Source organism: Talpa europaea (assembly GCF_964194135.1).
Source record: "Talpa europaea genome assembly, chromosome: X".
Taxonomy (NCBI): Eukaryota; Metazoa; Chordata; class Mammalia; order Eulipotyphla; family Talpidae; genus Talpa; species Talpa europaea.
In genome coordinates, this window is record NC_140081.1 from 95,992,444 (window position 1) to 96,130,557 (window position 138,114).

A 138,114-nucleotide genomic window follows, 5' to 3' on the forward strand; every position below is an offset into this window, starting at 1 on the left:
TGACTCAAGGGTTCCGCCTTTCTGCCACCTTCCCCTCCTCTGTCCTTATTTATTTTGCATGATTACCTGATGCTCTTTAAGTTGTTGCCATTTGGACAGGTATAGGGTATATCCGCCGACATCAGCTCAGAGGGTGTATTGGGGGTGAAGGCTTTCCCGGGGCCTCAAAGTGGGGAGTTAATCAGAAGAAGAAAACTGACTGGGTTTCTACAAGAAATGATAATACCAAGGGTTGAGGTTTGTAGGGTTAAAAGCTCAGTGTCTTCCCCACCTAGCAGACAAGGATGGGAGGTTTTAAACAGATGGGGCGGGGAGAGGGTTACCATGGGAACCGGCACCTCAGACCTCGGCTCTGACAGGAACCAAGGATTGTTACTGAAACAGGGCCAGAAAGGCCACCTGCAGCCGTGGGGGGATGCGGGGCTCTGGGCCTGCCCGTTCAGCAGATGCGCGGCCGAAATCGGATACATCACCTACAAACTCAGAGTGCAAGAGTCAAGCTTTGCTTTCACTGGCCAAACACCTCGTCCCTGCCTCACCACAGTAATTCAACAAACCCGCCTTCTCTACTTTCCATACTGTGTCTGGCCCCAGTGTCCCTTCACGGCGCTGGATGTTCCCAACACGATACCCAGAGGCCACTTTTGCACCGATAAGAATGTGTTTGGGGACGATCAGTGATTGTTGTCCAGCTGGGCAACAAGCAAGAAGAAGCTGTTTTGGCAAAAAGTGGCTGAGACCTTCTCTGTCTGCCACCAGGATGCAGAGGCTGTAGCCGGCGTGGGCTCTATGCCAGCAACTATTCCGAGTAGTTTGCAAGGAAGCGCTGTTCTTACCTTCACTTTATGGGTGGCAAAGGGAACGTGGGGGCTTGGGCAGCCTGCAGTGCCACCTAGCACCTGAGCGCTTCTGAGCCCCGGCTTCACGTGCATGTCATAGACATGAATAAAACCAGTTCCTGCCTTGTGGGAGTCAGCGTCCGTGGCGGTATTAGCGGGCAGACTAGGGGCACCCCGATAGCCCCAAACCTGTCTGCTCTAAATGGCTTCTGCCATCCACTGCATCACGGGATAAATGTGTAAGGCCTCAATATGAAAGAACTTTAATACCATCGGTGTGCAATAATTATGTGCAATAGAAAGAAGAGAAAGAAGATGGTATCCAAATCAAGCAGCCAAAGCTGCCGACTTTGGGTGAACGCCCAGCCCAACAGGTTTGGCCCAAAGCCAGACTGCTGAGGCCTGAAAGCCTGCCGCATGTCTGAAGCACCTTCCAGTGAGGCCGGAAAGAAAGGAGCAAAATCAAACCCTAGTTCAGATAAAGGCTACCATGGTAAACCTCCCCACGTCTCTGGGTCTTCGAAATGTCTCCTTCCATGTCCCTCAAGTCCCTGGTGCAAGTCCAAGTCCGAGAGGCAAATGCAGCTTCTTCTTCACATGTCTTTGCTCTACGGGCCTACTTCAGGTCTTCTTCCTGTCTTCCTTGGCTCCCTTTCCAAGTCCTTTTTAGTTTTCCCTGGTCGCTGAGCTCTGCCCATCAGTATCTGGGACTGGGAACATGGCCGCTCCCCTTTTTAGAATACCCTGTTACAGGTGGACAACAGCAACGGCACCCCAGGCGCTTCACTCCGGTCATTGGTTGTGTTCCTGAATGAGATTGCACAGTGGACAGAGCTCTAGTGTGAGGCATGGAGTGGTAAAATGGTTATGAAAGGGCATAGCACAGCCACTGAGAGACAGAAGCAATGCTGTGACACCCCGGCAGTTTACCTAATGCAGAAGGTGAAGCAAATGCTGGGCTGAAAAAAGGAAGCAGGCCTGGGAAGGGAAGGGTGGCAGGGCTGCAGTGTTGCACGAGGGAGCCCATGGAAAGATTCTAAGCTAAGGTTCCATTTCAGCAAAGGAACTTGGGCTGTAAGCAGTGGACAAAGGGGGCCATGCTGGGGGGCTCAGTATAGAAGGGTGGGGATCTTGGTGTTAGAGCAATTTTTGCAGCCCCAAGTAGAGAACAGATGTTTGTTAGGGGGACAAAGATGGGAACAGCGTGACCTGTGAAGGGGGGTAAGTGCAACTTGGGCTAGGGTGGTGGCAGTGGAGGGATAGGAAAGGCAGGGTTGACTCCTTTTGGGGGGCTGCTTAGGAATTTGATTTACAGCATTTGGGAGGAGTTGGGGGTGATGGCAAGATTTTTGGTAGTGAAGGTGCTTTTAAATGGGATGTTGAGCGCCCAGTGACTGTTGGAGGCTTACGCGAACAGTGACGATGGGCCCGCCTTGGTTATCTTAGAAAACTAACCATTAAGCAGGTGTTCAGAAAGGAAGGGCCGCGTGGAGGTGGGCGCAGGCACGCTAGTGCGCCTGCGCGCCAGGGCGTTTTTTCGCACAGGCGTACCTGGGCGCCAGGGCGGCTTTATGCGGACGCGCACTTTCGAGCCGGGCGGAGGGGGTTAGGGGACGCTGTCTGCGCGTGCGCACTTCCGAGCACTGGCTATCTTCCGCGCACGCGCACCTCGCCCCCGCCGCTCGGCGCGTCTGCGGGGCGGGGCCTGGTGGCGGGGCCTGGAGGCGGGTGACGCCTTTGTGAGCTTTGTGACGCGGCCGCGCGCGGGGGTGGGGAGGGAGTGGCGCGCGCCCGGCCCGCCCTCTTCCGCTGCCGCCGCCGGAATGGAAACATCTGCCCCACGTGCCGGAAGCCAGGGCGCGGCAACGACGCTGCGCCACTCGGCGTCCAGCTGCGCGGAGCCGCTGCGGGTGTCATCGCGAGACGAGCTCGCCGAGATGGCCGCGGCTAGTCAAGGTAAGAGCCGCCCGGCGCGCGCCGCCGCCGCCGCCGCCGTCTCGCCGCGGAGTCCGCTGCCTGAGCGCCGGCTGGGCCTCTGCGCGTCTCGGGCCTGGAGGGGCGTCCCCGGGAGCGGGCCGCGCGGGCCCCCGAGTGCTCGGGCCTCTTGGGGGCCGGCCAAGGTCAGCCGCTGCCTGGGCGCCCGCCGCGGCCGGGAACGAGCCAGGGGCGAGCGGCCAGAACGTTCCCTCGCCCTCCGGCCCGCGGGGGCGTCGTCACCGCCACGTCTCCCGGTCGGTTACCTTGGGACCGCTTCTCGGCCGGGCCTCGGGGCGCCAGGACCGCCTGGTCCCTCCCCGCGCCCCCCCTGTCCCCCGCTGCCCTGGGTGAGGTCACGCCCTGCACGTCATTCGCTGACAGCTGCACCCTGGAAATTGTGTGCGCCGCCCCCCGCCCCCTGACTAGACGTGCTGCTTACACGCCGCAGCACGAAGCGGGCGGAACGATTGCCCTCGGGCCCGCTGCCCCGGACCCGGCCACGCAGGGGCAGGAGCCAGGACGTGCTGTGCGGCTTGTGGACGCAGCTGCCGTGCTGTCGTCGTAGGTCGCCCGCACGCTTGGTCCTCCCGGTTACCTGCTGATGCCTGGAGACTCTTACCCAACTTCGCGGTGGCACTGGGGATCTCTCATTACACCCCCCTATTGACTGGCGTTCCCTAATACGCTAAGGGGCTTGGGAAAACTATATCCAAACAAAAGTCAAGACTCATTCTTGCTTCCTCCAGGGGAGAGCCCCCCCTTGGGCTCTGCACTGTTCTCCCACAGCAATAACACTTTGCCATAACTGTGTGCACCCAGGGTACCGGCCCTCCGTCTGCCTGGTTTGGATCCACATTTGCAGTCTTCCAATTCTCGAGTTATATTTTCTGTATAGTGTCACGCAAAGATTGACATTCTCTTTGTTTTCTGCTTTGGGTTTCCTCTTCTGCCTGTTTCTGGTGATTACCAACACCTGCTAGCTCTCATGGACTCTGGGGAGGACTTTCCACTTGAATTACCTTCTACCAAGTTATTGCAAATCAAGTGGCCGTATGTTTGCATCTGCTCTGGACTCTTCCTGCCTCACAGCTCTTCTACTCTATATCACGCACACCCTTGTGAGCCTTGACATCAACTACCCATGTTGCTCTGTGGCTTTACAAGATGTCGTGAAATCCTCCAACTTTTCTTCTTTCCCCCCAGCATTGTTTGGGCACTTTCGTGGCACCTCTCTTTCCTAGATGATCTCAGCATGACTTAGACACTCATGCTGCTTGCTGAGTTGCTCTGTCTTCCTCCTCTTGGATCTGGGTAGCAGTTGGTGACTGCCAGCAGGGTGCTGTGGCAGCAACTCTGTGTTGCTTCAGAAGCCAGGTCTTAGATGGCCCTGCAGCTGCCCTCCACCCCTCGTGCCCTCAAACACAGCCACCACACAGTGCCCCCCACACAGAGGACGCCTGCGTGTGGGAATGTTGTCATGACTCCCAACTCCACTTGTAAGTCTTCCCTTGAGGTGAGCGGTGAGGCGGTACATCCTGTTGCAGTCCTAGTCCGCCTCATCTGACCATGTTAGACCGCCATCTGGCTCCTTGAAATTGTGGGGTGATTTGTCAGACAGCCATAATAACTGGGACACTACATATAAGTCCTTTGCAACTCTGAATTTGGGAACCAGTGTGGCATTTCTGGATAAAAATGTCCCCTTTCACTGGGCTTCCTTGGGCCTGTGTTGATATGCAGAGAACAAACTGCAAGGGCGCATCTTTCCCGACATCCCCGTCTCCACGTTCTGCTCCTCAGTTTCCTTTGTGTGCGGTGCAGAGACGCAACTTCGTCACACTTAGCCGGTGCCATGCTGCCATGAACGTGGCATCGTTTTCCCGTCTTCGTGTCTAATGCTTAGAAATTCAGCCAGTGCTGTACTGTTGCCCTGTATCCTGTGGCCTCGCTAATTCAGTTATTCCAGTAGTTTTTGGTAGATTACTTGGCATTGCTGTACACACCATCAGGCCAATCTGCTGCTAAGTAGTTTTATCATCTCCTTCCCGGTCTGCACTATGTCTCTGTTGCTCTGCCTGGCACCTGCAGTGTCCAGCAGGAGGCCGTGTTGACGTGTCTGCACCCGCTGAGCCCCAGCAGCAGCTGTTCCCTGGCCTCAGTGTGATGTCAGCGGTGTATTTTCATACATGCCCTTTACCAGATTGAAAAAGAGCCCTCTTCCTGTTTTCTAACGAACCCTCTGATCTCTTCCTTGACCTTCTGATGACTTAGAAGTGTATTTAATTTCTCCAGTAATTTCCATTTCACGTTGCAGTGTCTCGCCACAGTGAGTATTCGTGCGCGTGTATCCCCAGCTCGCGCGCTCCCGGTAAAGGGCGTTACCCAAAGTGTTTGCATGCTTTCATCAGCAACGTGTCTTCTCAGCCTGAAGACGCCTCTTTGAAAGGCCCTTCCGGCTCGTGCTCGTGCTCGTGCTCTTCCGCGACTCTTCGCGCAGCCTGAGAGTTTCCTTAACTTTGGTGTTTGTTCGCGGTAACATCTCCATCACTCTGGTTCTGCTCCTGTTTTCCTTACTTCTTGCTTTTTCCATTATAAGGCTTTTCCTCCTGGTGTGGGGAATTTAGACTGCCCCCTCGGCGCTGTGAGGAAGGACTGTGAAGGCCGTGTGCCAGAGGGACGGTCATTTAGGGCGAGACCGACAGGAAACGGCTGTGAGGGGCAGCTGCTGACACTTCGTATTTCTCTCAGTGCGGTTTGTTTCCAGAGAGGCGTCTTCCCACAGAGAAACTCTTTTTCCTTTGGGGCAAATCGTTCGACCGCTGAACCTCCGTTTCTTATGAGATGGGCTGTAATCGGCAGTGGCTTTACTGGGACGGACATTTGTATTGCTGGCTTAGCGCTCCTCTCGCTGTCGCTCCACGGGTGCCGGCACTTGCGGGCTGCTGGGCCGACGGGCCAGAGAGGAGAGGCCAGTGGGGCTGGCTCTTCCATTCAGGGCGCCTTAAGAAGTATCTGCGAGCAGCTTTGCTCGGTCCTTGGCTGTTTTCACATCGGAGAGGGAAAGTGGAGTTCTCAGTCTAAGTTGTTAGGGCTGTTTCTCTCTAGCAGGTATTGATTTGAGCCTAATTTTCAGAAATTGCTAGTCAGAATTTCAGAGGTTATTTATGACTTAAAGTAGAGTGATTCGGAGGGTCTGAACACGACTATCTCTTAAAATCTCAGTCGGCCAAGGCCTACCGTGACGACTATTGCTGGAAGTAACACTTCTTGTTCGGTGTCTTCGTTCTTGTAGGAAATTTCGAGGCCCTGGACCTGGCCGAGCTCGCAAAGAAGCAGCCGTGGTGGCGCAAACTGTTTGGGCAGGAGTCGGGGCCCTCCGCCGAGAAGTACAGCGTGGCCACCCAGCTGCTAATCGGCGGCGTCACTGGTTGGTGAGTCACGTGGGGGGCGTCTGCGTGGTTCGTGCGTGATTTAGCGTGAGTGTTGCAGGAGCCACCTCCTTTAAGCAGCCAGCACGCCTGGCCTTCCGGGCGCTTGCCCCAGTGCCCACCCCGACACCCCGGGCGCGGCTTTGAGGGCCCATGCGGGCCTTGCTACCTGGCACTGGCCTCTTGAGATCGCCCTCATCTTACGCAAATTCGGCTCAGAAAGGCCCGCTGCCCGCCCGGGCGCGTGCGAGTGCTGGGAGGAGGCTGGCTGCTCCTTGGTTCCCTTGAAGTGGGGCACAGCTGAGGGCTTGCTGGTATGAAATTGGAAAAGTTGTAGTAGTGAACTTAGTTTGGGATATCTTGTCCATCCTGCTCACGAACACTGCTTGTTACATCCGAAAATTTCGCTTGTGTGGTGACACCCGAATACACGGGTGCCTGTAATGAGTGGCGTTCGGGCGAGCGCAGATACCATGGGACAGACGGGGTGCGAGGGTTTGCCCAGCTCCCCAGAAGCTCGGCGCGCCCAGTCCTCAGGGCCCAGGTGTCCTTGGCTGGGTCCCGGCTTTTCCTTCAGTGCAGTCACTGGGCCATCAGTGTGCCCCGAGCTGTTTCTGTGTTTGCTGTGTGGGACACCAATTGTGCCAACTCATCCTATTACAAAATCTCCCCGCCCTCCCCACGGGTGCCCGTGACTATTGTGGTCTTTGTGTTCCAAAGCAGCTTCTTGACTGTTATTTTTTGTTTAATAAAAACTTGACATGGCATAAACTGTGTATATTTAAAGGATACATTTGACAACTTTTACCATGTCCCACCCCCATAAACCACCACAACCGAGACAATAAATATATCCATCCCTCGAAAGGTTTCTTGCGTCCTCCTGAATGGAATTATACAGTTGTGTGTTTTCTTGTCTGGCTCCTCTCACTTAACACACCGATCGCACGGTTCATCTGTGCCGAGTCTGAATCTGTTCTTTTTAATTGCCGGCTCTTCCGTTTGTGGGGAGCCAGTGTATTCATTCCCCTTTACTGGCTATTGCCTCGTTTCTGCTGTGGGGCCGAAGTTGCTGTGAACACGCGTGCACAAGCCTGGTGTGGAAACTTGCCTTCATTTCTTTGCGGTAAATCCCTGGAACTAGTGGGGTGGATCACATAGTAGGTGAGTGTCCTCACTTTTCCCCAAGTGCCTGTCCTGTTTCGCGCCTCACTGGCAGTGAGGGTCTGGGGTCTCCAGAGCCTTGCCGCACCTGGTCTGACGTCTTTGCCATCCTCGTGGGTGTGAGCGTTGTCTCATTGCGCTTGCTACGCTTCCCCGATGACTGCTGAGCTCGAGCCCCTTTCCCTGGGCTTACTCCTGCCGTCCGATCTCTGCATGAGGCGTCTTTGATGTGTTCACTGGGCTGAGGGCTCTCTATTCTGGCACAGGTCTTAGAAGGGGACCTGCCAATGTATTCTCTACTGTCACTTTTTATTGTCTTCTGAAGAGCGGGCGTTTTTAGCCTTGAGCTGTAGTGTATCCGCTCCTTCCTTCATAGGTCTGCCTTTTGGAATCCTGTCTGAGAGTATTTGTATACCTCGGGGTCACCGAGATTTCCTTCTAGATGATGTATAGGGTCGGGTTTTTTGGCCCACAATCCATTTTGCTTTCCTTCATGTACGTGCTGCATTCTGTTTTCTCACGTGGGTGGCTGTCTTGGAGACTGTCCTCTGCGCTGAGTGGCCTTGCCCCTGCGAGGAAGTCGCTTTTCTAGGTGTGTACTTCTGCAGTCTTCCACGGATCTGTTTGCCTCGGTGCCGTCGTCACACTGCTGTGATCGCTGTGCCTCTGTCAGCATGCGGCCAGGTAGCGGCAGCCTTCCGCCTTGGTTCTTTCTCAAAGTTTTGACAATTCTGGCTTCTTAGCGTTTTTGTATGAGTTTTAGACTCCGCTTGCTGCCAGTTTCTACACACATGCCTGGTGAGAGCCTTTTCCTTCTCCAAGAAATGCTTGGTGGGCCCAGTGCTGCTTGTATCGGCGCGGTCCCTCCACGCTCCATGTGTTTATGCTATTTGAAATGGCGTTACTTTTTAAATTTTAATTTCCTATTCATCACTTGCCTATAGAAAAGCGATTGATTTATTTTAAAGATTTATTTATGCATACAAGAGCTAGGGTACTGCCAGAGGTGCAGAGGGTGAGAGGATTCACCAGAGACAGAGCGGGGAGCAGAACAGGCAGACGGACTGAAATCCACTGCTGAGGGGGGCAGCGGGGAGACAGGAGAGGTCTGCTGTGCCATGTGGGTAGCTCCCTGGGCGGGGATCGAACTTGTGCTGCAGTGGCTGCAGACAGCTTCATGGGCTGTGTCTTAACCCTTTGTACCACCAGGGAGGCCCCAGCAATTGATTTTTGTGTGTCCCTGTTGACCTCCTCTGATGCAGTCCTGACAAAGTTGCCCCTATTAGTCCGTGGCGTTTGAGGGCGCCCAAGACCTCCTTCAGGTTTGATCCTTCTCTGGGAGGGTACACAGAGCTCACAGGAGGTGGTGCAGCAAAAGGATAGAGACTCAGATGAGCCCAAGGAGGAGGCCTGCACCCCCGAGTCCAGGGCCGTGGCTTTGCTGCAGGCAGGAGCCCACGAGGCTCCCTTGCATGGGGGCCCTTGGACTCTTGGCGTGACACTTTGTCAGACGTGGTTCACGTTGACCGACTTAGTATTAATCTGAGTTTGGAGTAAATATACAGGTACAGCTGCACAAATAATGATATATACGTGTGTGGGGACATGTAATTTTCGTCAAGGTGAAATTCACGTGACATAAAACGAGACTTAAGCGGGCAGCTCAGAAGCCTTCATCGCATTCACAGATTTCTGTTTCTTGTGCTTTTCATGCGTGAGTCGAGATCCAGATTTCTATCTGGTATCTTTTTCCTCTGCCTGGAAGACTTCCCTCTAACTCCCCTCACGCTACTGGCCTGCTCGGAGGTGGGTGGGGGTGAGCAGAATTGTGAGGTGACCTGACCTTTTTAGAGCAGGGGCGGCAGAGTTTTCCACGAGGAGCCAGATAGCAGCTATTTCAGGCTTGGTAGCTACTCAGCTCTGCATCTGTAGCTGTTGCCAACAGGCCACAGGGGCCAGATGGAGGCCAGGAGGAGGCACAGGACTCTGGGGTCAGGGCCTGAAGCCAGGGGAGGAGGAGCCGCTGGCACCTGGAGGGTAGGAAGAAGTGTCTCCAGAGAGGCGTCAAAGCCGTTGATAGGTCAAGATAGATGGAGGCGGAGCAGTGGACATTAGCATTTGGCAAGGTCAGGGTCACTGGTCACCTTGTTAAGAATAGTTTCCATGTTGGTTATCGTCCCCATAAAATTCCCACCCCCCCCTTGTTTTGATCCTACTCCCTTCTCCCCCCCATCCCCCCGCCCCCGTAGTATGTCTCTGGTTTATAGTTGCCTGTTGATTTTGATTTTTACTTTATTATAATTAGTCTTTTTCCTCATCCCTTATTTAGGTTTTCTAAATTCCTGCTATGAGTGAGACCATCCGGTACTTTGTTTTTTGTTTTTCTTTCTGGCTTCCTTCTTTCTTTCTTTTTTTAAAAAAAGATTTATTTATCTATACAAGAACTGGGGTACAGTCAGAGGCACGGGAGGGTGAGAGGATTCACCAGAGACAGAGTGGGGAACAGAACAGGCAGACTGACGAAATGCACTGCTGAGGGGAGCAGCAGGGAGACAGGAGAGGTCTGCTGCGCCCTGTGGGTTTCTTCCTGTCTGGCCGGGAATTGAACCCGTGCTGCAGAGGCTGCAGACAGCTTCACAGCGTGGCCCTCAGCCCGCTGCGCCACCAGGGAGGCCCTCTTTCTGGCTTATTCCACTGAGCATGATCCCTTCCAGCGCCATCCATGTTGCTGCAAATGGCATGTGTTTATCTTTTTTGATTGCTGAGTAATATTCCATGGTGTATATGGACCCCATCTTCTTGATCCAGTCACCTATTTTTGGGCATTTGGGTTGTTTCCATAGCTGAGCTATTGTCAACAGTGCTGCAGTAAACATAGGGGTGCAGGTGCCCTTTGGAATTAATGTTTTTGTGTCCTTTGGGTAAATACCTAGGCGTGCCAAGGCTGAGGCTTGCCTAGAGTGGGTTGGGAGCACAGGCAGAGGGGACAGAGGTGTGAGTAGCCACCCTGCGAGTCGTGCTGTAAAGGGGAGCAGAGAGAAGAGGTTTTGCCACAGAGGTGGGTCTTGACGGCAGCGGACAGTGCAGAATCTCCACCCCCGCACACTCGGTGGGGGGAGAACACGTCCGCCCAGGGTCCCGTGTGAGTGTCACTCTCCCCCTCCTCACCCTGCCTTTTTGTCTGTTCCTCCCTCGGGTTTTCCTAGCATAAAAAGTGCCACCACCCTGTCCCCCACACTCAGGCCCGTGTTCCCTGATTGGCTTCCCAGACAGCTCTGCCCTCCCCTGCCAATGCCCCTTACCTTGCTGCGCCACCTCTAGGGTACAGCCTAGGTCTCCCTCCTCCCTCCAGCCTCCATGGTGGAGCCAGGCCGAGCAGCAACACCCAAGGGGGATTTCGAGAGTGCCGCTTAGCTGAGTCAGGGCTGGCTGCGCCCTGGAGAGGCCTGCCTGGGAGCCCGCCAGCCACCAACCTGCCTGCTCTTGCTTGCTCCCTTAGGTGCACGGGTTTCATATTCCAGAAGGTCGGAAAGTTGGCCGCAACTGCAGTGGGAGGCGGATTTTTTCTCCTTCAGGTCTGTATGGGAAGTGTTGGGAGACGTGTGTGGTCGGGGGAAGGGAGGCGGGCGCGGCGTGCGGAGCTGTGCATTGGGCTGACCCGGGGTGCAGGTCCCCCTGCTCTGCGTGCCCGTCTGGACTGCGTGCCCTGGTGGGGTTGTGGGTCTGCCCCCGTGGTCTGCTCCAGCCTGCATCTCCACAGTCGCCGAGACCAGCTCTGCTGGCTGCTTGGCCGTCCTCCCTGCGGACAGACGCGTCTGCACTGTGGGAAGGGCCTCCCGGGTGCGCCTGGCTGCCGCCAACCTTCCTCTCCCCCCTGGAGGCCGCTTACTCCTTGTGCCATTTGGGCCAGTGGCAACTCCATGGCCAGCACCCTGCCCTTACAGTGCCCGCTGCAGTTGGGGGAGCCTTGCTCTCCTGCCGAGTGTGCGCGCGTGATGGTCTCCACTTAGTCAGAGGGCTCGGCTTCCTGCCCAGAGTCCAGGCTGACGGCCGGGGGCCAGGGTGGCGCGTGGTCTGTGCTCCCCTCCAGCTGCTGCGTGCCCCTGGCCTGTGCAGCGGAGGAGGCGGTGCCTTCGCGCTTGGGTTCTGCTCGGAGCGCTTGGTTCCGCTGCCTCCCTGTTATGGGAATGTGCCTCGCTTTGTGTCCGTGTGTGTGTGCGTGGCTAACGGGTCGTTTCCGGGTGCCAGCTCCCAGCTAACCGTTGCCCTGCGTGAACGTGTGCGCGCTCCGTGCCCACACGCCCCTGCCCCTGCCACCGCCGGGTGCTTTTCATCTTTCCCTTGTCTCGACGCTCGTTCCTCGCCCCCTTCCTTGTGCCGTTGGACCTGCGGCTCTCGCCCCTTTCCTCGTTCAGCGTCTTCCCCCCCCTTTTTCTTGGGGCCCGCCCCGCCGCAGGCTTCCTTGTCCGTCGCCCCGGGGGCCAGCGCCATCGCCTTGTGCTCGCGGTTCCTCGGCGCCATTTCTCCGCCCTGGCGGGACAGGTCACGCGTAGAGTGGCTCTTGGACTTCGCCGTGACCGCCCAGGGTCCTGTGGCTCCCCAAGTACCCACAACTGCAAGAGCCTTTACCTGTTTTTGAAGCGGCTTCCCCCCCAGAAGGCTGCGGTTCGCGCACTTCCATGCGTGTCTCGTGGACCGCAGTCCTTGCCCGGCTGTTTGGGTGAGGGAGCAGGTGGGGGTGACGCGAACTGCGACAGAGAATCTAGGACGGGCAGGGCGAGCTTCGCTTTTAGCTGTTTGAGCTGCGTGTGGTAGAGACGGCTTGCCAGACCTCGCCGCGCTCCGGGCCGGTGGACTGGCGGCGCGCTCCTCGGCTGTGGCTGGCGCCGGTTCCCAGAGGCGTCCGGGTCAGCCTTCTCCTGCTCGCGCGTTCTCTCCGGCTTTGTCTTTCCCTGGGGAAGGCGGTCCAGCGTGAGAGTCTGTTGGACGTGCCCCTCCAGGGCCTGTCGGGGAAGAGCTGCGGCTTCAGGAAGCTCAGGCCTTCTTGTCACCTCATGTTCGACTGCCAGTGCGGATGTCCCTTGGGGCTGGCTTTGAAACCGGGACTTGGTGGAGATGGTGCGCCAATTTCCAGCACCAGGCCTGGGGCCTTCCCTGGAGGGCGGTTCTGAGTGGTCGTTGCTGTCGTTGTCCTATGAAGAACTGGAAGGGAAAGTCAGGGCATTTGGTGCCGCACCTCAGTCCCTCACGCAGCAGGAAGGCAGGCAGGCCTGCATTCCTTACCCAACTTCTTGTTGAACTCTAGCTCGCAAACCATACTGGCTACATCAAAGTTGACTGGCAGCGAGTGGAGAAGGACATGAAGAAAGCCAAGGAACAGCTGCAGATCCGCAAGAGCAACCAGCTCCCCACAGAGGTCAAGAGCAAAGCGGAGGAGGTGAGACCAGCTGCTCCCGCACAGGCAGCCGCTGCGTGTTGCAGCTGCTAGCGCCACTTGGCCTCACGGCACTGGTTGGATCCTGTAATCCCCCTGGGCGACCTTCCTCGGGGCTGCGCGTGCAGGGGTGCACGGCTGTGGGTGCACCAGTGTAGTTGCATTCTCGTCGGAGCTGGGGCAGCACAGGGCTGGGGCGAGGGTGGCACTGCTCCGCCCGCGCAGTCATTTTCAGTCCTACCTGCGTCACATGCACTGTTTTCTCTCACTGAGTCCCACTGCCCCAGGCTCTGTGAGTCTGGAGGGCCTAAGCCTGCACCCCATGTTGTTCAAGGGTCCATTGCACAGGTGACTGGGCAGGTGAGGGGTTGGGCCTGAAGACTGCATAGCTAGCAGAGAGATCCCGACGTTAACGTCCTTAGCACAATAACCCATCGCGCTGTCTTCTGTTTCTAGGTGGTGACATTTGTGAAGAAGAATGTTCTGGTGACTGGTGGATTTTTCGGAGGCTTTCTGCTTGGCATGGCATCCTAAAGAGGGCGACGTTGCTTCCGTGACTGCTGTGTTCCTCCAGCCAGCAGCCTCTTCACTCCATTGTAGGACATGAAGCCCGTCCTCCTCCTCCTCCTCCTCCTCCTCCTCTCCCCTGCCATGGTGTAGCCGAGTGGCTTCTGCAGGCATCCGTAGGCGCAGGTTACCCGAGAGCTTGACGGCGACAGAAGAGACAGTAGTCTTAAGCTCTGCTCCCAGCCACTCCCCGGCACGCTCCCCAGCTGACTAACCTGTATGTCAGCAAGAAGGTTCCCTCCCGCCCGCCCCCCCCCCCCATGTAACGCACTGCCCAGAACATGCTGGAAGATGGTCGGCAGGGGGAGGGGTGAATGGATCCTCAAAGTTGTCCCGAACTGGTGATTTGGGAAAGAAGTGAGAGCACCTGGCAGCCTTGTGTGTGCGTGTGGGGGAGCGGAATACACTTGTCTTGAAGCAGAAACGCTGTTGCTGTGGTGTCCGCTTTGTCTTAGCCGGTTCCAGGCCGCGGGAAGAGGAGCACGGGGCCGCAGCAACTAGCTCTGAGTGGAGGCACGAGGGCCTCATGCCCGCCGTGCTGAAGGGTTGTCCTCAGCCGGGGAGGCATGCAGCCTGGCCGCACGAGATGCGACCTGGGGTTCATTGATCATAGAGCTTTGAAATGTGAAGCGTCCTCACCTCTTGTCCAAACACCGGGGCAGCCGCGGCCCCCGAGTGCCGATGCTACTTCTCTGTTCAGTCAGTAGCAGCCGAACACTTGAGGCCACGCTGCAGGCACGGGGGTGGCACCAGTGGCCCTCGGGAAACAACTCTGCCCCTCAGCAAATGTCACTCGCTGCCTCCTGAGGGCCCCAGCTCTTGGAATTCCTCTTTAAAAGTTTATAGACAACACTCACGCTCTTGGCACGTTTTGCTGCAGTGGCCTGTCGCCATCTAGAATACCTGGTTGCAGTCCATCCGCAGAGCTGAGCTCTTAAATGGGACTCAGTGTCTTGAATATGTGAGAATGGTCTCATAGAGGGTGTCTGGAGAAGGGACCGTGACAGCTATTCAAGACTCGACTTCTGAGCACACGTCTGCCGTGCACAGTGCCCTGCGAAGTGTGTATTTTTAAGACCTGCCTTTAAAATGTGTTTTTTAACTTCTCTGGGGATGCCATATTGAGTTTAGAATTGTAGAGTCTATGGAATTCATCCATTTGTGTTTTTCTCCTGCAATCACGATATGACATTCTGCTGCCTATTTTTATTCAGACTGAAATTGTGTCACCATTGCACCTTGTTTATCAACTTCGAAACATATACCCGTTGTGCTGTTTCGTCGCGTTCCATACGTCTCAAAGGTCAGCGCTCTTCCTGGAAAGACAGTTACACAGCAAACCACATCATACACCTGCTGAGTGTGCAGAGCCCCTCTGCTTTGTTTGAACATGTGTCCACGTAGGCCCCCATCACCGGGTGCATTTGCCCCTCCCGTGCGTCTCTGCTTGGGCCAACCCTCTGTTCCAGTCTCTCCCCCTTGGCCTTGGGACGCCTCAGCTGGGTGGTCGTGTGGGTCTGGGCAGTTACTGTCTCAGAGGCTGACGGAGGACCACATGGGATCAGTGTTCTAGAAGGAATCACTGACACAGCTGTCCTCCTCCTTCATTATGGATGCACTGTGAGCGTGCGCACTCGGAGAACTGGGCGGAAATCTTTGGATGTAATTTCCATAAATCATGTGGTGGCGCTTATGGCCGTGATGTATGACGCTTAAACAGCCCTGAACGTTAGAGCAGTGTTTCTGTAAAGAAAACCGACAGTGTTTTTTTTCTTTTGACAAAAAGTGCACTTTTGTCGAACTGTAAAGTCAGCTTGTCGATGCGGCAAATCTTCCCTTTCTGGACTTGAACTGGTAAAAAGTGCCATCAAGGTGACTGACAGCTCGCGTGGGGGACCTCTGCGCTGGACGCCGGTGTCCACGAAGTCGCAGGGCTAATGAGCGCGCCTTGCTGCCTCTGCTGCAGACACCGCAGCTTCAGGCACCTCCAGAGGCTGCTTGAGAGGGTGAGCAGGGGCGGGGGGAGCAGGGCCGGGTACAGGGTCTGGCAGCCGTGCTGAAGCCCTGGGGTGAAGGTGGTGCGGCCCGGGCCATTTAGAGGGTGAGATAGGGGCCCCAGGGCCGAGGGGCAGTCCCACCGCAGCCCCAAGCCCAGAAGACGCTTGTGTGTGTGAAGCGGCTCTGGCAGCCACTTCGTTTTCCGTCAAAGCAGCCAAGGAGAAAGATGTGAGCAGCGACTCCTAAGGGCTCGGCGAACCTCTGCGGTCGGACTGAGCAGACCGGAAGGAGCAGGGCGATCGCTTTCAAGCCTCGAGCTGCTGGGAGCCCGGGAGGCCGCGGTCCCGAGCGCCGGCCCCAGCCCTGCTGTCAGTTGATAAGTGTAGTTTAGATTTGTATGTGATGTGGACACTGTAAATGCTTTATTAAACTGCCTTCCTGTTCACACAAGACTTGGCTTAAATGATTTCCTGCAGTTTTAGCACGTTTGTGGAGGGTCGCTGTCGGCGCGTCCTCGTCCAGTGGCCCCCAGGATCAGACCGGCACTGGCATGTGAAATGTCCTGAGTGGAGTACCCACACTCCTGAACACAGTAACCGCCCCCCCCCCCACCAGCAGTTCCTAGACACCCAGGACCGTGCTTTGGAAAACGGTCTCAAGTGTGAGTGTGTGCGTATAGCAGCACAGGCGGCCTCTAGCGGGACGGACAAAGGGTCCCCATGTTAAGCACCAAATATTGGTGTTGCCCCCAAATTCCCATTTTCACGTCCTAACCCACAAGGTGACAGTGTCAGAGTTGATTGGCTCGTGTGTGTGGACTGGTGCCCTTTCCACAGAGACCCTGAGGCTCCCTCCCAGCATGTGCTGACCTGAAGCTGACCCTCGAAGCAGGAAGGGCTCTGTGCCCAGACATGAATCTACCTTGGCCTTGGCCTTGCAGCCTCCAGAACAGGGCAATACAAATGTCGTATGTTGTCACAGCAGCCCAAGGGCCTAGGTAACCTGTTGGAACATACGCTCTTGCTTCAGAAGTCATCTTTTGTGGGGGTGGAGGCATGCTCAGTGGTGGTTCTAGAACCTGAGGAAAGCACGCTGCAGCCTTGTGTCAACATGTGGTGAGTTTCACTTTAAGGATGTTTCGAGCTAGCAGGCCCAGCAGGGAGTTCTTAGTCAGCCTACCATTTCCTGATCACGTCATCTGCCCGATAGGCCCTCCCAGCCCCCCAAAGAAAGTGACCTCAATAGTGAAGTGATCAGTCACCTCAACTGGAAGGATCGACCTCCCCGAAGACGTTCGGGACAACGCTCCCCAGACCGGCACGCAGCTTGTTTTGAATTGAGACTCCTGACAAAGCAGTGGCCGTCCCCACCTACTCGAAGAACAGCTGGGTTCTGAGCCCATGTAGGGTTTCACCAGAAACAAGCACCCGAGAACCCTGTCTGCGCGGCAGACACATGATTACACACTGCCTGGTTTTCATCAGGCCGGCCCGCCCTCTGCTCCCACTGGGGCCTCCAAGCCCCTGCCCCTGTGCTGCCCTGCCATCCACGTGGGTCCTGCACACACTTGTGAAGTGCGTCCCTGACGTGATGTGGCGGCATCCCGTGCCCAGAGGGTGGGGCGATGCCCTCTGCACGCCTGCGCCACCTTTCTGTTCAGAGCAACCTTCTGCTTTGCATGTTCCTACTCGCTTGACGGACCCTGCCCGGTCCATAAATTGCTTATTACAAAAACCAATTTGATCTTTGTGTGCGCACAGCTGAAATTGCTTCTAAGAGTCGATCAGCCACCGGGACGCCAGTTCTGTGGCTGCCTGCCTTGGATGCAGCGCCTTTGGGTGAGGCCAAACTGGAAAGACCTGTCCTGAGTGTTGCCAGTGCCCCGTTCTGCAGCTGGCTCCGCGGGAGCTTCGCGTTCCCTTAGCGCTGCTGCGAGCAGTGTCCATCGAGGCCACGCGAGTGTCCGAAGCGCGTGCCCGCGGGCTTGTCCCCGAGTGTTCTCCCGAACACGGTGCGGCGCTTCCTTGATGCCGAGAGGCGGAGGGGCCATGGGGAGATCTGCGTGCAGGGGTGTCTGTCCCTGTGGGACTGGGGGCCCTCCCCAGGGCATATGTCCTGGCTCCCCAAACTGGAAACTGTCCAGACCCCATCCTTTCCCGTTTTTAGGGGGCTTCCTCTCCCAGGCACAGCTGATGAAATCAGTGGCAGCTGAGCTCCTGCCCTAGGCCCTGCTGGGGGGCCGGCCCGGCCTAGGGCTCCCCCTTTCCCGGCCCCGGGTGTGCTGAAAGCCCTTGTTAGCGTCACGCCACACTGGCTTGCTCCCGGGGTGGAGACAAGTATGAGCCGAAGTCTTTTGCTTAACAGGTTTATTTTAGCAGCTCAGTTTTATTACATTCCACACATTTGTTCTGCTCATGTTTCCATCTGCCCTGCGTGGATAGCAGAGCCATTAACTCTTAGAGCTGACCCGTGTGTCTGGTGTTGGCCGCTGCCTGGCGGAGTCGGAGAGAAGCAGAAGCAGCCTGGAGGCCTCGGGGCGGTGGCGACTTCTTGAAGAACTTGGCTTCGCAGTGGCTTCGGTGCCAGCTTTTCTTCCTCTTCTCTTTCAAACCCTGAGCAGACCAGCGATCTGCCCCTGGGAAGGCGGGCACAGCACTGGCGCAGCTCCTGGAGGACAGCCTGGCACCTGGCCTCCGCGTAGCTGTTGGCTGAAAGACAAGGCCAAGCTCAGTCATGGGCTCTGGGAGCCAGCGGCCCTGCACACCTCGCCTAGGGGCGTGGGAGAAGGGTGCACCCACATGCGCCGCCTTGTCCTGACTGGAGCACTCGGGAGGCTTGTCAGGAAGGAGCATGATTTACAAAGTGGCCAAAGGTGTTTACACTTACTCTCCTTTCGCCGGGGTGCTGGCTCGGAACCCTCTTTTTTTCTTTCCTTTTTGGTTACTGGGCCTTTGCTAATTTGGCGAGTCAGGAATGCTCGCACAGTGCCCCCCTCCCTCCCCAGTGAGACCTTCAGGGCTTGCTTACTGCAACCCTTTGCACAGCTGTGGGCTAAGAAGGCCTTTTGCACTTTGAGAGGATTGTGGACACGTACGGAGAAGGCCCACTGGACCCCAGGAGCGAGTCCTGCCTGGCCCTTTGCATCGACCCCAGGACCCGACCCCAGGAGTGCCAGCGCTGCGCGGGGGGTTGGCTCGGGACAGGAGAGAACTGGCCCCGCAGCGCAGCACTGCAGACCTCCATGCCCGTGCCCCGCACACGAAATGGGCTCAGAGGCGAAGAAAGAATCAAATCGCTTAGTCTGTGTACAGCCCTGAGGGCCGTGCCGGTTCTCCCGCCACTGGCCTCCTCCCTGTCTCCCCTTCAAACCATGGGGGATTTACTGGGGAAGAGAAATCATAAAAAACTTTCTTCCCTTTTCTTAAAGTTGTAGGAAGGCAAGGAGAGGGCAGATGAAACGGCCACTGCGCAGCAACAGGTGAGAACAGGTCAACAAACAAGGGTTTTTGGTGCGCGGAAGAATGAGAAGAAGGGGCCGGTTTTAAAATTCACATAGCTCGGCCGCAAGTGCGTCCTGTGTGTCCTGCCAATAACCATTCGCTGGTCAGTAAAACTCATTGGCTGCTTTTTTTTTTTTTTTTTAACTTTCGACCCCTAATCTCCCCACCCCGCCCCTTCAAATGCGGTTGCTTTAAAAAAAGCAAGTTGTCAGCCGCAGTGAAGTACGACCTATTTGTAACTGGTCTTTTTTAAAAACAGGACTCTGCTCAGCTTCAGATCACACCTCTGGCTGCATCCCTGCATCACACATCTGGCTTCAGATCACACCTCCCAGCCCAGGGCCCTGCGACTGTGCAGGCGAGGGCTGAAGCCCTCCAGGCGAGCCTGGCCTAGCCAGGCCTTGAGCCAGATGGAGATCACCTCACTTTTTATTTTCGGCATCTTTGATGACACAGTTACAGAGACATTACATTCTGAGAGGAGTCAATATTCTTTGCTGAGAAAATGAATGTTTGGTCTCTTTTAGTGAGTTCATAGTGTAGAAATGGAGCCTAATACAACCTTGTAAACATTTCTGTATTGCACAGGCTTGCTTCTGGCACGGATCCTTCTGTGGCATTTCCAGAGAGCTAAAATGGAAAAAAAAAAGAGATGTTTATTTTGTGTTTATCAAGATTTTAAAGCCCTTCTAGATGGAATTTTCTTTGGAGACAAGCAGTTACAATTGCTGGAAAACGATTACACTAAAAATACTCTTCCCACTCAGGATGAACCAACTGTATTTTTACAACATCCATCTCATTCAGTTTGGGAGATAAAAATAACTTGACATGGACCAAAAAACCCTTCGATTCGATCGTCTTGAATATTGCAAGCCAGCCCTGGAGCCCAAGCCGCAGCCCTGCGGCAGCCCCCCACCCCTCAGCCTTCACAGAACCCCGCAGGGTAAGTGGTTCAGCTCCTTGAGCCTTTTTCCTTATGACTCCTGTGTAAAGGGGGCTCACACCTGACAGCCCTGGGGAGGGCGAATGGGTAAAGGGCAGAAAGTGCCCGAGGCAGGAACGACTCGCCACACCGCAGCTGGTGTACCCAAGGTGTTTTCAAAAGGAAAAGCTCTCTTTTAATGTATTCAAACCATCACGAGTACTGGACTGAGAACATTCCTCATCAGCGAGCGAACGCTTTCCTAGGAATCAGCAGTGTGTGGCGCTAGTCAGGCCCTGAGGAAGGTGCTGGCGAACTGCGGAGCTCTCACAGAAACCAACTTATTTAAAACCTCTGTAGCCAGAGAAGGGATTTCAGTGCCCGTGATTTTGAGCAGCGACTTCTGAACATTCGAAGACACACTTTCAGAAAGGAAAAGGGCCCAGGAGCCTTCGCAGCTAGTTTCATCAGTGCAAACAGCTTCCTACCCCCCACCCCGGCCCCCTGAGTGAGGTCAGTGCTGGGATGGGAACGGTGGAGCCAAACCTAGATATTTACAGGCTGGGAGAAGGAAAGGCAGGTGAGTTGCAGGGCAAGGAAGCGACAGGTAGCGCTGCCGCCTAGGAGCCGCGCTCTTCTCGAGGGCAGTACCCAGTCCGTGGCGAGCGGGGCAGCTGTTCTGTAGCAGGTGCTGACTCTCTGGGACTCATCGGGCCCCAGGTCCAGCTGATGGCGTCCATGGAAGGTTCGGTGGCGAGCTCCAAAGGAGTCAATTTCAAGTTACATGTCCTGACTACGTGCTTTTGTGGACTGGCTCTCTGCCTGCGCCCCCTCTCTGCAGTTCCACCTGCGGGCTTCTTCACGACCCTTCCTAAACTTGCGTCCGTGAGCAGCTGTTCAACCCATTCCCGCCCCGGGGCCCACCGGTGGGTGGACCGCAGTGGGGGGCGAGGCGATGGACAAATACTGAAAGGGGCGGAGGCGCGCATCGTCCTGGGGCCGCGCACCTGCAGAAGAGAGAGACGGTCACCGCCGGCACAACGGGGCAACGTGGACAGGGTGGGGTGAGGGGAGCTGAGTACGTACCAGGTTAATCGTGGGGCAAAAGCTTAAGCAACAGCTCCTGTACCCCCCTGACCTGTCAGGAAAAGCACAGTTTAGAGGGCACGCTGCCGAGAGTCCCCCGCAGTAGAAAGCGCCCCAGCCGCCCGCGTACCATTGTGTGGTGCTGGATCTGCCACAGGCGAGAGCTGTTGTCCATGTAGCGCCCCTCAGGGTAGAGCTGCCACATGAGAGGCAGCTGGGACGTGAGGAGGTGACTTGGCCTGGCCGCGTCACCTAAGGGCACCTGCACCTGCTTCACTCGTGCCCTGAGGCAATTCGTGTCCTGGTGGGAAGAAGTGATGGAAAACAAGAGCACAGACTTCAGAATTCGGGGCTGGCCGGAAGGAAGTGGTTTGAAAGCAAAATGAGTAAGTAGGTAGACAGCAGTTACCTCCTCCAGGACAGCCACCCACGTGCGCTGGTATTCGTCGCGGTAGATGCCCTCTTGGTGAACCCAGAGGCGATCGGGTGGAGCCCCCACATCCTCTCCTGCCATTCTGGGCTTTGGGTTCCAATTCTAGCCCTGCTTTTCTGCACCTAAGCCTGCAGCGCCCGCGCACAGGACACAGGTGTGACTTGGGTTTGAAAGGACTCGCCAGTGGGCACGGTGACCCGGCCTGGCGAGCACCCAGCACCACCAGAGCTGCCGGGAGCTCCTGCCTAAGAGCCCGGGCATCCGTGGCTGCCCGCCAGCGTCGCCAGCCCAGAGCAGCTCGGCCCACGGTCCTGTGAGCCCACTTCTGTGGCGGGACACATGCTGTGTCCCCCAGGTCGAAGCCAGCCCCGGCAGTCCCCACGCTCAGAGACTGGGGAGGCAGGGGTTTCTAAGTTGATCAAAAGTTTGCTTTAGGGTAAACGGCCCAGGTGCCAGTGTGCTTAGGCCCGGCACAGTGGCTGCGCATCTCCACGGGGGAGCTCGTGGAGGGAGGCTGAGAGCTGCCGGGAGGTGTCGAGCCTTGCGAGGCCTCTGGGACCGTGCTGGTTGAGAGATGAGTGAGAACAAATGAGAGCTATTCATCCACGTCCTGGCTTTATTTCGAGCCACACTTGGCAGGAAGGGTCTTCGGCCGCAGTGCCGCGGCACCGCTCCCCGCATTGCTGCGGCTGGCAGAGCACAGGGAGGCATGGGGGGGGGAGGCCCTTCCCCTGCCACACAGACCTGCTCCCACGCGCCGTTAGGGCACCTGCAGCCCAGCACAGGCGGCTGCCCCACCCCAAAGCCAGAGCAGAGACCAGGCCGAACAACGCGAGCTGGGGGCAGCTGCGAGGAGAAACGCGCCAAGCCAGGCCTCGCGCGCAGGCCGACTGCCTGCGTTGGGTTTGTTTGTGCTCCGGGCCGTGTTGCTCACCTTCCCTGGAGGGAAAGTGAACCTGCTCAGAGCCGGGACACAGTCTCACCTCAGGGAGCCACCACGGCCTTTCTGCCACCGTAGTGAGGGGGTCTGTGAGCCCTCGCCTGTGCGTGCTCCCATGTCACAGGCCGGAAAGCGAAGGCCCTTCTCCGGAACCACCACTGCCTCTCCCGATCCCAAGCCCCAGCTCAGGTTTCTTCCTGGTCTTCAGTGACTACCTCCCAGCGGTCACGGTGCAGTGAACACCACCGAATGGACACACACGTCCCCCAAACAGCGGGCTCCTCCTAGGTCCCGCCTGTGTGCCCCATGGAACAGGGTGCAGGTATCTGCCTCCCCCATGCACAGCTCTTGCCAGTTATGGCAATCGCAGCCTTTGTGTCAAAACAACTCATAGCCTGGCCTCTGACGACCTTCCCGCTCTGCTCTCTGTGCAGTCAGCGGCAGGCCTGGTCATCAGCGCTGTGGTGAGCAGCGACAGAAGAGGGGGCTTCCTGGGGGGGGGGGCACGTGCTTGGCGTGTCACACAGACTGCTTTGTCAAAGCCAGTTCTCTCGCCTGGAATTACTCTGCGTCTCCTGCCAGGGCCTGAGGGGGGAGCGGCGTGAGCGGGGAGCCAGGGCGTCTGCTAGCATTGAAGTCTGGCTACGGGAACAGATGAGAAACCTGCGTCCAGCATCTATTTTAAAAAGTGCCCAAGGGTTAACGGCTCAGGATCAGCTCAGAGACCCCGGGGCCTGCAGCAGCATGGGACGCGTGCGATTCAGGGCAAAGCGAACTTTTACTGGCTGCACTGACGTCAAAGGGAGATCATTCCAGTGGACGCAAGGGCACAAACGCCGGAGCCCACGGCTGGGCTACTCGGAATCACTACAAAGAGGCTGATGAATCACTACTGAACGTTCTCAGAAGAAAGGCGGCCTGATGGGCGGCTGTCAGCGGGTGGGGGCCTGCAGCCCACAGCCAGAGCCGCAGATGGAGCGGCAGGGACGAGCCCAGCATCATCACAGGCACTGGCAGTGGCTCCCTGCCTCCCTCACTCCCCTGGCCACACGGGCCTGGGCCCAGCAGTCACGGGCTCGCAGCATGGTGAATACCGAGCAGAGAGCATTTTCCTCACAGGCCGTCTGTTCAGAAAACGGCGGGCCCCTAAGTGACGTGAGTTTCTTAAAAGTTCTAGTGCAAGTTCGGTTCCGGGGGCAGGACAACGCATAGACACCCAAGTGTCCCGCTGCATGGATGCGTCCGGCTACACATTCAAATGGATTGAAGCCAGCGTGTCCATACACTATGGTCCACGAAGGCTGTTTCTCAGGCATTTGTAAATTACGTGCTCAGTGGCCAACACCCAACACACAAGGGCTTCCTTCCTTAGGTAGCAAAACCACCTTTTTTCCTTCACAGAATGAGCTGTTTGGTGTCTTTTAGAAAAGACTAATTTGCTTTCCCCCCAGGTGTTTGAATACTTTGTAAGCATTAATCCATTAAATACACACATTTTATTTGAAGTCGATGGAGTCATCCAGTGACAGTGAAGGAAACTACCAGAACTGGGCCCGCCTCAGGCACCTGGCTGTGGATCCTGAGTCGGCCCCACTGGCTGTGAGCACAGCTCAGCTGCAGGGGTGTCAGGACAAGTAACTTATTTACCACTTCCTGAGTGCTCCACGTGTAATCGTTACAGCACCTGATTGGGGGGATGCTCTAGCACCCCAAGTTAAGGGGCAGGGAAGACACAGACAAGTCAGGTAGCTTGCAGATCACACAGCTTGGAAGCTGCAGAAATGGTAACTTGAGTGCGTCACACGACACCCTTGTGACAGGTGTGGAATGTTAGGGCTGCGCCCTGTGGCTGCAAGTATGACAGGGCCAGTGAAAGTGCCCTGGGGTGTGAGACAGTGGCCAGCTGCGAGCAGAGAGGCCTCACCTGCTGCGAAGTTTGCAGAGCCCTCAGCAAGCCCCAGGGAGAGCAGAGGCCAGTTGCCCCACCAGGAGGGCAAGGAAGGCCGCAGGCTGCAAAGCTGAACCTTAAGAGAAAACTGACATGACCCCAGGGTTTTGTGAGGGAAGTTTCAGCCCGGCCTCCCCATGAGCGATAGTCATGGTGGGGTGCTGGGGCCCGGGACCCTCCGCGCCTTGGGTGAATTCTGCACGCACATCACCGTGGGAGACTCGCGCTGGGCTGCGTTGGGAGAAAAGAGCAAAGCCCCGCATCCGCATGTCTTGCCCAGCAGTGCCATGTCCGCTGGCCGTGGGCAGAGGCCGCCACACACCCACACAGCAGGCTGCGCACGCGGGAAGGTGGCCGTCGGGTCCAGACTCGTTCTTGTGGCCACGTGAAGTGCTCCCCAGGGAGGGGGGGGGAGTCTGTACTTCTACCCGAGGCACTGCTGCTGCGTACAACCCCGCCCCGTCTGACAGGGTCAAGAGCAGGTGCGCCGGGCAGTGTGCGTCCTGGGCGCCCGCCGACCTTGAATCCAAGCTTAGTCCCCTGCCCCTTCCCTGCATCCAAGGACCAGACATCTAGAAGGCTCGGCAGAAGGAGCAGCCGCCAAGCTAAAGAGTGAGACTTTCAGCTACAGAACAACAGTGCATCTGCCAGAGGTTACTCACATGAATGTAATGTTTCTTGGGCTAATTAATCCGCCTCGGGAAGAGCGAGGCTCAAACTTCCAGACGCCCCACCCGGGCCACTGCAGCCGGGATCAGGATCGGGGTCGGGTCGGGGTCTGGGTCTGCACGGCAGCCGGGCGAGCCGGTGCGGGGGGGCCTCCGGGCCCAGGTCGCCCGCCCCCGAGTTACGAGGCCGGCGGAAGAGGTCCGGGCAGTTGGACAGAGTCGGGGGCCGCCTCCTGCTCCTCAACCCCCGGGAAGTGAGACCTGAACCGTGCTAGGGCCCAATTTCCAAAGCACGTCCCGCGATCGCAGGCCGCTTCCCAGGGCTGTGCCGGGCGTGTAGGCCGCGCGCGCAGCTGCTCTGCGGCGGGGCAAAATGGGCGCCCGCGCTCGGGAGGCGCCGACGCCGGCCCCGCCGCCCCGGCGACGCTCACGGAGCACGTCCGTCCGCACCCTACGCCCCGCCCCGCCCCGCCCGCGCGCCGGCCGGCCCCAGGCCCCGCCCCGCCCCCGCCCCGCCCCGGCCGCGCGCCGGCCCCGCCCCGCCCGGCCCGGCCCGCCCCGGCTGGCCCGGCCAGGCGGGCCCCGGCCGACGCGAGCGCGGCGGACCAAGATGGCGGTGCAGGTGGTGCAGGCGGTGCAGGCGGTGCATCTGGAGTCGGACGCCTTCCTGGTGTGTCTCAACCACGCTCTGAGCACCGAGAAGGAGGAGGTGATGGGGCTGTGCATCGGGGAGGTGAGTGCGTCCCCGGGGCGTCGGCCGCCCCCGCCCGATGGCGGCCGCGCCCAGGCCCGCAGGGTCCCCGCACCCCTAATGCTGATCCGGGGGCAGAGGTTTGTCACCGCGCTGCCGCAGGGACCCGGTTTCCGCGGTCGGCTTTCCGCGCTGGAGCCTCCCGCCCGGCCCTGGCCTTCCGCCCGGGCCGCGGGGGCCCTGCCTTGTCCCCTGGGCGCCGGCGGCCGGGGTTTCCGTGCGCAGTGAGCGCGCCGGGTCCCAACCGCCCGAGCGGCCGGAGGCGGTCCCGGGGTCACCCCAACAGCCCCCGACCCGGTCCACAAGCCCGGCCTCCCTCCTGGGAAGCGCAGGTAGCAAAGCGGCGCCCAAGCGTGTCCGAGAACCGCGGGACTCGGCTTCCCAGGCCCCCAGCGGCTTCGCGGCGACGCGCTGCCCAGGGGCGAAAGAGGAAACCGAGCGCCCCACGTCTCAGCCCTGCAGCCCCTGCCCATTGTGACGCTTGTTCTCTGCTCTTTCCACTCTAGCTCAACGACGACACCAGGTAAGAGCCCGCGGGCCCAGCCCCGGGGCGCTCTGCGGCGGTTCTCCGAATGACAACCCTGGCCCCGCCGCTGAGCAGCTTCCGCTCAGCCCGCGCTCCCTTCAGCCCCACCCAAGTCTGAAGGTCGCTCCCGCGGCGCGGTGCGAGTGGCTCCGGTGGGGCACGCCCAGAGTGAACCTGTCAAACTACAGTGTCCATCGGAGACAAAGGCCACCACGTGGCTTCCCCAGGCCCTGTGCTTTCTTTTCCTGCTTGACATGTTTCGTGACCTCTTCCCCAGCAATTACCAGACCAGACTCTTCTTTGTGGCGGGTAATCTGAAGGCACATTCCCCCCCTCTCCACTCCTGCGTGTCACCTGTCCCTGCAGCAGTCGCCTGGGAGATGTGCTGACTGCCAGGGCTGGGCCTTCCCCTACTCCCCTGAAGGCTGGCAACATGCACACCTGCAGGTCCACCTCTCTGCTGGCTACGGTGCTAGGAGCTTGGCTTTGCCCTTCTGTGCCTGAGCACTCGGGCGCCGCCACCTCATTTTACCCTCCTGCCGCGTCCTCTCTGCTACTCTCGTTGCACAAAGTGCTCATGCTATTTGCTTTTATTCTTTATCATCTAAGTCTCACGTCCTTTTTATTTTTATCGCCCAAAGGAGCGACTCCAAATTTGCATATACTGGGCCTGAAGTGCGCACCATCGCTGAAAAGGTATGTGCTGGGGTTCAGCGGGCGGGGACCTGTGTTGCCGGGGTCAGCCAGGCACCCTTCGGGGGGTGCAGTCCACTTCTGTGGCCAGGCGGGGTGTTTTCTCTGGTAAATTCAGATGAAGAATCTACTCACCAGGACACAGACTTCCCATTCTCTGCAGCGACAAGCAGCCCTCTCAGCCCCCTGCTCGCCGCCATGCGCTCTTCTGCCTTCCTTGAACCTCGGGCTGGGTTATGCTCCAGCCCAGTTCTTTCTCCCTGCAGCACGTCCCTCTGCACGGGCCAGCCCTGTTTTCTACAGCACACGATGGCCCCATTGGTATTCCTAGACTGTCTTTGCTCCTGCTCTGCCCACTCAGCCTACACAGGTCGTGTGGCCGGCTGACTGTCCCGAGGGTGACGCACCCCACTCTCTGGCAGAATACACTCGAAGTAACTCACAGTCTGTCTCCCAGCCAGCAGATGACGGAGGTGCTAAAACTTACGGCCCCACCAGCACACTCTTCGGTGGTAGTCACTTTGCCTGCCTGCTCCCCAAATCAAGGGAAGAAAGGCCCTGCACCCGGCTCTTTCCCCTGTGGGTGAGCTGTGCTGACTCCCTTTGCAAAAGGAGAGAAAACAAACTTCTCAGCCCTGTGTCATCCGCAGTCATGACTCTCACGTCCTTCTTCAACAGCCAGGCCTCTTGAAAGAACACATGGACTGCTCCTTCTCCTTCATCTCCAGTCAGACCCCCCAAACTCTCCACCTGTCCCTCCCAGCTGCTGTCGAGCCAGCAGGGGTCACTTCTGCGTGCACGTCTTGCCTCATTTTTCCCTCGAATGTCTGCTCTTTTTGCTGTGTCTCCCGTTCCTCTGCACTCTCCTCCCTGCATGAAAGCTCCCTGCATGGAAGCCCCCCGCCTGCCCACGCATCTTACCCTTGTCCAAGCTTCTGCCCTGGCCCGTGTCCCCTGAGACTTCAGCTGTAGCAGACTTTGTGGTCAGGCAGATCAGTGAAAATCCTTTCCCTGCTGCGGACTCTGTGACTGGCCACGTGACCTGGGCTCTACATTGACATCTATGAGCTTCACTTCCTTTATCTGTAAAACGGGGATGATGCCAGCCACTTGCTCAAGGGTGGGGACAGTCGGCTCTTAGTCACATGTGAAATGAATTGAGCAGCAACACTCAGCACACGCGTGTGTGTGTGTGTGTTTGTGTGTGTGCGCGCGCACACACGAGAGAGAGAGAGAGAGAGAGAGAGAGAGAGAGAGAGAGAGAGAGAGAGAGAGAGAGAGAGAGAGGAGAGAGAGAGATGGCAGAACGACCAGACAGGGAGTTCCCAGCCTGGAGGAGGCCTGCGCTTGGCCTCTATCCCCCTGAAACTTTTTTTAAAAAAGATTTATTTATTTATGCACACAAGAGCTGGGGTACAGGCCAGAGGTGTGGCGGTGAGAGGATTCACCAGAGACAGAGTGGGGAGCAGAACAGGCAGACTGACTGAAACACACTGCTGAGGGGGCAGCGGGGAGACAGGAGAGGTCTGCTGCGCCATGTGGGTAGCTCCCTGGCCGGGGATCGAAGTTGTGCTGCAGAGACTGTGGATTGCTTCATAGGTTGTGTCTTAACCCCTTGCGCCACTAGGGAAGTCTCCCCTGAAACTCTTGACCTTTTCCATTGTTCTGCTGCTTTCCCAGTACCCATCCTCGACTTGGCTGAGTCAGCCTGGCCCTCTTACCCCTCCCTGCCTTCGTCCTGTATTTACCTCCTCTCGTCCCAGGTCTTGCATCTCCTCTGAGCCTTTCTGGACTCACTTCTGCCTCCCTTGTCCCACCAAGCACAGCGGGAAGCTTGAGCATCATTCCCGGCAATTTCTGGCCTTTGTCGCCCTTGGCCCATGCGCCTGCTTCCCTCACGTCCCGCTGCCTCCGCCTCGCCGGGGCTTCCTACCACCCCTGGCCCCAGAGCCGAAACACTTTGCCTCCTTCCCTGGGTGTTCATCCTGCATTGGTGGCTTTGAAGCCCGCTACTTTTTCACTCGAACTTTCTTTCTTTGTCTTGCCATCAGCTCTGCCACCTAAATTCTGCGTCTAACCCGCTTACCTCCCCAGTACCTCACTCAGTTCCATTTGGAATCTAAGAAATTCTGTGTGTGTGTGTGTGTGCGCGCACACACACACACACACACACACTGCAGTCACATGCTTAGCAGTGGAAGTTGATTATTCAGAAAGGCCTTCCTTGATCTAAATGCTAGGTTTTTATATTTTTGTTTCTGGAATGTACATATTGACGCTGGATGTCTTTCATCTGAAATACTCTGTTATTCATGAGAAAAACGTGTTTTCTCAAACGGAATCTCTAACCATGGAAGATGTTACTGGAGTGAGAAGTAAGTGTCTGCGGGTTTTCCTGCAGGTGGACACCGTGAGAATCGTTCACATTCATTCGGTCATCATCTTGCGACGCTCTGACAAGAGGAAGGACCGGGTGGAGATCTCCCCCGAGCAGCTGTCCGCGGCCTCCACGGAGGCAGAGATATCCTTCCGCTGTGTCCCGACCTGCCCCAGGATTTCCCGCTTCTGCAGGCTGCCCCAAAGGGCCCATCACTCGGTTAAGCAGCATTTCCCCCCATTCTCCTTTGAGGGGGAAGAATGACTTCCTTATGACATTCCTGCTTTTAAGCCAGAGCCCCCTGGGTACCGCCCCCCCCCACCGCCGCCTGGTGACTGCAGACGCCGTGGGAGGCACTGTCTGTCCTGCCGTGCCCCACTCGACCTCTCCATTCTTCTGTGCCTTGCCCAGTGTTGCTAAGATTACTTCATTTCTAGACCTTTCTGAGCTTGCTGTCTGTCCTTGGGAGAGAGGCGCCCCAAACCCCGGGCATCTCTTTCTCCCTACACCGTTGCTTTGGGTGTAGCCAAGGTTTTGGGCTGTTGACCATGGGATGGGCAAGAATCACCTCTTATCACCTTGTTACCACTTTCTTCTTGTCAGTAAATGTGATCAGTTTTCACTTTCAAGAGTGAGTTTCCTGGAGATTTTCTTTGCCCATCTTTCTGTTAATTTGGAAATCATTCCTAAAGGGTTACAGGTACTCGACAGATGAAGGTAACTAGATGTTTGCAGTCGGGACAGTAAATTTCTTCAGTTTACTCACCATGTGTTTCCCCCCAATTTTTGTGTTTCCATCTTTCTGTAGCGAGATGCATGCGTCTCCTCTCACCCTGTGTAGCTCTGGCACCTTTTCTTTAAACTCTATGTTGAAATAATTGTGGATTCATCAAAAAAAAAAAGTATAGACAGGTGCTGGTACCCAGTTCCCCAAAGGCTACATTATACATGATTTATGGCACAGCTTGATACAATTTCTGCCATGGTCAGGCTCCTGCTCTGCTTTCCCCACTCCACCTGACATTGTCTTGTCCATCTCTGTAATGTCACCTCAAGAATGTTCCGTCAGGGCACCTTTGGGAGCAGGCTGGAACCAGAGATGACGTGATCCGCTTCTCTGCGGCGGGCACGCTGCTAAGTGGCAGTGGTGGATTGAGAGCCTGGTGGTGCAGCCACATACGGCCACAGGCTCTGCCCGGAAGCCGGGCCCTGATCTGACCTCATTGTTTTGTTGGCCTCAACCATGGGGCTTTCTGAACCCCCATTGGCATCCCAGATTTTGTTCCCACAAGTTGAAATGCCTTGACAGACACACAGGTTGGCTGAACTAACTGGCCGTCCCATGAGAGTTGTGGGCTGGTATCACTCTCACCCTCACATCACGGTGTGGCCTTCCCACGTCGGTGAGTACCGAGCGACTGCGGCATTTACTGTGCCTGCAAATGAATCTCCTTTTTCTTCTCCATTCCGGGGGCTGTATTTTATTTTTTTTTTAAAGATTTATTTATTCATACAAGAACTGGGATACAGGCCACAGATGTGGGGGGTGAGAGGATTCACCAGAGACAGAGTGGGGAACAGAACGGGCAGATCTACTGAAATACACTGCTGAGGGGAGCAGTGGGTGAAACAGGAGAGGTCTGCTGCACCGTGTGGGTAGCTCCCTGGCCGGGGATGGAACTCGTGCTGCAGTGGCTGCGGACAGCTTCATAGGCTGTGTCTTAACCCCTTGTGCCACCAGGGAGGCCCTGTGATTATTTTAAAGCAGTATTTAACCTTAAATACGTCCTCATTTTTATTTCTTTCTCCATGTTTTAAAAAGAATGATTCATGTCATTGAGTATTTTTAATAAAATCTCAGCGCTTTGTTTGAAAGCCCGACAGTTGGCTTCTAGTCACAAAATGAACAAAATTCTCGTTGCAAATTGCCCGGGTGTGAAGGGTGAAACGACAGCACCGATGCTGACAAGCTCGTGACACGGACTCTGGAGAAAGAGCGGAATGTCTTTACCTGGGGAGAGGCTTGGCTTCTCTCTCCTGCTCATGGGAATCTGGGTGTGAGTCAGAGGCTCCCGTGGCTTAAGTAGAGCTGACCTTTGGGCCCAGATTGGTCCCGTGGGGTCTGTTCCTTCCACTGCTGTTTCCTATTTGCAGTCCTAAGGGCTTGAGTTGATCACAGGATCCATATTCCTTGGTGAGGGCATAGTAATGTCCCCCCCCCCGCCCTCCAAATTCACCGAGGTGCAGTGTCAGGCTGTAGTTGCAGTCAGAGTTCCTGTAGCTGCACTAGCCTGTGTGGGCAGATTCCAGTCCAGACCACGGAGACTCTGACGTGGGGCCCAGGCCGGTTGGGTGCAGGTGCCGCAGGAAGGCCGGTGCTGAGCCCCTGGTAAATGCTGATTTAACGGATGAGGTAGAAACCTGGCCACGGCGTGTGGCAGCCCTCGAGACCAGGGGGAAAAGGCTGGAATCTAGAAGTTGCAATAACAATAATACAGGCGCTTTTCACTTTTATTTTGGAAAAAAAAACCACGCTGGTCTGTGAAGTGGAATGCTCAAACGGGAAGTTCAGAGTTCAGAGAATACTCGAATTTTTCTCTCGGACAGAAAATCCGAGTCATGCGACAGAAAGTCACTGAAGAAAATCAGCCGAGATGAAATGACTGAGGAGCCAAGTGAAGATAGCCCAGCACAGGTGGACTTGGGCGCTGGAGTGTTGGGCCCTCAGCTCGCTGTGCTGTGGGGCCCCCTGGGAATACCGACCCTTTAAAGGCAAAGTGGAAGTTCAGGGATGCATTGGCGTCCCCTCGGGGCCTCTCAAGCCCTGCCTGCCAGAGCACTTGGCAGTTCAGGGCCCGGAACATGTGCAGCTGGATGTCCAAGGGGAAGGGTGGGGTGCTAGCGTGCCGGTGATGGGCTCCATGGGGTTCTGGGAGTGCCTGAGAGGCAGAGAAAGGGTGCGAGCAGAGCGCGGCAGGCAGCAGGCCCAAGCGCGCACAGCACGGCTCTAATGCTGGATTTCAGACTCACAGAAGCTGCGCCCGGAAAGAGGCGCGTCTAGTGGGCGGTAGCCCTTTGCCTCCTTTGCTTTATCATGTTCGCGGACACACGCACACAGCTCAAGAGAAAGTCGTGGACACGATTGCCCTTTAAAACCCTTCCCAAGCCAGGGGTGTGTGTGGCTTTTAAGAAAGGAACTGCGGGACCTCCCCGGTGGCGCAGCGGTTGAGCGCTGGGCTGGGAAGCTGCCCGCAGCCTCTGCAGCGCCGGTTCGATCCCCGGCCACCGTCAAGGGTCCCACATGGCGCGCAGACCTCTCCTGCCGCCCGCTGCTCCCCTCCGCAGTGTGCTTCGTCATTCTGCCTGTTCTGTTCCCTGCTCTGGCTCTGGTGAGTCCTCTCACCCTCCCGTGCTTCTGACTGTACCCAGTGCTTGTATAAATAGATATCTAGATAGATAGATAGATAGATAGATAGATAGATAGATAGATAGATAGATAGATAAATGGAACTGTGCCTAGGCTCTGGCCAGTGGGTGAGGAGCGGATTGAGAACCGACAGACACTTGAAGTGGGAGGTGGAGGCGGAAGTGGAGGCGTGTCAGACACTAACCGAATCTTCCTGTGCTTGGAGAGTGAGAGAGAGAGAGAACGGGCCGGCAGGCTGTTTCGGAGCTTGGTGAGCCCAGCCCTCAGGGGCCCTCATGCTTGCAAATGTATACGAGGAGGGGCCGCGCCCTCAGCTCTGCTCCTGATTTAGACATCTGCCAGTCACCACCGGTGGCACAGGCCCCTTTGTCAGCGTGATGTGCCCAATACTGACTTGTTCTGCGAGCTAGCCAGTCGACAAACTGCGTCTTCCCAGCCGAGCTTCTTGTTCTGGAGGCTGCTGGTCGGTTCTCAAGAGAGTCGTTGTAGACACATTTCAACACTATGGTCCATTTCTAGGTACTTCTTAGCTTCTTACCTCCAAGACTTAGGAAGAAACTATCAGGGAGACCGGAGGCCGAGGGCCAGGCTGGGCCTCTGGGTGCCGACGGTGGGGTGTGACTGTTGTCCATCTATCAGCTTCATGGCCCACGATGGTGCCCGACCATCAGGATGTCTCCAGTGTTCACAAATACCTGTTTTTGGCCTCTGAGTGCCAGCAGCTGCTTTATGTGGATACGTAATGGCCGGGTCCAGTGCTGACAGAAACACTGGCGGGAGGCTGCGGCATCAGCGGTGACTTAGGGGACAGGGCCTCTTTTGGATTTGGCGTTTAGGAGGCGCCCTGAGCTCAGGACAGAGCCTGGAAAAAACTTTCATCCTCACATCCAGTTCCTTCCCTTCTCATTTGCCTTTCGTGTTTTGGGGTCTTCCCAGCTTTATTTTAAGCTGCAGCGTGAACAGTCCAGCCCATTAGGAAGTTTCCCGGGGCTCACGTGTGGGGTGCACACAGAGAAGCAGCTGCGATAAAACACACAACACTTTCTCCTGGGAGACAATCATACATGGTCACATGAGCACAGAATGTGGCACAAGGACACAATTAGGCCTCGTAGACATGTTGACAGTCGAGTGAAAACTGGAAGGACGTGACACTGAATCCCGAGCAAGCAGCGCGAGGAGGCAGGCCCAGTTCCTCTCTGGGCTGTAGCCTAAGGTCACGACGGTGGTTCCCTCGCCTAGTGAGGTGCTTACACCCTGACTGACATGGGCCAGAGGACATGCCCCATTCTGCCTGGAGGCCAGAGTTGCAGGGAACCGGGCACCTCTGTTGTGAAATCTCCAAGTCTGGGCAATGTAATTGACCGCAGGTGTTTGTTTCTGTTTCCGTGCAGATGTCCGCACACAGGCCATGTACCAGATGATGGATCAAGGCTTTGTGGGGCTTATTTTTTCATGTTTCATAGAAGATAAAAACACAAAGGTATTGTGTGTGTGCGCGCGTGTATGTGTGTCAGCGTGGGCGTGTTGAGAAATGTTGCAGCAGTTTGGGGTCTTGCACGCCCCACCACAGATGCCACACCCTCAGCCTCCCATGCGTGGAGAAGATGTTGCACGTGCCTCTCACACTCACCACAGCCCTTGCGAGAAAGGCTGATTTACGGCTGTATCTATCTCTGGAGTCTCTTAACCTCCTTCCAGAGAGTGACATTTCTTTCCTTCACGCTGTTTTTTCTAGACTGGCCGGGTGCTGTACACTTGCTTTCAGTCCATCCAGGCCCAAAAGAGCTCAGAGTGAGTATAACAGGCACACGTGTGTCGCCGCATTCATGTCCACTCCAGGGAACTGACCGTTTCTCTTGCTGATGACACCCATTGACACCCACGGCCCGGGCCTTCCTGCCTGTAGGGGGTGTGCCCTTGGCATCGGCTCCCATCCGGGCCACAAATGGTCACAATGACAGCATGTCATCGAAATGCTTCATCTACCTCCACGCTAGACTGTCGATTGAGGTTGCCCTGCTGACCCAGTGTCTACTACATGCCAGGCACCGTGGTTGCATTTTGTTTTTTAATCTTTCTCTTTGGTGGCTATTCCCATTTCATAGCAGCCTAGTCTTCATTTTGCTTGGGTCTGGTCTTTTGTCCCCTCTACATCAGTGTAATTCTGTTAGTCATTTGAAGGCAGAGAAGTGTCCAGTTCAATCAGTTTTCACAAAGTGGAGATGCCCACACAGATCAGCTGCACAAAACACCTCCATGATAACGAACAAGAAACTCACTGAACCGCTGCTCTTGCAGGTACGAGAGAATTGAGATCCCCATCCACATCGTGCCTCATGTCAGCATTGGCAAGGTGTGCCTGGAGTCGGCCGTGGAGCTGCCCAAGATCCTGTGCCAGGAGGAGCAGGATGCATACAGGCGGATCCACAGGTAGCGCCTGGGCCCAGCCCGCCCTTCTGCCCTGCTGCTCCAGCCCCTCCTCCAGCCGCTTCCCAGTCCCTAAGACTCCTCCCTCCCTGCTGTGCTCGGGCCCTTTGAGGACAGAAGGGCCTTCTTGGTTGTTACAGAGAAATCACAGTAGCCCCATTGCCGAGCGGTGGGCCTTGCTACACGAATGCTTCAGCGACAGTACCTTCAAAAGTTATCTGTTTACGTTACCTCAGAGTCCTGAGTAGTGTCATTTCCCAAGCTCATTAGAGATGAAATCACGGGCTCCACAACGACCCGCTTTCGTCTGACACCGCGGGCGATGGTGTAGCACGCTTTCTAGTTTCCACACATTGCATTTCCCGCCACTGCTACATGGCTGCTAACCTCTACCATCTTATCCCTTCAGCCTTACACATCTGGACTCAGTGACCAAAATACACAATGGCTCAGGTGAGATTTTCTTGGCGTGGTGGCAGGTACCCCTGAAATATTCAGCAGACAGAGCATATTCATTGTAAAGTAATTGAGGTGATTGAATGTCCTGCCTTGGTTTTTCTCTCAAACCATGTGCGCCTCTGAACTGCAAGTTCTATCTGGAGTGAGGTGGGAGGGAAGGGACGAGCTGCACTTGCTCATGGTCGGTGCTTGTTTGACGAGCAGCTCCAGGCACAGGGCCCTGCGTGCTCGTGTTTGCCACTGTCAGTGGGGCTCAGCAAGCCCCGGAAACGTCAGCAGCTGGCTCTTGTCCTTATTCCGTTGTGTGCATGTACGTGTGTCTCTGTATCTCGCGCCTCCATCCCTTCGTCAATGGGTGAGTGGACAAAGGAGATGTGGTCTAAAGAAAGATGAAATCTTGACATTTGTGACACCAAGGGCGACCTTGAGGGGACAACCTTGAGGTGAGGCTGTGGGGGAGGTAGGGTCTGGCTCAATCTGGAAAATCATGTTTAAAATATCCTCGGACAGGGCCTCCCTGGTGGCGCAGCGGTTGGGCGCTGGGTTGCGGAGCTGCCCTCGCAGCCTCTGCAGTGCCGGTTCGATCCCCAGCTGCTCCCTGGCCACCGGAGGAGGATCCCACATGGCGCGCAGACCTCTCCTGCCGCCCGCTGCTCCCCTCAGCAGTGTCCTTCGGTCCTTCTGCCTGCTCTGCTCCCCGCTCTGGCTCTGGTGGATTCTCTCACCCTCCTGCGCTTCTGACTGTACCCAGTGCTTGTATAAATAAATAAATCTTTAAAAAAAAATAAAAATAAAATAAAATATCCTCGGACAGCCCTTCGGAAGGAAAGGCGCACTTTACGTGGCAGAAGGCTGTCTGGAGCATTGCCTTCTTGCTCGCTGTGCTCTCAGCCTGGGGGCGGTTCCTTCACACCCCTACCTCGCCTGTGCTCTTCCTTTTGAAGTGTTTACCAAGAACCTGTGCAGCCAGATGTCAGCGGTCAGCGGGCCTCTCCTGCAGTGGTTGGAGGACAGACTGGAGCAAAACCAGCAGCATTTGCAGGAGCTGCAACAAGAAAAGGAAGAGCTTCTGCAAGAACTTTCTTCTCTAGAGTAACGCAGCAGACAAGACAGGTAAGAAAACAGTTTTGATGTGTGTGGTAAACGTGGTGTGCATGCGGCTGACGCGCTGCAACCCTATCCCGGTAGCCTGAGGGCCTCGGGGGCTTCCTGGCACCGCCTACCTGTAACACCCACAAGGAGCATGTTCAAGATGGTTTGAAGTTGGATATGCAGCTTCTGTTCTGGGCCGTGGGGGGCATGCTGGGAAAGATATGCTTTCATAACCTATCTGGGGAGTATATTTCAATGTTTACTGTTCCCGTGTTTGACTTGGGAGCCTTTATTTTCATGTCTAGATATACTTACTCCCTAGAAGAAGCTAAAGGAGCAGCAGTGTTGCATGTTTCAATTTCGCAGTCACTGTGTGCGTGTCAGAGAAGTACACGAGCCTGCAGCGGCGAGGCGCAGGGGGTGGAGAGGAGGCCCTCGTCTCTGAAGGGACTGTCTGTGGGCCCTTTTGCACCACAAATGAATTCTGGCCTAGTTTGATGCAAATTCCTGTTGCGCAAACCCCATTTATCGAGGAACTTCCACTATAACGCAAATGTGTGTTTCCAGGAGAAATCAGGACTTAAGCTGCAACAGGAATCTTGCTTTCAAAAGTTCGGTCGCAGTGTTTTGACCACAGGTAACCACGGATGAACGAGCGGCCTGAGGACGTGAGAAGCACGAGCCGAGGGAGCCCGACTCCTACAGCAGCCACAGGCGTTGCTTTTCTCTTCCTTTTCCTTCTTTCTCCCCAGATCACTGCTAGTCCAGAACCACCTGTACAGAGTCACCTGGAGGTCAAACTTCTTATCTGGGAGTGGGAGCCAGAAATCTTCATGAACCCCCAGCCCATGCCAACTTTGCCACCCACGCTCCCAGCACATGGAAGGGCACCGTCTCCTCTCTCGTCTCCCACTGTTGTCATATAAAATTAAGCCAAATTGACTCTGAAGAAGAAACACCTGGAGGACTGTCCTGCCCTGGCCGCAGTCACGACAGTGACCTCGACAAAGGTGCAGAAGCGAGGCAGAGGCGGGAGGCCTTCTCCCCTGGGGGTGCCGGGTGAATAGGACAGTACAGGTGAAAAGTGAGCCCTCACCTAAACTTCATACCTTACGCCAAAATTAATTCACAATGTATCATGGACTTGAATGCGATGTGTAAAACTATGAAAGTTCTAGAAAAATTCACAGGGGTATCCGCAGAATCTTGGGCAACATGCTCTTGGCCTTCATCCCAAAAGCACAACCTTAAAATGAAAAGGGTGATATAGTTGAGTTCATCAACATCAAAGACTTTTGCTCTGCAACAATTTTGAGAAAACAAGCTATGGACTGAGAGAAATCACTTGCAGACCATGGGTCTGGGAGGACACCAGATGCGCCGACCGTGGACACGCATCTTACACGTTGTTGGTGAGAGTGTGAGTGAAAGGCGTTTGAAGTGTCTCGTCAAGTGAAACACACACCCTTAACCACACGCCCAGCAGTTGTACTCTGGACACATCCCAGAGACATGGAAGCCTGTCTTGGCTCAAACACCGGGACACGAATGTTTTTAGCAGCTTATCTGTAGTGGCCGCAGAGCGGAAGCAGCCCGCCACCCTGCAGCTGAGCGCGGTGCGTGGCCCCACCGTGCAGCCATGGGCGGCTCCTTCGCAGGGAGGAGGACTGGCATGCGATGCACACGACGCACACAGGCGCAAGGTCAGCATACGACCGCACTTACTGACATTCTTCAAGTGGCAAAATCATGGATATGAGCACATAGTGGTCGCAGGGGTGGGGCCGGAGGGTGGGACAACTGTCTCGTGCACACCCCTAATGTGAATGCACGTGAAATCTGGTGAAACTCAATAAAGTCTGGTCTAGGTGTCACGTTTATCAGCGTGCCCAGGAGACGGGGGTGGGGGGGATGGAGGGGTTGGGGGAGCGCTGTGGGGGGGAGCAGAGCTCAATGAAGGACCAGGACATAAGGCATGGTGGGGGAGCCAGTGCTGGTGGGCGAGGAAGCAGGCGTTTGCGGTGCTTAGGCCGCGGATGACCAGTGAGCATATCTGGGACAATTTGCATCAAAATAATGTGAGTTGGGCCTCCCCGGTGGCGCAGCGGTTGAGCGCTGGGTTGCGAAGCTGCCCGCAGCCTCTGCAGCCCCGGTTCGATCCCTGGGCCGCCGGTGAGGGTCCCGCATGGCGCGCAGACCTCTCCTGCCGCCCGCTGCTCCCCTCAGCAGTGTACTTCGTCAGTCTGTCTGTTCTGTTCCCCGCTCTGGCTCTGGTGGATTCTCTCACCCTCCCGCGCTTCTGACTGTGCCCAGTGCTTGTATAAATAAATAAATCTAAAAAAAATAAAAGCAAAAGGAGAGAGAGAGGGACTGCATTAAACTAAAAATCTTTAAAAAAAAATAATGTGAGTTAAGGATTTTAACCCTTTCAGTAATGTAAGAATCAGTCCACAGTGATAACAATAAACAGATGGGGCGGCACAGGAAGCTCTCCCTGCAAGTGCTGTGCACAGAAGGATGAAGTGGGGAGTGGCAGGTGCCGGTGTCAACTTGGGCTGCCTTGTGGCTCCCGAGCTTCTGCGATGGTGAAAGTGCTTGGCTGGGCCAGTGGGGCCTCACTAGCCATGGGCACGGCTTCATGGGTGCTGGAGCGCCTGGCATTTGTGGATGAGGCCTGAGCTGGGCCTCAGTATCTCTCTTTTGCTGACGGTGTAAGCCAGAGGGGGCCGAGTAGCGACGGGCTCGCATGTCTTGGACAGATGTAGCGGCCAACATGGGTAACGTCAAGTTGTATGCCTCAAAAGCATCACATTGTACAATCTAAACAATTTTTATTTGTCAGTTATACCTTAATAAAGCTGAAACTAAAAGATAAACAAGTAAATTGAAATAAGGGCAAAGCATGTAGACAGGTCTTTCTGCAAAGTAGATACACAAATTGCCAAAAAGCATATGAAAAGATTGTGTAAAAATTTTTGTCATTAGGGAAATGCGAATGAAAGCAAGAGGTGGCAGATGACATGACAATAGAGAGACCTGTAAAAAATTCAGAGAAAAGAAGTAATTGCAAGAATAAAGCAGTTTAGTGAAGTGGGTTAGCAGATGAACATGCAGAAATTAGTAACCCCTACACTCACAGAAACAGCCTCCAGAGGGTGAAACAGTCTCCTGTAAGTGGGCGAATGGTATGATGTGCATTATATAGTAATAAAGGTGTTTAAGAAAATATGCCCTGAAAGTCAGTTTGAAACGACACATAGACAGATATACAGAGCATTCCATTCAAAAGCAGCAGGATATACATTTTTGTCAAGCCCACATGGAACATTCTGAAAGGAAAAATCACATGTTGGGGCAGAAATGTGTTGATAAACTTAAGAAGGTTGAAATCATATGAAGGATCTTGTGATCACCATGGTATGAAGTTAGAATCAGAAGAAAGGTGGAAAAGAGAGAAATATTTGGAGCATAAACAACGTGTTGCCAAACAATAGTTGGGTCACTGAGGCAACCGAAGGAGGAGTCAAAAAGCATTTGGGGGCAAATGAAAATCGTCTGTGCCAAGATGTCTGGGGCACAGCACGAGCAGTAATAGGGGCAGGTTACGGCAGCACGGGCTTATTTCAAACGGCGGAGCCTTACAGCTGCGGGAGCTCGGAAAAGAAAAACACATGAAAGCAGAAGAAAGGCCTTCTTTACCACCGACGTGACATTCTCTGTGCCCCGCTCTGTAGGTGTGGCCATGGCTTCCAGCCGCATGTGTGGAAGCTTGTATTTTTCTGCTATGCAGTGGAACTTGTCTCGGTTTATCCCGGATGGGAGCAGACTGTGCAGGAGGAAAGATGAGTGGAGTTGAAGATGCAGAGAAAGCAGTGATGTGCAGCTTGCGCGAAGGCCCGCTCTCCACAGCGCCCATGAGGATCACTCCCCCGCTGAGCGCAAACGTGCATCTTTCAAAGCGGTGATTTCAGGTGATCGGGCCTCTGCAGCAGCTCAGGACCTAAGGCCACAGCACGTGGCAGCTGAAATGGCGGAGCCTCGAGTGCAGAAGATGACGTAGGAGGAAAGGAACTGCGCGAAGAAGCAGCACGCGCACGTGCACGGGGACCCAAACCATCGCTGGCCGGAAGGAGCCGAGTGGTGAGCCCAGAAGTCGCCAGTGGACCTGGGTGCCACGGCGGGGTCCGCGGGCTTGGGGCCTCTGGTCATAGGTGCAGACTTGTAGCTGGGGGTCAGGGTCTGGGTCAGCACGCCCCGCGAAAAGGTAGACAAACGGGGTGACGCCACGGGGGCGTGCACGGGATGGGCACGCATGCGCGGCGTGGGGGCGCCGGCGCCGTTGTCCCGTCACTCCCGGGGGGTGTACGTCACAATGCCATGGGCATCAAGATGCACACATCCATCCAGATCCGCTCAGATCCGCTGCCTCGGCCCGCGGTGCGTCCAGAAGGGGCGGCACCACCTGGGAGCCCCTGGAGGCACCCCTGCCGAGCATGGGGTCATCCGCGTCCAAAGCAGCCCTCGCGGCCACCACGGAAGAGCCCATGGAGCCGGGGCCTAAACATCTGGCGGGTAAGTACCCGCTTCATCCCCCGTCAGCACCCTGGCGGACACAGTGGCCGCGTTCGTCTGCCGACTTCTTCCAGAGCTCTCAGCTCCAAAGCCCCAGATGCTTCCGCTTAGACGTAGGAACAATGCAGCCAAGACCTCACAGACGTTTCTGGACGAAGAGGCCAGGGTGTACAGCCGTTTCCGCAGGCTCCCCTCTCCCCCACCGCGGCGGCACCCCCCCCCCCAACCTCACTGCCCCCAGGACAGCTTTTGCTTCTGTCATCCCAACGGTTTCAACGGACTTGGTTTCAACAAATCTGATTTTAATCCTGGCCCTGCAACTTCATTGGCCGCGTGCCCCTGGCTGTGTCGCTTGTCCCTGGGCAGGGCGACTGCACCGCAGCGCCTTTGTGACATCCTCTCTGTGCCACGCAGATCTAACACAGTACATCAACGAAACCCACATGAGCGTGGCACATCTGGCCGACATCCTGTCTAAGAAAACGGGCAGCAGCAGCTGGGTGGTTGTGTTCAAGGCCTTAGTGACGGTGCACCACCTGATGGTGCATGGGAACGAGGTGAGCCCCTCACCCCCACCAGACCGGACAGCGCCTAGGGCTGCAGTGACCCCCACCTCCCACTCCTGGGGCCGGGCCAGTAGCAGGTGTTCAACATGAACGCCTGAGTGCATAACCTAACATTTGTGTCAGTAAACTTTCTATTAAAAATTAGGATTTTGAAAAAAATAGCATTTTAACACTTGTAAAACTACAGCAGTTACACATGATGGCAAAATTAAAAGCTCAAAATCCAGAGAACATGGCCTCACTAAACTGTACTCACGGGAGTTCGGTCACATAAGGGAATTATGGCATTAACAATAAAAACTTGCTACAAATAGCATGGTGATGGCAGAAGTGTAATGACATCTTTATCCCCCACACAAAATCATTCCAACACAATAAAATTCTCCATTAAACTGAAAGCTGCTGTGAACTTGCTGCTGCGATCCTGCTGCCCATCGGCCCACAGGTGTGCTTGCCAGCACTTCTCTAATAATCAAAACGTACACTATGAACCAGAGACACTCTATAGGGGGTGGAGGGTGGGGAGGGGAGGGATTGGGGTCAAAATAAGGGGGTCGCAATTGTATGGGGAATATAAAAATAAAAAAAATTATATTAAAAAAAAACCCGCACAAGTCACCAAAATCCCCATACGCAGGGAACAGGCACCTAACATACCTGGGTTTGTATGCTGAAATCCCAACAGTCGTTAACCATGTATTTGCAGATTTGTGTTCGACAATCGCTCATGTCCACCGAAACATGCGCATTCAGTGCTTGCACATGGAAGTAACACATAGGAAACCATGAAGTAACTGGACTGTAAATCATGATGCCAGTTACTTCCACACAACAGGAGGAAAGTGAACTGAGGGCAGCACAAAGGGCACTTTTTTTTTTAAAGATTTATTTATTTATACAACCACTGGGGACAGTCAGAAGCGCAGGAGGGTGACAATTCACCAGAGCCAGAGCAGGGAACAGAACAGGCACATCCACTGAAACACACTGCCGAGGGGAGCAGCGGGTGAGCCAGGAGCAGTCCGCTGTGCCCTGTGGGTAGCTCCCTAGGTGGGAGATCGAACTCGCGCTGCAGAGGCTGCCAACAGCTACACAGCGCTGCACTCAACTGCTTGTGCTACCAGGGAGGCTCGCAAAGTGCACCTTTGACTTTGTAATGGTTCACTTGTCCCCTCTGGGTAGCGGGATGTGCAGCTGCAGCAGCTTTTAATTCTCAGTGAAGTTATTACATCACATGAAATCATTCTGTAATTCATTGACATTTATCAAAATCAGAACCAGGGAAATGGCTCCATGGAAAAGGGGGAGACTGTGCCAGGACACTGGCTTATCTTCCAGCAGACGAGGGTCAAGGACACTAAATCCTTGGGGTGGGGAGCGCAGACTACGGGTGCTCTTACCTCCAGCAGCTGAAGTAGAATTGGGGTGAATACGCACTCAATGACGCAGTCCTTCGTGAACTGTATTTGCCAACAAGTAACTTTAGAATTGACGCGTTTGTTTGCAGCGTTTTATCCGACATCTTGCAGCTAGACACTCTTTGTTCACTTTACACAACTTCCTGGATAAAAGTGTCGCAGAAGGTAAGATGATTCTTGGATGGGCATATCCCCATGCGACGCCAAGGGAAAAGCGCTGGTGACCGTGTGGTGTGTCCCGTGTTGGGGGAGGAAGGGAACCTACAGCTTACTCAGGGAGGCCTTCCTTGTGCCACTGGCCAGGAAATGGGCTTCACCCGCCGGGAGCTTAAGGAGAATGCTGAGGTCAACAGTGGTTTCCCTGCAGATGCGAGAGGTTGTTGAGCAAGTTCAGGTTTAGCTGTACAGAAAGTTGCCATTGGCGCGTGTGAGCATCCATGATGATGTCAAGGCTTTCAGGGAAGGAGAAAGCATCTTTCGCAGGAAGTTTGAGAAATGCTGGGCTATGTGATCAGCATAGGCCTTTCTCCCTTTTGTGCTTCAGAGAGATTGTGAGGGGTGCAGGGCCCGGGCCTGTGTGGCACCCTGGGAATAATGACGCTGTGTCACTTTCAGGCTACGCCATGTCCATCTTCATCAGACGATACAGCAGGTACCTGAATGAAAGGTCGCTGGCATACAGACAGATCGCATCTGACGTCACCAAAGTCAAGAGAGGGTCAGTCAGCCGCCGCTCTGTAAGCAAGGGACAGACGCGGCGTGCTGGCATGTGCCCACTCTCGCGCTTGCTTTGCAGGGCGAGCGGCGTGATGAGAAACATGGACACGGACAGGCTGCTGCACACGCTTCCCGTCATTCAGACGCAGCTCGATGCTCTGCTCAGCTTTGCGGTAAGCCCTTGACCACCCTTTGCAGACAGCGCCCGCCGCCGGCGCGTCTGCATCTGCGGGAGAAGGGACGGCTCTTAGTGCAAGGGGGCTGATCGCTTCTCAATCCCTAGGCCGACCCAGACGAGCTCAGGAACGGCATCGTCCGTGCCGCCTTCCGGCTGCTCCTCAAGGACTCGCTCCGCCTCTTTGCCGCCTACAACGAGGGCATGTTGAATCTGCTAGGTAACCCGCCCGCTGCCAGAGGCGCCCACGGAACGTTGCCTGACGAAAGTCTTGTGTCCGTAGGAGTGTGGCACTGCCGCTTGGCGGTGAGCGCCGAGCACTGACCGGGCCACCGCTCCTGTCCCCTGTTTGTAGGCAAGTACTTTGACATGCGGAGGAGCCAGTGCAGGGAGAGCCTGGAGCTCTACGCCAAGTTCCTGGCAAGGACCGCCAAGCTGACGCGCTTCCTGAGGGTGGCGGAGGTGTGGCCGCTTCTCCCTTTTCGTGCTTGACCCTGTCTTGTCCTGTCTTGACCCTGTGCTTGTCCTGTCTTGCGAGCTGCCAGCCGCCCGCACAACTATTTAATTTGGGGAGTTGGCCTTCACCCTCCCACGTGTGACTGCCCCTCTCTGCAGTCGCCTGCGCTGTGCCCCCCGCCCCCCCCACACCTTGTGACCGCAGTTTGTCTTAACGACTCTCTCAATAGCAGACTTAAAACTAAAATCGGCCATTTCAAAAGTGCCCCGGAGGCTTCCCTTAGACATGCCACGAGTCGGTGGTGCCTGAGGGGTGCCCCCCTTCTGGGGTGCCCTGCCCCTCTGAGCGCCCCACGCGGGACACATACAAAGAGACCCAGGTCCTGGCAGGCAGCACCAGCAAGCGCCACCTGCTGAGCCCTGGCCCTTCAGGCGAGGGCATGTTGGTGCTGAAGCCCGCCAGAGCCATGGTGCCGGCTTGTGTCCTGCGTGCCGTCCGTGTCACGGTGGGTCACCCCTTCCTGCCATAATGTGCACCCCCCTCCTTTTTTATGACTTCAGCAAGTTGGAATCGACCGGAACAGCATCCCGCATCTCACACAGGTCAGTGTGTCTCTCCTGTTGCTCTTCGTGCGTGTGTCGTCGCGGCTGTGAAGGACACACGAGAGCGCCCGGCGCAGCTGCCGTGACAGGCCATCCCCTATGGGGCGCTCCATGCGGCACAGTAGCCGCAGGCCGTGCTTTGGAAGTGGCCACGACTGCTTCATCGCGTGGGTCCCTAGCTCGGGCGGCCTTCCCTTCTCCCTGGCAGACCCCCGGCCGCAGAAAGGCCCCCTACTCCTGTGGAGCCCTAAGCTCCGGCTGCCCTGCTGTCTCAGCTTGGCCTCCCTGGCTGTCTGCGGCTTGGAGCCAGCACGGTGCCAGGTTGGCCAAGGCCTGCCCCTGGGAGGGGCACCAAGCGGAGGCCACAGACAGCGGGATTTGCGCCTCGGAGTGAGCGTCTGTTTCTTCCTGGTTCTTGGTAGGGCCACCCCTCCCCTCCTCCCCACTAAGCTCAGTTTTTGGTTTACACTTGCCTGGGGGGCGGCAAGCCCACATTTGTTCAAACTCTTATGTGGGAGAGCATGAATTTGCTAAGAAAATAACTCTTACAAAGATGTGATTTCTAGGCGCCCTGCAGTTTACTTGAAGCCCTACAACAGCATTTAGCGTCTTTGGAAGAGAAAAAGGACTTTTTGTGTCCCTGTGGGTAAGTGGGTGTCTTCACGTGGGCTCTCTCTGCTGTCCCCTTAGGGCCCCTCTCGGGAGAAAGACTAGTGTAGGTGATTGTCAGAGGTCTTCAAACAAAACATTCGCAACACCGCACACACACGCGCGCATGCACGTGTGCACGCCATATGAATAAATTCAGTAGTACTAATTGGGAGGTACTTCAGTGTTCTCATTAGCTATTTTTTCTCACATCAGCTGTTTCTGACCGGAAAAATTAGAGTCGATTTCAATTTTCTTTTTGGTACTTTCCAGTATTCAAAATGTAATCAACAGTCATACATTCTTCATTTGTTCCACTTTTAGGCTACATTGATTGTAGTTCATTTATACTAATTATTTCTCAACTGTCTGCTACAGACTGAGGTGCGGTCAGTGTGCAGCTGGATGGATGTAGCATGTAGACTCTCGGGGTGGGCTCTCTGGGATTCTATTCTCGCGGCGTTTCACGTCTCTTATCTCTTAAGTCTCCAGCACACAGTGACCCTGTCCATCCCATATCGCCCCACTGGCAACGCATGTGCCAGGAGAACTTGGTTTGCAGGTAATGTACATCCGCGACGTGGCTGTGTCGCTCATCGCTGAGCCACGGTTGCTGTGCAGTTACCAGCACGTGAGCTCTTGTTCTCAGCCGTATTCTGTATTTCATGGTGATGGTGTTTCAGTGCTGCTACTCAACTCTCCATGTTATTGTGGGGTTCATGTATGTTGGTTTTTCTTTGTTTATTTTTACTTGTGCACACAAGAACTGGGGTGTAGGCCTGAGGTAGCGGGGTGAGAAGATTCACCAGAGACAGAGTGGGGAGCAGAACAGGAGGATCCACTGAAATCCACTGCTGAGGGGAGCAGCAGGGAGACAGGACAGGTCTGTCTGCTGCGCCCTGTGGGTCAGCTCCCTGGAAGAGGATCGCATTCAGGCCATAGCAGTGACAGCCTGAGACTTAATCCCTAGGCCACCAGGGAGGCCTGTGGGTTCGTTAAACTTTGTTGAATTAAAAGTTTGTTGTTGACATAAGTGAAGACTTCAACTGTATCCATTTTAAGTGTTTTTATCTTTCTTTTGTACACATTCCCAACGGACATACCTTCTGCATCTCCAATGGTGAGTTTGATCTTGCCAGGAGCCTAAGTTCTTTGTGTAAAGCTACAAGCATAGCCAGAACTGCCCTTCCTGAAAGAACAGCTGCTTTACAAGAGGTTAAGCGTAGCGATTGATGAGTGATTACCCACAGCCCAAATGAGCAAACTCACGCTTCGCCAGGCGGCCTAACGCTTCTTGCTTGAGGTGACTCAGTTGAAAATCCTGTGGTCAACTGAAACCACGTTTTCTTCTAAATCACTTTTTTGGTTCCATATAAATTTCAGTAATGTTTGCTCTATTTCTTTGAGGAAGGGAAGACAGAGATTTTTTTGAACTTTTTTATTTGCTGCTATATTATTAGCACCTAGTACAACCTACTGTTATGTCCTTAGCACCTACTACAGTATCTGGCACATAACTGTAATTTAAATTCATTTCATGAATAACCTAGCATGACTATACTCATTTATCTAACCTGCGATTCTGCTAATTTGTGCTAGGATGGTACATATATGTCATGACAGTACTGATAACAATTGGGTTTATGTTTTCACGTAACTTCCTTATTTCCAGATTATTTTCCCTACACGATCTTCACCCTTCCAAGCCCACAAGCCTGCTGGAGCAGAGCAGCAAAATACGGGTAGGCATCCTTTCTAAGTCAACATTTTAGATGTATTTTAAGTGAATTTTTAAGAATAAAGTAAAAATAATGCATAAAAATAATGTGAAATCTGTGTTTGTTTCATGAAACAGATCTTAACGTTGGCGAAAAGCCATCCAACAAGTAAGTTTTGTTATTTAAAAAATACAGCCAATAAATGCGCATTCAGAGGAAGGAATTGAGCATAACAACTAGAAAAGAATTAGTTTAAAATGAAATATAGGAAGCGTTCGTTATAGTTCATGGATTTTTTTACTTAAGGCAGAAAACTTACCTGTTCTACATCATCCCAATTTTCGTAGGTCGAGTTCTTGGTTTATGGTGTGATGTGGGGCTGGTCACCCCCCCACGGTTCAGCTGAAGGGTTGTCTGTATCCAAGCTTACACATGGGCACTCCTCTTGCTTTTTTTTTTTTTTAAGATTTATTTATTTATAGAAGAACTGGGGTACAGGCCAGATGTGCGGGAGGGTGAGAGGATTCACCAGAGACAGAGCGGGGAACAGAACAGGCAGACTGACGAAATACACTGCTGAGGGGAGCAGCGGGCGAGACAGGAGAGGTTTGCTGTGCCATGTGGGTTTCTCCCCGGCGGGGATCGAACCCGCACTGCAGAGGCTGTGGACAGCTTCACAGTGCGGCACTCAACGGCCTGAGCCACCAGGGAGACCCTCCCTACCAGGTAGAGCTGCCGAGCCTCATAAGACACCCAGTGTGACTTCAGACAGTGAGCCCCTAAATTTCCAGCCAAAAAAATAAAACAGGAACATGGAAACCAGACATGGACGTGATAATAAGAAATAATGTGGCACATAAGGTGAAAGCACTAAGCAGAACAGGGGCTGCTCACAATGAGAGGCACCGTTTATGGGCTCTCACGGCCTCGTCACCAGTACGCCCATCACAGTGCATTTACTTGTTTGGTGACCTTTTGAACCAGAAGGTTAAAGGGTTGAGATGCCAGGGAGGAAAGCACTAACACTGGGCCAGGAGGAAGTGTAGCACTGGCCCTTGAACAGCAACACAAGAGCTAGAGGACAATACTTCAAGCTGCTGAAAGTTCTCAGTGACATTTACTTCTAGAATTCAGTACTTAGACAAGCACCCAGAGACAAACAGCTGTTTTCAGGCTATAACATTTGAGGCACTGTTCATGCTGATTGTCAGGTAAGAGTTAAGAAGAAGGAATTGCAAACAAAGCCCAGAGCGGCTGATGTGTGAATCCCGTTTCAGGGCCAGCATAGAGACGGATGCTAGTGGAGGGACGAACTGGCAGCTGAGCACCTGTGCCTCCACGTCAGCCATCTGGACTTCCGTCTCTGGCCCCCCTTCTCCGCACACGGTAACTTCTGTGATGCAGCATTAGTTTACTTTTCCAGCATATGCAGCTAACGTAGAAATTTACATTAAGAAGTAGGTGAAGCCAGAAATGTTTCCTTTGTAATCAGTTTTAATAATGTACTGAGCTAACATTTATTTTTTTTAATCTTTATTTTTGATATTATTATTATTATTATTATTATAAAGATTTATTTTTATACAAGAGCTGGGGTACAGGCCAGAAGTGTGGGATGGTGAGGGGATTCACCAGAGACAGAGCGGGGAACAGAACAGGCAGACTGACGAAATACACTGCTGAGGGGAGCAGTGGGCAAGACAGGAGAGGTCTGCTGAGCCATGTGGGAATCTCCCTGGCCAGCTGGGAATCGAACCCGCACTGCAGAGGCTGCAGACAGCTTCACAGCGCTGAACTCAACCCGCTGAGCCACTGGGGAGGCCCTATATTATTATTATTTTTTAAAGATTTATTTATTTATGCATACAAGGACTGGGGCACAGGCCAGAGGTGCGGGGGGCTGCGGTTCAGGACCGTCCCGGATGGGCTCCAACCACGCCTTTTGCCTGCGCTGGGGCCTGCGCTCTGGGGTCAGCTCCACTGCTCTCTGCGCCCTTGTGCTGCTGCTCGGCCCTCTTGCTGTGCTGCTCCCTGTGCCCTCCCCCCACCGCCCTGGGGCCCGGCCTGTGTGTCTCTGCTGGCCTAGTCATCAGTCTTGGGTCTGCTCAGTGCAGTCAGGTCCTCCCCACGTGGTGGGAGTGAGCCTGGCGCTCCCGCACACATGGATGGGCACTTTGCCCAGCCCTTGGGCACCTGCTGTCTCTTGTGCTGTGATGGCAGCCAAATTATCTTCACTTTTCACCTTACCTCACACATGTAAGATGTGGTGATGAAAGCCTGGAAGTGAACACAGAAAAAGCTTTATTTATCGGAGGTAGTGAGACTGGTTGAAAACTTTCCTGTCAGCCAACGGTCATTTAGTGGAGCATCACTGTGGGGCTTGTGTTGGGTCAGCAGAGTGATGAGACACTAAATTTTCACGTCTTTTTTTTTTTTCCCATTCATATTCATAGGTAACATCTACCATGGCCTTTCCTCCCTTGATGTCACCGCAGTCCCTGGTGTCTTCCCCCCCAGGCTTAATGGCTGACGAGCTCAAGCTCACTGCATGGGCAGGACAGCAGGTACGTTTGAGCTGGGTGCTAGGGTGTGGAGGCGGTGGTGCTGGAGGCCACACTCTTGCTCTCTCCAGGAAGAAAAGAGAAACCTGAACCTTGTGGAATGGTGAATAGGCACAGTCACTATTGACTTTTGTGGTCAAGCCTCAGCTTTACTTGCTTATCTGTTCAATATACCCAGCTGTGATCAGTGCTGGGGGCCAGGCATCTCGGGGCACAGCGTTCAAGGACACCGTCCAGAGACACGAGCCTTCAGTTAAGCCTAAGGCTCAGGTGTAGGCAGCCGGTGAGCAGAGTGGGGCAGCTATTCCGACTAATGGAAGGCGGTAGGAAAGTGCAGAGCACACGGGAGGGCCAGAGGGAAGTTCTGGGAGGGCCGTTGTCAGGCGTAGCGCCAACAGGTGGCATGCCGGGACAGGAGATAGGTGGGCCTGGAAGGGCTGACACACATGGGTGTGGCGGAAGCTTCTGTCACATTACAGGTCTTCCTTGCCTTGGAATGTTGTTTTCTAGAAGTCTTCACAAGAATTCTTCCTTCAGTCTTTAGCCAATGCTTGTTAGGAGGCTTGACAAAGCTTCGGATATTAGATAATGAGAAGACTAATGAGAATTTTGTGCAAAAGTATTTGTAATTTATAATCACAAAGAAAATATATGTAGATGATAAAAGATTTATTGACCTATGTTCCTTTCACACAGAGCCAATCCATGTAGAAGACCAAAGAAAAACATTGAGAGCCAGATGTGGCAGGAAGTGAAGACCTCTCTTCAACTGAACCATCCATGGGCCAAGTGAAATAAAGATTCGTTCACATATCATGTACCCTTAAGAGTCTGCAATTCAGTGTTTTGGAGGCTATGCAGAAATGGAGGAGCAGGCCAGGCCCCGGGTTCCTGAAGGAGTGGGGGAGGAGTGCAGCCTAGGAGCTGGGCTGGAGGAAGGCTGCCCTTGGGTATAGGGAGGTGGAGGGGCAACACTGGCCACCATTATGTTAGAATGAAAATACTGGGGTACAATTACTTGGTACGAGTACAATGAAATATGCTAGTTACTATTAGACACGCAATAGCTGAAAGAAATTAAACAGTGTGGGAGACACATCTGTAACCAGAGAGGCCCGACCTAGGTTGGGGACTAATGACTGTCCAGACTAGTCAGCACGAACCAGGATTGTGTTGTACTTTGCGAGCCAAAGCGTCCCTTTGGCAACCGCATAATTGTGGCTGGACAGGCCTGCCATGTTTTTTGCCTCAGCATTCAGATGGCTTTGGGGTCCTGGTTCCCTGGGGCAGGATCATGACACACATGGCTTCATTTCTTCGGGTTCTCAGGCTGTTCTTTGACATCGTTGTGATTCTGAACTCATAAGGACTGCACTGATGGGGAGTGGACAGGAAGGGTGTTGGAACCTTAGGTGAAACAAGATAATGTAAAACCACTTCTCTGGTCTGTGTGACAGGTACTTATTAGCTGTTTGACACACTTAAGCCCATGGAATGTTTAGCATGGGCCTTGCCTGCACATTGTTCTCATTAAGACACGGAACTGGGCTGGAGCCTTCATCTAAGCTGCCTTTGCACCCCACACCTGGCTACTCCAACATTTAGCTTACCTTACAAATGGGGCATTTTGTAAGGCCTTGTCTGTGCGTGAACGTGTGTGGGGGGGAAAGTTGGGAAGGGGTGTGAGGACTGTCGTCTCAGTCTGGGGACAAACTCCCTGAGCATGTGGCTGTGTCATACCTATGTCCTTGATTCCCGAGGGCCATGAGGGGGTGGAGGTCTGCATTGCAAACCGAGGCAGGAACGAAGACGGTGCTTGGACGACAGAATGGACAGCAGGGAAGTCCTTAGGTTTGGAGGATGCATTTGCTGTCGAGCCCGGGTGCGCGGAGCTTGGGCAGAAGCTGGGAGCTTTCTGAATTCGGCCTGGGGGGACATGCTCATCAAAGGGGTTTGGGGAAAGGGGGCGGGGTGCTTCGTGGAGTGAGGCCAGTGTTGGACCCCGAGACTGGCCTAGGGCCAGCTACCACGCTCGCGGGTTTGCCGGGCCAACAAGGCTGGGGGCCCCAGTGCGGGTGCAGCCGCGGCCCCGGGGCTTCCCGCTGGCCTCGCCCTCAGTGTCCCAGGTTGCCCGTATGTCACTGAGGGGGGCGGGGGGCGGGTCGCTGCGAAGGCCGCCTGGGCGGTGCTGTCTGGTCTGGGCCGGGGTTTCGGTTTAGTCCTCGATGGCCAGGGCGCTCGACCCCGCGCACCTGCCCCGGGCCCGGCAGCGCCATTTCCGCCCGGCCTCGTCCGCCCCTCCGCGCAGTCCGCTACTCCGGCGCCGCCGTTCCTCCCTTGTCACTCACCTGAGTGCTGCCAATCACCACCCTCGGACGGTGATTCGGGGCGAAGGGGCGGTGACTGCCGTGGGCCAATGAACGCGCAGACTGCAAGGAGGGGCGGGCCTGCGGGTGTGGGCGAGCCAATCCGGGAGCCCCGGCGCGGCGGCGGCGAGGCCCCGAGTCCCGCGCCGGCTTCCCTAACATGGCGGCCGCGAGGGACGGCTGCAGCTTGGGCGAGGCGGCCGCCGGGAGCGGGCGGCGGCTCCACCTGGGCATCCCCGAGGCCGTGTTTGTGGTAAGACGCCCGCGGGCGCGGAGCAGGCGGATCCCCAGCCGCGGTCGGGTCCGGGGCTGGGCGTGGACACGGCGGAGGCCGGGCGGCCGAGACGGCCCCGGGAAGGGGCGCGGAGCGGGCGGGGGCCGCGGGCGCGCCGGCCCGGGAGGTCCTGTTCCGCCGCGGAGGCTGCGGTCCGACGCCGCCGCTTCCTGACCGCACCCGGTCGCGACCCCGCGTTCCCGCAGCTTCCGGAGAGCCGGCAGTGCGCGCTCGGGGCACGCCGCGGAGGCCCACGCGTCTCCCGGCCCCGGTGGGGCAGCCCAGCGCACGCCCGACGAGCAGGCGGGCGCCCGCAGCCCGCGGCCCTGCCCAAAGCGGCGGGTAGCACGTCGGGTAACGGGAGCGAACCCGCCGGCCCGCGGGCGCCCGCCTTCCCCGCGCGGCTCGGCTGAGCTGCCGGACTCGACGCGGAATCTTCCTGCGGCTCTGGGTGGACCCGCATCGCGGGGCGTGCCCCGCTTCCTCCCGCCATGCCTCCGCCTGAGCCCCGCTTTCTGGGCAATGCTAGGCCTCTGCCCGCGCGTCGGTCACCCCTTTGCGCCGCTCTCTTCAGCTGCTCGCTTTGGCCCCCGAGCCGCGCCCGCGTGCCCGCATCGCCTCCTCCGCGGACGGAGCTGCCCGTTGGCTGAGTGCATTGCGCCTCCCGGTGCGTGCGGAGTCGGCGGGATGAACCGCTCTCTGCGGAGGTCTCCGATGGTCCCTGGGGCTCCCGCACCCTGTCCCGCTTCTCGCCCCCCTCCCGCCCCGCTTCTTTGAGGACCGCTCGTGCGGCGCCGCCTGGGGGAGCAGCGCTGCTCACCCTCAGCGTTTCTTTGCTTCTGTGTGCTCGTCGGGCTCGCTCTACCTCAGTTCCTAGGCCCTTGAGGTGGCCTGCGACAGGCCTGGCACTCTGGCCCGGCCTGTCGAGCTAACACGTAAGCGATAAAGTGCACTTTTGGGTCACATGTGTGTGCAGTCCCTTGCACCTGCAGCCCAGCTCGGGGTGTTCCCGGCTGGAGTGCAGACGCCTGCGAGGTCATCTTCCTTCCCTAGAGGCGCAGGGAGAAGAGGGATGGCCAGGGTAAGTGGCCGTGTGCTGAGTGTGCATGGTGGGTCTCTAACTTATTACCTAAACACAACCCTTTGGAGAAAAGCAAAAGCATTTTCTCAGGTTTTAAACATAAAGGCGACGCAGTCAAAAGTCTGACTCAGGTGTGAGCTCCAGGACTTGACACATGTTGTTTCTTTTCTTTTTTTAAACATTTATTTATGCATACAAGAGCTGGGGTGCAGGCCAGAGGTGTGGGGGATGAGAGGATTCACCAGAGACACAGTGGGGAACAGAACAGGCAGAATGACTGAAATACACTGCTGAGGGGAGCAGTGGGCAAGTCGGGAGAGGTCTGCTGCACCATGTGGGTAGCCCCCTGGCCGGGGATCGATCTTGTACTGCAGAGGCTGCGCACAGCTTCATAGGTTGTGTCAACTCTTGTGCCACCAGGGAAGCCCGACATGTGTTGTTTCTGCATTACAGGAAGACGTGGACTCGTTCATGAAGCAGCCTGGGAACGAGACTGCGGACGCCGTGCTGAAGAAGCTGGATGAGCAGTACCAGAAGTATAAGTTCATGGAACTCAACCTTGCCCAAAAGAAGAGGAGGTAGGTGTGAAAATCCCAGGGGCCTTGCCCTCCTCTTGGACCTCCAAGTTCTGAGTCACAGCAGCAGGGTGTGACCTTGAGGGCAACCACAGGCTCCCAGCACCTGCGGGCGCTGCAGGCGGTGCAGACTGGGAGGTTGCAGGTGTATAGATCAGGGATGGGTGGGGTGGGGGCAGGCCCACTGAAGGATCAGCAGCTTGCAGGGTGCCACCGTTTTGGAAAGAACCTTCGAACTGCCCTGTGAGTGCTGCTCTGCATGTGGGAATCCTGCACTTTCCTTATCTGTGCACTGCACTTCCCGTGGTACAAGTGGCCTGAGTGTGGCAGTTTGTTTTCACTGTAAACAGAACATTAAAAAGGAGAGGTCCCCTGCAGGGAGGTGTTAGGGAGAACATGCACCTCAACACTGAAACGGGGGTAAACCTGCATCACAGCCCGTGAACACTAGTGGTGGGGTATGGGATAGTGTTTGGGCGAAGAGGGTACTCCCCCTAGGGGTACAGCTCGTCGGAGCTACTGGAAGCAGGGGGCCGCGGTCCTCAGAGGAGAATGCGGGCGCAGCAGGCTTGGGGAAGGGCAGGGGTGCAGTCCCAGACTCGGTGGCGTAGCCTTTTGACATCCAAGTGGAAATGTGAAGGAGACAAATGAACAGCGAGCATGAACTGAGGCATGGCGGCGCAGAGCTGCGTGTGGTCAGGGGCGCCAAGACGCCACCTGTGCAGGCTCTGCGGGGTTTGCCCACTCGAACAGCAGCTGCTCATCTGTCAGGGCTGGGACTCGCAGGTCGTGCGCGTGAGAGACTTTTCTTCCCTTCATGACTCTCCTTCCTTCCTTGTGGTGTCTTGACGAATAGGTCTCCGTTCCCGCGTCTTCGCCAGTTTTCGCTTTTTGAGCCTCTTCAAGACCCTGCCCTGCGTGCCGTGTTGACAAGCACAACCCCGTGTTTTCTTCTGAATCTTTTAAAAGTGCTGCTCTTTATATTTAACTCCTTAACCCACTCTTCCGCGGTCTTGGTGCCATTTAATTTTAATAAAATCCGACTTCACAGTGTTTTCCCTGGAGCTCAGCGCAGCCTATGTCCCAGGGAAGAGGTAGTTCCGCCCACCGGAGATGCCCTGGGGCTGTTTTGTTCTCCAGGCTTGATTGTTTTTCTTCCACCCAGAACTGTGTTGCTCTGTGTCAGCATTGGGGCTTGGAAACATGTTCCTATGTCCGTTCGCCGTAGGTGGATGCTCTTGATCCTATTCAGGCTGGATTTGGGGGGCGCTGCCACTTCATTGCTCTGTGCCCTGTTCCTGCGCTGAGAGGCAGGGCACGCCCAGTCGTCTGCGCACTGCTCAGTGCTACTGTCTGTTCCCTGCTGTTCCCTGCGGGCGGCGGAGCGTGCGCTTCTCCTGCCTCTGTCTGGGCCAAGTCCTCCTGGGCTGGTGCCCTCCCGGTGCTCCTTGCTGGAAGTGGCTGCGGGAGGGTTCTCCCCTTGCGGGCGCCTCAGGCTCGCCCTCTGGAGCCTGGTTGTGTGCGTGTAGGGACTACTGCTTTCTGCGTGCTCATTTTGAAACCTGCTGCTTCACATCCTCTGCAAATGGCGCTCACCTCACTGCTCCTATCCCTGCGTGAGCTCCTGGTCTGTCTTCCCCTGGCCTCGTCGCCCTGGCTGGGACCCTGGGACTGTGCAGACGAGCAGCGGGGAGAGTGGACCGGAGTCTTGTTCCAGACCTTCTGGGGAAGGCGCTCTGTTTCCCGCCGGCGCGCCTGGTAGCAGCTGTGCGGTCATCATACGGGGCTTTTGCTCTGTCGAGCTGTGTGGCTCTTGTCCCGAGTTTCCGCGCCTTCACCATAAGTCGGCGTTGGGCTTCGTCAGGTGCATTCTCGGCATCTGCTGACGGGATCACGCGGCTTTGCTTTTTTTTTTTTTTGTGATGTGGTGAGTTACATTGATTGGTTTTTGGCTGCTGAGCCCTTCTCGAGTCCCCGGGGCGGTCACCCTCGGTCACCCTCGCACGTATGAGCCTTGAGGCGGCTTTGGGCTCGGTGTGCTGGGATTTGGACAGGATTTTTGCATCCGTGCTCGTTGGGAGGTTGGTCTGTAGTTTTCTTTTGCGTGTTGTCTGCGTGTGCACTCGGCGTTCGTGTGATGTCGGCCTCGTGAGATGTATTTGGCAGTTTTCCTTCCTTCTCGATTCCTGGGAAAGACTTCTCACCGGGGTGCTGCCTGCTGATGCCGAACTCCTCCCTGCTGCCTCCCGGGGGATCTCGGTGCTCCGGCCTGAGGGCCTCTTGGCCTCTTGTTCCGCACGGGTGTCGGCCAGAGTCGCTCTGCGGGGTGCCTCCCGCTGCCTGGGCCCTCCTGGCCTGACGCTTTTCTGGTCTGTCTCTCCCAGGCTCCGGCTTTGGTCCTGTTCGCACGGGAGGCCTCCGTGTGCGGGCCGCGGGCTTGTGGCCGCTGAGTCTGTTGAGGGGCTCTTCATCTTGGCACCGCGGAGACCGTGCTTGCTGGCCTCGCTCCGTCACGCGTCTGTGGCGCTTAACTGCCCCTCAGTTTCTGTCACTGGACACCTGCGTGGTTTCCCTCAGAGGACGTTGCTTTTGCCAGGAGCTGGACGTCTACCAGCCTTGACCCCTTGAGCCCTGTTCCAGGCTCTTTCACTTGGTGTCGGTGAACTCGGCCGCAGCTGGAGTCTCACAAGACCTGCTTTTTTCTAGTTCTCACTGCTCAACCCAAAGCCTTTTCCGGGTTTTTCCCCTTTCATTTTTTCTGGGCTTTCCCGGCGCCCTGTGATACCAGCTGTGCAGCCGAAGAACTTCGCGCCTGCTGTGCCTGCTTGGCAGCTGGTGGCTCCAGCCTGACAAGTCGTGTTGACTGTCACCGTCCCTCCAGCTACGTGAAAGCTCGTTGCTATTTCATGGTTATCTTTGCGGTGGTCTTCTCTTGAGCATGTGACTCTTACTCCTTTTCTCTTTTTTAAACTGGACATTTTGTGTTTATCACATTCTCGCTCTCCCCGGCTCTCCTCCTGGGCTGGGTGCTCTTTGGCTGCCGCAGCATTTCCTCTCCCGCTGCCCGGCCCCGGCACTTGGAGGTGTAGCCGTGAACGCTTCACTCAACCATCGCGTCTCTTACGCTAGAAGTTAGCTTGGTTCTTCGAACAGCTGCTTGTTTCTTCACAATACCTGTATCCTGTCCGCTCCCTGAAGGTTTTAAAGTACTTTCTCTAGGGTCCTCTTGTAGGCTTTCATTTCCTCTGATAGAGGTGGTTCAGATTATTGTCTTTATCTCATTGCAGTGGCAGTTAGCACCTTATCTCCTTCCTTTTCCCTTCAGCTCATAGTCCCTGGGGACAGCAGTCATTTCTGGTGGGAATGGGGGTGATTGAAAGCCCTCTCGGTGGGGGGCAGATGCAGCTGCTCCTTTCCCTGACCAGGTCCCTTGGTCTCTGGGGGATTCGTGCCTGCGCTGGGCTTCCCTGTAGTCCCCTCTGAGTGGGGGTGGGGAGAGGGAGCTGCCGGTTCTGTTCCTCGGTTCTCTGTTCCTCGGCCCCGCCTGCCTCCTCCCCTGCCCCTGCCCGCCTGAGCTCAGGTTCTGTGACCACCCAGGGCCACGTCGAGGGAGAACAAGACATGGCTAGCAAGTTCTGTCTCGATCTTAGTCCCCTTTTGAATCTGCTTCCCTCCTAAGCTGCTGTCACCCTGCTCGCTCCTGGGTAGGGGACCTAGAGATTTCCATTGGTCATGGAACAACAAAGTTGTGTTATTCATAATTGAATATTATGTGGAGTGAAATGAATAAATCTTAGGAACCTACTTTAGTCAACAAATCAAACCCCAGAAAAGTACAGACGACATGAGACCATTTATATCGAACCAAGAAACCAGCAGTGAACATGGAGGGTGTGTTGCTGGGACGTGCGCGGGGCCTTGGTGATCTGGGTCCTAAGGTGGCTGGGGTCACAGCTGCTTGACTCATCCACACACCTCGTGACACTGTCACCGTGGTGTTTGTCCATACGCCACAGACACCAGCCCCATGACCAGAATAACTTGATCCCAACGCACTCTTTAGGTGTGTACCAGGCATTTTACAGATGAACCTCTATGCTTTTTGGCGTTTACCTGTATCAATAAATCATATAAAGAGAAGCAAAACTGAGAGCACTTCAGCATCCATATTGAATTACTCAGAGTTCACAGGCCATTAGCCTGCAGGCTCTGGAAGAAAACAAGCCAATGCTAAGTGTATTTCTAGACTGTTCGCTGGATTGTATTATCTGATCGCTGTCTTTACATCTAACACATCTGCCAGGTCAGTAGCACAGGATGTAATCACGTCTGCCCGCCAGCTTGCTGCACATGCTGTGACTAGCTTCTTTGTATGATGCAATAAGTGCGTTTTCATGATCATATTTAAATTTTGCCTGTATGCTGCTCTCCAGTGTGTCTGGTGATGAATTCTGCAGGAATCACAGCTTTGTTGTTGTTTTTTTACTGAGGTGACATTGGTTTACAATGTGTTTTAGAGGTGTAGGAGCTCTCCCTTTGGGTGTAGTTACCCACTACCCAAAAACCGTAGTCTTCCACCACAGGCCATTGTGCTCCCTCCTGGCTTTGTCCCTAACCTGAAGCCTGAGTTCTTTAGTCAGGTTTTAGGGTTGCTGTTGGCTCGCCCTCACCTGACCCTGTCTGCTCTCTCTGTGCCCACATGTAAGTGCACCATCAGTACTCACTTTTCTCCTCCTCCCTCCCTCATGTGCTTTTGGCACAGCCCCTCCAGTTCCATCCATGTCACAAACGGCAGGTTTCTCCTTTTTCATAGCTGAGTAGTATTCCACTGTGTAGAGAGACCACCTCTTCTTGGTCCATCATCTGTTTTGGGGCACTTAGGTTGTTTCTATAACTTGGCTACTGTAAATAGGGCTGCAGGGGACCTAGGAGTGCGTATTTCCCTTCAAATGACTGTTTATGTTCTTGGGTAGACACTTTGTATTTGGATGTGTTTTTTTACAAATTGCATTAGAATTTGACAGGGACTCAACTGTTACCTCCATGCAGAACCCTCAAAAGCCTAGGATGGCATCTCATCACCAGAAAAAAACAGCTGAAGCTCAGCGACAAAAATGTTTCCTCCTTTGCTCTAAGTGACTTTGAGTGTTTTCCCCTTAATTTTTCATCTTATATTCTTGATAGTGAAGTTTATTTCATCTGGGAATCAGTCGCTCATAGTTTTCGTTTTCACATTTTTTAACGGGATTTTTTTTTTTTTACAGCAGTTTTAGGTTCATAGCAATGTTGAGCAGAGAGTGGAGAAAGGCCCCTTCACCAGCCGGGGCCCTGGTGTGTTAGCTTGCCAGGGGTCACACTGGTTTCATCCATTTTACTGGTTTTGACGAGTACATGCATTGTAGTTTTGCATTTTACATTGAGGTCTGTGGTCTGTTTTCAGTGAATTTTTGTGGAAGGGCATATGGTCCGTGTCTAGATTCTATGTGTGTGTCTGCGCGTGCGCATGCATGCAGCGGTGCAATCATCTCAGTGGTTTCCCTAGTAGCTGTAACTTCCTTTTGCATCTGATCAGTCTCATTGTGCCTGTCATTTTTTCTTTCAATTTCTCGTGTTCAGGCCAATGATCCAGTCATAATTTTAAGAGCAATTGTTACGTTACTTGAAAAGAGACTAGCATTCATCGCCGTGACGTCAGAGAAGTTGCCCCAAGCTTGACAGGCGTCGCTGCATCTGCTCTTGGCACCCGCCATGCCGCACGGTTCAGCGCCGGTGCTGATCATGTCTGTGCTTTCCGGCTCAGTGTGGTTCATTCTTGCACAGTTTGACTTCTCCCCTCAGGTGGCGGCCCCACAGTTCTCCTAGCACCAGCCCCCGCGCTCTGTCCCCACTGTCCCTCCCCCGCCGGAGGCCTCAGCTCTGTGTTCAGCCTGCTGGCTTCTTCTTTCTCCTGAGCCTTTGCTCAGTTTCCTTGTGCTCTGCATGGAAGTGACAGCACCGTTTTCACTTTCTCCTGACTGACTCCACTAAGCGTCATCCCTCCAGCTGCACCCACGCTGCTGCAGAAGGCCCGGGTTATCTGTTGTGATCCATTGTGTCTATAGACCATGTTCTTGATCCGTTTTCTGGTTTTGGGCAGTTAGGGCTGGGGTTTGCCTTTTGCCTCTAAACTACCAAGTTAACCCTTTTTCTTTTTCATAGGCTCAAAGGGCAGATTCCGGAAATTAAGCAGACTTTAGAAATTCTAAAATACATGCAGAAGAAAAAAGTAAGTACATTTTGTTTGTAAATACGCATGAACCAGAATACTTGGGCAGAAATGGGGCTTCCTTTAGCCCTTGACCCTGATGCTGGGGCTCTGCCTCCTGAGCACATGCGCTGGCGTCACACAGTGGGCTTCCCGGAGGAGTGCGACCTCGTGGCTTCCCCCAAATTCAGGTTTAAGTTAAGGCCTCAGATCTCGGGTTACTTTACTTTCAAAAGTTTAGTGCCCTCTGAAATTATTTTGGGTGTGAAAAGGCAATGTCTTTTTTTGAGGTAGCAGCGTCTAAGGGCTTGCTGTTTATCATCCCCCTCAGACTAAGGAGTCCGAGACTCATAGAGGTGGTTCTCATTTCCATGTTAAAGAAACAGTTACTGAGAAGTCACACCTGACAACTGTGTTGTGTAGCTAGTTAGTGGCAGCACTGAATTTGAGACTGTTTCATCCAATACTTGTTAAATAAAGCCAGGCGCTGCAGATTAGATTTTGTAAAGCTGTTGTGTGTAAAGACAGCACGTGTGTGATCTACTGCTTGGCTGGTGAGCACCGACCCTTCGGTGTATAATGTGTGGTATGCACGGGAGAGACTCCAGACAACTGGCCGAGCGTGAAGCACTGCTGAAGTAATGCTCATGGCCGACTGTGGGTGCGCCAGGGCATGGGGGGCGTGGGGTGTGCACACGCACACACACACTGCTTGTCATAGCCTTCAGAGTTGTAGGGACTCTTCCTCTTACCTCAGTTTTACGGGAAAGGAACGTGGGGCACAGAGAGGCTAAGCGATGCCCAGTCCGCACCTAATGAGCAGCCGAGCCACGCGCTGTGGCAGGTATCCGCCTGCACCTGTCTGCCGCTGTGGCTCGGCCCGTGCTTTCCCTGTAAGCCTGGTGCTGTGCGGGCCTGTTCACGGGCCTGTTCACAGTCCTGTCACTTTTTTGAAGGAGTCGACCAGTGCGCTGGAGACCAGGTTCTTACTGGCGGACAACCTGTACTGCAAGGCCTCCGTCCCTCCTACCGATAAAGTGTGCCTCTGGCTGGGGGTAAGTACAGCGTTCCCCTCCCTGTGACTAGCGGGGATGAGGCCAGTGTTCTGCTTCCTGTCAAAACGTGACTGACAGGAGTGTCATGATGACTGTCATGAAGATGTGCCCGGGTCTGCTCCCTGAAGTTATTTTGAATCTCTGAGTACAGATACAGTATTTATACCCCTGCTGGGCCTCAGATAGCTGTTTCTTCCCCATAAGAGTTCCTTCTAGGAGGGCTCTACACTTAAGGTTGGAGCCCATTTTTTGACCCCATCACAGACCTTGTCTGTGCTCTCCTGGCTTTGTGCTCTGTGTCCTGAAAAGCAAAATGAGAAGCAATAGAAAGTGGCTGTGAGGAGCCAGGGGGACCTGTGCTTCATCGAGTTGCTGAATCTTTGGTTTTCTTTCTTTTTTTTTTTTTTAAGATTTATTTATTTATGCATGTAAGAACTGGGGTACAGGCCAGCGGTGTTGGGGTGTGTGTGAGGATTCACCAGAGACAGAGTGGGGAACAGAACAGGCGGATCTACTGAAATCCACTGCTGAGGGGAGCAGCAGGGAGACAGGAGAGGTCTGCTGTGTCCTGTGGGTCAGCTCCCTGGCCGGGGATGGAACTTGTGCTGTAGTGGCTGCCGACAGATTCACAGTGCTGACATTTAACCCCTTGTGCTACCAGGGAGGCCCTGAATCTTTGGTTTTCTAATCCTTGTGCAGTTGGTCATCTATGCACTTGCAAGTGCTCACGGGGCACCTGCTTCTGCCTGATGCCTCTGTGTTGTCTCGGTGGCCTTCACATGGACCCTTTGAGTCATTTTTAAAAGCCGTTTGTCAAATGAGGAAAGCTGTTTTTCTGCCCTGGCCAAATGTAGATACTGAAGTGATTCTCAAGTTCAGAAAGAACTGTTTAAGTTCACTCAGTGATGTTAACACCACTGGGTCCTGATGGAATTTGACATGGAACGTGGGTTCTCCTCATGCCTGTTAGCTCAGTAGCTGTGCAAGCTCCGCGACTGGGCCTTGCGTGGCCTCCAGTTAACTGCAGAAGGTACCTCACCTCACTGGGGTTGTTCCGAGGAGTAGATGATACTGGGAGTGTAATATCTTCTCCCGCTCAGGTAGTGTTACAGATGCGCAAACGAGTCTGGAAGTTCCCTAACCTGCGGCTTTGCAGCCCGTGTGCTCTGTCACGATTGCTTGTGCACCGGTGGGCCGGAGTGTAAACGCAAGGCCGGCTGCTCACTGTGCCCGCAGTCTATGGTCTGAGAGCCTTTTCTAGCCTGTCAGGCCTGTAGTGTTCACTAACCACCGGGCCTTCTCTCTTCAGGCGAATGTGATGCTTGAGTATGACATTGACGAAGCACAGGCACTGTTGGAAAAGAACTTATCAACTGCCACAAAGAATCTCGATTCTCTTGAGGAAGACCTTGACTTTCTTCGCGATCAGTTTACTACCACAGAAGTCAGTATCCTTTCTTAAAAAGTAAGCGAAAAAGGAGGACAGGAGAGCAGTGTTCTGGGTTCGTTGCTCTGGTGAGGAGCTTCCTCTGGGTCCGTGTGCCACTTTACTTTATGAGGGTGATACATAACATGCCTGGAATTCTTACATGAGTCTGCATCTGGCATCCGCGATGTGGTTCTCTCACGGTGGTTCACCTTTTCGGAGTAGCGTAGGGTCCTTCTAAGCCTGAGGACAAAAGCATGGCTCTGACACTTGGTGCTGAATAGCACATGTGTTAGAAATGCAACACGTTCATTCAAGAAAAATCAGAAAATTGAAATTCTACTTGCAGTCCCCGGGGTGGAAGGGGTGGAAGGGGTGGAAACAGCAGTTCAGATAGTTTCTGAAGACGCCTTCATGCCTAGTTAAGCGGTTTGGCTCCACGGGCATTTATTAAGGGCCTCCTGTGTTCTGCCGCTGTGCTGCGCGGCGTCGGGGACATCTGCTGGGGCGTCGGTGCCGCGTCTCGTAAAGTTGGAACTGCACTTGGAGAGTAAGTAGCTGAGCGCTTCAGAGCAGAGGATACACTCGTGTACGCACCGCCAGGGAAGTGGAAAGCTAGGGAAGGATGGAGGGAAGCTGGACTCGGGTCAGAGAAGACTTGGAGAAGAGAGAACTGCGGCAGACTTCAGAGGTCGTGTGGGGGGTGGGCAGCAGGATGAGGCTGGGGGGTTCTGGGGGGCACGTTGGCGGGTTGGGCTGGTGCTTTGCCTTTCCTCTCTGACCTGTCTCTCGTCTCTGTACGCAGTCCCTAGCCCCACCGAGTCAGCTGGCACGGACACCTGTAGGCACTCCCGGGGCCAGTCACAAGTCTCTTTCCCTGCCCTTCCAGAACCTAGGCTCACCTGTCTAGCCCTTTCCAGCACGACCTCACTGAGCTACACTTCGTGCTTCCTCTGGGCACAGCACTTTAGTGCGCCCTTGTCACATGCACGGCCAGTCTCGTCTTTGTCCCTCCACCCGGAACGATAGCCCCGGACCCTCACTCGCTCCTTTGACTCTGCCTGTTTCAACTCGAGCATCTGGACACTTTGACCCTTGGGGCTTTGCCGTTGCTCTGTGCATGTCAGGCTTCGCGCGCCATCCTTACCCATTGCGCAGGCCAGCGCATGAGTGGGGAAGGCAGGCCTGCTCGTGCCTTGAACAGGGCTTGGCATGTGACTAGTGATGTGGCGACTCCTCAGGGCTTGCCATGGCACAGATGACCTTGAGCACAACACGGAACACACGAGGCAGGGAGGAGACTGCGGGCCTCGGCTGTGGGCGCTGCTTCTGCTGACAGTTCGGTCAGCCTCAGGGAGGGTAAGAGGCCCAGTTGCTGAGAATTAAGTTCACTCACCTGTCAAGAGACGGCTCGAGGGCCTTGGAAGTCGCATGGGCAGAGGGAGGCTCTTTCAGACTGGTGTTGAGCAGAACGCGCTTGCTGGTTGCAGACTCGAGGTCTTGGCTATGCGGGACTTAGTCCCGGGCTCGGGGGCGGCGCCCTGTGAGGATCGTGTCTGTCCAGGGCGTGTGGATTGCCCTTGCATTTTCTTTGACAGTCCTTGCAGACATGGCCAGGGTTTACAACTGGGATGTGAAAAGAAGAAACAAAGACGACCCCGCCAAGAACAAAGCATGATGCTGGCAATTAAAAATGTGATTCAGTTTTCCAAACCTGTTCTTTTAACTACCCCGAACTTTATTCTGAAAGGTTGATAGAATTTTCAGTGATTTTTTTTTAACAGCAAGAATAATTAAAACTTTTAAAAAACATAAACATCATTTTATTTATTTATAAAAACAAAATTAGTTTCAAACACTTTATGCTATCAGCAGTATTATTTTCCCCACATCTCCAACACGGCAAACGCTGCTTTCCTCATTTTGTTATGTTTCTCTGTCGTAGTAAAAGTCTTAGCCGAAATGGCCGAAAACTGTGAGGTCTGCGGCAGAAGCTAAATTCTGGACACGTTAGCAGTTTCATTTTTCTTTGCGGCTCATTTTACTCTCACTTTGATGAGATGGGGCCAGTTTAGAGGCAGGAAGAAGTCGCTCTGAGTGTTTGCAAACTTGTTTTTCTTTGGTAGACGTGGGGCTCTGCTGGCTCGTGAATCACTGCTTGGCCGGAACGTTACGCTCTCGTGCGCTTCTCAGGAAACGGTCCTTTGCCTTCCTGAACAGCACGAGGGCCGCTGAGACCCTTTTCTTACCCCGTGTTAATGTGCAGTGTCTTCGCGATGCCAGCCGTTGGGGGATCTTGGCCACCGTGAAATAACGTCACTCTTACTCGAGGCAGTTTTGTATTTCTTAGCAGTTCTCCAAAGCAGCTGAACAGTAATCTTGAGATAAATATAAATCTTCAGTGGTTGACAAGCGTTGTGAGCTTTTTTATTCATGAAAAAACCTCATAGGAATAGTGAAAACTCCCCGTGGAAAGCTGTTGGCATGGAGGCCAGTAGCAGGCGCTACGCATTCTGGGAAACATAACGGTCGTATTCTCTCTCCGTGTCGTGACAAGTACACTTGTCCAGTGTTTTGTACGTGTATTTCATGTTATTAAAGCAGTGAAGTCAAAACTGGCACCTGTTTTCCTGTTATTCTTTCTGACGCTTCCATGTTTGTCAAGGTTATTGTGCAAATAGCTAGCGCGGCCCAGGGCTGCTTACACCTGTAGAAACAACATAAGATTCCTTCAGCAGGAGTTCAGACAAGCAGACATTTGCCAAGTTAAATAGTAAAGATACCAATGTTCCTTGGATCAGTTTTGCTTTCAAAATTTTAAACTCCAGTGTTTAAAAATTTGAAGCTTATAATATCTTTGAGATATTGTAAGTGCTACTTTTCCCCAAACTTTATTATGGTAAATATTTGGGTACGAAATGTTCCTGTTGATGTTAGGACAGAAATCATGCGCTCAGAGGGCTTTATCTTATTTTATATCCATGAAAATCTGAATATGAATTTTTGGGTACTCCGAAGAATATGAAGAAACATAGCTGTTTAGAGGTAGGAATCAAAGAACGAAATTAGGGTAGTCAACAAATATAAAAGCAGAATTTGCGTCAGAAACAGTACTAGGCTGTTAATTAAATAAAAGAAGTGTCTGCATCTGGCTTCTGCGACGTGGTTCTCTCGCAGTGGTTCACCTTTTCGGAGTAGCGCTGGGTCCTTCTAAGCCTAAGAGGACAAAAGCGTGACTATGGCACTTGGTGCTGAACAGCAAATGTGTTAGAAATGCAACACGTTCATTCAAGAAAAATCAGAAAGTGGGAAAAACATTTGGATTCTACTTGCAGTCCCCGTTAATGTTTCTACATCTTCCATTTCTTTTTTATATGCATAGGGTCTTAGACAAAGAAATAGTCTTCTATAATTTGTACCCTACTTTCTTCGCCTAAGGCATTTGCTTATGGCACTGTCACATTGACCTAGTTTTACTGGTTTGGTAGGAATTCTGAGGGGAAGCTGCCATTCACAGTTAGACCTTGGGTTTTAAAAATATTTTCTCTGGTAAACATTTTGGTAAAACACAAGTAGAAAGTAATTCAGTTGAAATTTTCATGTGAGAGTTTTTCTCTGTGTTTAGAATTTTTCCCGAGACCAGGTCACCAAAAATGGAATCATGGAGTCAGGATAGTGTTTTACTTTCTGGGGTTAAGTGAGAACGTGTTTGCTGCAGGGGGAGGGGGTTGTCAAAGCACCACTCACCCCCTGCTGCCTCCCCTCCTCACCTGCACGGAGGCCCGCAGCCTGCTCTGCAAGTCACGAGGTGGGGGGCACCGAGCACACTGCCTCCGTGGGGACCCTCACAGCAGCACCCAGTCTGTGCAGGCAGGTACAGGAGCCGCCCTGCCTTAGGGCCTCTTGCGTCATACCCTCGTGACAGTCCCTGCACCCCAAGTAGGGCAGGGCCCTTGGGCAGCCCGGGCTGTGGCCCCCAGCAGCTGTTTCCCTTCAAGGGCAGCCCCTCCCCCTGGCGTTTTCCAGGCGCTGCTCGGCTCGGCTCTGGGGTCACGGCTCCACCTTCTGCGGCTTTGCAGAGGAAGCTGCTGGAAACGTAGTCCCACTCAGCTCTCTGCCTCAGAGAAGGGGGCCGTCAGGTCATCACGCCCGTGTTTCCCATTGGCCTCTTCCTTTTCTGGCTGCGCTTATGCGGCTCCCGCGGCAATTGCTGCCGCTGCAGAAGGCGCTGATGTTCAGAGACCTGGACAGCCGGTGAAGCCCGGTCGGCTGGGGGCGCAGGTAGCTGCCACATCTCAAGATGACATTGCTGGGGAGCCCTTTCCTCCTGGTCTGGGGCGATGCCGTGGACGAAGTGACGCCATTCATTGCAGGCGGAGTTTTTAGGCCAGTGGGGAACAATTTTCAGGCGTAAACTAAGATTTTATAGCTCTGAGCTGTGGCCCGGGGCCCTGTGCGCCCAGGGTTCTGCGCCTCGGGCTCGGGCTCAGGCCAGTGCAGTCAGCTTCCTCCCCGGGTCAGAGCCGTGGACACCAGTGGGAAAATGGGACTCGGAAAGGAGGCGTCTCCGCAGAGCCGCCCCCGCTGCGTGCCCAGCTCGCGTCGGGATGGGATCGGGTGGTGGCTTCTTGCTTCTGCCGGAGCCTTGATGGTCACAGTGCTGCCGTCCCGGGCCGGGCCTTCCCGTGTCCACTTGGCGCCGCATTGAAACGCGGACAGCCGTGGGCTGTGCTGGTGGCCTGTGGGTGCTTCGGGGGGAACAGCCCTGGATGCAGGGTCCTGTGTGGCTAAAATACAGACGACGAGGCAAAACAAACCGCTACTGCCATCGGGATTAAAAATAAAGTGTTGGCCAACTCCAAAAAAGAAAGTGGGCTGTGGTCACCTTTGCCTTCTCTGCTGGGCCCTTGGCTACCTGAGGGGATGAGGCCTGAGGGTGAGGCTTCACCAACTTTCTGGCCAGAGCCTGTGGAGATGCATTTTGTCCTGCGGAAAGGGCAGGCCAGTGGCTACGCAATGAAGTGGCTCTGGAGATGAGGCCTGAGGGAGGCCACCCTGGGGCCTGGCGGACTGGTGAGCCGGGAGCTGCCCTGAAACCCTTCCTCCCTGGGCCCTGTCATCCCCACCGCCCCGTCCTTCACCCAGGCCACAGGGAAAGAGGGTGACAGTGCAGACAGTACATTGGGCCCAAACTGATTTGGGGTGAAATCTGCATTAACTAGTAACTGAAGGAAACATTTCTCACCCATGCTAATGACTAATTAAAAAAAATACTACTTTTGAGGTGGCATTGGCTTTCAATACTGTATTTATGGACACAGGTTCACGCTTGAAATGCATGTCACACCACACCCACCAGCCAAGTGCCCCTAATTCTCTACCACCAACCAGGGGGCCCCTGCCCTGCTTGCTCTCATTCCCACTTCCCTGGGAGCCTCACCTCTGCTGTCAGATGTCTGGGGGTGGTTCTGCATTTTCTCTCTTTCTTTGTTGCACGTGCAAGTGAACCATCCAGGATCTGTCTTTCTCCCGACTTGCTCGCTTAGCGTCATCTTCAGGTCCTTCCATGTTGTTGCAAATGGCAAGAGTCCATCTTTTTCATAGCTGAATAGTGTTCCGCTGTGTATGCAGGCCTGATCCACGCATCTGCTTTTGGGCACATAGGATGTTTCCACTGCTGGACTATTGTCGTTCACCTGCTCCCTCAGGTGACTGTGTTCTTCAGATGGACACCTCGGAGTGGGATGGCTGCGTCATGTGGTAGATCTACTTTTAATACTTGGAGAAACTTCCATAGTGTTTCCCATAGAGGCTGGACCAGACCACGTCCCTGAAGAGAGTGACAGTGGGGCGTCCGGAGCATTGACTGCAGTGGCACACAGCCCTCTCACTGCCATCTATTTCTATGTGCTGGGTTCCAGAGTCCTGCCCCCCCCCCCAGGGTCTTTGCACAAGGAGTTTTATTCAGTTGCTGTTTTGTTAAAGTTGTTTTTCGTCCCACCTTCATACATTTTAAACAAGATCCTGTTGCGTTGATAAAGACTGTCATTTATGACAGATGAAACCTTTGAGAGCATGTGTCTGATGAGTGGCCGTGTCAGCTGGTACCAGGTCAGCAGTGCGAGGGGGAGGCCGGGAACATGGACTGAGCATGTTCTACAGCCTGAAGGTCCCTGTGACATGCTTACATCATGCCTGTCACACTTAGCGAAGGCAGGTCAGAGCAATCAGGAATGGATAAATAGTGCAAATGAAAAGAACTCAAAGCACTTCAAAATTGAACACTTCAGTAACTTTTACGTCAAAAAAAAAATCAAAACTAGAAGTACAGGTCATTTAGAATGTGGTGCAGTGAGGACAATAGGAAGCTTCAGGATACATGAACCTAAGGGCCTTCGATGTCAAACTCGGAAGAAACAGACTGCGAGCGCCAGTAGCAAGGGGCTGCGGGCATGGGCAAGGGCAGGCCAGGGCTGGGGGCAGGTCAGGGTCACTATCAGCCTTGATCTTTATTGAGAGCGGCTGCTTCGTGCTCTCCCAGGCTTGCCAGTGCCCTAGCGGCCTCACTTCTGCCCTGGTGGCCTGTTGTGGCCCCTTCCTTGGTGCTTGTTGTCAGGCCCTGCCCATCCTGCTTCGCCGTGCTGACCTGCCAGGTCTGTTCACTTGGACTCTGCCAGCTCAGAAATGCCCGCTCCCTGCTGTCCCTGACGTGGTAACTCACGCTCTCAGCTCACGCCCGAGGCTCCAGGCTAGCAGAGGCGCGGGCAGGCGCGCTCCTTGCCCAGCTGCCCGCCTTCGCCAACCTCTGTGGTTACTGGCGTCGGTGCCAAGGAAGCGGGTCTGCTTCAGGCCCTTTCAGGCCAGAGGAGCCTGGTGGCCGAGGGGAGCCCCACCAAGGCCCTGGGCTCGAGAGCCGCTCCTGTCCGAGAGCCCCTTCCCGGCCCAGGGCCTCTGCAGAGAAGGCTCCGGGGGCAGGAAAGTCCGGGCCCATCTTTCTCACCTCCAAGTACCGTTTCTGCTCAGCCTGACTTCTCTTCTGGGCTCGGGGGTCCTCAGGTTACTCCTTAGGCTGCCAGTGTGTGTATTTGAGGAACTGATCCAGTCTTGGTTTGGAAGGTGCTGCCTGCAGAGACTGACGCCCAGATTTTTGTCTGCGCTCACGGTTCCCCCTTCCTGGGAAGCGCTTCCTCATTAAGCCAGGGGTGGCCGCCTGTCCCCCCCCCCCCCGCTCCCCTCCCCCCAGCCCGCCTCCAAGGGCCAGCCCAAGGCTGCACTGTTGCCCAGTTTCCACACTGGCCACTGGGTGGCGCGCGGACACAGGCAAGACCCCGGGGAGCTTGGGGCCGTGAACATCAGCCCACAGAGGCCAGGCCAGAACCGGAAGCGAACATCCCAGATACATTTTCAGCTAAAAGAAAACTAACATTCTCGATAGAATTTGAACAAGACCCAGGTTGCATGGTAGTCGAGGTGTTCAGATTAGAATGAAAATTACTTGGCATGGGAAGAATCCCGATAAGAATCTCGCTATGTTGGATCGACAAGTTTCCAAGCGTATTTCCATGCAGCGACTCGGGTGAACACAGCTTTCCTGGCGAGGCTGTTATCAGCCAGCCATAAACAGGAATGTAGAAGCAAAGACCCTGACAAAGTTAAAAAACACGCCATGAACGAGTTGTTTATCTTAGGTGTGTAAAGACGTGGCCGCCCGTGGACACATGTGCTCATCTGAGCAATGACATTAACAGGCTAAGGCGCGTGCTGCTGACCTGGCACTGCAGGTTCCAGTCAGGGGAAAAAGGAAATGCAGTAGAGATAGGAGAGAGGGCAGGAGGAAGTCGCTCGTAGAGGATGATGCTCATAGAAGCGGGAGAGCAAGCGGAAGCCCAGTTGCAGCAGTAAGAGTCGAGCAAGGTGTGTGGTCTCAAGACGCAGCCGTCAGGCCACGGCGTCCGACACCCTGCAGTGAGCAAAAGCACCAGGGAGCTCAGCAGAAGTTACAGGAATAAACAGAAAGTCGCTAAAACTTCAGCTATACGAACTGGCAGATGCAGAGAAGGAAGGGGAGACGGACTCGCTGACCTCCCGGCAGCATCAGTCCATCCACAGCCTGATGGGGAACAGGGCCACATGCCGGTTTGCAAGTGAAAATGGGGCACATCCACAGCGTGCGCCGTGACCGTCCGCGCCCGTATGTGACCCTGCAGCCGGGCTGCCCTCCCGTGGGCTTGGGCTGGACGGCACCTTGGCTTCGTCACGGGATGACGTGCTCGGAGCCATCCCACTGAAGCAGCGCAGCGTGAGGGCAGGAGCAGACGAGCAGTTCGGGGAACTGTAAAGTGAGAGCACGGACCGGGAAGCCTGCCGGCTCTGAAGCGTGAGCGCACGTCAGAAACTTCAGCCGGCAGCCCCGGAGTGCATGTGCAGAGGCCGGCCGGCTTGACTGCAATGAGCAGACACTGGTGAACAGACTTCAGACTCTAGGGTCAGTTAGCTGAGCTGGGAGTAATTCTGTAACCTACACATCGGACTCCTTTCTCAGTGCGCCAGTCACGGGGAGAGCAACAGCTGCAACGCTGACACAACCGTTTCCAGTTTCTTGTAGACAACATTTCAAATGATGATTAAATCTTAAGTATTACAGACTTATGCACCACCAAACACCATCACTAAAGCTAAAGCCAGAAAGATGTGAAAACCTATTATGTGGTGGATAAAGAGCTTCCATACACAAGGAGACCTTCCTAATTCGTAAGAAAGAAGTCAACCTTTTTCTATTCGGACTAGTCTCGGCTATAAGCGACAGAAAACCGATAACCAAACCTGAAGATTTAAACTATTTACTGTTCACTCATCTTTGCAACAAGTTAAAAAATTGACAGTAACACAGCGTAGGCACTGCGCAGGCTTCCTGGGCATCTGGTGAAAGCTCTGTACACAGCAACCTGAGCGCTTCTATCACAACTTGAAGAGTGCATATTTGATGCGTACATTACACCTCTAGGATTTTGACTTGAGGACATAGTTGGTCCACACAGATAGTCATGGAGAATGGCTCGAATCTCTATATGCCCGGTGCCCGCTGGTGAGAACGGGTTGGCTGCATCTTGTCGTCTGTTCATACAACACAGTGCTGCGGTGCCAGGAGACTTTCAGCTACAAGTAGAAACATGGCATAAGCTCAAAGGGGACTCACTATCTCATGGAAGGAGCTGTGTTGCTATGCCAGGATGGTTGAATCTGTGCCCTGATGGCATCAAGGACCCAACTCTCTTCTGTGCCTGGGCCATTTGCAGTGTGTGAACTAACTTTCCTCCTGGTCGCCTGCAGCAAGTGGCTACCAGGCGCTGCTTGACCGAGAGATGCAGTAATTAGCAAGAACAGGCTGCTCCTGCCTTCAGGCTTCTGGAAAACGACTGCGCGGTTTGAGCGAGCTGCAAATATTATAGAGAAACAAACGGGTCACCTCATTTCATCTCCACAACGACCCTTTGAGCTGAAGGCCGTGGTTATCCGTGTAATGCAGGTGTCAAGAAGACTCAGGTGCTACCTGGGTGTCAGCTGGAACTCATGTTTGCTTAATGCAAATCTCACTCCCTTAACTACCAAGTGGAACAAACAACCTTCTGAAAAGTCAAAAATCTAGAAGGAACTAGACCAAAGCTTTAACAGCCATTACCCTTAGGAACTGCTGACCACAAGTGCAGAAGTGGGGAGGGAGACGAAGTCTGGGCACAGCACAGGCTGGCGGGGTGCTGGTTGCTGGCTGGGAGTGCCCAAAGAACTTTAAAACCAGGTCAGTGGACGAGAAGAGCTTGGCGCCTGCATCGCGTGTGTCTCAGGACGGAGCATTGCACTGAAGTGCATTAAGTCAGGGTGACTGGGTGAAAGCGGGATGAGGAAGCAACTGATGGCTCCGGGCTAGAGAAGTGCTGCGGGATTAAGATGCGTGTCTGTCTGCCTTTTTTTTTTTTTTTGCATAGAAGAACTGGGGTGCAGGCCAGAGGTGTGGAGGGTGAGAGGATTCACCAGAGTCAGAGTGAGGAGCAGAACAGCCGGATCCACTGAAATCCACTGCTGAGGGGAGCAGCGGGGAGACAGGCGAGGCCTGCCTGCTGCGCCCTATGGGTCAGCTCCCTGGCCGGGGATCGCACTCAGGCCGCAGTGGCTGGTGAGAGCTTGATGGCGCTGAGACTGAAACCCTACGCCCTCAGGGAGGCCCCTAATTCTTACGTTCATGGAACTCAGAATTGGAGAGGTGGGCAGAGGCCAGAGCAAGCACACAGCCCTGGTGGGAACATGAGGCCTAGCTGGATTTTGCTCTAGATGTGTGAGATTGCACCCTGGTGAGTCTTAGCAGTGGTCTGCTTCCTGTGTTGACAAGACTGTGCTGACTTGTGAACGTGTCCCGGGAACCAGAGCAGAAGCAGGGGGCTCGGTTGGGGAGATGTCAGAGTAGTTCAGGAGCGAGTTGATGGGGCGTGGGCAGAGGGGTGGCCGTGGGGAGGGAGAGAAAGGACTCGCATGTGTTTTGAAGATAGAGTGTGTGGTGCCTCAGAGCGGGATTGGTAGGGGAGGTGAGGGGAAGTGCGGAGTTCAGGCTGGACCCCAAGTTTCTGGGGTGGAGTCAACTACAGGGAGGAGCCCTGGTGGGGGACACTGGCTTGATGTAGGACTCCAGGCCTTCTCGTGAGCCGGCCCAGCCCTGCCCTTCTCGCCGACGCTTCCTCTCCCCGCTTGTGAACCCTGAGCTTTGTTGGGCCCCAGGGAGCCCAATGCTGGACTGCAGGTGGGACCCACAGATGCTCAGCAAAGGGAATGGGGATGCTGTGGCCGCCGTGCCGTGCGCTGATTGGGCGAGCAGGCCGCCGCGGAGACGGGTGCGGGCAGAAGGCACTTCCCTCTGGAGGCCACGGGGAGCTTCGTGTTTTAGGACGAGCACGTGGGAACCGCTAGGGCGCTGTGCGAGCATGAGAGCCGCCGTGCCGGGGGTCGCCGGTGGGGTGAGTGCAAGTGGGGAGACAGGCCGTCGTCCCAGCGACTCCGGCAAGCAACGCCTGCGGAACGAGCCGGCGCGTTCGCGGTAGGCGCGTGGCCGCGCAGGGCAGATGCGCTGGTGACGGGAGTCGCGCGAGCGGTGGGGCCTCGGCCACGGTCGCCGCCCGCGCGACGGAGGAGCTTGTGGGCCGGAGGCCGCATGGCCACTGCCGTGCAGGGGTCACACAGGCAGCTGCCCGCGAGGACCCGGAGTCCACGGGAAAGGGACAAAGCGGGGACAGGAATCGGGACCTCGCGGGCTCATCCAGGGCCTTCGTGGCTGCGGAACAGACAGGCCCCGGCGTCCGGGGGAACCGAGCCGTTTCCAGCGGCGAGGAGCGGTCCGTGCCGCCTCCCTGGGCGCCCTTCCTTGCTCCTGGCCTCCCTCGCCCACCCCCGACCACGCCAGGGCCGCCAGGGCCGACGCTCCGGGGCGCGGCCCGGCTCCGCCCCGCCCGGCCTCAGAGGGAGACGTCTTGGTTTTCTTCCCTCCCCCAAGCGTGCGCCGGAAGCCCAGGGCGCCGCAGCAGCGAGTCCCACGGACGTCCCAGGCCGCAAGCAGCGACGAGACACACGGCCACGTGATCAACCGTTTTACTAAATACAAGCATATTTTCATCCACGTTTCATCACAGCGCACGACAAGGCGAGGAAAAGGATACAGCACATTTGTTCTGGAATAGGAGACGATCTAACCCAACATGCAGTTGTGGTCATTGTGACAGGTTAGTTTATCTTTTCTTTACCTATGTAGTAAAATAGCTTCTAAAGCTTTGTCCTTAGTATGGTGTTAACACCTGGCTCTTCCACACTTATTTTCTAACACCCACTGAGTGCAGTGACAATGGCACTGAATTCTACTAAAATGATTTTGAAAGTTTCTAGAACTTGTTTAAGCAATTAAGCTTGGCCATCTCTGCTGGATCTATGCTATTTTAAAACCTGCCTAAAAAAATGTAAGGAATGGGAAAAGTATACATAGAATGTATTTTTAGTCAAGAAAACCATAGAGAATTTCTGTTTCTATCCTTTTTTGGAACTGACAGAATCCAGTCAAATCGTATTTATCCACTGGATAATCTTGCTTTCAGAGTTTCCTAAACATAATTAAGTATGACATCTTGTGGCCACCCGATCCGTGCAGCCTCTCTCATTTGCCTTCCGCAACCACAAAGCCTGGACAGAATGACCACAGCCAAGTCCAGCCGCAGGGAACGAGTGACGTGGGTGCTGCAGGCTGCCCCAGGGGTTCATTTCCACGATCTTCAGCATTTGGCTTCTTTGTTCTGACTGAAGTGAATCCCCAGACTTTCAGACTCAGTCACACTCATGTTGCAGTTCACACTCCCTGCCTCCCTGTGGAAAGTATGGCTTTTGCTGAACTACCTACCATCCGAGAAGTAACGTACAGTGTCCCATCCTTCGAGAAGGTGAGGCGACCTCCAGCCAGCCATTCCATCTCTGATGTTGTCCCCTGAGTTAAGAGCTGACACTCGAGGACGGCAGCCAGGCAGCGAGTGGCCGAGTGAGTCTCCTGCCTCTTGGTTTGCTCTCGTGTGGAATGGGGAAGAAGCCTCACAGTCCTGTATGATGGTCAAACTAGTCATGAACGTGACCGTCGCATTTGGAAGGGGACTGCCCCGGGTGCCCACAGACACAGGTGGGGTCTCCTGGATTGCAGGGAACCCCATGGTGCTCGGGGGGGCAAGAGGTAGGGTGTTTGGGTTCCAGTGTTTCTGTTCCTCACACCCCACTTGCACACAGCTGCTCGTCCTCTTGCTGCCATGTTTTCTTGAGTGTGGCAGTAACTGTGGACGTGGCCTCGCGCCTCGTATTTGCACCGCTTGTACTTCACCTTGAAAGGGTCTTAGGAGTAGCAGGCGCGCACCCCTTGCCTGCACATGTGCTCTGTAAAGCTACCTGCTACCCTTTGTCCAAAGCGCAGCACGCCTGGTGTGGGCCGTTCTCACTGCCGAAGCTGGCCTGGACATGCTTAGTCCTGTGAATTGTTCCCAGTGTGATGGTCTGCCCCCTTGACATGTTACATGTTCATGAGCTATGAATGAGCTGAAGGACCAAGAACCACTTGTCCTGTCTGTGGGGGTGCTTTTCTGGGGGCCCAGCTCCCCAAGCCCCAGTCCCCAAGGGCACACAGAGCAGCCACTGCCTGGCATAGGCCACATCAGTGGTTCAGTCCCTTCGTCACAGCACCCAGGCCCTGCCCACAGCCTGTCCCAGCCCCCAGTATCCAAAATGGAGGTCAACCTCTCTTTAGTCACACTCAGGTCTCCTCGTCTCAATCACCTGAGGTCAGGCAGGAGCGCGTAGTTTCACTAGCACAAGCACCTCCTCTCTGATTTGACCACCTCTTCCGAAGAGTGAACCACGTTTGGTACAAACCCACTCTTCACCCCTTCCCAGCCCTCCTGGATTGTGATGTCCCCCCTTTTAACCAGCTCATAAATGTCCCTCGTCAGGTCTGTGAAGGCTTTCTCCACATTGATGGCGTCTCGGGCCGACGTCTCAATGTACTTCATGCCGTACGCAGCAGCCAGTTTCTCGGCCTCGTGGCGAGTCACCTGCCTCTGGGTATCCAGGTCACACTTGTGACCCACCAGCACAAACACGATTTGGTAGGGCTGCACGTGCACTTTGGTCTCTTCTAGCCACTCGTGAACGTTCTGGAAGGACCTGCGGTTGGTAATGTCAAACAAGAGAAGGCCGCCAACTGAGTTCCTGTAGTAGGCCCGAGTGATGGATCTAGAGCACAAGAGAGAAGGGAGGGGTCAAGTGAGGCCCAAACTCTGACACTGTCCTCTGGTCTAAAGGGCTTTCCCTCTTTTGACACGGGACTGCGGATGTCATTCAGTAACAGTGATGACAGGCAAACTTCTAGTCGCACAAAACTGACACGGCTTCTAGAGGGGCTGCTTATGGATTTGCAGGCATTTCCACAACTAATTCTGAGTAATTGAGACTACCTCTCCTGTGAGAAGGGCCAACTGGGTCACAGGCCGCTGTGTGGCACAGATGTGAGGGTCCTGTGAGCGGGAGGGCACAGGAGTTGAAGCAGGAATTTTTAGAATGAAAACGAATATGGTGGTGCTCCGTCTGCCCCTTATTAGAATGCTTGTCTCCCAGTCTGTCTATTTCAGTCCCACGGGAGTCCTCCCTCTCTCCTGTGAGCACAAATACACACTGTCCTGTATTTCCCAAGCCACCTGGGGACGGGGTGCTAGGCCCTTAAGCACATCTCTGTGAGTCTGACTCAGGAGCCCCCCCACAGGGAAACGCTGCTGAGACAGCCAGCGTGTCCGCCTCCAATGACAGGACTTATTGAAGCTTCTAAGTTCTGCTCTACACTTGCGGTGTCTTGTACAGAGGAGGGACCTGATGGGCCTGAGGGGCGGACTTGGGCGCTCATTGTGTGCACGCTGACAGCGGTCGAGGGTGCGCCACTTCCCCTAGACTGTGCTGCCCGGGGTCCAGGTCTGTTTTTAGGGTTAATGTCTCCTAAACAGTGGGAGTCTCAATAGCTTAAGGCTTTGGACTCACGGGGCGATGCCCCCAGAGCAGAGGGTGGTAAGAACCATCTCACAAACAAGTTTGATCCAGGCAGATCAGCCCCGGGCCTGAAAGTGTTTCTACCCCCAGTGAAGGTGCTTCTACCTCCCTGTGCAGACCGGTGGCTGGGCCTGGAAAGGAGGTCCTGCTCTGCAAACAGCTTGCTTAGGCATCAAAGGCAACCTGACATGCGGTGCTAGTGGCTCATGAAGATTTAGAAAGTGACAAAGGCTTTGCAAGCACCGTGTGAGACTACGTAAAAATGAAAACCTTCCATACATCGAAGATCTTTTTCTTCAAGGACACATGACAAGGTGGGAAAGCATTTTGCCTTTGTGACACAGAAGGATTTATATTCTTGATCCACAGGGAACTCTTACAAATTAACATCACGCAGTAAGAAGTGGATACGAAAGGGCTGGTCACACTGAGGCTCCAGCAAACACACACGAGACACGGCTCCATTTATGATGAGTGCCAGGCACACATGCTCAGCCGCCTGCGCCGGGCTGCTTGTGAGGGAAAGCTGGAGACTGAAATTTGCAAGGGTGTCCTGTCTACTCTACGAACGTGAGTCCCACAGAGCAAAAGGGGGTGATGGCATCGGTAGGTCCATGTGACTCTAGCCCAAAACCCAGCTGCGCTGCCTACTCACTGCTGCTCTTTCTCCCGCCGCTTCCACTCCTGGGCTCTGAGCTGCCTGGTCCTCCCCCGCCCGGTAGCCTTTCCCCCCTGTGCTCCCACTTGTGATGACAAAGGACAGCGAGGGCTGTACGGGAGGAGCCACCGTGCACACTGCCTCGTCCTGGCGGGCGCTGGAGCAGGGAGTGGGCCGTCTTCGCGCAGCGGCGGCCTGTGCCAGTGCACAACTTCTCAGAGGCCAGGGCCGTCCTGTTGCCAAGGCATTCCCTGGCGTGCTGTGCTCAGCGGGCGGCCTCGTGTGTGCGGTGTTGGGGGCCAGGGGCATCACGCACGCACAGACGCACGTACGTCTGTGTAACACAGCTGTCTGTGCACCCGTATCTGACCCACCTATGCCTACCCCCGCGGGCAGGCCCCGGCACGCGCCGGGACGGTGTGGGGCGGCCTGGACGGCGCCCGCAGGTAGGTGCCCGCCCGCCTCGCCGCCGGGGCAGGTTGCCGGAGGCGTGGTGCCAGCGGAGGATCGACCGCTTTCCGCACCAGGGCGAGGCTGTGGCCGCGCGGGACCTCCCGCGAGCTGGAGGTGCCCCAGGCACAACCTACCGGCCCTGGGGCCGCCGCGACCCGGCCCCAGGCCCGGCCGGCCCGAAGACCCTCCCCCGCCGCACCTGAAGCGCTCCTGGCCCGCGGTGTCCCAGATCTGCAGCTTGATGCGCTTGCCCGGCTCGATCTCCACCAGGCGGGAGAAAAAATCCACGCCCACGGTGGGGTCGGAGACCTGGGCGAAGCGGCCCTCGGTGAAGCGGCGGATCAGGCAGGACTTGCCCACCGTGGAGTCCCCGATGACAATGAGCCGGAACTGGTACAGCCAGATGGCCTCCATGGCCGCGGCGGCCGGGGCGCCCGCAGGTTCGGGGCGCGGCGCGGGGCTAGGCCGGCCGCGAGAGCATCGCGGGCCGCGGAGGCCGAGGCGGGCAGGCCCGGGCGCGGGCCGCGGAGGCTGATGCTGCGCCGCGGAGGTGATGAAATGGCAGCAGCATCAGCACCACGCACTGACTCATCACCGCCGGGGCCGCCGTATTGCCCTGCGTAGCCGCGCCGCCCGCCGCACTGCCCCGAAGAGCGGCGCACGCGGACCCGCCGCCAGCCGCGCCCGCCCGCCCCGGGCGTCCTCCAAGGCTCGCGGACCGCGGGGGCGGGCGGAGCGCCGGTGCCGGAGGGGCGGGCGAGGGCGCCCGGGCGGGCGGGCGCTGTGGCCCGGAAGCGCACACGCTGGCGCAGGGACACGGGCAGGAGGCGAAGAGAATGAGCCCCGTACCTCAGCTTGCAGAAGTGATTCCTGGTCTTGAAAACTCGGAGCTCGAGCCCAGCGTCCGCGGCCAGACCCGTCGCTTCCGCCCCCCCCCCCTGCGCTTCCGCGCCACCTCCCGGGTTTCGCGTTGAGAAAACAGCGTTTGCACCTGAGGCCCACTCGCCCTGCCGCTCCCCCGCCCCTTCACGTCTCCGGGCTAGGCCAGCCTCTGCGGCGGGTCCCCTAGTATTTCATCACCGGGCGCTAGGCAGACACCAGTCCTGGCTGTTTCCCACTCCGGCCGTTGCACGTCAGATGCCCTCAGCACCCCGGCACGCGTGTAACAGGCCTCTTGCCCTCACGCGCCTCGCGCACATCGCCCTGAACCCATGTCTTTCTTCCTGGCCCCGCGCTGACATCTTGTGCCCTTCTGCCGACTCCCAACCATCCTCTTAGGAACATTCTCGTATCACTTTTTCCTTGAACACGGCCCCTTCCCCAGGCCACTGTCGGTGGTAGGGTGGAGCTCAAGAGTTCTGGGTCCAACTTCTCGTGCTTTCGAACCTCAAGGAGAGGTGCAAGCTATAACAAGTATGTGGCTTATTTGGGGGTCTTCAGGAATGCAACCCCGGAGACAGAGAACTAAGAAGTACCTTCATTGCCCAGCAAATGAGGGGTTCTCAGAAGGGAAGAGGACGAAGGTCATAAAAATTGACGCAGAAATCCTCTACTATCTACAGGATTGTTAAACTACTTAGCTTCAAAAGTCCCCAAGTCTGTTGTTTCACATTGGTTGCTGAGAAATGGGTGCTGTTCCAGGAAGGCTGTCAGTTTTGAGGTTCACAAGAGTCTGTTCCACAGTAAGAAGATGTAGCTAAGATTCACCTCCTTAATGGCCTCCTGACTCCATTTTATAGGCCTTAACCTAATAAACTGCACTTTAGATGTTTTCTTTGGTAAAGTCAAGACATACTTCTTGGAACTTGTCACAACTCATCATTAACTAGCTCTGTCATTTTTCCGTTCCCTACTGTGTTACTACCTACTTTTGTCTTTATCGCTTCCTTTTTCGGGTTCTCTTTCACTGACTTTGCTCCACTTTTTCTAGTTTTCTTTTTGGTCTTTACTCAGATTCTTTTGGAACCTCTTAAAACAATTGCAATAAAAACATAACACAAAACTAACCATCTTACTTACTTTTTTAAAAAAAGATTTATTTATTTTTATACAAGAACCAGGGTACAGGCCAGATGTGCGGGAGGGTGAGACGATTCACCAGGGACAGAGCAGGGGACAGAACAGGCAGACTGACTGAAATACACTGCTGAGGGGAGCAGCGGGCGCGGCAGGAGAGGTCTGTGCACCATGTGGGACCCCCGTCAGCTGGCATCCAACCGGCGCTGCAGAGACTGCAGACAGCTTCACAGCGCTGGCTCAACCGCCTGCACCACCAGGGAGGCCCATCTTAGTCACTTTTAAGTGTGCAGTTCAGGGGTGTTTTCTGAACTAGGATGTTTTACCAACTGAGGATGTTAAATGTTTTCTGATTTGGGAGTCGTCATGCCATATGGATTACAGAAGAGTCTTCAGGGTTTCTCTGAGTTTTTCTTAGTCTAAAGTTTTGCCCTAGTGTATCAAACTGCCAAGTCTACTGTTTGTTGGTGGTGCAGGGAGTCATGTTCCTATGGCATTCTTACTCTCTTTTCTTCCTGCACGCTGCTAAGCGTTTGCTCTTTGCTTCGCTTTCTCTGCAACACCAACTTAGTAAAAGTTGCTTCTCACTTTTTTGGTATTTTTTTCTTCCTTACAAGTCATACCTTTTGAAGACTGCTACTTCAAGTTACTTCTTTGCACTCCATGCCTGCAGCTGCCATGGCATTTAAAATTATTTTCCTATGTGGAGTGGACTTTTGCTTTCAGTAATTAGAGGTCAACCGTAGCTGCCGGCCCCTTGATCCCTACACTTCTCACCTTGCTCACCACAGGCCAGATGTGTGAGAGGGTGAGGGGATTCACCAGAGCCAGAGCGGGGAACAGAACAGGCAGACTGACGAAACACACTGCTGAGGGGAGCAGCGGGCATGGCAAGAGAGGTCTGCTTCACCATGTGGGACCATTGTCGGCCGGCATCCAACCGGCGCTGCAGAGGCTGCAGCGGGATGTGTCTTTTTCTAGGTCCAGAATTATTGTTAATTCAGAAGTAGTAGCCTTTTTGAAGTTCCCTAACTTATGAAAACCAGGTCTGCCCTTCCAGCTCGGCTGAGTTCCTGGGGTGTCATTTCCTTGACATGAGTGTCTCAAGGCCTTTCCGCCCCTGCTGATCACTCTCGGGCTGTAACTTGCAAGAAAGAAAACCTACTGCAAACACTATCTGGTGTCCACATACCTTCTTTCCTACAAGTGGCCTCTTGTTTTTCAATTCTGCTTCTCTGCGGTATTTTCTTTCCACCCTAATTCGATACAGTTTGCAGAATCTGGCGCAGAGTGAGCCACAGGACTGGATGGGGCACGGGCCCCTTGCTGGACATCTCACGCTGGGGTACATGGAAACCCTGTCCCCCTATGCGACTGTGTTTGGTGGTGGGGCCTTTTGGATATGACTAGGGCTCAATGAGGCACCGGGGCAGCCGGGGCGCGTGTAACTCCACGAGCGCGAGGAGGCGGCGGCGTCAGCCCAGCCCAGCCCCGCTGTCATCGTCCTTGGTCTCTGAACTCCAGGGCTGCGAGGAAGCATCGCCTGTTGTTTAATCCCTTAGTTTTTTTTTTTTTAAGATTTATTTTTATTTATTTATTTATACAGCACTGGGTACAGTCAGAAGCGCGGGAGGGTGAGAGGATTCACCAGAGCCAGAGCAGGGAGCAGAGCAGGCAGAAGGACCGAAGGACACTGCTGAGGGGAGCAGCGGGCGGCAGGAGAGGTCTGCGCGCCATGCGGGACCCTCCTCCGGTGGCCGGGGAGCAGCCGGGGATGGAACCGGTGCTGCAGAGGCCGCGGGCAGCTTCGTAACCCAGCGCTCAACTGCTGCGCCACCGGGGAGGCCCTGTTTAATTCCTTAGTCACGGTGTCTTGTGAGGGCAGCCTGAGCACACAAATGGAGTTTGGTGTCACTCACGAGCACATAAACATGCACAGGGGTCTGTGGAGCTGGGCGGTGAGTAGAGTGGGAGTCTGCAGGGCGATGGACGCTGGGTGAGATCCCGCTGGGAGTTCAGAACACTGAGAGCTGTTGAGAGCTCATTTCACGGAGCAGAATTTGCGTGAGGCTCCTCCCTGTTGTTGCACGTGGCAGGCCTTCATCCTCCACAACCGAGGGGTGCTGCAAGCGTGTGTGCATCCTCCTGGCGGGTCACCGGTCAGTGGGCACTTGGGTTGTTGCCAGCTCTTGGCTATTGGAAACAGTGCTGCAGTAAATGGGGCGTGCAGGTATCTGTTCACACTAGTGTTTTTTGGTGATTACCCAGAGCGGGTAACTGTAGCCCCTGGGAGATCTAGTGCTGACGAAGGGACCCAGGGCATACACCGTAGCCAGGAGAGCCTCTTCTGTAACTGGTGCTGGATGCTGGACCACCTCACTCGATAGAGACCAGATGCACAAAAGAACTCAAAGGTGGTTCCAAGACTTGGCTGTGAGGCCTGAATCCTCGAGTACACAGAGGAAACAGGCTCCCGACCACAGCCTCGGGGCGCGTCTGGGAAACAAAGGCCCAAGAGTTGAGGCTGCCCTGTGTGTTTGCTGTGGGCGGAGCATCCTGCTGCTGAAATGGGGCTTCCAGTCACAGGTCTTAGCACGCACCAGGCTGGCGTGTAACCTCTTTGAGCGTCACTTGTCGCACTAGTAAAGGTAAATATGAACTCAAACCACTCCAGGTCTCTGCTTTGTTAGCTGTAAACTGGGAATAATTATAGCAACTACTTCTGAATTAACAATTATTCTGGACCTAGAAAAAGACAAAGGAACGATAGTTGATAACTTCATAGCGCACCAGAGCAATTCACACTCAACTTGACTGGCCTCCCTGGCCCTGACCGCCAATCTCTTGACTGAAAGTCCACAGCAGGTTGAGGCCCAGATGGTTGAGAGTCTCACAGGGGCAGAGCTACAAATATGCAGAAATGCCTGTGTTCTTAGGATCTTCGAGCCCCAAGGAGAAGCGAACCCCAAGTATAAAGTGTTTTATCATGAAGATGAATTGACTTTCCTTTCCTGGCTGTGACTCTGTCCATATGTGTCTGTCTGTCCCTTGGATTCCTTTCAAACAGCTACTTTGTCTCTTGATGTTTTTTTCTGAAATAAATTGCATTGACAGTTGTGTTTTTACATAGCTGTGGGGTTGTTGTGAGGATTAATAATACCATTATTAATGGATAACTACACCATTACTGAATCATGTTAATGTCATCTGAGGAGATGCTAAGCCTATGGAGTCGTGGCGGCCTCCTCTGGACCTGTAACAGCGCTGGTGTGACAGCGCCGAGTCTTCCTCTTTTGAGGTTGAAGTTTATTTCTCCTTTGAAAGAGCAAGGCTCATGTTCAACTTTTGTTTTCAGATTTGATTTATTTTAACTGTCCCTTAGTCTTCTATGGACAGCAACATGGTCTTTTGGCCAGTACAGCTTCTGAATTTCCTCCTTATTTCAGAATGACACATACAACTTACTTTGCAACTTTGCCATATATTTGCTTGTGCTCTTTTATTTTTATCATGTCTTATTTAACAAACGCTTGCTCATTTAGCAGCAACATTCTGGTCATAAGATCAGAGTCACGTTTCCTAAGATCTGAGCTCTAAACACATCCTACCACATCCTGAGGTCCTGATCTCTTCCTGCAGGTGATTTTTTTTAATTAAAATTTTATTTTTATATTCCCCATACAATTACAACCCCCTTATTTTGACCCCAAGCCCTCCTTTCCCCACCCCCACCCCCATAGAGTGTCTCTGGTTCATAGTTGTTTGTTGATTTTGATTTTCACTTTCTTATAGTTATTCTTTTTCCTGGTCCCTTATTTAAGTTTTCTAGATTCCTGCTATGAGTGGGACCATCCGGTAATTTTCTTTTTCTTTCTGGCTTATTTCGCTGAGCATGATCCCTTCCAGCTCCATCCATGTTGCTGCAAATGGCATGTGTTTATCTTTTTTGAATGCTGAGTAATATTCCATGGTATATATGTACCACACCTTCTTGATCCAGTCATCTATTTTTGGGCATTTGGGCTGTTTCCAAAGCTTAGCTATTGTACATAGTGCTGCTGTAAACATAGGGGTGCAGGTGCTCTTTGGAATTGATGTTTCTGTGTCCTTTGGGTAAATACCTAGGAGTGGAATTGCTGGATCCTATGGAAGCTCTATGTTTAGTAGGTCCAGAAATCTCCACACAGCTCTCCACAGTGGTTGGACCAGTTTGCACTCCCACCAACAGTGCAGAAGAGTTCCTTTTTCTCCACACCCTCGCCAGCATTTGTTGTTGCTAGTTTTTTTAATATGTGCCATTCTCACTGGTGTGAGATGGTATCTCATGGCAGTTTTGATTTGCATTTCCCTGATGACAAGTGATGTTGAACATTTTTTCACATGCCTGTTGGCCATTTGCATTTCCTCTTTAGAGAAGTTTCTTTTAGCTCTTCCCTGCAGTGATTTTTCACGATCGTTCCGTTAGGGTTTGATTCTACCATGTGCTCACTCTCTGATGTCACTATTCATTCATGTACTACACTCATTTAATACATTCATTCGTGCGTTAAAGCGATAAAATATAACATTGTTTTAATGATTTATACAGAAAGTTTATTTTAATGAACTCATTTATTTTCCCATGTCTTTCATTATTGGTCATTGACTTCCCTCAGATGCCAACCCCGCTGTTCTCCCACCACCAGGCCCGAGCTCCGTCCCCAGCATCCCTGGGCTCTTCCCTCCCCCCGGACCCCCCCTCCCCCGATCTGTGGTCAGCTTGCCAGTTTTGTTAGAAAGTTTGTAAGCAGTAGGTGGGCCTCAGACATCTGAGCTTACACATGATGCATTTTAGGGACTCAATCAAAGAGCAAAAGTTGCTGCTGATGGCGTGTCATTTGAGACGAGAGCAAAGAAGTTGAAGCGAAAACAAGAAGGCCTTGCAGACACAGCCCGCAGTGGCTGCGCTGACTCAATGCAGAAAACATAGCATTGCTGTTCAGGAGGGCCTGAGCTAGAGAAAATAGCATTTTTGTATCCTTATATCCTAAAGGTTTTCTAATGCAGCGATGAGTGAAATATGACAAGAAAGGGGCGTTTTCTGTGGAAGGAGCGGCCCTAACTCTGCTTGGCCACGCTGGCATAGGTGTGCTCGATCTCCTTGTCTTCAGGGCACGTGTGGGCAAACTCCTCCCGGGCATAGGCGTTGCGGAGGTAGCGCCACACCCCCGAGAACTCTGCTGGGATGTCAAAGTCACGGTATTTCTTGGCAGCAACCTAGGGTTTGGGAACAACAAAGAGGAAGGCAGTTGGGGGCAGAAGGTGCCAGCCCTGGCCTGCTGTGGGGAAATGTGAGCTCACCGAGGCGCCCTGGCCCTGGCGATCGCGGCTACACATAGTGTGTTCCACGTCGGGTGTTCGGTGTTGGGCATAGGACCTGGGGAGGGGTAAGTTCTGCCCAACGAACACTTGGCAGTGAGACCCACGGCCACGTGGTTCCATGGCCTGCAGTTCGAGGCGTTTACTTGCCTTAACCGGTTTCATTTCCCATGAAGTGGTGCCATCCTCCCTGTTCTGGGAATGAGACGGTGGACACCAGCGGAGACTTACTTTAATAATGTGCAGTTTGGGCAACAGGCTACAGTCGGCCAGCGTCAGCTGGTCCCCGTCCAAGAACAATCTCCTGGAGACCGCGAGCTCCTCAGCGCTGTCTGCGTCTATTTCACCCAGGAGCGGGGTGTTCAGGTAGTCGTCCAGACGCTTCAGTTCTCGGAGTAGAGATTTTTCGAAATCTGAGGCAGAGAAGTCATAGGGTCACTGACACATGTAGTGTCTCTATATGAGACACCCCTCAGGCTACGTCTCCACACTCACTGCTGCTTCTTAGTCTCAGAAGCGAACAGGACACTCAGCCGTGGGGGCTGCTTACCCTTTGGACGTTCCCTGACTAGGGTTTTGAGACAACAGTCAGGTGACATGTGCGGGGCATGGCAGTGGCTTCGGGTTGAAAAGATCTTAAAGGCAAACAGGATTTGGAAGGTGAATCAAATAAAACTTCATGCAAAAGAATTTCAGAGGTGGGGACACAGGAGGAAGGGCAGAATAGTCCCAAACATATACTCTATATTCAGGGAAATCCTGTTGTAGCTGGGTGAGTATGTGAGAGTAAGCACGTGGCCGAGGAGAACAGATCTAGGGAAACGCGGCTTACCCTTATTTGCTTCCTTCTGCGTATTCTTGATATATGCAGAGAACTTGGCAAAGAGGTCACAGCCCACAGTGAAGGACTCCTTGTTCGTGGGACTCAGGTGGGGGAACCTGCATGGGAGACAATGGAGGTTTCTGACAAGAGGGAAGGAGGAGGGAGCAAGGCTCACGGGGCACAGGGGAGGCGGTGAGAAACAATCATTTACCACGACGAAATAAAATGGTGCACTGTCATTCACCATGTCAAGAAATCAAATACAGAAAACCACATGATCACGAGTAGATACAGAAAAGTGTTCAGTGAACTCGCTTTCCGTTAGTAAACAAACCCACTAGCAAATCATTTTCCTGGATTCCGTCCCTTCATTTAGCCCATCGGCAATGCCAGCCAGCTCACCTTCCAGAAATGTCCCTCAAATCTGGCCACTTGTGGACACCTCACTGCCCCTGGCTGGGTTCGAAGCCTCTGTTCCCGCACTAGTCTCCTGAGCCCCCCGTCTGAGTTCATAGGCCCTCTTGAAATTGTGGGTAGTTTAAAAAAAAATCAAATTTGGATGAAAATCACATCACCAAATATTGCTTCTGCCCCTTCTCTTTGTGAGACTAATTACACATGCGGTAGAGCTCGCCCCACATCTGACATGTCTCTAATGCTCTGTTAGCTATTTGCCTCACTTGGGTATGTCCTGCCTCCCGGCTCATTGTTTTCTACTTCACTAAGCGTCTCTCGGGTTGTGGATCATCTGATGTTAAACCCGTGCCATCAATTATTAACTTCAGATAATGTATTTCTCAGTAATAGAATTTCATTTTGTTCTTTAAAAGTGCACTCTAATTCTTTAGTGAAAGTCTGTTTTTACATCTATTTTCTCCACGCTTCCCTCTATTGTATTGAATATGTCAGTCACAGTTCTATAAACTTCTTAGGTCTCTCCAGCATCTTGATCACTTGTTGGTTTATTTATATTATCTTTTTTTACTCTTGTTTTTCCACCATATGGTCCTGTACATTTGTTGCATCTTAGTTATCTTGATTGAATGGCCGACATGGCGGAAACCGTGGCGGTCCGGGTCATCTTATGCTAGAGCGAGAGCGCCATTCACTTACAGCAGTCAAAGCCGGGAGCCCTCACCCTAGCAGGCACTAAGCTCCTCTTTCTTGTGTCAGGGACTTGGAGAGCCCTGTTTTCCTCTTCAGCAGTTTTCTGGTTAGTCTTATTTATTTTCCCACCTCAAGAAGTCTCAGTTTGGCAAATGTCCTCAAGGCTAAAACCGGCCATGCTCCAGAGGACCAAGCAAATGTTTGTCGGGTACTAGATACAGTAAAAAGCATGTGTCTAAGAAACACAAAGTAAAGGTCTAGACTGCTAACCACTAGGCAACTTCTAACTGAAATGAAGCACCTCAGCAAGGGGCTGGTTGCCAGCCCCAGCAAAGGGCTGGAACAGGCGCTGGAGGTTGAGCTCAGCGGCCAGCGAGTTCCTCCGAAGCATCCGCAAAACCCCCAGAACTGGACTTGAGGGCCAGCCAGGTTGGCGCCAGGCGGGTGCTTGGGGAGGGCGGAAGCTGCCCACCGTCCCGGAATCCCTCCCCAGCGCACGCATCTGGCTGTCAGTGGGGACCCAGCGGCAGCCTTTGTGACACATCAGGACCCGTGACGATGGGTTGCCTGAGTCTTGGGACTGCTCAGCCAAATGAGTTGGTGCCCCAGGACCCCCAGCTTCATAGCCAGCCGGTCAGCAGCACAGATCTCAGTCTGGGCTCACGATGGACACCTCCAGGCCCAGGAGCGGGCCACGGGGACCTCGGATCTCTGGCCCGTAGTTCGGAAGTGGGGGTGACAACCCAGCTGATGACCGGCGCCTGCAGGGAGGGTGGTCTGGGGACAGCGCGCCCCCTCCCGTGGCACCTGGTGCTGCCACCTGCAAGAGGACGGTGTTGGGTGGAGTGGACGCCTCAGAGCCCCGCTGGTGTCTGAGACTTGCTTGTCGGTGCCCGCCGGGAGGCCTGCCCGAACGGCTTTGCCAATGCTGCGGGACACGAACAACCTCATAAGCCTTCGCGCTGCGGGGGGCTTATTTTCTGGCTTCCGTCTACTTCGTGGCTCTGTGGCTCCGTTACTGTTTTATGTGAAGCACTTTCTGGTGAGCACTTTGCTCTCCTTGTTTGTTTCACTCAAGTTTTGGAGTCATTTCCTTCATGGTTGCCCTGATGATTACAAATTAGATCTGTGGACCCTGATGCTGCCTCTGGGCAGAAAATGTCAGAATTGAGTTGAGTTCTCAGACACCAGCTGTTGTGGGGAACCCCAGGATCCTTGGCCCTGTCGGAAATTGTGCTGCCAACTCTGCAGTGGCTGAAATGCAATGTGGTCTGAATTCACCTGCCCTTTCCAGATCTCCAACTCTATTCTTTGCCCTTCTAGAAACATAGCAAAAGAGAGGTCTGATGCTGAAAAAGATATCTAGGAAGAAGAACCATCTATCTGGGCCTCCCTGGTAGTGGTGGTGGTGGGGGTGGTTAAAGACACAGCGCTGTCAAGCTGTCGCTGGTCACTGCAGCACGAGTTCAATCCCCGGCCAGGGAACTGACCCACGTGACATATCAGACCTCTCCTGTCTCCCTGCTGCTCCCCTCAGCAGTGGATTTCAGTGTATCCGCCTGTTCTGCTCCCCATTCTCTCTGGTGAATCCTCTCACTCACCACTGGCCTGTACTCCAGTTCTTGTATGCATAAATAAATAAATCTTAAAAAAAAGGGAACCATCAGTCTGCAATACATCAGCCAACAGAACAGAGGATCTCAAGAACAATAAAAAAGGCTGTACCTTGGAGGAGCCAGAGTCTGCTCTAGAAACTCTTCAATTTTAATGAAGTCTGTTTTCAACTCCTTGTTATACACCAGAAAGGGAGGATTGGCACCTGGGGCTAAGTCCTTCAGCTCTTCAGGCTTTCTAGAATCATTGAACACAAGCAGTATTAGGCTCCAGAGAAAGCCTGATGCAAACAGCCACAATGTATTGGTGTGGCCAGTTTCCGTCCCCAGCACGAAGTGTGCTCTGATTTCTCTTACCTGGTCATATCAACAGTCGTCACATTGAATTTAACGCCTTTAAGCCAGAGGATCATGAAGAGCCGTTGGCAAAAGGGACAGTTTCCGATACTCTCCCCATCACTTCCAGCCTATTAAGACAAAGAAAGGCCTCGTTCACACAGTCACTCAACAAGTGTGTTGAGAGCCCCGTGAACGCCTTCACTGCCCGAGCCTGTGTTGGAAACCGTGCATCTCCCGCCATGCGCCGTCAACCACAGACAGAGCACTAGGGAATCAAGGGATCTCGTTATGTGTAAAATGCTGCGATGAGTAAATAATAATAATGACAATTAATGTTATATGTTACCAGAACCTATATAACCATTTCCTACTGATACGCATGTCAGATAGTCCAAAGATTCTGCTACTTTAAATACGTCATCAGCAAATATTCAGTTCTCTTGTTTTCTACAGCTATCACAGCATTCATTCATTCCTTCGACATTTCCTTGCTGCTTGCTATCTGTCTGACCCCGGGGGGTGCTAACTGCCAAGTCCAGGCCATCAGCACCTCTCATCTCTTGAACCTATTTTTTTCCTCTTTCGAGTCAGTCTGTAGAGGGTGTAGAAGACTTCATCTTACGGCTGCTCGTCTCCGTCATTTCTGGCAGTACCAAATCCCAGGAGCCATCAACCCCCCCCCCCCTTTTTTTTTTTTTTGGCAAATGTGCTTTTCCCTAGCAGTGGGTATGACAGAGGAAATAATGTTTATTGTTGATCTTTTGTGATGTCAGGGTGTGAGAAGAGACCGGCAGCCGGAAGGGTGGCCGGCCTTTGCGAAAGGAAAGGCCAGACAATGAGATGTGGGGTGCAGGGAAGCTTCACAGGAAAGGCCGCTTTGTTTCTGTTTATAATGTGCTGACTGCAAGTGCAAGCACGTAAAATTTTAGGATATAAATCCCCTAGCCTGGCTGATGATTTACCTACCTCTTCAGTGTCTTTAGCTGGAAAAGACAGGATGTGTTCATTCATCAGAACAACTTTTTCTCTTGTGTTTGTGATTGAAGTTTCTAAACACACACACACACACATAGCTGTGGTTGCCTGGCATCTTCCTGAGCATTTACTGTGTTAGTGAGCACGTCTTACTGCTTGTTTCATTCGGTCCTCAAGTGAAGACAAGCCTGTGAGGTGGGCTGCCCTGCGGCTCCTGTTGTACATTCAAGGAAATCAAGTGCAGAGCGCGTGCTCCCAAGCCCACCTTCTAATGCTGCTTCCTCCCACCTCATCGTTGTGTTGCATTTTTAAGCCAGTATTTATGGTAATTCTGAGATAGTTTGAAATAGTCTGAATATTTAAAGAAGAGAATCATGTCTTTCCTCCTTCCTACACGGATTTTTAAAAAAAAAGATTTACTTATTTATGCATACAAGAACTGGGGTGTAGGCCAGAGGTGCAGGGTGGGGGAGTGAGAGGATTCACTAGAGACAGAGTGGGGAACAGAACAGGCGGATCTACTGAGATCCACTGCTGAGGGGAGCAGCGGGGAGACAGGAGAGGTCTGCTGTGCCCTATGGGTAGCTCCTGGGCTGGCCGGGCATTGAACTGGTGCTGCAGTGGCTGCTGATAGCTTCACAGTGCTGTGCTTAACCCCTTGCACCGCCAGGGAGGCCCAGATAAGATGTTTTTGACAAAACATTTCTCTCTGAATTATGGGCTACATGTCAGATTCTATAGTGTTATGTGCCAATCTATTAAAATTAATTTTACAGCGTTGGATAGAGGATAAAAGACCTCCATTAAACAATGAACAACACACTGATAAGATAAAATCTGCATGTAGAGAAAATAAAATGCATGTTGGAAAATCATTTGTTCTCAGTTCTTGCCCAAATCATTCAGAACTGGAAGCCAATGTTCTCCCTGGCAACATGAATCTGTATGCGGTGTGGGACAGCCTCTGTGACCAGAAAGTGCTTGTGGTAGGGTCTAGAAGCCACAGCTAATGGTAGCTGGAGAAATCACAGATTCGTTGACTCTTTAGAAAGACACGACGTTATCTATAAGTGAGACATCTTTGGTAAGCACCAGTGGTTTTTTTTAACTCATTCATTAATATTTGCACACCATCAGGCCCCATGCCCCCCTCCTGGGGTCTTCTATGGAACTTCCAGAAATTAGAGTCTAAAGCCTGCCTTTCACTAGCTGTGTGACCCTGGACAAAGTGACTTGGACACTCTTTGCTTTAGGTTAGTATATCCGTAAAATCGGGTTAATGATAAGCTGCTAAGCACAACGCTTTCCAGGTAGTAAGTACTCAATAGATGACTCCATAACCTGAAAGTTATGTAATTCAACATTTGCTCATCCAATGTGTGGTTTACTCACTTCTATCCAAATTGCTGTGAAGATCAGTGTTAACAAGTACTGAGAGAAGCGTCACTGGATGGAACGGACAGCTTAGACAGATTGAGAGTGCTTCAGTCATCCTGCGAACAGCCAGGGCCTTGGTTTGGAATTGGTAAAGCAATCCCCAGGGCCGCTTGTCCAGTTAAGGCTAATTTATGTCCTGCCTGAGCAGTCACGTGCTGGATCCCAGCAAACACTTAGTTGGATTATTTTGCTGTGCAGGAATTCAAGAGTCTCTCCTCTACTTTTGAAAAGGCAAGTTTGTTATGGCCTTGGTGTGTATGTCTGGCCAGCTGTTAAATCATTTAAAATGATTGTGAAAGTATTACTTCGCTAACAGATGTTTAAGCTCGCATCTGACAAGCATTCCTTACTTCATGTCTTTGGGAGCCGTCCTGAGGCTGCCTAGCTCTAGAGGCAAGTTACCGAGACATTTTTGCCTGAGCTTACAACTATGGGAGTGCCACTCCAGTGAGGGGCGCCCTGCTGGTGTCACCACCACCGCCAACCCTCCTCCTGAATGAGATAATATATGGGGTTTTTACAGTAGGCCAGGCATGGTGAGAGTCTGTTGTTATTATTTATCAAGCTTAATACTTTCAATAGGCAATGAAAATATACAGAAAAGGCTAATGTAAGCAAGGGTTTAGGAAACTATGTAATTTCTACTTGGGATTATTAATCTTTCTTGATAAGCTCATTTCGAAACACATGTTCCTTTCTCCTGCTTGGGGGGTTTCCAAAGGGCTTCTCTGAAAAGTTGAAACATAAAAAAGCAACCCGTGGCAGACCACAAAGAGGAAGCACAGACCCCCACAGCAGGCCCTGACTCTCTCCTATAGTGTCCATGGGAACCTGCTGGGCTGTTTGTCCATTGTGGGGGATTCTAGAAAGCTCTGCCTGGGCTCTTTGTGGAATGGAGCTGTATGGCCATTCTTGGGCCTTCTTCTCCCCAAATTCAGGTTTTCCAAATCCTATCTTATAAAACACAGACTGTGAGAGCTGGAAAGTCCTTAAGGATTATCTTGTCAAATTCTTTCATCGTATAGAAGGTTCAGAGGGAAAGAGGGACTTGTCCAAGGTCACATGGGAAGCCACTAAAAAAAATCTCAGTTGCTCAGACTACCAAGCCACCGAGTGCTCTTCCCACCGTCCCTCCTGGCCTCTCCCTGCTGTGATCTCAGCTGGGCAAGGACTCAGAGCAGGAGTAGAGTCACAAAATTATTTCCTGTCTCTAGCCCAGATGTTGATGTTCTTTTTTTTAGACTTTTTTTTTTTAGAAGCGCGGGAGGGTGAGAGAATTCACCAGAGCCAGAGCAGGGAGCAGAGCAGGCAGAAGGACCGAAGGACACTGCTGAGGGGAGCAGCGGGCGGCAGGAGAGGTCTGCGCGCCATGTGGGACCCTCCTCCGGTGGCCGGGGAGCAGCCGGGGATCGAACCGGCGCTGCAGAGCCGCGGGCAGCCTCGCAACCCAGCACTTAACCGCTGCACCACCGGGGAGGCCCATGTTCTTTTAGAAGCTGAGGCCCAGTGTCAAGAAAGGCCATGTTCTGGATATCATTGTAGCGGAAAACTCACCTTGACAAAAAGCTCAATCTCAGGGTCCGCTTGCGCGTGGGTCCTCACGTCTGCCATTTTTATGTCTTTCTTGATAACTGTCAGTCCCCTGCGTCCGGCTTGGTCACTGTCCTTGTGGACTCTTTTCTTCCAGTTTTAGCCAAAGGCTTACAGAAGGTTGGTGCTTTAAGAGGAGTGCCCAGCTTGTATTGGGCTGAGTCAGACCTCAAGGCAGTCTCTTTTCTCAAGAGGTAGGATGCAAAGAATTCTAGATGCTTCAGAGCAGCTCTTGAATTTGTTTTTCCTTCTTCCTCGTGACCTAACATTTGCATTAGGGAGGAGCCCGAGGGTGTGCGTAAACAGACTGGCTAGGAGGGTGGGGTGTTTCCAGAGGCTTCAATGCCATGAGTCAGCAGAGGAGAAACACAGACACGAACATGCACCACCACGCTGGCATCGATCTATCAAGCCGAACAGATGTTCTCGAGAGCCTCCCTTCCAGCCCTGGGCTCCATGCCCAGAAAATGGGCTCTGATTGTTGTTCCTGTAACTCAACAGCCGCAAAAACCTCTTCCAGGAAAAGGACCAGAAATGACTTGGCTTTTATCATTGAGAAGGATGTTTATCTAACAATGCTGTCTAAAAGGGGATTCAAAAAAGTACCTCACCAAATGTCTCCACCCCATTTCTACTGCTCACACAGCCAGATGTCCCTTCTGGGCTGTGCTGTTCACTTCTCTATAACCAGGGCAAATCTGCTGGTGCGGGCAGCTCCGCCATCCTGTGGCGCCTGGCCTCGCTCCTTTCTGGGAGAGTGGAAGGGGACCCATGGCCTCCTGGGCTGGGCCATGGCATCAGAAACAAGAGCTGGTTGACATCTCTGCCTGTCCACCCCGGAGGGGTGGCTGGAGAGCCTCGTTCTGTGTCCACTGTTTCTTGCAGCTATGTGTCCTGCTGGCTGACCCTGGGGAGGCAGGGGCCCCGGGACGGAGAAGCCTCTTTGGAGGGGTTCTCGTTCCACCGAGCCGATGTGGCAGGGACCCAGCAGCTGGGAGCCATGATGAGCCCCCATCTATGACACAAGTCGCCCCTGTGGGACACGTGTGCCTGCCATGGCCCCCATCCAGGCTCTCTGGGCCGAGGAGCTCCACGTGACTCCTGCCCCGTGCCACAACTGCAGGTGCCGTGGCTCGGAGGGGCTGACGGGCGGCCAGGTGTTCTGGGCGTGCAGGGCACTGGAAGACCCTGCCCCCCCCCCGCCCCCCGAGGCTGAAGGGAGAGTGTCAAACCGGTGGACATCAGACTCGAACTGGGGCGGGGAGGGCTACAAAAGGGCAACAAGGCAGGAGGGCAGATGGCTGGACGGAAGGGGCGCCCACCTGCCAGGGCTCTGATGGCAGAGAGGCACCAAAAAGCCCCAGAAGGAAAACCAAGGGCCAGAGCAATACAACGCCCACGCGATAGGGGCGGAGGGGCCAGAGCCTAACAAAGGACAGTGCCCGCCAAGAGGGCAGGTCACTGTCTGGGTCTCACCCACGCACACAAGTGCCAGAGACCTCGGGCTTATTTTATAAACGGGACACGAGGAGCTCGCGGTACCCACAAGCGGCAGCCGCCTCACCCAGACAGCGTCAGGGACGGTCGCCACCGGCCCCCGGGGGGGCCGGACGGCACTGGCCGGGAGCGAGGACCACCACCGGCCCCCGGGGGGGGGCGGCGGGGGCGGGGGCACCCAGCGCTCACGGCTCTTGGTGAGGTGTCGGGCGACCCCCGCGACAGACCGCGCCGAGACGCCAGGCCCAGGCCGTCCGCGGCTGCTCCTCTCGGGCGATGGAGGCCGGGGCCGCGGCCCCACGTGTCGCAGAGGCCCGCGGCGTCTCGCTCCTCCCGGGAGGTCGGCTGCCGCACGCGTCTCTCCTTCCGCCTTCGTCTTCGGAGCCGGGACGGGCGTCTTCCCTCTCCTCCTTCCTTCCGCGGGCGGCGCCCGCCGGAGCCCGTCTCTTCTCGCGGGGCCGGCGTCGTCCGTCCGGCCTTCGGCCTTGGGCGCGCGGGCCCGGGCGAGAGCCGCTCGCGGGGCGCCCCGCCCGCAGGCCTGACGGGCCCGGCCTGCGCTCGGGCGGCGGACGGGGCGTGTCCCCGGCGACCCCGGAAGTGCGCGCGCGTGCAGGGCTCCGAGGCGCGCCTGCCACGACGGGGCGGACGCGCGGTGGCGCCGCAGGGTGAGAGAAGCACCGCTCCTGCCGCCCCCCCTTCCAGGAACACCTCGAGGCCCCTGAAGGGGGTCGGCCCTGCTGGGGGTGCCGGGGGCAGGAGCCACCCGAGCTTCTGTCCGCGCCGGGCGCTCCCCCCGCGGGGGTGCTGCGGGGCCGGGCCACGAGGCGCGCTGGGGTCGCGACATGCTGGCCGACCCGGCCGGGCCGTGATCGTGGCCCCGGGTCTCGCCGCTCCTGCCCCCGCGGCCCCGGGGCGTGACGACCCGCAAGGACTCAGCGCGCGGCGGGGCGCCCCGGGACGCCGTGGGGGCGAACTCGCCGCTTGTCACTCGGCTTCCAGGATCGTGGAGGCCTGCTCGTGCCGGCGCGACTCGCACCCACCCGCCTTCGGCGTCGCTCCCAGGGGGTCGACTCCACGGCCGGCCCTCGCGGCGCCCTCACGCCCTCGCAGGAACCGCTGTTCCCACCGGCCAGGCCCGGAGGCCCCGCCTGGCCTCAGCCCCCAGCGGCCTCCAGTCCCGGGCCCCCGCGGAAGGGAACCCGCCGCCGCCGGGCCCGGTGTCCGCTTGTCTCTCGGGCCGTGCCTGCCGGGGCCGCCGGGGCCGCCGGGGCCGCCGGGGCGCGTCGCTTCGGCCCTCCCGAGCCCGGGCTCCGGGCGCCCGGCCGGTCCTCCATTTTAAGATTTTTTTTTCCTGTAATTTTTACATATCTGCTGACTTGTTTTGGCTAACGCCTCCAGATTTTTTTTTGGCTTAAACTGATGAACTATTTTTCCTGGAGTGGAGGACTTTTGCTTTCCACAGTGGACAAATACCTGGAGAGACTGGTTTTCTTTCACACTGGAACCTGACAAAACGTTCATCTGAGACTGCATCCCAACCTCCATATATTCGATCTTCATCACCATGGAAATGGTGGCAACAAGTGAAAGGGGGGAACTGTTAGGGGGAAAAGGATGTCCCAAAGCAAATTCCATATAGGCTTTGTGGACTCCACCCCCACCCCAGGTGCTCTCAGCCCGGGCTGAGGCGGCGTCTGTGCGCACGTGCGCGTTGGGCAGCCCCCAGCCGCCCCGCGGCCTATAGTGCCTGGCGCAGGAGCCACCTTTATGTTTATTCTTTTGCCAAAATGTTTTCCGGCAGCTGCACCATTCACACCAACCATATTTATACACCCCGCCACCAGTCATGGGGATCCTCGCTTCTCCATAGCCTCACTCACACCTGTTACTTTTCCTTTACAGTATACAGCGCTCCTTGTGGGTCAGAAGTCAAGTCTCATTGTGGTTTGGGTTTTCATCAGCCTCATCCGCAATGATATCAAGCATCTTTTCATCTGATGCTTGTTGGCCATTTCTACATGTTCTCTAGAGAAATCTCTACTACATATTTTGCCAACTTTCAACTGGATTGTTTCCCTTCTTACTAATGAAATGCAAAAATTCTTTATAAATTTTGAATACAAGTCCTTTATCAGGTATTTAATTTGAAAATATTTTTCCCAGTCTGTGTCATGTCTTTATTTTCTTAATGGTGTCTTTTGAAGGGCAAAGGTTTACACTCTTGATAAAGTCCAATTTATCTTTTTTTCCTTTGCAGATTGTTCTTTAAGATGTTGCACCTAAGCACTCTATGCCTAAGCCAACGTCATGAAGATTTTCTCTGACATTTTCTTCTAATAGTTTTAAGCTTTCACCTGTCACATTTGTCTTGGATCTATTTTGACTGTGTCTGTATGGGATGAGGTAGGGAGCCTCAATTCATCTTTATGTAGATGGCCATCCAATTTTCCCATCACCATTTGTTGAAAAAAAAAATTATCAGTTACATGTTGAATTGCCTTAGAACCTTTTTGCAAATCAGTGGGCCATAAAAATATGTATTTTTATCTGAACTCTCAATTGTGTTTCATTAGTCTTTATTTCTGTTCCTGTGCCATTTCCATACTATTGTAAATACTGTAGCTTTGTAATAAGTATTGAAATAGGGAAGTGTGAGTCCTTAAATTTTGCTTTTTCAAAATTTTGTGGCTATTCTTGGTTCTTTTCATTTCCATAAAACCATTAGGATCAGCTTGTCAATCTCTATAATGACCTCACTTTTATTTTGATAAAGCTTGCATTATATCTGCACATCAATTTGAGGAGAGCTACCATACTAACAATATTAAGTTTGCAAATCCATGAAATTGAAATACTTCTCCATTTGCTTAGAGATTATCTTTAATTTCCCTCATACATGTTTTCAGTGTAAAAGTTTTTACTTCTTTGTTAAATTTATTCCTAAGTATTTTATTCTGTTTGATGATATTGTGAATTGTTTTCTTAATATCACATTCTGAATTTTCTGTGTAGGTATGTAGAAGTACAAATGACTTGTGTATTAGTTTTATATCGTATGACATTGGTGAACAGAATTAGTGATTTGTGTGTGCACGTATGTCTATGTCTGTGTGTGTGTGTGTGTGTGTGTGTTTATTCCTTAGGGTTTTCTCATACAGGATTATGTCAAAGACCACTTTACTTCCTTTTATCCAATCTGGATACCTTTATTTTCTTTTTCTTGTCTAATTCCCTTAGCTAGAATCTACAGTATACAGTTGACTAGAAGTGGCAAGAGTAGACATCCATACCATGTTCCTGATCTTGGGGAAAGCATTCAGATAGTTTGTTGGATACAGAATTCTTGATTGACAGGTCTTTTTCTTATAGCATTTTGCAGACAGCATTTTGCATATGCCATTCTACTGCCTTCGGGCTCTGATGCCTCCACTTAGTTTTTTCTGAGCGGGTATTATTGTGACTCAGGGTAAAATGTGAAAGTTCCCTGCCATTCTTACTCAAGGCTCAGTAGTTTTTCTTGAATTATTGTTTCTAAATTTAAGATTTTCACCAATTTCAAGTCATGAAGGGTTTTACATTTTGACAACTTTTTGCATCTTATCTTTCCTTTTGGGGGAGTAGATTTCTGAACACTTCACTTGGCCATTCCAAAGTCTTGCCTGTATTTATTTTAGGTATCTATTTTGAGTGATTAATGTTTTTCCCACTTGGATACTTTGTTTTTCCTATTTTTGTAATTTGAGCTAAAATGTAGATATTTGGGGTTCAAGTTCATAGCATGATTCTTATGCTGCAGAAAAAGTAGAAGCAAAATTGTCTTTATTCCAATTCCTAATGCAGTCATTCTGCTCAGATGTAACTGCCAGTTATTCAGGAATCATAATGGCTTAGTTTTGGCTTGCAGCCTTCAAAATGATTTTTGGCATTGTGGGGGTTACAAAGAAATGTATTCTGTGACCTAATGAAATTTACAGCCCAGCTGAAAATTCAAAGCTTACATACTTGAATCAAGTGGGAATATGATTCGAATCAAGATGACACCAACATGTTTAGTTTCAACAGTGTGCGTTTTCACCCATCATAAAAGACAGAAATCTGTGTAGCCCAATCCAGATGAGTAACGCTTCTTTGAATGAACAGAATTTGAAATGGCCTTTTGAGAATGGATAGAGGATTAACAGAGCTAAGAGAACATTATAAGGTAAAGTATTATGAGGAGAGCCATGGTCAGGACCATTGACACCGCCCCCTCCCCGCCCCCCCCTCCTCCCGCCACCATCCAAACTACAACAGTTTGTCTCCTTCGGTCACGGTGCCCACTCCTTTGGTGTGTAACTCAAACCATAAAAAAGAGAATCATGGCACAGAAGTATCATTCACAGGGAAACCATGAGCCATTCGATCTCACTATCATTGGCTCATCTCCCACTTGACTCTCCTAGAAACCATCCTCGCTCTCTGTCTGTCCTGCTGCACCTCTGCCTCATTCTTTATACTGAACACTCCCTGCAGCTTCTGTTCACCTGACCACAATCTTATCACATCAGTGCTCACCCTTGAAGTAGTTTTGATGGCTTCTCTTCTAGTTTTCTTTTTTTTTTAAAGATTTATTTATTTATTTATACAAGCACAGGGTACAGTCAGAAGCGTGGGAGGGTGAGAGGATTCACCAGAGCCAGAGCGGGGAACAGAACAGGCAGACTGACGAAATACACTGCTGAGGGGAGCAGCGGGCAGCAGGAGAGGTCTGCGCACCATGTGGGACCCTCGCCCAGCGGCCAGGAATCGAACCGGTGCTGCAGAGGCTGCAGGCAGCTTCACAACCCAGCGCTCAACCGCTGCACCACCGGAGAGGCCCTTCTCTTCTAGTTTTAACGGTACTCACAACCTTCCTTCTTAGACATTGATGGAAACCCTCCACAGATTGTAGTATCTCCCTTCAGAAAGTCTTGAAACAGTAACTCTAGTGGTACCACAGTGGACGCCTGGAAGAGATAAAATGGTACGCAGTAGACAAAATCTGGCAAGTGTGGCCCTAAAAAAAGAAGCTGCAGCGCTTCATATTAGGGATACTAACTGGTCAGCCAACCAGCAAACCTCCACTTGCTGTCCCTGGAAAGCACATACATGCACAAGAGCCCTCATTCAGGGTTTGCACTACAACCCTAACCCTAACACCCATATTCTCTTGGCATACTTTTTCTAGCAACTCACTATAGCTGCCAGATTTCAGCGTGGCCCCTGGACTTCCAGAGTATCCAAACACTTCTAGGGGGAGCTCGATATTTATACTATATCTTATCCCACAACATCTATCTCTCTAAAAGAATAGGACGACATGCCAGGAAAACACAAAGCATTTGTACCTACTCTTGACCCTAGATCATCATAAACTTTGCCTCAGCCTGCCCTTCCCTATCTTCTAGTACCACAAGCTGTGTTCAGTGTGGTAGCTGTGTTCATGAAATTGGTCAGGACAGCTTGAGATCACTGTCTCTCACCATTATCATTCCAGGCCTCGGCTCCAGCCACCCTGGCTTTCAGGCTGTTCTTGGGCTACAACAGGTAGAATCACAGCTCGGACCTTTTGCCTCCTTTACCCCAGGAAACTTCAGGGCTGACTCTCTCTTTATTCAAATGTCATCTTTCCCCATGGAGCCTGACCTGACCATCATGCTTAAAGTCCTGCCACCTCCTTGTGTTGCTGGGGGGTTTTTTATAAGAATTTTTTGAAGATTTATTTCTGCATGCAAGAACTGGGGTACAGGCCAGAGGTGTGGGGGGTGAGAGGATTCACCAGAGACAGGGTGGGGAGCAGAACAGGCAGATTGACCTAAATACACCACTGAGGGGAGCAGCGGGCGAGCCAGGAGAGGTCTGTGCGCCATGTGGGTCAGCTCCCTGGCCAGGGATCGAACTCGTGATACAGTGGCTGTGGCTAACCTCACTGTGCTGCATCTTAACCCCTTGCGCATTCTTATCAAATTTGATTCTATATAATTTATTTACGTATTATGCTTGTCTTTAATTGTCTACCTCCTCCCTCCAGAAGATAAGCTTCATGGGAAGTGGGAAATTTTGTCTGTTTTATTCACTGATACATTCCTAGTGTGTCAGACATTACCTGGCACAAAGTTGTCATACACAACAAATTTTGTTAAAGGAATTTACTAATTAGTTTTCATCAATGAATTGATATTTAATCTGAGACCAGAGAATGACTAGGAAAAATGAGAGGGAGAACAGGGCAGACAGAGGACACAAGAGAAGAAGGTCCTGCGGCCATGACACTAGATAGGTGGGGCCAATCGTGTAGTTTGAAGTGCCTTTGTACAGAGACAATGCGACTATTTGCCTGCCCTCAAGGAGCTCACAATAAATGGGGAAAGAAAATAATTAAGCAGGTGACATTATATGTGTTCTAAGCACACAAAGAAGGGTGCCCAGAAGAACTGTGGAAATCCCAGTGGGCAGCTGTAACTCTTCCTAGGGGAAGGTGACATTCAATTTAGGTCTCAGGCAGGAGAGTGACATGATGAAAATGTTTTAAGAAGATTAATCTGGCAATAGTATGGAAAATGGATTGGGATAAAGATGGACTGTAGGCAAAGAATCCATCTCATCGATGGCTCTAGTCCAGGTATGAGGTGATGAAGGCATCTATAGAAATGGAAAGAGAAGGACAAATCTGAGAGACATTTGGAAGGAAAAATTGACAGGAGCTAAATGGACTCTTGGCTTTAAGCCTTTCAGGAGGTAATGCTTCTTCCTTAGTAATAACCATGAAAAGATTCAGATTGACCTATTATGTAATTGCCTGCTCTGACTAGAATCTCTAGCGATGGCTGTTCTCCAGAAGCTTCCGTTACTGTGATGGATACTTGTTGGACCTTAATTTACATTAGGATGGCTTTAGACTCTAAAAGTTGGGAAGCTCTCAAAAACATAATTTTGACTATGAAACAGCAAATTATTCTATTAAAGGAGAAATGAGGGAAACCGGGGGTAGCATAAGTTTCAGAATGGGTTCCTACTTCCTTATGTTTGTAAGGATGACATGTAAAAGGTGGGGGAAAGAATGTCTATGACAGGTGACACGTACCTACTGGCTTGGTGTGTGGAAGGATAAGGCCAAAAATTGCCTCGGGTTTATACAAATACATGTTTACAAAGAACAGTGTTTAATTCTGTTCTCAAAAAGAAAAAGTACATGTGCCCTGGGGTAAGGATGGATGGGCATGATGACGTCTTTGAACTGCTCCCCACGATCAAAGGGATTTAGGTGCTTTAAGACATTGCCACTTCAAATGCCCAAAAATAGATGACTGGATCAAGAAGATGGGGTCCATATACACCATGGAATATTACTCAGCATTCAAAAAAGATAAACACATGCAATTTGCAGCAACATGGATGGCCCTGGAAGGGATCATGCTCAGCGAAATAAGCCAGAAAGAAAAAGAAAAATACCAGATGGTCTCACTCATAGCAGGAATCTAGAAAACTTAAATAAGGGACCAGGAAAAAGAATAACTATAAGAAAGAAAATATCAAAATCAACAAACAATTAGGAACCAGAGACACTCTATGGGGGGCGGGGGGGCGGGGAAAGGAGGGCTTGGGGTCAAAATAAGGGGGTTGCAAGGGGAATATAAAAATAAAATTTAAATAATAAAAAAAAGACATTGCCACTTCTTTTTTTTTGTTTTTTGTGGGATCCTCGCCGGTGGCCGGGGATCAAACTGGCGCTGCAGAGGCTGCAGACATCCTTGCAACCCAGCGCTCAACCACTGCGCCACCAGGGGAGGCCCAGACATTGCCACTTCTAACAAAGAAAAAGGAAGAGTATTCAATCGACTCATCAGTGAACTAAATATCTCCTGGTTATCTTATAGAACAGATTCACAAGTGAGTACTGGAAAAATGCAAACACATCAATAAGCAAAAACATTCTGCACAGATCTAATTTTTATTTCTGTCAAGATTATTAGGGTTACTTATGGAAATATAACAGATGTAACATTGAGTGAGATTTCATCAAAATTTTAAACAAATCTTTTATCACACTTTTATGAACAAGAGTTATAAACCCATATTAATGCATTAGATCTATAATACAATTATGTATTAATTAAACTACCATGTTAAGAGTTCTGAGAAATGGACCATAGGCAAAGGTCTGCTGCAAGCCCCACCTTCGACCACTCAGTATTTTTATTGCCTCGGTGAAGATTCAGAACAGACAACTTAAAATTGACCCCGAGAAAGAACAGCGCAGTACAGGCAAGGGGGCTACGCCACAGCGAGGTGCTTTCTGGGACAGGAATGCTTGTTTGTATACTGATACACATGGTGTGAGGTAGTGGTCAAGCTTTATTCTTTTGCATGTAGCGACCCAGTTTTCCCAGCACCATTTATTGAACAAACTTTCTTTGCTCCAGTGCACACTCTTTGCTCCTTTGTCAAAGATTAGTTGACTGTAAATCTGTGGGTTTATTTCTGGATTTTCTGCTCGGTTCCATTGGTCTGTGTGTCTGTTCTTGTTCCAATACCATGCAGTTTTGATTATTATGGCTTTGTAGTGTAGTTGGAAATCTGGGCATGTGATGCCTCCATTCCCTTCTTTCTTTTTTTCAGGAGAGCTTTGGCTATTCGGGGTTTTTGGTGATTCCATATGAATTTCATCAATAATTGTTCTAGGAAATTAGAAGGTATTTTTAACTGACTAAAAGTGAAAGCGTCCAGCATATAAAATAACAGTGCGGCAGACAGCTAGGCAGAACACAGAGGCAGTTCGGCACAGAGAAAGTGCACAGTGGAACGCAATGGTAGGCAGCGTGTCACCACCCACTTACTCAGGTCCATAGATGTGCGACTCCAAGGGTGAACCCTAATTCAACCATGGACTTCAGGTGGCAATGATTTGCCAGTGTAGGGTCATGGGTTGTAACGAATGTGCCTCTCTTGGCAGTGATATTGATAATGGGGGAGGCTGTGCAGGTGTCGGGGCAGAGGATATACAGGAGATCTCTCTACCTCCCCTCAATTTTGCTGTGAACCTCAAAGTTCTTTTAAAAAATAAAATCTGAACTAAGAAAATGTTCAATGGGCAAAAGAGGTGAACAGACTCAGCCAAAGATGGCAATTAAGAATATGAAAAAAAAAAAAAACGCACGACATCATACATAATTAAGGATATGCAAAACGATGAGACATCCCTGCACAGCTATTAGAATGGCGAAATCCAACAAACTGACAACATCAAGTTCAGGCAAGGAGATAGAGAAATGGTGGTGTTCAAAATACTGGCTGCTATAGCTGCTGTGGGCAGCAGTTTCAGACTTTCTACCTTGAACATTCTAACACACTGTAGCACTCTTACTATGTACCCAAGTCATCTGAAAACTATGTTCACACAAAAATTTGTCTGTAAATGTTTATAGTGGTTTTGTTGAAATGAACATGGAGACCTCAATTGTGTGTGGTCTGCGGTTTGTTGTCCAAACTGACTGGAGTTTCCTTGAAGGAATGAGAATGGCAAATAATAAGGGAAGGGAGCTTTCACCTTTTATTTTATATATTTTGGGTTTCTTTGGATTACTTTTCTTTCTCCCTTTTCTCCATTTTACAATAAGCAAATTTTACTTTGTAAGTAAATACAAAACAACATCACACTTCTTCCAAGAATACTGATCTGAGGGGTCCTCAGGCCTTCCCAGGCATCATCAACCCCGTTCTCCTTTGCACCTTTTCCTGTAGTTCTGCTTAAACTGTCGGAGGCAGTAGCAGTTACCACGGAAAGTGGTGTTTCTTTCTTCCCCACTAGACTGTGAGCCACTGAAATGGTGGCTGATATTACTGATTTATTTATAATTAAAAATAAATGAACGTACTTGCTTAAAAGTAGTGTTTTTTAAAAATATATAAAAGGAGAAAAGTATTTGATTAAGAATTGAGCATCAGAACATCAGGGTTGGAAAAATGTTTTGTTTTTAAGGACCAGATAACGAATACTGTAGGGATTGCAGGCCACATGTAGTCTTGGTCTCGTATTCTTGTTTATAACCTTTTAAAAAATGTAAAATCCATTCTTACCTTGTGGGTCTCATAGAAACAGGCCATAGTTTGCCAGACTGTGTCTTGCCTGCAGGTAGAAGGTTGGCATTAGGGAAATATTGACGAATTTTAAGCTGAATTTCTTTTTATTTCTTATTTTTTTCTTTTTTTTCCATTTTAAAAGGACGGCTTATTAGGAAAGGGCACAAGGAAGAGAGGCCGCCACACGTCACAGGTGGGCAGAGTAAGCAGAATCTCTGCAAAGATCACTGTGCCCAGCGCAGTGAGGGGGTCTCCGAAGTTATGAACTGGTGGTAGCAGGTGTTACTAAGTCCCCAGAAGTGAAGGGGAGAGTAAAAAAGGAGATTCTTCCATGGAGGATCTTAGAGGCCAGGAAAATTTTTTCTGCAAAAGGCCAGAGTAGACATTTTAGGTTTGGTGGGTGACACAGCCTCAGTTACATGGTCTTTTTTGTTCTGTTTCTGCCTTATACCACTTTCAAAGCCAACTAGAGAGTATTCAGCCCTAGGCTGTAGATTGTCAAGCCCGGGATTATTGTGTAAGCACCAATCAGAATGAGGATTTGTAGCACTTGGTCAAAATTTTCACCCCAGGGCATGGTTTGCCATGTTTTAGGTTACGGATCCCGTAGAAATTGCCATGAAAGCTACGGGTCTTGTCCACAGGAAAGATGCGGAACACACCCAATTTTACATGTCACTCCATGGGTCCTAGGCCAAGAACTTTAGCAAATAGCTGTTTCACAGTATCGGGGGTTATTACGTTGGAGACACTTAACTAACCTCAAAGTCTGGACAGTCCAGCACTCACCTGGGTGTGTCCTGAGGGCGCAGGTACTTTGATTGCTGCAACAAAGTTATTCACGAAAGAGCAGCTGTGATCGCCTCTGCCTCTCTTCCCTCCTGTACAGCCCAAGGCTTTTCCCCAGGTCATAGGTTACCTTCCGGCCAACTCAGGCAATGGGATTCCACGTAGCATCTTCTCAATAGTTCCAGAGCATGGGTCACGGCGGTGCCCACGGGCACCGGGCTGTGGATTCGGGTGGGATCAAGAGCCTGGCCACATGGGCTGTTCAGACTTCAGTGCTCTCAGGGACCCAAGCCCATGGTCAGGGAGGCAGCACAGGCCAGGCAGGGGGCCATGGGCAGGCATGCAACAGAGCCTTGTAGTACCAGCAGGGCACGGGGCAGTTTTTCTGTGATCCGGGCAGACAGGTAAAGCAGGAGTCCTGGCATCCTCAGTGGCTTTTTCAGGCCTGGAGTGAGGCACCCAGGTGCCGGGCAGGCAGGGACGGGGCCTGGAGGCTGCTAGTGGTCCCCTCGCTGGTCTCTGTGGCACTGTGCTGCGTGGCCCTCTGCTCCCGTGCTCCGGTCGTCGCTCTCTGCCCCCGCTGCCATGCTTCTGCGTGCAGCCTCCAGGTCAGGTGCCCACTCACGCACACTCCAGGTGCGGCGTCAACGCGCTGGTAAGGCCACAGGTGTCTAGCATTGATGCTAATGGCAGGAGGGTGGGGAAACCTGACCACTCCCATTTCCCCCATAGTCCCCCAGCTCCCAGGAGTCCTTGTTCTCCCTGGGCTCACTCTGGCATCACCTGGGGTCTGTGGCTTTGTAGTCCCTATGCTCCCGCAGGTGTCTGGATGACCCACCTCACAGCTCCGCCTCTGGCCTCAAGTGTGGTGTAGGGTAAGGAAAAATGTCAGGCTTTCCTGCCCTCCCACCATCAGGATGGATGATGGATCCTTGCGGTCCTGAATGCATGCCTGATGGCGGCACCTGGAGTAGAGTGTGGGCCTAGGTAGATGGGATTCACCTGGACTAAGACTGGGCTTTTAAGGGCGGCATCGCAGGAACACCAGCAGAAGCCAAGAAGAAGCCAAGAACGAACAGAAGCCGAGAGAAGAAAAGAGAAGCAGAGAGAACGCCAGAGAGCCCAGATAGAGTGAGGATTTGCTGGGGGCTGGGAGGCCTGCCAGCCTCCAGGCCCCCCAGCACCCCTGCCTGCCATATGCCTGGTAAATCTAAATAAAAGACCTGCAAAAGCCACCTTGGACTCTGACTCCTCCTTGACCCGCTCTGCTGCATCAGAAAACCTGCCCTATGTCCATTCCTACAGTGGCCATACCCAGCGCCCTGCCCCAGGGTCCACATCCGCAAAGTATCCACAGGGGGGTCACGTGCCCACCCATCAAGTCAGCCTGTGGCTGGGGGGCCCAGTGGAGGAGGGAATGGGAGCACCCCAACTAAGACAGCACAATGGTCGCCACCCCAGCTGCAGTCGTTTTGCCTAATTAAATTCCCCCTAATTGGACAGTGGGTCAACTTCCAGATTCTTCAACTGATGGGTTTTGACAATTTTGTCCAATTCTGTCGTTGCTGTTGGGGGGAGGGTCTGCCGAGTTCCGCTCTTACAGAAGCCCCCTGTAGGGTAAGGAAAAATGTCAGGCTTGTCTGCCCTCCCGCCATCAGGATGGATGACGGATCCCTGCGCTCCTGAACGCACGCCTGATGGCGGCACCTGGAGTGGGGTGTGGGCCTATGTAGATGGGATTCACCTGGGCTGAGACTGGGCTTTTTAAGGGCGGCGTCACAGGGATGCCAGGAGAAGCCAAGAAGCCGAGAACGAACAGAAGCCGAGAGAGAAGCAGAGAACGCCAGAGAGCCCAGATAGTGAAGACTTGCTGGGGGCTGGGAGGCCTGCCAGCCTCCCGGGCCCCCAGCACCCCTGCCTGCTATGCACCGGGTAAATCCCAATAAAAGACGTGCAAAACCCACTGGGGACTCTGACTCCTCCTTGACCCGGTCTGCATGGGATCCTAGAAAACCTGTCCCGTGTCCAGTCCTGCCACTACACCCCCTCTTCAGAGAGGCTCCAAACTTCACTTTGAGAAACACGAGTGAAAGGGGCATTTGGGCATGGGCATCAGGTGTGGCCTCGCCGCCCATGTGATATGATCCTACAAGTTACTGCTCTGACTTGACTTCCCTGGTCCCTCAAGTGAAAATGACGACATCAGGAACAGCCCACTTTGCTTTCTTTTCTTTTCTGGCTGCCATAGACAGAACTGCAGTGGATGCCTACGGGGTGCAACACTTTCTGTGAGGGAAACACTGACAGATAAATTCGGGGGTCAAGCAATAAATATACATACCTTTTATTGTGTAGTAACTTCCACATAGCTCCCCACTGTGCCTTCATCCGCACATCTTTTGAAAACATTGCTTTAGTCGATCTTTAAGAGTCTTGTCACTCTGATGGGTGGAAATGCTCCATACCAAGTCCTGGTCACTCTGAGCCTGGAGGGTTTCGCTCGTTCACTCGCGGCTTTTCTGCGGGCCTTTCACTCTTTGTCTGTGTAACTACGGGGACTGCACCTGAGGCGAGGAATGAATTACGGTACAAAATGAACAAGGTAAGAAAATCAAGTAATTGAAAAATAATAATAAAATAAATAGTGCCCTATTTCCCCAGCTTATTACGTAATGAAATGCATTCGCCTGTCAGCTGGGGCTGGTGCGGGTGCTGTTGCCCCGTCTTACTGGAAAGCTTTTGGAAGTTATCAGGCTACTAATTTTTTTTTTAAGTTTTCCTAAATAACTATTTCTGACCAGTGTGATCTTTTCCTTAGAAATGGGATTTGATCACGTCTGGCTTCCCTCAGCTTTGGCCCATTCCTCTGGACGAGACCTGCTCTTTTTCACTTGTGAGTGGACAGGAGACTTGTCTTCTAGTTGGGAGTCTACAGCCTTTCACCACCATCACCCACTTTCCCTCTGGCAACCACAATCTACTCTCTTTTTCTATGAGTTCAATTTTTATGAATTTTGAATTGATACTATTTGTCTTTATCTGACTGGCTTCACTTAGCGTAATGCCCCTAAGGTTTATCCATATTCTCATAAGTGGTAACATTTCTTTTTATGCCTGAATGATATACTATTGCATATATATCACATTCTCCCTACTCATCTGCTTATGTTGTCTCCATGTCTTGGCTATTGTAAATAATCCTGCAGTTAACATGAATAATAACTTTTTGAGTTAATGTTTTCATTTTCTTCAGGTCAACACCCCGCAGTAGGATGAGTGGATCTTATGGAATTTGTATTTTTATTTTTTGAGGACCCTCCATACTGTCTTCAGAGGTCTGGACCAGCCTACATTTCCTCCTGCAGTGTAGACAGGCTCCCTTATACTGCACAGCCTTGCCAACACATGCTGTTTCTGGTCTTTGTGAGCTGGGCTGTTCCCACGGGTGCGAGGTGGGCTCTGCATCTCCCTGGCAAAGAATGCTGATGACATGTTTTCGTGTGCCCATTGGTCACTGCATGCTCTACCTAGTTTTTATTTTTTTACTTTTTTAAAAGATTTTATTTTTATTTATACAAGAACTGGGGTACAGGCCAGAGGCACAGGAGGGTGAGAGAATTCACCAGAGACAGAGCAGGGAGCAGAACAGGCAGACAACTGAAAACACTGCCGAGGGGAGCAGCAGGGGCGACAGGAGAGGTTTCCCGCGCCATGTGGGTATCTCCCTGGCCAGCCGGGAATTGAACCCGCCCTGCAGAGGCTGTGGTAAGCTTCACAGCACGGCGCTCATCCCGCTACCACCAGGGAGACCTTACCTAGTTTTTAATTGGGCTGTTTTGTTGTTACTGAGTTGTAGTCCCTTCTAGCTCCGAAAGTTTGCGTGTGGATGACAGGTGTTGCTAGGGCAATGGGAGCGAGGGGTGTAGGCTATAGAACTGCAGGGGTGCTTCCATCATCATCCTCTGATAGCTTGATGGATGCCCCAGAGGTCCTCTACTTCGTAACCATAATTTCTTGAACTTGTTTACCCAGGGAAAAGATTTATTCATTCATTTATTAATTAGTGCTACTCGACCCACAAATATTTCTATCTCAGGAACATTCTCAGCACTCACTTTAATTTGATTTCATAAACAATACAGCACTGGGTAATCGGCTGCTAAAAGTAATGTTCCTAACCAGTAAATCATTGGCTGTATTTGTATGGATTATTTGTAACACCTTCTATGTTTCCCTTACAAGGAGCTGCTGGTCACGTGACTAGATAGGACGGGCAGAAACGAAAGGTCATTCAGCCTAGAATCTAATGAATGCTGCCATCTACCAGCCCCAGTTCCAGTGGTAGAATTCCCCAGCTTCTTAAAACCAGTGAGGGACTGAAGACCTTTCTGGAGAACTTTCTGCTCTGTGGAACTGCATTTGTAGAAAATGTCCCTCCCACTCAAGAACATACAGACAGGTTGGCAAAAAGGATCAGCTTGATTGGGTTTCTTTAGTTTCCTGGTTACCCGTGATAGCGCATTTGCAGAGGATGAACACCAATAAAAACGTCTCAGGTGCGGTCAGTCTTGCTTTACTGCATAATATGTCATAGCAAGAACAGGGAGATTCCCATTCACAGTGCTTTATTTGAGGCCTGGATTTCTAATCTCTAAAGTCACTTACATGTTAAATATGATGAAGACTTCAAAGTAATTGGTGTGCTTTCCCAGCCCTGTGATCCTGAGTGAGGGATCGTTGTACACTAGAAAGGGCAGCAAGTGGAGACAAGCACCCACCATTGAGCCACTGTGTGAACATAGGCAACTCCCTACACACCTACACTCGCACACACCTGCCCGCAGCCCCTCCGGTGGCCTGTTTCCCATCTTATCAATAAGAGCATTGAATGAGATGGTGTGTAAAGATCATCCAGGTTTGACCTTCCATGGTTTCTGAGCCTTGATTCAGAGACTGGTGATTAATAATGTTACCTTGTATTGTGCAACTCCTAAGCAGCACATTCACACCCACTATTTTGTTTTTGTCATTATAATGATACTGGTAAGTGTGTGTTTTATCCCCCGTTCTATTGAGGAGGCACCCAAGGCTCAGATAGATTGATAGATAATAGATAGATAGATAGATAGATAGATAGATAGATAGATATAGATATTTCTTAAAGATTTATTTATTTATACAAGAGCTGGGGTACAGGCCAGAGGCATGAAAGGGTGAGAGGATTCACCAGAGACAGAGCGGGGAACAGAACAGGCAGACGGACTGAAAACACGGCTGAGGGGAGCAGTGGGCGAGACAAGAGAGGACTGCGGCGCCATGTGGGTATCTCCCTGGCCGGGGATCAAACCCGCACTGCAGAGGCTGCGGACAGCTTCACAGCGCTGCGCTCAACCCGCTGCACTACCAGATCGGCCTCTGAGGCTCAGATATATTAACTGACTGCCGAGAGTCACTCTGTATCAGCCGAGCTGATGGACTCAGAGAGCTCGGGGTCTCCTGCTCCTAGATGCAATATTCTTTCCACTTGCCAGTCTGCTTTTCTAACTGGAATGTAGAAAGATCCTCTGTAGTGTTAGCTGCGAGGCAGACCTCCCTTGGTAGAGGTAGTACTTTCCCTACTTAAGACCAGCTAGAGTTTGCTGTGCACACACAGTACGCTGTGCTTGTAACGTCTGTGAATCGTTCAGCTTGAAACACAGTGAGAATGTTCAAGTACAAGAAGCTGCGCTGGTGCACAATAAAATGAGAGGACATGGAGATTATGGTTCAAGAGGAAGAACATTTCCTGTTGAAGTTTCAGGGAATAAGATGAAATCTGCAAGCTAAAGAAAGTGACTATCAGTCAGATCTAAGCCCACCAGGAAAAGGACTATAAAATCAAAACCTATGACGTGTAACTCAAGGGGAGGTACCATGAAGCATCAAGCTCCCTAAACATTCGCTACCATACACTACCCTTTTCTCCTTATTCCCTCCATGTCCAAAAGGTGGGTGGGGATCTAGACTTATCAATGCTAATAGCAGCTGCATAGGAAACTCTTTCTGTACACAGGAAGCTGAGAACAGGAACGTAAAGGCCATTAAAAGCAGGCACATCAGCAGCAGGATGGCTTCCTAGGCTTCCAGAACACTTTGCACTTCTACGGTTCCCTCCTCCCAACCAATTTCCTACAATATTAATCACTGATAGGATTGTCGAGAATGCCAGTGTGTTCCACTGTCATCTTCACCTGATCGATGGGAATCTGGAGAAAAAATGTCCATTCTTTTTTGTGAATAAGTAAAGTACTGGAAAGTGTCTGGAAAGACAACCATGAAAATTTCAAATAATTAAGACGCCTTCCTATACTTCCTTAAACAGAGAGGCCACCTCTGGGAGGGTGTGGATTTCCACTCAGACTTCTCTGGGGCCAGGCCTCATCCACCAGGCCAGCTCCGGGGCGGCACACACCACCTATTTGTAAGAGCCTGTGGGTAAGTGGATTCCATTTCCCAGAGTGCGATTTTCACATGTGATGGTCTAAAAGAGTTTCTTGATCATTTTCCTCTTTTTATGAACCAAGATCATATCTACTGCTGATGAGTTATGTAACTATTTCTTTCTCTTCTAGAAACAGCATCATTTGGAAATATCTTTGCTTACTCTTTTAGATTTACAGGAACAAAATTTTTTGAAATGATTAGAAACCCACCTTACTATATAAATGGATCTTAATACTGTTTTTTTTTTTTCCAAAATAATTAGAAATAACTTACCCAAAAAAGTAGTGGCCAATCCTTAGTTTTGGAATTTGTACAGCATTCTTAAATTTAGTTGTTATGTTATATATTGAAATACAAAACAAATTTGTTTTGAAAATGGTATTAAGAGGAATTTGAATCGACTTACAAGTCAGAGAGACAGAATGACTGCAAAATGACTTTTTTTCACGTGCAATCTGAAGCTTGAGGAGGAGGTGGGTACGCCAGGCTTCGCTCCAGCTTCGTTCATATCTAATAGGCAAGCGACACTCTGTAAATTTAAGGTGTACAAAGGGTTGCTCTGATATTCTTATATATTGCAATGATAAGTTACCTAACGGAGAGTCTATCTTAAATGTTCTCACCACAAGAAAGAACTGGAACTGATGTGACGTGATGGATAGAGGCCACACTTAACGTTCCCACCTCTGCGCTTACTAGAGGTACCGCTGAGGTTCTTTTGTTGTTATTGATCGTGTCTCTGCACAGAAATGATGAGCCTGAGGCAAGGAGTAGAAAGGAGAATGGGGCTGGGTTTACAAAGAAACCAGGAGAGGGTGATAATATGCAATTGATTGTGGTTACATTGATTTCCTTTAAGGGTCTAGAACTTAAGAACGTTTGGTTCAGGGGAGGAAGAATAAGAAATAAAGCGGCTTTTAGAGCCTGCTCAATGGCATCATATACGCAGAGGCCGGCAGCCCTGCGGCCTCATTCTAGCGGGGCGGAGAGGAGGAAATGGAATGAAAAGCAGTGGGACCGGGTTGAGCTTCGAATATTGACTAGCTCTTCTCTTTCTGACCACGGCCAGAGAGGAATAATTGTACTTGAATTTAACCCTTTCTCATTAGCAGCACAACCATGGACGAACACGCTCGCGCAGATCTGGATTTGCTTGCCCTTCTGAACAGGGATCAGCATTGCCATCTTGGACAAGTAACTGCATCTTTTTGTGCCTCCCTTTCTTCATCTGTAACACGGGACTCTTAATAAAATGTATCCATCTGCCTGAATTCTCTGTCAAGTTGCTCAAATGAGAAACCTGGAGTCATTCTAGATTTTTACCAGTTCTTCACCTTGCCCATTAATCAGCTACCAACTATTGCCAGTTCCCAGACTGCAGCACGCCCCCGGAATGTCCTCTTCTCTGCACCACACTTCTCTAGGTGCGAGCCCTCTATACTTTTCTCTATTTCAGTTACCAAAGTTGTTGTTTTCCGTGGATTTTGTCACCTGCTTCCCACAAGTGCCTCTTCCCTACCATCGCCATCGTCAGGCCTTCACAGAGTCAGTATGGCCACAGCTTCCCAGTTTAAAATCCAGTGGCTCTCCGCGCTGCCCCAGTAGGACTCCTTGCTCTCGTCCTTGAATATGCCTTGTTCTGTGTTAGCATGTCTGGTGCTGCTTTGTCTCTGCCCAGAAGAGCCTCACCTCACCTCAGTGTCACTCCAGACTAGAAGCTTGTGAGGGGCTGTAGGACTGATAGTCTGTGGGACGACACAGCTCCCCTGAGTGACCCAGCAGGGCTGCAAGTACGCGGGGATGTGGCTCCAATGGTACCTCCAGTGGCCTTTGTAGTTCGCACCCCTTAGAGCGCACGTAATCATCAAGGCTCAAGCGTCCCCTCTGTTCATCTCAAGCCTTTTCCTCCACATCCGGTCATGAGGAAGATAAAAATAAGTTACTGCTGTCGCTCCTGAGCTACAGTCCAGGTGCCGCATGCAACTGGCTCTTCGCCCCTGGATGAGCCGCCCTGGGCATTGCTCCTGCAGTTACCCCTTATAGCTCTAGAGCCATGGTTAGGTGCTCAGTCATTTTTCCAACAGCTTATTATGAGCATTTTCTGACATAAAGAGAAGTTGAAACTTTTACAGGGAAAACCTGCAGACAGGTGTGTTGCTGTGCGTGTGTTGCTGCCCTTCTAGCCGTCTCGGAATCTGATTCTTCAGACATTTCAAAGTACATTGCAGATGCAAGTACACATCCCCCTAAAATTCTTCAACATTTATATCCTTACACTTCAATATTTGCTTACATTTTTGTATTCTGAGATAAACTCTACATACAATAATGTTAAAAATATTAAGTGTGCACTTGCTGGCTACTGACAAACCCGCAACCTCCGCGTGGCCCGGCCCTGTCCGCATCAAGAATGTTGCCCTCCCTCCCCGGTGGCGCAGCGGTTGAGCGCTGGGTTGCGAAGCTGCCCGCGGCCTCTGCGGCGCCGGTTCGGTCCCCGGCTGCTCCCCGGCCACCGGAGGAGGGTCCCACATGGCGCGCAGACCCCTCCTGCCGCCCGCTGCTCCCCTCAGCAGTGTCCTTCGGTCCTTCTGCCTGCTCTGCTCCCCGCTCTGGCTCTGGTGAATTCTCTCACCCTCCCGCGCTTCTGACTGTACCCAGTGCTTGTATAAACAAAACAAACAAACAAATATAATAAATAAATAAATAAATAAAACATGCCTCTATAAAAAAAAAAAACTATAAAAAAAGAATGTTGCCCTCGTTGCAGAAACGCCCATGCCCCTCCCAGCCTGCCCTGTGCAGCAGCCAGTTTTGACACTTTACCACCACAGGTTAGTTTAGCCTGTTCTGGAAAGTCAGATAATAGAAAAAAATCCAAACTTCTATGAAGAAACGCCTGGCTTGTTTCTCGTTTGGGGTTATCGTGAATAAAGGGGCCACGAATGGTCATGTGACAGTGTTTTTGTGTTTTCCTTTCATTCAGGTAAATACCGAAGCATGGAGTGGCCAGGTTGGGGGGGGGGGATGTGGTTTCATACACAACTGCTAGCGCAGCTGTTCCATTTTACACAATTATCAACAACTCATGAGATCTGTAGATGCTCTGCAGGTGGTGTTGTAAGTCTTGTTATTAATTTTTCACTGATGTACATCGGTTTGTAAGATCATATTGGTTTCAGGTGTACATCAGCATACAGCAGTATCTGTACATACTACATCAGTTCCCAACGAAAGTCCAGCTGACCCCTTTGACCCAATCCATTCACCCTGTTCCCCCTCGCCCAAGTGCCTTTTTCATCATGCTTTCTCTCCCTCTCCTTTTCTTTCTCTCTCTCTCTCTCTCTCTCTCTCTCTCTCTCTCTCTCTCTCACACACACACACACATACACACACACACACACCCCCCACAGTGATTTGCCTGATCAATCCTATACATTTCAACACAACACGTCTTGACCACTCATTACACACCATGACCAAGTGGGCCTTATCCCATGAGTGAAAGGTTGGTTCAACATGAAAATAAACAAGGCAAGCATGTCTTTTCTTGCCACTTCAACTGAACACTGTACTCAAAGTTCTAGTTGGGGAAATTAGTCAGGACAAGATAAATTAAAGGCCCCTGGGTTGGAAAGGAGAAAGCATCTGTTTATAGGTGACATGTCCATATATACAGGTTACACATATACACTACATGTATTACCTACATAGCACACATGTGTACATACATAGAACATGATAAGCAACCCACAAGAGGCCCACACAAGTTGCTTGCATGCACAACACAAGCCCAGCGAAGTTGCAGCAGGAGCCTGGCCAATGTGCCACCACCAGTTGGTTGTATTTCTGTCCACTAGCAATGAAAATCTGAAAAGAGGTGAAGAAAATAGTCCCTTTTACAGTATCATCAAAGAGAATAAAATAGTGGGGAATAAATTTAACATAATTTCACATAAGCTGTGTACTCTGATAATTAGAAAACCCCGCTGAAGGAAATGGAGTGGTAAGGCACCGTGTTATGGGATTAAACACGCAAAACTGTCATGATGGCCACCATCCCCAAGACAATATGCAGACTCAGGGCCTGGCCTGTTAGAATCCAACCTGGCTGCTTTGTACACACTGACAAGCAGATCATGAAGCCCACGTGTACATAACAATGCTGAAAAAATACAGACAGTTGGAGGACTCAATGCTCAAATTTCAAAGTGTGCCACAAAGCTACAGCAATCCTGCAAGGGGCAGTGCAGGCCATGGAGACATCTGAGTCAGTGACTCAGAATCGAGTGTGCCTCACAAACCAGCCCACACATGCTAAGCACTTGATTTTCAAGGATGAAAAGACGCTTCAAAGCGGGGATGAGAAGCCCCTTCAACAAATGGTGCTGTGAAACTGGGTATCCACACACAGAAAAATGCATTGGGGCCCCAATCTCATGCCACATACAAAATTAACTCTAAAATCAACTCAAAAACGGACGGCCTCACAAGTAGCGATGCTATGAAAACTGGAATCCAAGCCTGTGTCAGTGTCCCTGCCGTGGGATGGGACAGGGGTCCTGACGTGGGGCCCAGAGGCAAGGCCACCAGTAAAAAAGACACCAATGGGAGCCACCACACCAGAACCTTCAGCACCTCAAGGGCTCCCATTCGGGTCGCGGAGCATAGCGTAGAGGGGCAGCGACTGACAGGCCTGGGTGTGCAAGGAAGATTCCCAGGCCGCAGCCAGGACCCGGCAGCTCAAGGCCTAAAGACCAGCCGCCCCGCCAGTGTGCAGAGGGCTGGAGCGGACACGCCTCCGAGGCAGGAGCACCCGGCCAGCAGGCTCCCGCGCCAGACCCCACACGCTGCGCCCCGAGGGGGCCCCCCGCAGATGCTGCTCCGCAGCCGCCAGGGCCGCGACCCGAGCAAATAAATCCGCGCGCGCACGGAACCAAAGAGACGCAGACGGACACCAAGGCGCGCAGGCCGACGGGCAGCGGAGGGGAGCCGCGCTCGCCGCCCCTGCGTCTGCCCAAGCGTGGCGCGGCCCCTCAGTGGCGCGGCCCCTCAGTGGCGCGGCCAACACAGTTACCCTACGCGCACCCCGGCCCGCCGCGCCCAGACAGCCCACGGGAAGCAGGCGAGCCGGCGTTCCCCCCCAGGAGCGCACGGGACGTGGGCGCAGTCCTGCCGGCGGGGCCCCCTAAACGTCCGCCCGCGCACGACGAGGTGCCCAGGACCGCGGCCGCCCGTGCGACGGAGTACCATGCAGCCGCGAAAAGGGAGGACGCGCCGGCTCGAGCTGCCCTCTGGCTGGACCCCGAGGAACGCACCGGGCCGGGCGCCAGCTGCCCGGCTCGAGGGGCCACCCACGTTCCCGCGCCGGGGCCCGGCCCCGGCGTCTCGCGAACGGGAGGGGGCGGACGGGGAGGAGCGGGGGGGGGGCGCGCGACGGCGCATCCCACGGGGCTTGGGGGGCACCGGGGTGGTGCCAACATGGTGGCAGCAGGTCGCGGTGGCGGTGGCCCGGCCCACGTCGCCCTCCGTTGGCAAGGGAGGCAGCCCGGGAGGGAGGCTCGGGCGAGCAGCCGCGTGGGCCCGCTCTGGGCGGGGGTGGGGGGGGTGGGGGGCACCCCCTGGCGGTGCGTTGGAACCTTCTAGGGACGCGCGAGCCCACCACTGAGGGGCCCCTCGAGCCGGCGGTTGCTAGGAGACGCAGCCGGGTCAGACACGGGCTCCACGCAGCGGTTGGGGCCCGCCGTGGCAGAGCCGGGCACCTTCCCGCCCGCACCGCCTCGCTCCGGCTCGCCTCGCGCCTCGCCTCGCCCGCACCGCACCGGCTCGCCCGCCTCGCCTCGCCTCGCCTCGCCTCGCCTCGCCTCCCAGCGCCGCGCAGCCAGGCCCGAGGCAGGAAGGCCCCTCGCCGTCGCCGCCGCCGCCATGCCGAGGAGAAGCCGTCGGGGGTCGTCTGCCGAGCAGCGGGGAGACCGCTCGCGCAGCTCCCGCGCCGCCGAGCTGGCCTTCTCCGTGAGCCACGTGGAGCGCCTGCTGCGGGAGGGCCGCTACGCCCAGCGCCTGAGCGCGTCCGCCCCGGTCTTCCTCGCGGCCGTCCTCCAGTACCTGACGGCCACCGTGCTGGAGCTGGCGCGCAGCGAGGCCCAGAACAGAGGCCTCACGCGCATCACCCCCGAGCTGCTGGACATGGCGGTGCACAACAACGCGCTGCTCAGCCCCCTCTTCGGGGCCACCACCATCTCCCAGGTGGCCCCGGGCCCCCACTAGCGGCCGCGGGCCCTGGCCCCGGCCAGGCCCCCGTCACGCCCGGCAGCCCCGGCCCCCAGTCCTGGAAGCCAATAAATGTTGAGAGAAACTCGTGCGCGCTTCGGTCGCTTTGCGTGGGGTGCGGGGTCCCCCGGGGCCCTGGGGGGCGCACGGGCGGGCCCTCCGTCGGGGCACGGGGGGGGGGGGCAGGAGGGCGCACGGGCGGGCCCTCCGTCGGGGCACGGGGGGGGGGGCAGGAGGGCGCACGGGCGGGCCCTCCGTCGGGGCACGGGGCGGGGGCGGCGGGGCGACGCCCGGCCGGGGGGTTCGGGATGGGGCTGGCCGAGAGCAGGGGCCTGCCTGCGGAGCGGAGCGGAGCGGACGGTGCGAGGGCGTGTCCCCGGGTGGGCGGGGGAAGGGCGAGGCGTGGGGCTGGCCTGGGCCGACTGCGCCGTCGTCGGCATGAGTCCCCAGGAGGACGGGGCTCTTTGGGGAGCAGCTCCAGACCAGACCAGGCCTGCGGCCAGGCGACGGGCGGACCGTGCGCCGGTCACCGGGGCGCGGGGCGGATGGGTGGACAGCGCCGTGGGCACGGGCTCGGACGGGAAGGTTGAGGCGCGGGGGGCCGGCCGGGTGCCAGGTCGGAAGGGGTCACGGGGGGCGACCGCGCGGTTTGGGGACCCAGTTCGCTCAGGGAGGCCAGACGCCCTGGCCACCGCGCAAACAACCGGTCGCCTAGCGACAGCGGGGCCCGCCCCGGCCCGCCCCGGCCCGGCCCGCCCCGGCCGGCCCCGCCCCGCCCCGCCCCGGCCGGCCCCGCCCCGCCCCGCCCCGCCCCGCGGCCGGGCGGGCGCGCGGCGCGCGTGACGCAAGCACGCCCGCCCGCCACGTCGCCGTCGCACGCGGGCGTGGGCACGCCGGCCCGGAAGCGCCGGGCGGCAAGATGGCGGCGTCCGCGGCGGGGCCGGGCGCCGGCGGCGCGGGCCCCGGGCCCGAGGCCCCCGACTTCCTGGCCCGCTACCGCCAGGTGTCCAGCAAGCTGAAGAAGCGCTTCCTGCGGAAGCCGAACGTGGCGGAGGCCGGCGAGCAGTTCGCCCAGCTGGGCCGCGAGCTGCGCGCCCAGGAGTGCCTGCCCTACGCGGCCTGGTGCCAGCTGGCCGTGGCGCGCTGCCAGCAGGCGCTCTTCCACGGGCCCGGCGAGGCGCTGGCGCTGACCGAGGCCGCGCGCCTCTTCCTGCGGCAGGAGCGCGACGCGCGCCAGCGCCTGGCCTGCCCCGCCGCCTACGGGGAGCCGCTGCAGGCCGCCGCCGCCGCGCTGGGCGCCGCCGTGCGCCTGCACCTCGAGCTGGGCCAGCCGGCCGCCGCCGCCGCCCTCTGCCTGGAGCTGGCCGCCGCCCTGCGCGACCTGGGCCAGCCGGCCGCCGCCGCCGGCCACTTCCAGCGCGCCGCCCACCTGCAGCTGCCGCAGCTGCCCCTGGCCGCGCTGCAGGCGCTGGGCGACGCGGCGTCCTGCCAGCTGCTGGCGCGCGACTACAGCAGCGCCCTGGCGCTCTTCACGCGCATGCAGCGCCTGGCCCGCGAGCACGGCGCGCCGCCGCCCGGGCCCCCGCCGCCGCCCGGGCCCCCGCCGCCGCCGCCGCCGCCCGGGCCCCCGCCGCCGCCCGGCGCCGCCCGGCCCGCCGCGCCGCCGCCCGCGCCCGCGCCCGCGCCCGGCGCGCCGCCGCCCGCGCCGGTGCCCGCGCTCGGCGCCTTCTCGGACGTGCTGGTCCGCTGCGAGGTGTCCCGCGTGCTGCTGCTGCTGCTGCTGCAGCCGCCGCCCGCCAAGCTGCTGCCCGAGCACGCGCGCACGCTGGAGAAGTACTCCTGGGAGGCGTTCGACGGCCACGGGCAGGACGGCGGCGGCCCGCTGCCCGAGGAGCTCTTCCTGCTGCTGCAGTCGCTGGTCATGGCCACGCACGAGAAGGACACGGAGGCCGTCAAGTCGCTGCAGGTGGCCATGTGGCCGCTGCTGAGCGCCGAGCAGAACCACCTGCTGCACCTCGTGCTGCAGGAGGCCGTCTGCCCGTCGGGGCAGGGGGTGTGAGCCCTTGCGCGGAGGGCCGGGGCCCGGCGGGACGGCGAAGGCGGGCCTCGTCGGGACTCGCTGCCCGCGCGCGTGCGCGCGCCCCCGGGCCCCTGGGGGCCGCGGCCCTTCGCGCCACCCGCCCCCGCGCGCTCGGGAGGCCGCCGTGGACTCCGTCGTCGTCGCCAGCTCCCTGCTCGTCCTGCCGCGCGCGCCCTCCTCTGCCCGTCTGCTGCGGCCACAGCCTCCCCCCCCCCCCCGGAGGCGGAGGCGGAGACTGAGCTCCTGCGGCCGGGCCTCTGGACGCTGGCGGTGCCCCCCGACCCCCGCGCAGCCGCGCGCCCGCAGAGACGTTTGGCCGCGTGGCCCCCGGCGGTGCCCGGCTCCCCCAGCGTGTGGGGGGGCGGGGGTCAGGCGCCTCCCGGTGTCCGTTCCCCCAGCCAGTGTCATTAAAGTGCTTGGGCCGCCTCGGCGGCAGCCCGCAGCCTGCTGTGCGAGAGTCTGTTGGGGGCGCTTGTGGGTTAGGGGGCACGGGCTGGTCTGGGTCCTGGGCCCTCGGCCCCCGCCCTCTGCGGCAGCCTGTGCCTGACGGAGCCGGGCCTTGCCAGGAAGGCCGGAAAAGGCCCTGCGGGCCGGTGCAGCCCCACGGCGCGTGGCCTCTGCAGTGGCCGCTGCGGGCCACGGGCGGGCGCTCCCCGCGGGGCGCTTTCATTCTGCGGCTCCTCGCTCGCTCGCGGGAGATTCAGCCGCGGTCTCGGGCGCACACGCCAGACCGCCGCCGTCCCCCAGGCGCGAGGGCCATCCGCGTGCAGACGTTGCCCAGGCGGCTTGTCCGGTGTGGCCCGGTGCACCCCGCCCCGCTGGGTGGTGGTTCTTTCTGCCCAGCGTCACTCTCTTGAGTTCGGCGAGTCACACGGAGCACGGCGGGCCTGGCCTCCTGTCAGTCGACGACTCGCCCGGGGGTGGGGCTGTCACAGGGGGGCACCGCGGCGGCGGCGGCGGCGGGGGCCCGGGCCGGGCGCCTCGATCCCTTTCGGGCCGCGACGGCCTCTGCGGCGTGGCTTCTCGGTTTGCACCCGGACCAGGCAGGGGAGGCAGGCGGCTGAGGACCGGCCCGACACTCGAGGCTCGTGCCTTTGCCCTCTGGCTGCCGTCAGACGTCCGGCCGCTGCCGGCGCGAGGGCCTCGTGGGAGAGGAGCGCTGCGGTGCTGGTTTCCAGGGTGCTGTGACCCTCGCGCCCAGACCTGAGAAAGGAGCCCCCAGCAGGCGCCGGTTTGGGTGCCGAGCGAGCGTGGGGACCAGACGTCTCCGGAAGTTGGGGAGGTGCAGCCGGCTAACTCTCAGACGGGCGGGCGGCACCTGGCCCGGGCGGCGGCCCAGCGGGGAGTGTGGCTGCGGGCGGGAGCCCATGCTGGCTGTGAGGGCCCCGCGCGCGCGGGAGGCCCTCCCGGCCCCGTGTTCAGTGGCGTCCTGTCCGGAGCGTGTGCTCGGCTGTGACGGAAGGGGACAAACTGGACGGACTGGAGCCTCCCCAACCGGCTGCTCCCACGTCCACTTTGGCCAGGCCCGCTTCTTAAGCCACTGGATGTGAGTGGAATTTGCCCACAGGAAAGAGAAGCAAGTGATCAGATCAGAGATGCAGAGAAAGCGTTTGTGACAGGGCCTTCCTGGTGGCATAAGGGCTTTAGAAGCAACCCATGAAGCTGTCTGCAACCACTGCAGCATGAGTTCGATCCCCAGCCAAGGAGCTGCCCACATGGCACAGCAGACCCCTCCTGTTTGCCTGCTCCCCTCAGCAGTGTATTTCAGTCCGTCTGCCTGTTCTGTTCCCCACTACGTCTCTGATGGGTCTTCTCACCCCCCCCCCACACACACACCTCTGGCCTGTACCCCAGCTCTTGTATGCATAAATAAATATTTTTAAAAAGGTTTAAAAAATATATGTGTGTGTGTGTATATATATATATATATATATATATATATATATATATATATGCCTTCCTAAACTACATGTATTTAAAAAAAAAAAAAAAGGAAAGCATTTGTAACAGCTCTATAGCCATCCCAGATGGAGGGCCTGAAGCTGGGAGCAAATGGGGAGGTGCAGAGGCAGACTGCAGACAATGGTCCTCCCTGCAGTGCGTGTCCTGGATGACACCCCATAGAGTCACAAGTTACTAAGTTCCTGGTATGACTTCCCCAAAACCAGATAGTCTCTATTGCCTCACAGCTCCTTCCCCTTAGATAAGATTCCCAGGGAGTTTTCCAAAACTCCACTCTTTGTGTTTTGAACTGACCAATCCTGCCTCTCCTTTCCTTTCCCCTCCCCTGACACAGCTGCAGGGGGACAAAGCTGAAGCAGTTTCAGCGACAAATCACAAATGATGCAGTACTGGATTATGACCCAAAGTGTAAAATAAATATGTATTTTTTCATACTAATAAATCATCGAATAATTCATAAAATGGGAAGCAGAGACAAATCTTTCTCAGAGAATTCTAAATAATTTATGCAGCTCGGCCCCCCTCCACGAAGTACATACAACTTAATCTCCAATCTCCCTGTTGAGTGTGAGCTTGACTTTGTGCAAATGGAGGGAAATAGCCACTTTACATAAACTCAGCAAAAACTACTATTGCCTCGGTGGCATCTACCCCTGACAGAGTGTGATGAGAAGGGCACGTCCCCTTGCTTGGATTCTTCCCCCAAAAAACTGCAGTTTAATCATGAGGAAAATATCAGACAAAGCCAAATAGAGGAACATTCTACAAATTACTCAAACTACCAATGTCACAAGAAACAAGAGTGACACCTGTCACAGGTGAGAGGAGACAATAGAGAAATGACGACTTAATGCAGCGTCATTCCTGGGAGGGATTCGGGAAAAGAAAACAGGCATAAGTGGGGGGAAATGGTGAACTCCAAGTCTAAAATTTAGTTAACAGTAATGTAATAATGTGGGTTTCTTAGTTTTGACAATTGTACCAAGGTAAATTGTCCACTATGTATGGTCCAGTATAAGATGTTAATATAATAATACAAAGAATGGGCTCAGGAGGATGCAAGAACTCTCCGGACTATCATTACAACTTTTTATAACCCTGAAGATATTCCAAAATAAAAATTTCTTGTTGAAAGATCAATCGTATTTATAGATATATATTAGTATGACTTTTCCAAAAATGAAATTAAAGACACATTTCACTTATAATAGTATCAACAAATGCCTAGAAACAGATGTATCCAAAAGAGTGCAAGACTTGTGGTGAAAACTATTAAATATTTTGAAGATAAACAAGAAGTACACAAATGGATAGACACTTCATATTCATGGATTTTATTCTATTTTCCCAGCAAGAAGAAAGGCAAGATCTGACCACAAGAATAAAATTAAGAGCCAAATACGGGTTGGAGAGGTAAAAGGAATGACTTTTCTGGAAGTCATTAAATATTTGTATATTTCCTCGCTGCCCTGCATTGGCAAAAGAAAGAGACATGCATGTGCCTGATCTTTTATTTTCCCCACTGTCTGTTCGCTATGTCCTGCATACCCTTCCACCTGCTTAGTCGTGAATCCATTCATTCATTTTACTCATGCCCCGCCACTAGCCCTTACACCCCCTTGTCCCTTTCTCCCTCCCCTACCTCTTAACCTCAGAAACCTCGCCTCGTTTATTAGTATCCACTAGTTTCAATAATTATTCTGCTTTGTCGAATTGTCCACTATGTAAATGTCCAGCATTTGTCTTTGTCATGCCTACTTGCTTTACCACACACACTGTCCTCCTCATTCCTTCCGATCTACAGTTGGTGGCAGCATTTCTCTTTCCTTGTGGCTGGGTAGCTTTCCCTGGCATGGGGATGACACATCTTCTCCACCCCACCCTCCATCTGTGGGCACTGAGGGTGTCTCCAGGTCCTGCTAGTAAAGACAGGGCTGCAACAAACACTGTGGGCACATCATTTTTGAGTTGATGGTTCATGTCCTTTGGAAAGATGCCCAGTGCTGGGATTGCCTCCACTTTTAGGGTTTTTAAGTAACTCCAGCTGCTTTTTCTAAGTGGCTGGTGCAATCCTCTTTCTCCGCCTCCTCTGCAGCATTCGTTGCTGGTGATCTTCAATGTGTGCCATCCTCAAGGCGGGAGGTGACAGCCTGTTGTGCTTCTGACCCACACAGCCTTGATGAAGGTGCTGATGGGCGTTTTGCCACGTGGCTATTGGCCTTCCGGGTTTCCTCTGGGGAACTGCCTGTTCGGATCTGCTGCCCATTTATTGTTTATTTTTTATTGTTAAGTTGTATGTTTTTTTAATATTTTTTACATAGTAAGCCCTATGTTGAATATAAATGTTTTCTCCCATTCAGTTGGATGTCTTTTTAACCTACTTATATTTTCTTTCCTGTGTAAAAGCTTTTTGATTTGAGTGAATCGCGTTTATGTTTGCTTTTTTCTGATTTTTTTTTTTTTGTTAAGGTAACATTGGCTTGCCATTTGGGGTATGGTTTAGGTATAGGATCTTCCCCTCCAGGTGGTGCTACCACACCACACCTACCCCCAAAACACCCATAGTCCTCCACCAACGTCCCCTGTGCTCCTCCCTTTATTTCCCGGGTGGCAGCAGGTGTTGTCTTCCAAAACATCTTCATCATTGACAGCATGAGACATACCACCAGCGCTTCCTTCTACAGAAAGTGACCCAAGTTCACCTTTCACACGTGTCTGGCCAGTTGTCCCAGCACCATTTATTAGAGACTCTCCTTTCCCCTTTGTATGGTTGTGGCTCTTTTGCCGTGACTTAAGTATTGATGTATGTGTGAATTTATTTCTGGCCTTTTGATTCTGTTCCATTGATCCACATGTTTGTTTTTTATGCCAATATTATATTATTTCAGTTACGTTATCATGTAAGGTCAGTCAGGTAATGTGATGCCTGTTTCTCAGGATAGCTTTTGCGATTTCACGCCTTCTCTGGTTCTGTATAAATGTTAATATTTTTGTTCAATTTCTTTGAAGAACATTACTGGTATTTTCATGGGTGGATGGTCATTTTGGTGGAGTCTTTAGGGTTTTCTAGTATCAGATCGTGCGAATAATACAGTATCACATATTTTCCAACCTGCATTCCTTTTATTTCCTGTTGTCTGGCAGCTATGGCCAAAGCCTCCAACACTAAATTAAATAGAAGTGGTGACAGTGGATGCCCTTGTCTTGTTCCTGACCTTAAAGGGAAAGCTTTCAGTTTTAACCATTAAATACTCTATTAGCAGGAGGTTAATATTCATTGATTTTAAAACTCAGTGATGCTCAGAAGACAATACTCTTCAAATTAATGTATATAATCAACACAGTCCTTATCAAAATTCCAGCAGGTTTTTTTTTTTTTGGCAGATATTACAGGCTGATCTTAAAATCAGTGCAGATATCACAGACTACCCAGAAATATTCAAAAATAAGGAAAAAAATGGAAGCCTTTTCACTCCCTGATTTTGAAACCTAGTATAAAGTAGTTACGGAGCATGGTACCAGGGTAGGGATAAACATTTAGATGAATAAAACAGAACAGAGAATCCAGAAATTAGCCCTTATATTTAGAGTTCAATTTATTGTTGACAAAGGTGCCAAGGAAAGAACAGTGTCTTCAGCAAATGGTGCTGAGACAACTGGATACCCACATAAAAAAAGATTAACTTACACCCTTACCTTACACCAAACAGCAATATTAATTCAAAATAGATCAGAGACCTAAATGTAAGAGATATAAATTATCAAACTTTTAGAAGAAAGGATATGAAAAAAAATTCATGACCTTGGGTTCAGTAAAGAGTCATTAAATACCAAAACCACAAACCGTAAAGGGAAAAAATGAACTGAAATTTATAAAAATTCCAAACCTTTGCCATTCAAAACACACAGTAAGAAAAAGTGAAAAGACAAGCCATAAACTGGGAGAAAATATTTGCAAGTCCTATATCTGGGGAGGGTGTAGAATCTAGAAGAGCTCAAAAACAAAAAGGCAAAATAAGCTATTTGAAAATAAGCAAAGGACATGGGCAGGTATTTCTCCACATCATATATGCAAATGGCCAATAAGTGCATTAAAATAGGCTCGACCTCACTAGTGATTAAGGAAATGCAAATCAAAGCCATAATGAAGCATCAGTTCACACCTACTAGGAATGCTAAACTCAAAAAAGTAAATGGTGGGAACATTCAGGATCCTCACAGTGGCTGGTGGGAATGGGAAATGGAGCAAACACTGTAGAAACCGGCTTGGCGGTGACTGCAGATGCTCATTATGGAGTGATGTGGGTCAAGAAAGGAAAATTCTCCTTTCGCTCTGCTGGAAGCTCGCGGGGCCACCTCCAGGAGGTTGGAGCCTAGGAAACATCGGCTCACACGCCCCACCCCGAGAAGAACCCAGGGAGGCACCAAGGAGCAACCCGCAGTGTGCAGAGCAGCCGAGTTCGCAAGTTGAAGAGCGAGGAGCCGAGAGGCTGGCCTGGCTGCTGGCACCCTCTAAGGCAACACTCTGGCTGCCCACACGTCTGCCAAGTGCAGGCCGGCGTCCACGCTGTGAAACGGAGGGGTGGCTTTGAAGGGACAAGAGGCTCCTCATTTACCAGCGGGGAAGGTCGGCCAGATACAACCTCCCTCGGGTAAGTGGAAGCGTGAGAACCTAGAGTCTGTCTCTCCTGGTTCCCCACGTCCCATCCCTGCTCCTAAGCGCCCCGCGCAGACACCACCACCAGCCAGGCGGCCTCAGGGGCCCGGTCACATTTTCTTAGTTCCTCTTTTTTTTTTTTAAGATTTATTTATGTATTTACACAAGCACGGGGTACAGTCAGAAGCGCGGGAGGGTGAGAGGATTCACCAGAGCCAGAGCGGGGAGCAGAGCAGGCAGAAGGACCGAGGGACACTGCTGAGGGGAGCAGCGGGCGGCAGGAGAGGTCTGCGCGCCATGGGGGACCCTCCTCCGGTGGCCGGGCAGCAGCCGGGGATGGAACCGGCGCCGCAGAGGCCGCGGGCAGCTTCGCAACCCAGCGCTCAACCGCTGCGCCACCGGGGAGGCCTTCTTAGTTCCTCTTTCGCCAGCCCTTGCGTGCACGCCACGGCAGTGACTGTTTCAGGGACACGTGGCTCCTGCGCCAGGCACTGTAGGCCGCGGGGCCCGGCTGGGGGCTGCCCAACGCGCACGTGCGCACAGACGCCGCCTCAGCCCGGGCTGAGAGCGCGAGGACCGGCCGGACGCACGGGCTCTGACGCGCAGGGGGGCGCCCGGAGCCCGGGCTCGGGAGGGCCGAAGCGACGCGCCCCGGCGGCCCCGGCGGCCCCGGCGGCCCCGGCAGGCACGGCCCGAGAGACAAGCGGACACCGGGCCCGGCGGCGGCGGGTTCCCTTCCGCGGGGGCCCGGGACTGGAGGCCGCTGGGGGCTGAGGCCAGGCGGGGCCTCCGGGCCTGGCCGGTGGGAACAGCGGTTCCTGCGAGGGCGTGAGGGCGCCGCGAGGGCCGGCCGTGGAGTCGACCCCCTGGGAGCGACGCCGAAGGCGGGTGGGTGCGAGTCGCGCCGGCACGAGCAGGCCTCCACGATCCTGGAAGCCGAGTGACAAGCGGCGAGTTCGCCCCCACGGCGTCCCGGGGCGCCCCGCCGCGCGCTGAGTCCTTGCGGGTCGTCACGCCCCGGGGCCGCGGGGGCAGGAGCGGCGAGACCCGGGGCCACGATCACGGCCCGGCCGGGTCGGCCAGCATGTCGCGACCCCAGCGCGCCTCGTGGCCCGGCCCCGCAGCACCCCCGCGGGGGGAGCGCCCGGCGCGGACAGAAGCTCGGGTGGCTCCTGCCCCCGGCACCCCCAGCAGGGCCGACCCCCTTCAGGGGCCTCGAGGTGTTCCTGGAAGGGGGGGCGGCAGGAGCGGTGCTTCTCTCACCCTGCGGCGCCACCGCGCGTCCGCCCCGTCGTGGCAGGCGCGCCTCGGAGCCCTGCACGCGCGCGCACTTCCGGGGTCGCCGGGGACACGCCCCGTCCGCCGCCCGAGCGCAGGCCGGGCCCGTCAGGCCTGCGGGCGGGGCGCCCCGCGAGCGGCTCTCGCCCGGGCCCGCGCGCCCAAGGCCGAAGGCCGGACGGACGACGCCGGCCCCGCGAGAAGAGACGGGCTCCGGCGGGCGCCGCCCGCGGAAGGAAGGAGGAGAGGGAAGACGCCCGTCCCGGCTCCGAAGACGAAGGCGGAAGGAGAGACGCGTGCGGCAGCCGACCTCCCGGGAGGAGCGAGACGCCGCGGGCCTCTGCGACACGTGGGGCCGCGGCCCCGGCCTCCATCGCCCGAGAGGAGCAGCCGCGGACGGCCTGGGCCTGGCGTCTCGGCGCGGTCTGTCGCGGGGGTCGCCCGACACCTCACCAAGAGCCGTGAGCGCTGGGTGCCCCCGCCCCCGCCGCCCCCCCCCGGGGGCCGGTGGTGGTCCTCGCTCCCGGCCAGTGCCGTCCGGCCCCCCCGGGGGCCGGTGGCGACCGTCCCTGACGCTGTCTGGGTGAGGCGGCTGCCGCTTGTGGGTACCGCGAGCTCCTCGTGTCCCGTTTATAAAATAAGCCCGAGGTCTCTGGCACTTGTGTGCGTGGGTGAGACCCAGACAGTGACCTGCCCTCTTGGCGGGCACTGTCCTTTGTTAGGCTCTGGCCCCTCCGCCCCTATCGCGTGGGCGTTGTATTGCTCTGGCCCTTGGTTTTCCTTCTGGGGCTTTTTGGTGCCTCTCTGCCATCAGAGCCCTGGCAGGTGGGCGCCCCTTCCGTCCAGCCATCTGCCCTCCTGCCTTGTTGCCCTTTTGTAGCCCTCCCCGCCCCAGTTCGAGTCTGATGTCCACCGGTTTGACACTCTCCCTTCAGCCTCGGGGGGCGGGGGGGGGGCAGGGTCTTCCAGTGCCCTGCACGCCCAGAACACCTGGCCGCCCGTCAGCCCCTCCGAGCCACGGCACCTGCAGTTGTGGCACGGGGCAGGAGTCACGTGGAGCTCCTCGGCCCAGAGAGCCTGGATGGGGGCCATGGCAGGCACACGTGTCCCACAGGGGCGACTTGTGTCATAGATGGGGGCTCATCATGGCTCCCAGCTGCTGGGTCCCTGCCACATCGGCTCGGTGGAACGAGAACCCCTCCAAAGAGGCTTCTCCGTCCCGGGGCCCCTGCCTCCCCAGGGTCAGCCAGCAGGACACATAGCTGCAAGAAACAGTGGACACAGAACGAGGCTCTCCAGCCACCCCTCCGGGGTGGACAGGCAGAGATGTCAACCAGCTCTTGTTTCAGATGCCATGGCCCAGCCCAGGAGGCCATGGGTCCCCTTCCACTCTCCCAGAAAGGAGCGAGGCCAGGCACCCCAAGATTGTGGAGCCCTCCCCCCTGGAGACGTGCCCTCATCCCGCGGCTGGCGAGACAGCGTGATCCCTGGCTGTATCCCTGGTGGGTCTCAAGCAGCAGTGACGCCAGTGTCACCCCGTGTTCTAACCTCCCTGCCTCTATGGTCGGGACAGCGTCAGAGCAGCCCATGAGGTCGCGACAGCGTGTCACGAAGCCGCCCCGGTAGCGTCTGCACCACACAGACACGTCCTCGTGCCCCGCCAATGGCTCTGCAGGTGCCCCCGTCTGGGAGACGCGCAGCCCCGAGCTGGGCAGGGACAAAGCGGGCGGAGGCCTCTGCAGGGCGACTCCAAGTCGGGCGGGGGCGGGCGCGCTTTGCAGTTTTCGGGGTAGCGCTACGTTCAGAGGTGGGAGGGCGCCCCCCCAGCCCCGCGCCCCGCGCAGTGCCAGGAGGGGCGAGAAAGGGCGGGACCTGGGCTGAGAGCAGCGGGGGGCTGGGACGAGCGGGCAGAGCCGCCGGCTCTGGCCCGGCGCCCCCTCCTTCCGGTCGGCTCCTGTCGGGTCACGCGGAGGGTCAGGGGCCCCGGCGGCGGCGGCCCAGGCCGGGAGGCCCCCGCTAGGCAACGGCGAACCGGGCCTCGGCCCTGCTCCCGCGGGTCCAGCCCTGCCAGCTCTTCCCGCGCCGCACCCCGCGGGCCGCGCGCCGCTCCTGGGGGCTGACCCTGTCGTGCGCCGGCACGAGCCGGACCCCCGCTGGGAGGCCAGGCCCGGGCGCCCTCTCGTCCGCGGGGTTCAGGTCAGTGCCGCCGCGCCCCGCCCCGCCAGGAGGCGCCCCTCCCGGCCGGCGGGTGGGACCCACCTGTGCCCAGGGTCGCGCCTCCTAACTCAGCAGCACCGAGGGACAGCCAGCCGGGGAGGGGGGGCGGGGCCCGCACCGCTCCCCGAAACCGCGCCCCCGCCCCGCCCTGCCCCTGCTTGTTGCGGCCCAGGGTTGGGAGGGTGGGCATAGTGGGGTTGGGGTGGGGTTAGGGGCCGCGGGGCTGGGGAGGAGTTGGGGATGAGGGGGGTGGGGGTGTAGTGACGGGGTGGGGTCGCAGGGCCGGGGCGCAGCGCCCGGGCAGCGGCTGAGTGCCACTGTGCTGCTTTCTAGAGGCCCGGAGGACAGGAGGAGCAGAAGGCGGCAAGCCGGCCCCCCCGCGGGTTCCCCGCAGCCCTCTCGGTGGTGCTCTGCCCAGGTTTGCGGTAACTGCAGTTCTGCCTCTTTCTGAAATTGGCAGCGCCCAGCAAGAGGGCCTGGTTCCCACCCGTTCCTGCGAGCGCGCTGAATGCAGGGCCCGGGCCCAGGAATCAGGAGCCACCGTGCCCACCACTTATTTGGGGTTTTAATTTCTACCTCTGCATGCCTCGGAGAAACCCAGTTTCTTGAGAGCACAATGCTTCTGTTAAAAAAAAAAAAAATATTTTCCAAGCTGCTAGCACAGAAGCTAACATATAGTACTTGTTCAGTGAATATTTTTTGAAAACTGTCCAGAACCAGTCCATAGACAGAAAGGCTGTAGCTGGGATGTGAATTAACACACAGGAGTAGCTGAATGAGATGAAATCCTAGAATGAGGCAGCAAACATTACCGTGTGCACGTGCTCCAGGGCTGTGTGAAACTTGGGGTGTAAAATGGTAAAACCCAGATGGAGTCCATGCTCTCCTGGAGTTTAAAGGGCAGATAGGAATTGGCCAGATAAACAGGAAAAGGGGTAACATTCCCGGCCCATGGACCAGTACACCAAAGCTCCTGTAGTAGGAGGAATCACATTCATCTTAGAATAAATAAGGTTAATAAAGATAAGGCGTAATCAACAGGTGTTCAGTACCCAGAAAGAGATACTTCATACATAAACCCTATTTATTTAAGGCAGAAAAACACCCAGTGGCCTTAGAAATAGTAACCAACATTTATTAAACGGAAACTATATGCTAAACACAGTGCTAAATGTTTGGTAACACACATTGTGGATAATATTGTTATCCCCGCTTTAAAGATAAGTTAACGGGCACAGAGAGGGCAGGCAATTTCTTCAGGATCACACAAAAGTTAACTTTCAAGGGCTCATATTCAAACGTAGATAGGTGCCTCTACATCCTAAGACAGGAACTGTAATAAATCACAACTAAAAACTACCAAGAGCTCTGTCACAAAATATACTCCTTGTTCCTAGACAGTTGGCATCTGTGAGAGACCATACTGAGGCCTTTGGGCAACAGAGCCCCGGACTCAAATGCTAACGCTGCAAATGTGACTTTGCATGGCCCAGAGTGAGTGTTGGCAGTGCCGCGATGCCTTTGCTAGGGGACATGGTTGGCCTGTGCTGACCAGAGCATAAGGCATCTGCAGAGCACGAGGAGGAAATAGCAGATGCTCCGAGTTCTGCTTTGTGAGATGCACATGAGACCATTGCTTAGTTTCCTACTTCACAACTGAGCATAATTGTGTCTGTATCACAAGACCATAACATGCAAAGTACATGAAAGTTCTTGACCATCTCTGATGCGTAGTGAGCACTCAGTGTGTATCAGCTGCTGCTGTTGCACTTTACTCACTGAGGAGGGAGGCGTGACCCCAGGAAAGTGTGGTTGATTAATTTTTTAACACGCAGAGACTCTACTCTTTGCTTCATGTTCATTTTCTTTTTCTTTTTCTTTTTTTTTTAAAGATTTATTTATTTATTTATTTATACATGCACTGGGTACAGTCAGGAGCACGGGAGGGTGAGAGAATGAATTCACCAGAGCCAGAGCGGGGAGCAGAGCAGGCAGAAGGACCGAAGGACACTGCTGAGGGGAGCAGTGGGCGGCAGGAGAGGTCTGCGCGCCATGTGGGACCCTCCTCCCGTGGCCAGGGAGCAGCCGGGGATCGAACCTGCGCCGCAGAGACCGCGGGCAGCTTCGCAACCCAGCGCTCAACCGCTGCGCCACCGGGGAGGCCTGCTTTTTCTTGATCATCCTTATTTTAAGGATTTTTAAGTTGAGGTGCCATTGGTTTACAACAGTGTATGTGGTTTAATCTTCCTCAGACAGCCATCCCGCCTTTGTCCCAACCCGCCCTAGGCCTCTAGCGGGCTAAATTTTGCAGTCATCTCTAGGGTCTGTTTTAGGTTTTTCAGTTACTTTCTCTTGTTTCTCAGCATTCCATATATGAGTAAAATGATACTGCATTTGCTTTCTTCTTCTGATTTATTTCACTTAGCATAGTCCAGTTCCATCCATGTTGTTGCAATGTTAGGTGCTTTTTTTCACCTGAGCAGTATTCCCTGGTGTGTACACACCACATTTTAAACAATTAATTAAATTTATTTTCTTACAGCTCTGTAGTCCCCATAGTTCTCCCGCCACCATACCACCTGTGGACCAACACCACGTTCCCGGTGCTCTTCCCTCCCCTGTTTTGACGCCTCTCCGGCCTCCTCCTTCGCTGGAGGCCTCAGATCTATGGTCAGCTGCTAGTTTTGACTTTTTCTCAACCCTTTGGTGGGTTTCTCTATTCCACATGTAAGTAAGACCATCTGGTATTTATGTTTTTCTTTCTGACTTATTTCACTGAGCATCATCCCTCCAGCTCCACCGCACTGGACAAATGGCTTGAGTTTCTCTTTTTGATTGCTGAATAGTATTCCATTTTCTACGTAGACCACAGCTTCTTGATCCACTCATCTGTTTGTGGGCATTTGGGTTGTTTCCATACCTTAGCTACTGTAAATAGTGCTGCTATAAACATGGGGTGCGGGTATCCTTTTGGATCAATGTTTTTGTGTCCATTGGGCAGATTCCCAGGAGTGGACTCACTGGGCCCTTGGGTACCTCTGTTTTCAGTGACCTGAGGCTGGGCAGGTTTGCTTGGCTCCCAGCAGTGTAGGAGGTTCCTTTTTCTCCACATCCTCACCAGCATTTGTTGTTGCCAGTTTTTCAATATAGGCCATTTCCACCAGTGTGCTGTGGTCTCTCATTGTGGTTTTGAGCTGCATTTCTCTGATGATTGGTGATGCTGACCATTTTTTCATGTGCCTGTTGGCCGTTTGCATTTCCTCTTTGGAGAAGTGTCTTTTGAGCTCTTCTGCCCATTTTTGAACTGGGTTGTTGAGTTGTGTTAAGTTCCTTGTAGATCTTTGCTATCAGTCCCTTTTATGGCATGCAAATATTGTCTCCCATTCAGTAGGATGTCTCTTTGTTTTGGTCATTGTATACCCCACATCTTAATTCACTCCTGTGTCCTTGGGCACTTAGGTTGTTTCCATGCCTTGGCTGTTGTCCAGAGTGCCACAGTGAGCATGGGGTGCAGATGTCCCTTCGACCTAGTGTTTTTGTATTCTTTGGGTAGATACTCCAGAGTGGAGTTGCTGGATCATATAGAAGATCTATTTTTAGTATTTTGAGGAACCTCCACACTGTTTTTCACAGGGGCTGGACCTGTCTGCATCCCCCCAGCAGTGTAGGAGGCTCCTTTTTCTCCGCGCCCTCGCCAGCATTTAGTGTTTCTGTTTTTAACATGGGCCTACTCTCGCAAGAGTGAGGTGGTTTTCGTTTGCAGTTCCCTGACAGTAAGCCATGAGCATGCTTTCATGGGCCTCTGGGCCATCTGCATGTTTTTGGAGAAGTGCCTATTTAGCTCTTCTGCCCATTTTTTGGATTGGGTTCTTTCTTTTCTTTTTGTTGAGTTGTATGAGTCTGTTGGGCATCTTGGATATTAGCTCCTTGTCAGATGTGTGGTATACAAATATTTCCCCCCATACAGTACAGTGCCTTTTTTTTTTTTAGTGATAGTTCCTTCCACTGTACAGAAACTTGTAGCTTAATGGGGTCCTTTTGTTTATTTTTCCTTTGGCTTTCCTTGCCATTGGAGTTGAATCCCCAAGGACATCCCTGTAGCTAACGTCACTGACAGTTTTGCTTGTTTTCTTCTATGTTTTTTAGGATTTTTGGTTTTACATCCAAATCTTTAATCTACTTTGAGTTAAATTCTGTGTGTAATTTTTGTGAGATAGTGGTCTAGTTCACTTTTTTGCATTCATGTGCCTGTCCAGTTTTCCCAACACCATTTGTTGAAGAGATGTTCCTTTCTCCAGTGTATGCTCTTAGCTCCTTTGTAGATTAATGCAATCTACAAAGTTGTAGATTAAGTGTCCATATGAATATGGGTTTACTTCTGGGCTCTCAACTCTATTCATGGGTCTCTGTATCTATTTTTTTTTAAAGATTTATTTATTTATACAAGCACTGGGTACAGTCAGAAGCACGGGAGGGTGAGAGAATTCACCAGAGCCAGAGCGGGGAGCAGAGCAGACAAACTGACGCAATACACTGCTGAGGGGAGCAGCGGGCAGCAGGAGAGGTCTGCACGCCATATGGGACCCTCGCCAGCAACGGGATTGAAACAGCGCTGCAGAGGCTGCGGGCAGCTTCGCAGCCCAGTGCTCAACCGCTGCGCCACCTGGGGAGGCCCCTCTGTGTCTATTTTTATTCCTATAACATACTTTCCCGGCCCCTCCCCCCCCACTAAAGCCTTGTGGAGTTTGAGATCTGAAAGCGTGATACTTCCATTCCTCTTCTTATTTTGGTTGATTACTCTGGTTATTCAGGGTCTTCTATTGTTCCATATAAATTTCCGTCATGTTTCTTTGAAAAATTCCTTTGAATCTTTGATAGGGATTGCATTGAATCAACATACTGCTTTGGGTACGATGGGCATTTTAACAATGTTAATTCTTCTAATCTATGCATATGGAATAATTTTCCATTTCCATGTCTCTCTGTTTTTTTTTTTTTTAACACTGTCTTATAGTTTTTTTAAGGCTAGGTCTTTCAACTCCTTTGTTAGGTTAATTCCCATATACTTAATACTGTTTGATGCTATTGTAAAAGGGATAGTTTTCATAATTTCTTTCTCTTATAGTTCATTATTTGGATATAGGAATGCAATAGACTCTTGTATGTTTTTTGTGGCCTGCCTCTTTATCATCTGCAATACTTTTTTAGTTGAGTCTTTAGGGTTTCCTGTGTAAAAATCATCATGTCACCTGGAAAATAGTGATAGGTTTTCCTTCTTTTTTTTCTAATTTGGATTTCTTTTATGTTGTTCTCCTTCCTAATTGCTAGCATATCCAATGCCATGTTGAAAGGTAATGGTAAGAGCGGACATCCTTGTTGTGCACTGATCTTACAGGAAAAGCTTTCAGTTTCTTATCATTGAGTAGGATGCTGCTGTGGGTTTGCATAAAATTATTGTGCTGCCAATGTCTGTTTTTAGATTTGTTAGTTATATAGATTTTGGTAATCCTTTGTTTTGTGCATATTTTATTGCTGAGTGTTATGGTGTAGTGATTATTTAATCATTATATAATGTTCATTCTTGTCTTTTGTTACCTTTTTTAACTGGAAGTTGATTTTATCTGCTGGAACTGTGACTATTGCCTTTTTGGGGGGTTCTCATTTGTTTCTAGGATTGTTTTCCAAGCATTTACTTTGAGCCTGTGTTTATCTTTGGAGCTTAGATGGGTCTTCTGGAGACCACAGAAAGTTGGGTTTTGTATTCTGATCCAACCAGTCACTCTCTGCCATTTGATTGGTGAGCTCCGTCCATTTCCATTTAAAGTGAATATTGATATATGGATATTTACTATTGCCATGTCACCAGTAGTTTTCTAGTTCCATCTATTTATTCACTTATTCAATTTTTTTTGTAGATTTGGGACACCTCAGTTATTTCTTCTTTGAATAAGAGCTCTGCTTCCTTTTCCTCTTCACCTTCTGGGATAACAGATTTTCTTGTTACCTTTCTTGATGGAGTCTGGTAGTTCTTGTAGTATTTCTCCATTAAAAAAAAAAGCCTTTCTTTCTCTTCCACTGGAGTCACTTCTCATTTCTTCTTAGAGTTTGCTAATTCATTACCCCGTTGGGCTCGTTGTTCTCTATAGCACTCTCTATTTCATTCATTGAGCTCTTCAAATGCTGAATCTCTCTGAGATTATCTCTTGTTGTTTCAATCTCTTTTGTAAACTATTCCTCCTGCTCATTAATTTTGTTCTTGGAGTTTATTGTATTGTCTTTCTGCATTTTCTTGTACCTCTTTGAATTTCTTCATGACAGCTATTTTGAATTGTCTATCCATTAGATCACAATCTTCCATGTCTATAAGTTTGGTTTCTGGAGAATTTTCATTCTCTCATTGTGATGCCATGTCATCTTGAATTCCCAAATTGCTTAATGGTATATTCCTCTCTGTGTGAATTTGGTACATTTGACACCTTTTAAAATTTATTGTCATTTTTTTATTTGCTTAAGTTCTAGATGAACAGCTTAGTAATTAGATGTCTGTCTTTTTACCAGTAGGTGGCGCTATGGCTTTAATTTTTGGTTGCTGCATGCTGCTATTTCTACTGCGGCACACAGTTGTCATCCTGAAAAGTGTGGTCATGGACACTGGGTTGAGCTCTGCAGAGGACATTAGCCACCACTACGGCAGTCAGG

The 138,114-nt window shown here is 53.4% G+C and overlaps 8 protein-coding genes across 9 annotated transcripts; 5 read left to right on the top strand and 3 right to left on the bottom strand.

Moving 5' to 3' along the window:
* Window positions 1-2,662: 2,662 nt before the first annotated feature.
* Window positions 2,663-13,789, top strand: FUNDC2 (FUN14 domain containing 2; the record flags this gene model as incomplete). Its single annotated transcript, XM_084258544.1, has 5 exons — window positions 2,663-2,795; window positions 6,109-6,247; window positions 10,908-10,983; window positions 12,714-12,845; window positions 13,299-13,789. 5 exons carry the CDS (start codon window positions 2,663-2,665, stop codon window positions 13,374-13,376), a joined length of 558 nt encoding a protein of 185 aa, XP_084114670.1. The 3' UTR covers window positions 13,377-13,789.
* A 7,133-nt stretch (window positions 13,790-20,922) lies between these two features.
* Window positions 20,923-21,432, bottom strand: MTCP1 (mature T cell proliferation 1; the record flags this gene model as incomplete). Its single annotated transcript, XM_084258808.1, has 3 exons — window positions 20,923-20,970; window positions 21,049-21,219; window positions 21,328-21,432. The coding sequence occupies 3 exons, from the start codon at window positions 21,430-21,432 to the stop codon at window positions 20,923-20,925; spliced, it is 324 nt and encodes a 107-aa protein (XP_084114934.1).
* A 4,085-nt stretch (window positions 21,433-25,517) lies between these two features.
* BRCC3 (BRCA1/BRCA2-containing complex subunit 3) lies at window positions 25,518-36,666 on the top strand (the record flags this gene model as incomplete). Of its 2 annotated transcripts, XM_084259233.1 has the most annotated exons (10): window positions 25,518-25,640; window positions 26,165-26,181; window positions 26,826-26,880; window positions 29,279-29,392; window positions 30,564-30,657; window positions 34,076-34,164; window positions 34,420-34,475; window positions 34,983-35,114; window positions 35,521-35,564; window positions 36,515-36,666. In XM_084259233.1, the coding sequence occupies 10 exons, from the start codon at window positions 25,518-25,520 to the stop codon at window positions 36,664-36,666; spliced, it is 876 nt and encodes a 291-aa protein (XP_084115359.1). The 2 variants fall into 2 exon arrangements, with proteins under 2 accessions (XP_084115359.1, XP_084115360.1); XM_084259234.1 differs by lacking the exons at window positions 26,165-26,181; window positions 26,826-26,880.
* A 15,956-nt stretch (window positions 36,667-52,622) lies between these two features.
* Window positions 52,623-64,795, top strand: VBP1 (VHL binding protein 1; the record flags this gene model as incomplete). Its single annotated transcript, XM_084258809.1, has 6 exons — window positions 52,623-52,715; window positions 54,271-54,395; window positions 60,591-60,657; window positions 61,593-61,691; window positions 63,001-63,139; window positions 64,725-64,795. 6 exons carry the CDS (start codon window positions 52,623-52,625, stop codon window positions 64,793-64,795), a joined length of 594 nt encoding a protein of 197 aa, XP_084114935.1.
* Window positions 64,796-76,457: 11,662 nt separating this feature from the next.
* On the bottom strand, window positions 76,458-79,243 carry RAB39B (RAB39B, member RAS oncogene family; the record flags this gene model as incomplete). Its single annotated transcript, XM_084258266.1, has 2 exons — window positions 76,458-76,914; window positions 79,029-79,243. 2 exons carry the CDS (start codon window positions 79,241-79,243, stop codon window positions 76,488-76,490), a joined length of 642 nt encoding a protein of 213 aa, XP_084114392.1. The 3' UTR covers window positions 76,458-76,487.
* Window positions 79,244-85,942: 6,699 nt separating this feature from the next.
* On the bottom strand, window positions 85,943-94,108 carry CLIC2 (chloride intracellular channel 2; the record flags this gene model as incomplete). Its single annotated transcript, XM_084259065.1, has 6 exons — window positions 85,943-86,101; window positions 86,435-86,616; window positions 87,036-87,142; window positions 89,859-89,984; window positions 90,104-90,213; window positions 94,052-94,108. The coding sequence occupies 6 exons, from the start codon at window positions 94,106-94,108 to the stop codon at window positions 85,943-85,945; spliced, it is 741 nt and encodes a 246-aa protein (XP_084115191.1).
* A 24,768-nt stretch (window positions 94,109-118,876) lies between these two features.
* Window positions 118,877-119,218, top strand: H2AB2 (H2A.B variant histone 2; the record flags this gene model as incomplete). Its single annotated transcript, XM_084259066.1, has 1 exon — window positions 118,877-119,218. The coding sequence occupies one exon, from the start codon at window positions 118,877-118,879 to the stop codon at window positions 119,216-119,218; it is 342 nt and encodes a 113-aa protein (XP_084115192.1).
* A 908-nt stretch (window positions 119,219-120,126) lies between these two features.
* Window positions 120,127-121,661, top strand: LOC311187139 (40-kDa huntingtin-associated protein-like). The gene has a single exon (XM_084258412.1). It carries the CDS (start codon window positions 120,141-120,143, stop codon window positions 121,278-121,280), a length of 1,140 nt encoding a protein of 379 aa, XP_084114538.1. The 5' UTR covers window positions 120,127-120,140; the 3' UTR covers window positions 121,281-121,661.
* Window positions 121,662-138,114: the final 16,453 nt, after the last annotated feature.

Coding starts and splice junctions, on each gene's coding strand:
- LOC311187139 (XM_084258412.1), top strand. CDS start 120,141: ATGGCGGCGTCCGCGGCGGGGCCGGGCGCCGGCGGCGCGGGCCCCGGG.